The 121,896-nt window shown below is 41.0% G+C and overlaps 1 protein-coding gene across 1 annotated transcript; it reads right to left on the bottom strand.

The window, feature by feature from the left end:
- Positions 1 to 13,962: 13,962 nt before the first annotated feature.
- On the bottom strand, positions 13,963 to 91,260 carry C6H3orf70 (chromosome 6 C3orf70 homolog). Its single transcript, XM_075829727.1, has 3 exons — positions 90,951 to 91,260; positions 86,383 to 86,636; positions 13,963 to 22,082 (listed from the first exon to the last, which is right to left on the bottom strand). Exons 2-3 carry the CDS (start codon positions 86,564 to 86,566, stop codon positions 21,502 to 21,504), a joined length of 765 nt encoding a protein of 254 aa, XP_075685842.1. The 5' UTR covers positions 86,567 to 86,636; positions 90,951 to 91,260; the 3' UTR covers positions 13,963 to 21,501.
- Positions 91,261 to 121,896: the final 30,636 nt, after the last annotated feature.

Here is a 121,896-nt window from a genome sequence, read left to right as displayed (position 1 = left end):
GCCTGGAGGCTAAATCCGAGACAAGCTCGATGGGCGTTATTTTTTACCAGATTCTACTTTTTGGTCACCTATAGGGCTGGGTCTAAAAATATTAAGGCTGATGCACTGTCGCGTAGCTTCATGGCCAGCCCTCCTTCGGAGGAAGATCCTGCTTGTGTTCTGCCTCTAGGTATAATCATTTCCTCTATTGATTCTGATTTAGTCTCTGAAATTTGTTCTCCTGCAATTCCGGCTAAGGGTACTTAGGGAAAATCATGACTCTGCACTATCTGGCCATCCAGGCATCCTGGGTACCACGCACCTCATTGCCAGAAACTATTGGTGGCCTGGGTTGCTCAAAGACGTTAAGGCCTACGTCGCCGCTTGTGAAGTTTGTGCTAGGTCCAAGACTCCCAGGTCCCGACCAGCGGGCTTACTATGTTCTTTGCCCGTTCCCCAGAGACCTTGGACCCAAATCTCCATGGATTTCATCACCGATTTGCCTCCATCTCAAGGCAAGTCAGTGGTGTGGGTTGTAATAGACCGCTTCAGTAAGATGTGCCACTTTGTGCCCCTCAAGAAACTACCCAATGCTAAGACGTTAGCTACCTTGTTTGTCAAACACATCCTGCATCTCCATGGGGTCCCTGTCAATATTGTTTCTGACAGAGGGGTACAATATGTTTCATTGTTTTGGAGAGCCTTCTGTAAAAAGTTGGAGATTGATCTGTCCTTCTCCTCTGCCTTCCATCCTGAAACTAATGGCCAAACTGAGAGGACTAATCAGTCTCTAGAACAATATTTAAGGTGTTTTATCTCTGACTGTCAATATGATTGGGTCTCATTCATTCCCCTCGCCGAATTTTCCCTTAATAACCGGGTCAGTAACTCGTCAGGGGTCTCCCCCTTTTTCTGTAATTTTGGGTTTAATCCACGGTTCTCCTCCGTTTCACCTGGTAGTTCCAACAATCCCGAGGTAGATGTCGTTCATCGGGAACTGTGCACAGTCTGGGCCCAGGTTCAGAAGAACCCAGAGGAGTCCCAGACCATACAAAAGACTCAGGCAGATAGAAGACGTTCTGCTAACCCCTTGTTTGTGGTCGGGGATCTGGTGTGGCTATCGTCAAAAAATGTGCGCCTTAAAGTCCCGTCCAAGAAGTTTGCTCCCCGGTTTATAGGGCCATACAAGGTCATTGAAGTCCTTAACCCTGTCTCCTTCCGACTGGAGTTGCCCCCGTCTTTTTGAGTACACAACGTGTTTCATGCCTCCCTCCTTAAACACTGCTCCCCGTCCTTGGCTCCCTCGAGGAAACCTCCGGTCCCTGTTCTCACCCCTGAGGGGGTAGAATTCGAGGTGGCCAAGATTGTGGACAGCAGGATGGTCCAAGGCTCCCTCCAGTACCTGGTCCATTGGAGGGGATACGGGCCTGAGGAGAGGACTTGGGTACCCGCCCGGGATGTTCACGCTGGGGTATTGCTCAGGAGGTTCCACCTTCGTTTCCCCAATATACCAGGTCCACCTAGAAAGGGTCCGGTGGCCCCTCATAAAAGGGGGGGTACTGTAAAGGATCTGCCAGACACAACTTCTGTGTCGACGCCCATAGGTAATCAGTCTGCACCTGCTTCTATGTCTGTGAGACTGACTCCATCTTCCACCACCCGGGATGGCAGGCTTAGGAGTGGGAGAGCCTATCACAGCCTGGCCAGACGGAGCTAGCTCCCGCCCTCTGTCTATTTATACCTGCCTTTCCTGTTCCTCCTTTGCTTGTGATTCTTCTCTGTTGGTTTCCTGGCCCTGCTGCAGCTTCTTGATCTACTGATCCTCTGCTTGTGATTGACCTTGGCTTTTCTGACCACTCTTCTGCTCTGCGTTTTTGTACCTCGCTCATCTCCTGGTTTGACTCGGCTCGTTCATCCGCTTGTTGCTCACGGTGTTCCCGTGGGCAACTTCCCCATTTCCCTGGCTTCTTTGTACCCTTGTCTGTTTGTCTGTCGTGCACCTATTGACTGTAGGGACCGTCGCCCAGTTGTACCCCGTCGCCTAGGGCGGGTCGTTGCAAGTAGGCAGGGACTGAGTGGCGGGTAGATTAGGGCTCACTTGTCTGTTTCCCTACCCCGACATTACAAGCGCCCACTCTTCTGGGAAGGTTTTCTATATGATTTTGGAGATTAATGATTAAGAGGTGTGTCATTACTTCTACTAATTCTTCTAATAAGCTTTGCAAAAAAATTTAAAATATATTGACAATAGTCTGACCTGGGTTCTTATGCCCAACTGATGTCTGTTACTCAATGACGTACAATGAGCTTACCAAAGTCTAAACGTTTCTACTTTTTTTTTTTCAGATTCTCTTCATATTAATACAATACTAATTGAAAACACAGTTTAAGATACTAGAATATTGCATTAGCACGGAGTTGGGTTTATTCTTACTTTTAATGAGATGCATTTTGAACCTTTCAGTTACATTTCTGAAGATAAAAAACATGTCAAAGTGACAGCTATAATAAAGATAATTTGTCTCCTCTCACGATGATTCATTTAACATTAATACAATCCTCCCAAGTAATATTTTACAAGACAAAAATCCTTGTTTAATTACAGTAGATACAAACAGTAAAAAGATGGACCTGGCATCTTAGACTGGGATTTATATAGTACCAGACACGGGTACTATCCCTACCATACCTCAAAATCTCTACACCGCTTTTAACCAAATTACGAGATCTAAATAAAACCTCTAACCTCTCCCAGATTTATTTTCTTAAAGCCCATGTGTCAGCCTTAAAGAGGCTCTGCCACCAAATTATAAGTGCCCTATTTCCTAAATAATGTGATCGAAGCTGTAATGTAGATAACAGCAGTGTTTTTTATTTTGAAAAACTATCATTTTTGAGCAAGCTATGAGCAATTTTAGATTTATGCTAATGAGTTTCTTACCGAAGTGTCGGGATTGTGAATAGACATCACGTCCTGGCTGGAGGTGATGTCTATTCACTCTCAAGACACTTCAGTAAAGTTAATGTTTGAGTAAGTGACAGCACATCGTGATCTCGCAAGATCACTATGTGTGGAGTACATGAATGGAGAGAAGTGTATGACGCTGATTGGTCAGCGTCATACACTTCTCTTTACAACGCCCACTTGGTCAAAAGCTAAAAAACGCCCAGTTGGGCATTAAGAAAGTCATTAGCATAAATCTAAAATAGGTCATAAACTGGTCAAAATTGACTGTTTTTCTAAATAAAAACCACTGCTGTTATCTACATTACAGCGCCAATCACATTATGTAGGAGATAGGGCACTTATAATGTGGTGATAGAGCCTCTTTAACCAAAATATCTTCAATCTGCTCTGTACAAACAAATAGGCTGTGCAATGCTTTGCGCCATACTATGCGAACCTCTACATGATCTTATTCGAAACCAAACATATATAAAACAAACACTTTTTTCCAACATATCCTACTGCACTGTAGGCACATAGATGATCTGGGTTTTTTTTATATGGAGAGGAAGTGAATCGGAAGTAAAAAAAAAAAAAAAGCGAGCGTCAATGTGTGTAGCGTTTTTTATGTAATATTTTGTGTCATTTTTTTCTGAATAAATAGCATTGCAAAGAGGCATCTTTGCATCATATAATCTTTAAATCACATGATTTGCAATGTGAAATTTGCCACATTAAAAAAACTCCGCTAGTAAAACACACTATTGAAAAAAAAAAAGCCATAAAAAACGCATGTACCATTTTACTAAAAAACTTAAGTTTTTTTTAGATGCTTTTTTTGGGCAAAAAAAACACAGCACATAAATCTATGTGAAGGAAACCTAAATGAAAATAAATTTGGCCACACACCAATTCCCTAAAAACAGTATAGAATTTCTTTAACTACTTTTATCCAAAAATTCCAATGGCATCTTAAATAAAAGAACTAATTTTATGATGGTTGATGTCAATAGTTGCTTAGATTTTCACAGAGCCCATTATCCACCTTGGTTAAAGAATGTACAACTTTGCAAATACAAAAGAATAAGGAAAAACTGCTCGGATAATAAAATTTTTACTAAACATACAAAAATTGTAACTAGGCACTTTGGAGAAAAAAAACATCCCAGTAGTCATCTACGGAATGCCCTCGCATAATCCACTGGTCTAACAAATCCAATGTCTAGAACAAAAGAAAATAACAGACACTAATACCACGTTTTAAGATAATTTTATTAAAGTCTACAATTCTAGGCACTCCTCCTGTTAGAAAAGTTCTCAAGCGACATTGACATTCTTCTGAATGATCCCTATCTAAAAGACGTACTCCCAGGGAGAAGCCTAATCACCTATAGGAGGTCTAACCACCTACGGAATATGTTGGCCCCAAGTACTGTACACTACGAAAATCTACACACAAATCACCTGACATGTTTCCCACATTGGTAGGAGCAGCGGCATAGATGGGGGGGGGGGGGCAGGCAGAGCATGTGCCCCGGGCGCACCTAAGAGGGAAGGTGGGGGGGGCACCAGGAGCGCATCGTCCATGACGGCAGCCTGCTGCCTCTCTGAGGGGGCGGTGGCGGTGCCACTGAAACCAGCCGCCGCCACCCCCTTCTGCACTGCACTGTAGGCGATGAACAGCTGGGTACGTTCCATGCCTGGCCATTCAGCGCCTTTCAATGACTCAAGCGCCGCTTGCATCGTTGAAAGGCGCTGATTGACAGTGCAGAATGACTTGCCCTGTAAGTCAGCGCCTTTCAACAACGTAAGCGGCGTGAGGATGTCAGAAGAGAGAAGGTCTGCATAGACACCGGATGGGGAGCTATATGTGAGGCACTATATGTGTGTCACTATATACAGGGGTGGTCTATATGTTGGACACTATATACAGTGGTGGGCTATATCTACAGGGGGGCTATATAAAAGGTTAGGCTATATATGGAGCACTATAGGGGGAGCTATATGTGAGGCACTATATACAGGGGCAGGCTACATGTGCACTATTTATAGGGGGAGATATATGTAGGGCACTATCTACAGGATTGGGCTATATGTGGAGCACTATCTACAGGGGGCTATATATGTGGGGCACTATCTACAGGGGGCAGTAGGTGGGGCACTATCTACAGGGCTCTATGGGGGTCACTATCTACAGGGGGATCTATGTAGGGGACTATCTACAGGGAGGAGCACGGTGTGTGTGTGTGTGTGTGTGTGTGTGTGTGTGTGTGTGTGTGACTCCGTGTATGGTGCTATTATAATCAGCGACAATGTATGGTGCTATTATAATTAGAGGTACAGTGTATTGTGCTATTATATTTAAGTGTCTGGCACCATGATAACTTTATATTTGTTTATAGGTGCAGAAATGTTTGAACGGTGAGAAGCTGAAGACATCTGAGTTGCAAACCGCAGAAATGGGCTGTGGCCGGGAGAAGTCATCATAGAGGTCTTGACTGGATGGAGAAAAAAAGAGAAAAAGAACAACTAGAATCTGAGATCGTCACCGGTGAGTCACTTAAAGAGGCTCTGTCACCAGATTTTGCAACCCCTATCTGCTATTGCAGCAGATAGGCGCTGCAATGTAGACAACAGAAACGTTTTTAAAAACGAGCATTTTTGGCCAAGTTATGACCATTTTTGTATTTATGCAAATGAGGCTTGCAAAAGTACAACTGGGCGTGTTGAAAAGTAAAAGTACAACTGGGCGTGTATTATGTGCGTACATCGGGGCGTTTTTACTTCTTTTACTAGCTGGGCGTTCTGAAGAGAAGTGGATGATACTTCTCGTCAGAACGCCCAGCTAGTAAAAGAAGTAAAAACGCCCCAATGTACGCACATAATACACGCCCAGTTGTACTTTTGCAAGCCTCATTTGCATAAATACAAAAATGGTCATAACTTGGCCAAAAATGCTCGTTTTTTAAAAATAAAAACGTTACTGTAATCTACATTGCAGCGCCTATCTGCTGCAATAGCAGATAGGGGTTGCAAAATCTGGTGACAGAGCCTCTTTAATGTAAATGTTTATTCTGCCACTAATCAGTACTGTAGTCACTGTATGATCTGCAGCGAGATGATGGGTGGTATGATTTTTTTTTTTTGGGTGAAACAGCAACTTCCAGCATATCTTTATCATTGTTTGGGCCATGCTGGGAGCTGTATACAATTTAGTGCAAACCTATTGAGCTGTATTTGTGCTGGTGTTGTATTTATGTACTGAGCTTGGTTCTGGTGTTGTATATACAGTGCCCACCAAAAGTTCCTGAACACACTCATAACTTTTGAACGGCTCGAGGTAGAGGGTTGAAATTTGGTGGGATTTAATGGTGTCATAAAATCTACCAGTTAATGCGAGGTAGGGTGGGCGGGGGCAGCAAAATCTTAAATGGCACGGGGGTCGATTGGGGGCTCATTTGAAAGCTCTTTTCAAAACGATGCCGCAATAGATTTTGAGATAGGATTTTTTTTCGCTGAGATATTTAAAGTTATCATCTTCATTATCGGCTACCGCCGGTGTAAGCATTACCCAAAATGTACCGTACGGGTAAAATCCTAAATGTGTGTGGGTGTGTGTGTGAGCTTTGGAATGTCACATCAAGGTGACTTTAAATTACGCATTATTACAATCGGCCTCGGCGATACAAAATGGACCTTATCTACGATTGCAACATGATTTCATGTGTACACATTTCGGTTGTCACTTGGGAATTTCAGAGAGCTCTAATTCGGAGAGTAATTTTCATTTTTGTACATTTCTATTGCCATATCACAAAATGCATTTGACCGAACCGGATAGGATCACTTTATTGATGATGAGAGTGTATGGCGAAGAAAAAATAAGATCCTATCGAGAAGTAGCGGCTTTATTCAATGGCACTTATCCTATCCGTGATCCAATTGCATTGTCAACTGTTAAAAGAACTGTTCATCGTTTCAAAATAACCGCTTCAATTAAAGACACACCAAGATCCGGAATACCCAAACATGCTAGTTATGATGAAAAAGCTTTAGATGATCTGCTCACTGTACATGATAATCCTCATACATTTGTCTGGAGTGGAGCACCACAAGCGACTACCGAAATATGTACGCATGAAATCATGTTACAATCGTAGGCAAGGTCCACTGAGCTTGGTTCTAGCACTATTTATGTACTGATCTTGTTTCTGGAGCTGTATATATGTACTGAGTTTGGTTCTGGTGTTGTATGTATGTACTGAGCTTTGTTCTGGTTCTGTGTATATGTAATTAGCTTGGTTCTGGTGTTGTATATATGTACTGAGCTTTGTTCTGGTGCTGTACATAGAACTATATTGCTTGTAAAGTGTACAAATGGCTTTATGCTCGAGTTACATAAATATGTGGAAAAGAATGACACCTCATTGATTGTTAGGGAAAACAAACACGGCGAGGGGGAAGGGAATGTCGGGAGAGAGGTTTGTGAGGGGGCGCCAAACATAATCTTTGACCCGGGTGCTGGAGAACCTAGCTACGCCTCTGGGTAGGAGTATTGAAATACAGGAAGCCATGTTGCCTATGCTGTAATAATAATACCCCCTGGGGAAAAACCTTCACATTAAATATCACACATGATTTTTTTTTACATCATGTCCTTTTTAACTGCGTATTTGAGTACGTCATATTTTTTTTACAATGCAGGTGTAACTTACAATACATTGGTCGTACTATTCAACAACTATGAATTAGGGTGAATAAGAACAGGTCAAATGTAAAAAAGGGGCACCTAGCAGCACCGCGTCTTCAGACACGGCGCCATTTTACACAATAAGGACTTTAGCGTTATATCTATTATACCCTTTGAATATATTCCTGCTTCGTCTCCTAGCAGAATTATCCTGTCTCCAGCCAAATGGCCTCAATGATTTTATAAAAACAGCCTTTATTTTGCATGTTAACTGATATTATTATTAAGCACCATTATAATGCCATGTTTTATCATTAAAAATAAGACATGAGTCATATGAGACCTATTTTTTTCCAATATAACCTGCACATCAACTTCCTACAAGAATAAGTTTCCTGGAAGTAATGGATATTAATCCAAATTTTTTTTTTCAGATAGTCTCTATTCTCCAGTGGACCAGGTAATTACCAACCTTTTTCTGTATTTCACTCTATTGATAACCTGCTCCACCATTCCATAATAAAAAAAAAAGCCATATGATGAGTATTCTGACCTTTTCGACTTCTGATTGCCATAGAAATGGGTGCTTCTCCGTTCTCCGCCTTGCTTCCTATTAAATTGTACTTCGCCACATCCTTGTATATTACATAATTCTATTGGTGGATTTATTTACTTACAATATATTAAACATTTTAATAACAATGTGTTTAATTTGTCTATATGAAATGTATCCTGACCCTCTTCTGCTTCCGTAGCTCATAGACAAGCATCTAGTTGTCATGGCAATAGGGTTTCTCTGATCTCCGGCCCACTAGAGTGTTTTCTTAGTTAGGCCTCATGCACACGGCCGTGCCTGCGATTGCGGATCTCTCATCAGACTACGCTGACTTTACATAGGGGAGCCCTCCCACCGGCCCTCTCAGCAGTGTTTGACGGCTGGTTTCTGTGTTTCTGCTTACACAGCAGTCCGTCAATCATTGTGAGAAGGGCGGTGGGAGTCCGGTGTATTCTTTGATCGCTACTAATAGCCAAACGGGACACACTATTTTTTTTATGCTGTTCTGCCTAATAGGGGAGTGGACCTGTAATAATTCACTGTATTAAACGATACATATAATTGTGCTCCCACAATATAAGAAAATGAGTAGATTCACTGAAGTGATATATGAGTAAAATATAACTTTATTTTATAACTCTCTAAAAACAGGGGTACACTCACCACTGTGAAAAAGCCCCACCGTGTGTATTAAAAACGTATTAAACAATAACTACCAAGTCCTGATTCAGTTGTGAACCCTCTATGACTCAGTATATTATAAAGATATCAATCCGGAATCAGCATTTAAACATGGGCATAACAGTAGTTTTGACCCTAAAACACACTATAACGATAACCGCACCGGAAACTCCTAATGCTAAGGTATACAACAATGCCACTGTTCCCAATGCTAAAATTCCTCATTACACCCGACCCTACGTTTTTACACCCCTTAATACGTTTTTAAAACACACGGTGGAGCTTTTTCACAGTGGTGAGTGTACCCGTTTTCAGAGAGTTATAAAATAAAGTTATATTTTACTCATATATCACACCAGTGAATCCTCGAGTGGACCTGTACCCATACTTTGCTGCCCTTACATAGGGCAGAACAGTCTGATTTTGTGTTTCCTATTTCTATAAATAGTAATAATGCATTTTAAAGTGTTTATTGGCTGATTATTGTGAACTTTGACCTTTGACTTTTATGTATTAATTTGGCGTTTTATCTTGTATTTGCTATTCAAACACAGCCCGAGGAAGTCACCAGTTTGGTGTCGAAACACGTTGCTTTAGTGTTTGGAAAATAAAGGATTTTTCAACATCATCTCATATTGGAATTTTAACATCAGCAGCTTGCGATATCCTGGCATCTTCCACGATAAAGCCAGATTCTTACACAAGCGTTTCGCATCTTGGACGTGAAAAACGGACGTTTTTCACGCCTGAGGTGCATCCGTGCTCTGCGCTGCGGGACAAGTTATCACACATCCCTCATAGACTAGAGTCTATGGAGGGATGTGTGAAGCGTGAAAAAATAGGACATGTCCTATTTTCTCACGGACCCTTCATAAGGTCCGTTAAAACAGCGGCCGCGTGAACGGCCCCATTGAATTACATACTGTAGGTCCGTCTGACGGCCATTGTTTTAACGGCCATCACATGGATGTATAACACGTTCGTGTGAATAATGCCTTACATTGTACTTCCAGTGGCAGTGATCCTTCACTAGCCGACACCAGGGCGAGCAGCAGCTGTTTGACCAGACTCCTCTTTGAAGGCTTTATATCAGGGTGGTGCCTGTAATAGCACAATTTGGCAAGGTGAGCACATTACTTATTGATCTGAGATTTGCATTTCTAAACGTGATGAAGATTTTTCTTTTCTCGTTAATGTACATAACCCATACAACTAGGATTGGACACTATGCAAGCTGTAAAAATCTGTATCCACTAAGCTCCCCCTACTGGTGGCTGAAGGCTAACACTATAACTGTAGGAAGCAGTCCTGTGGCCCCTCTCATCATGGGCCCATAGCAGTTGTGTGGTCTGCCTCTATGGTAAGTATGGCACTGAAAAATCTGAGGTATTTTTTTAAATAGAAGGCAATTTGTGCTCGGTATAGCTCTATATTAAAGAGGCCCCGTCGTCTCTCCTGACATGTCTATTTTAGTAAAAACTTGTATTTCCTTTGAAAAAACAATTGTGGAACATATTTTCTTAGAACTCTGTGTTGTGCCGTTCCTGTTATTTCTCTTAGGAATGAATGTATGACTAAATTGACAACTGGGTGTATCCATTGCTTTTATCAAAGGGAGGTTGTCACACTTCAGTCTCTCTTCGTCAACAGTGATTGGACAATATCAGACTTTGTAGGGTCTAAGAAAAGATGCTCCGGAATTGTTGTTTCATAAGGAATATAAATATTTACTAAAATAGACGTGTCAGGAGCGGCGACCGGTCCTCTTTAATGGGATGGTCAAAGATTAGAATAGATCTCCTTTTTCCAAAACAAATAAAAAAAATTTTTTTAGACACAACACAAATCTTGTCCATGGGCTGTGCCCCATTCAGGTTGATGGTACTAAGCTGCAATACCAAACACAACCCATGGACAGATGTGGCACTTATTTTGAAACAAAATCAGAACATTTTTTCTATTCTCAGACAACCCCTTTTTATCTCTAGTTACTATAATTTAGATCAGATCTTCTCAATCTTTTTTTACTGGGGCCTTACATAGCCAGAACATAATGATGTCTGGACTTCATCATTGGCTCTAGTCCATGGCAACATTTTTAAAACATTATATAAATGTTTCTAAAATTTGCCTCCTGTGGGAAGTAGAACATTAAAATAAGCACAAAATAAGTTGTGTTGCTAAACCAGTATTTGCTGCAACCATAGAAAGCTCTGTGCAGCACATGATCGCTTCTGTCAAAAACTGCCTCACCATCAACTGGGGGCACCTCACTAGTGAAAGGTGGCGAGAGACCCACCACTTCCAAGGCACTGGCACCAGCGCTGTGGAAGTGATGAGCATTTGTAAACCATAATGCTCTTGACTTTTCAATTTATCTGCCCCATGTCTTTTTATTTAGATGAATCTACTTGAAACCGCAGAAGAAATCTTGGGATTATAATAGGGTATCCCAGGGCACTATGGGGATAGTGTTCTACATACAGTGCCTTGCAAAATTATTCACCCCTATGGTGTGTTTTCTGTTTTATTGCATTACAACCTTGAATTAAAATAGATTTCTGGGTGGTTTGTACCATTTGATTCACACATGTCTACCACTTTGAAGGTGCAAAATATTTTTTGCTGTCACACAAACAATAAGACCTTATTCAGACGAGCGTGTCCATTTTGCGTCTGCAAAAAAACTGACCATATTTCATGCATTTCTGTGCCGTGTGGCATTAGCGTTCATGTATTTTTTTTTCTCATCATTTCCTTAGCAATTGGTGCGTGAAAAACACGGACAGCACACAGATGTCGTCCGTGTGCTGTTTGTGTTGTTCATGCATCCATTGACTTCAATTGGCAACGTTTTTTTTAACTAACAGCACCAGGACCTATAATACGCTCGTCTGAATAAGGCCTAATTAAGACAAAAAAAACAGAGAACTTTAAACTGTGCATAAGTATTCACCCCCTAAAAGTCAATACTTTGTGGAACCAACTTTTGCTGCAATTACAGATACAAGTCTCTTGCGGTTCGTCTTTATTTGCTTAGCAGATCTAGACACTGGGATTTTTGGCCATTCTTCCAGGCAAAACTGCCACAACACTTACAAGTTAGATGGTTGTGATGGTTTATAGCAGTCTTCCAGTTATGCCACAGATTCTCATTTGGATTGAGGTCTGGGCTTTGACTCGGCCACTCCAAGACATTTACATGTTCCCCTTGAACCACTCCATTGCAGCTTCAGCAGTATGTTTATGGTCATTGTCCTGCTGGATTGTGAATCTCCGTCCCAGTCTCTAATCTCAGACTGAAACAGGTTTTCCCTCAGGAATTTCCCTGTATTTACGGACATCCATATTTCCTTTAATCCTGACCAGCTTTCCAATCTCTGCCAAAGAAAAGCTTTCCCACAGCATGATGCTGCCACCACCGCGCTTCTCTGTGGGAATGCTGTTCTCGGGGTGATGGGAAGTGTTGCCTTTGTGTCACACAGCGTTTCCCATGATGGGCAAACAGTTAAATTTAAGTCTTATCTGACCACAGTACCTTCTATTATGTGTTTGGGCAGGCTGACACATGATATTTGGATGGACTGAAAACATATTTTCCTATGTTTTTCTTTAGGGAATGGCTTTTTTCTGGCAACTCTTCCATAAAGCCCCTCTCTGTGGAGTGTACAGCTTATAGTGGTCCTATATGCAGATACTTCTACTCCGCTGTGGATCTTTGGATCCCCTTCAGTGTTATCATTGGTGTCTGTTGAATTTATGGTTAATGCCCTCCTTGCCCGGTCTGTTTTGGTGGGCAGCGTTCTCTTGTCGAATGTGTAATTGTGTCATAATCTTCCCATTTTGTTATAATGGGTTAATGATGCTCCCTCGACTGTTCAACGTTTGGGATATTTTTTTATAACCCAACCCTGATCTATACTTCTCCACAACTTTGTCTCTGACCTCTTTGGAGAGCTCCTTGGTCTTCATGCTGCTTAGTGGTGTAGACTCAGGGCCTTTCAGACCAGGTGTATTTATACTGACATCATGTGACAGATCATGGGACACTTTGGTTGAGCACAGGGGGACTTTATTCTACTAAATATGTGGGGGTTTGTCGCCATTCAATAGATTTCCCTTTTTTTGAACGGAAACAAAAGTGCAGTCTGTAGAACTTTTGTTTCCATTCAAAAAAATGGAAACCTAGCGAACGGAGACAAACGGAAAGCAACTGATACAAAAGAATAACCATAGAAATCAATGGTGACTAACGGAATTGTTGCTTTCCATTTAATGTATCGATGCGCTCTTCCTCTGATAGATGAGAGGTAAACTCATAACGCCAGTGTGAAAGAAGCCTAAGTTCACACTTGCGTTGTATAATCCGTTACTCTGATCCGTTTTTATATTAAAATAAAGCCCCATTCATATCGCGTTTGTGCTATCCGCCGGGCCTATACGTTTTTAAACACTAAAAAAGTATTGAAACGTATAGCTCGGCGTATACATAGACTATAATGGGTCAAACGTAGACCAAAATAAACTGGAAGTGACCCCCCAGCAGACATTCTATAGCCATTTTGGAGCTGTATCTACATAAAGTTTGGTGATCAAATTCATTTTTTTAGCTTTGTCATAATGGGGTGAATTGATGAATGTACTCATACTCATACTCATGTACTCTACTCATTTATAGGCCCCCAAGGAAAAAAGAATTTAAGATAAGAGCCAAGCAACAGACTAAGAACTGAACAAAAAAAGAAGAGTACAAAAAAAAACCCGGATCCGTTCTAAATTGATAAAAATGGATGCAAACGGATGCTTCTTGTCCGTTTTTTTGACTGATGCATTAAACTAATCCTGTAAAAAAACCTGACCATTTACCATCCGTTATTTTTATAACAGCCACCAATCTAAAAACGGATCAGAGTAACGGATTATACAATGCAAGTGGGAATTTAGCCTTAGCCATTTGTCTTGATAATCTAGACATGATTTAACGCTGCTACAACAGTTGTTTCATCACATAGTAATACATTGCTTGTTTACAGCTTGCATTCCGTGTAGACAATGACATTTTCCCAATGAAAATGATGAACACAGCACAAATTGAGCAAACAGAGCAAAGAAAAGAAAAAAACACAGCAAATTTTATTACATTTGATAAAATTTACAGATATTTTCTTGGCTAATTAAATACAGGGCATGTGTAATAATACTGTTTACATTGTGCTTTAAACTAATTATTTAATATAAAAAATACTAGGTGGTTAGTGGGATGTTAACGGTTTCCTGTTTAAGGTATTGGAATTTCTTTTTCATAACAAAAGGGTTGGTTTTATTCTTTGTCCAAAAATAAAATAAGAAAGTGAGTGTGTGCGCGCGTGCGTACGTACGTACTAGTCCTTTTCAATGAATTAGAATATAATCAAGAAGTTAATTTATTTCAGTAATTCAATTCAAAAAGTAAAACTCATATTATATATATTCATATTACACAGAGTGATCTATTTCCAGCATTTCTTTGTTTTAATGCTGATGAGTATGGCGAACAGTTAACAACGCCACATTGATGCAGTAATTCTTGCAAAAGGAGCCCCAACCAAGTATTGAGAGCATATACTGTACATACTTTTCAGGAGGCCAACATTTCGGTATTAAAAATCATTTTTGAAATTGGACTTATTTAATATTAGAATTTGAGAGACAATGTTGGGTTTTCATTAACTGTTCACCATAATTATCAACATTAAAATAAAAAAATGCTGGAAATAAATCACTGTGTGTAATGAATCTACAGAATATATGAGCTTCAATTTTTTCATTGAATTACTGAAATAAATTAACTTTTTGATGATCTAATTGATTGAGGACGTGTGTGTGTGTGTGTGTGCGTGCGTGTGTATGCATATATATATATATACATACACGCACGCATGTATACGTTACAAATTATTCTTCCATTTCCAATGCATTTCAATAGGTTAATTGTACTTGTGAGGCTGAAAAACGTGTGTTAAATTTTTATTTACAGACATTTAATGTGAGAGCATGTTCTTTTAGATTTGGACTTGCCAAAGCTCTCGGCTCCGGGTTTTAATATGTGGCCCACAGTAAAATCTTCATGATCAGCCTGACATAGGGGACCCGTAATCTGAGCTGCGGTTGTCCACACCAGACATTCCTTTAGGTTGACAAGCTGTTACGGACCATGCTACTCATAGATGCATTAAAAAGAAGTCTATCCAAGCTCATCCACACTGTAGGAAGTCTAGTGAGATAACTTAGTTTTACAAAAGTGCAGTGGGGATTTAAGGGGAAATGAGCAAACAAAAATAGATAAAGAAGTATTGCATACAGGGGACCTCTGAGGATTGATACAAAGCCGGAAACCCCACTGGTGGAGCAGAGCAGGTATGTATGACTGGTCTAGTGAAATCCACCCATTAATAAATTATTAGTGATGAAATCACTAAATTCCTGGTAAGATCCTTTTGCACTACAAAATCAATTTCTATGTGAAAGAATGAATGGAACATTTTGTTCATGAAAAGGTATGTGTTCCTGTACTGTCAACACTGCCTCTATGTCCTCTACTTATTACATGTGAATATTTATAGTGCCTCAATATATAAACAAAAAAGATCAAATATTTTACAATTTGGTTATTCAGTTGTTTTTTCTGAGATCTTGTCCAATGAAATTGATCTTATATGCTTTACCTGTGGTCTCCAATCTGTGGCTCTCCAGCTGTTGGGAAACTACAACTTCTAGCATGCTCTGACAGCCACTGGCTTCCAGGACATGCTGGTAGTTGTAGTTTCCCAACAACTAGAGAGAGACAGGTTGGAGACCACTACCCTATATTGACTGTTAATACTACTCATATCGCTGGGATCACTTTTAAATACAGCAGGTAATCCAGTAACAAAATGAATACTGGTTGTACAGCCAAAGCTCGACCCCCACCTCCAGCTCACATTAAAATGACAGTGACTTAGTTGCTTGGCATCGAAAACTTGTGGCATGCCAAGTTTGTGCTTGAGCAACAGAACCAACCAGAGTTTCTATACTAGAAAGTATACGATTTTTATTTTTTTCCTCACATGATGGAATGTCATTTCTGGTGGCAAAACCTGGCAGTGCTTCTATTGTTATATCAATCTTAGTTCATACGACAGCATGAAATGTGATAAATTCCTCACATATGTGCAGCTTAGCATTCCATGCTACTACGCTCATTGAGAAGCCTAGGTCGAAAAATATGTGTTAAGCCTTATTCACACGACCGTGTTTCACCTCCGTGTGCGGTCTGTTTAAATAACGGACAGCACACTGACCAATGCAATCCAATGGGGCTATTCACACATCCGTGTTTTATCACGGAGTATGTATCGGTTGCATGAAACTCACCACATGTCCTATTGTGGTCCGTATTTGCGTATCAGACACGCCTATTGAAGTCTATGGGTGCGTAAATCATCCATGTGTTGTCCATTTTTCAGTTATCAGTAGCTAAAGAAATGCAGAGAAAAAGTAAAACCAGAAAGTGCTAGCAGAGGAGAAACATGGACGAGAAAAACGGATAACACGTCAACCACACTGACGCAACACAAACAGTGATATGCATGAAAAAGCGGCCATGTTTTGTGGACGCAAGTCGGACATGTTCGTGTAAATAAGGCCTTTTGCTCACGGCGTGGCTGCCATAATTCCAGCACCAGTCCCAATGGGGAGAAATACATTCCATAATTTGCTCCCTATATCCAGCCATAAATAGAACAGCGCACAGGTTAAAAACAATTGTAAAGACAAAGTATGCTGCGTACAGGAATCATTCCTTACATCTGCCGCTCCCACACTGAGCTTTTCAGACGGAAAACACAGCACGGTTTAACCTTCAGTCGGTAAAAGGAGACGCTATGAAAAATAAGTCCACGCTGGCATAATTATTTCTAGAAGCCCGCAGAGATAAACCTGCTGCACTGACTTTCAAAGTATACAGGAAAGTATTTCTCTAACCGGCTTAAGGCAGTCCACAGGGAAAACTTGTTGCAGAAAGTGTTACCAGCTGCAACCAGCGATTAGAAAAGACACAAAGACAAGGAAGGCAACCGTTCTGTAAAATAACAAAGTGTCTGCATTTACATTTACCATAAGTTTCATTGAGATATTGCATTAATAGGATGGGACTGTCTTCCTGGTAAGAATACAGTTCTATATATTCAAATATATGTGGACGGCCTGTGGGTTCCCTATTGTGATGGGGATTAAATGGAGGATTAAAAGGGCAACTCTATCTTCGAAAAATAAATAGGCTAAAAGAAAATAAAACATACGCAGTCTTTGATGTTGCTTGCTGCCAAATGCAAAAAAAGAGCTCTACTCTCCTCTGGTAGCCCTCCACTTTCCTAATGGTTGTTGGGGGATTCATGAAGAGAAGTTCTCAACTCTTCAGTGAAGGGAGAGGTGGTTACCCGCAGAAAATCAGCACGATTTATATAGTCTGTACAAGGAGAAACACAGAAGTAGAAAGTCATATTTACCATTTAATGCTATCCGTTACAAATACTGTGCTTTCATGGATAATGATATACTTTTGGGGGAAATAATAGTGTATATAGCCATATTATGTTGTGCAGGAGATATATAGATATATATATATATATCTATATATCTCAATTTATTAGAGAGAGAGAAAAAGAGAAAGCGAGAGGGGAAGAAAGAGAGAGAGAGAGAGAGGAAGAGAGAGAGAGAGAGAGAGAGAAAGAGGAAAAGGCAGAGATCCAATCCTAGATCAGGAGAAACCTTCCCAAAACAAAGTTATTGTAAAGACCTTCCTGATCTCAGAGGATGGGATTGGGACCCAATCCTGTACATGGCTCTAAATAGAACATGGATGTGTGCACAGAGCCACGTGATCATACCCTATGTGCTTATGGATTTATCCACACGTATATAAGGGATTTAGGAACCAGTTAGGCAATCCAGGAGCCAATATGACTTCTATTATTGACCTGGTAATAGACACTAAGAAAAAAAATCGTTCAAAAAGTTAGGTTGCACTAGCAAATTTCTAGGAACGTTGGCTACCTGTCTCATGGGACGTCTTACTCTGTGGTAGACCATTTTATTAATATTAAAAGCTGCAGTAAGCCTTGCTTTCTTTATTCTAGTATCCCTAATTAAACGGAACCTGTCACCTCAAACATGCAGTTTGATCTGCAGGCAGCATGTATTAGAGAAAGAGGAGATGAGCAGTTTGATATATGGTTTTATAGGAAAATATTCAGGATAACATGTAATTCAATCATTTAAGTCTGGTCTTAAAGTGTACCTAAACTTTCAGAATAAGTTGTCATATGTGTGTACATGAGGAATAACACGACTTCTGGTCATTATATGAGTTGTATTCTGCATTATTTAGCAGTTTTTCCCTCTGTAGGCTCTCTCTCTAATTCTCAGTTGTCTCTGAGTTAGTCGGTGGAGCCTAACTCCTATCATGTTTTTTGTACACTGCAGACCCAGAGAAGAAGAGAATCCTGCTCTCCATTCTCTATCCATCACATATAGAAGCTGCAGCAGCAAGGAGGACATCATACACCAGTAAGGAGCAGTGTAGCGGAGAATCCCAAACTGGGGTGACCTATAACTCTTACCAGCAGCTGTACTGTCTGTTTCCCTGCCTCTCTCACTCTGCTCCTGCTTCCTCCTGCCCTCTCTATAGACTTCTAGGGGTTGCTGTAACCTGTTCCCTCAGTAAAGTGATAAATCATCTTGTCTTGAGGAGATGGAAAACTCCAGTAACTTTAGAGTGAAGGGGAGAGAGGGGAGGAAAGGAGGCTGATAAGTAAAGAAAGAGACATTTTATCTAATAAGATATATTGCAAAGTTTGGTAAAAGAGCAGTACAATAACCCAGTGGGCGCTCCCACTCAGAGACTGACCGCTATATCTGGATGAACATTCATACAGGAAAGGCTGTCAATCATTGGTTGAGACCACCTACTGGACCCTTTAGCATAAAGGGATTTAAGTTAATAACTTATGTAGTTTTAAACGAAACATCTTCAGGATAACTTGTATCGGTTCATCTCCTCCTGCTCTATTACATGCGGCCTGCAGCTCAGACTGCATGTTTGATGTGACAGGTTTCCTTTAAGGTCCATACTAACTCAATATTTTACCTTAGCTCCACCTCCGATAGACTGTGTGATATCATGACTATCATAATTTTTTTACGTTTTTTTGTAAACGCTACCACTTTCCTTTGACCTGGTACTGGTCTAAATACATTATATTAAATGCATTATAGTATACTGAACAATTATACTTAAAGTAAAACTGTAGTCGATCCAGTCCTGTAAACCAGTCACTGATGTAGGGACTAATCAAGTCGTGTGTGGAACTGCTATCACATATACAAACAATCCTTCCTAATTTTATGTTTTAATGTATGTCACTATGGCTAAACATCTTAGGAAAAAACTACTATAAAAGTAGCTCACATATATAATCCTAGTACTTGGGGCAAAATGCACAAAAACAGCATAATTCAAGTCAATGGTTTCCAAAATCATTACCATTGGAGAACCGCTAATAAATGCTCCCCTACAAAATCGCTACTGTAAGATTACAGCTCTGTCTTCTGGGGAAACCCTAACAAGATTTCATAAAGCTTCCGGATTCCACAGAACTAGGAAATACTTTACTAACCAGAGTAACATATGCCAGGCTCACATTCACAAGACCCCCTCTGACATATGCCCACAATAAATCTACCTTTACTATAAGTGATTACATTCAATCTGCAGAAAATCCATATAAATGCTGGACAATGGCACCCACAGCGTTTTCACCCACACTCCAAAATAAACTTGTTTTCTAAGCTTACTAATACGGTTAAATATTAATACTGGCACTGCAGGAACTCTGCACTATAATTTGCAATAAATGAAGAACGCATGAAGCCATCCAGAGCTCCTACAAGTCATTCTTAAGGTTTTATTCTGTCCGCTCCTGACTCAATTACAACTTGGCCACCTATGGTTTGCGATTTCCCTTTGAAGATGTGCTGCTCTTAAAGGTCACTATAACCTAATTGTATCATAATTGACTCCATTGCTCTTCTCCATTCAGTAATTGCAGATTGAAGAAGACAGAAGAGAAAGCTGCCTCCTGCGTACTGAGCAGGTGTCAGGTCTATTTATCTGCACAGGATTGAGAGGTGAAACAATTTAGCTTCAAGTGTGTTATCGAAAGCTGTGTAAGCAGAATAAATAAAGCCAGTTCCTTTTATCGCCGGCTAAAAGCTGATTTAACAGTCAATATATCGATTTACAAGCTTAATGGTTCAATAACTTACCAGACAAGACGCGCATTGGCACTACCAGTCACAAATTGGTTTCGAAGCGATGTTGTGCATTACGGCAAGGTCAAAATATTAAAGGCGTCACAGGCTTGGTACAATAAAATATAAAACTTTTGGTCTCTTTGAATTCTATGGACCAATTTTTGGTGAAGACATGTGAACCATTGCATTGGCCTTGCCTTTCTGACATCTTATTACAATGATGGGACCACGAAACATTATCTCCTTGTACGTGTTAAAAAATTTTTTATCCTGTCAATTGGTTTCCATTCATTGAGAATATTTGGTAGTCTAAGGTCCTAGTGAGCATGTTTGCCTTTGCCTGGATTTACTATGTTTCAATGCTTTAGTTGGGTCCTTTAAAAAAGTCTGAGCTCGAGGGTGATATGTTTTTTTTAAAAGAACAACTATGTACTATGAATACTGTAAAAAAGTGGGTAAGCTAGCTAAATGTGTACACAGGATCCTACAGAGACATTATGTAAGCATAGGATCCTTATCGTCTAGAATACAGGGAAAACACTAGGTCATCTGTCCTTTTACATTTTTCGGTACAACACTTGTGAAGTAATGATGGTCCCAGTGAACAGCTAGTGACAAGTATATACAAGACAGCTCCTTCTACATCTCAGAATATTAAGTCTTAGACTATATGGTTGCTTATTAATTCCAATTAATACTTGAGGAATGTGAGACATCATCTATTAACAGTGGAACTTCCCCAACAAGTCTTCTGAATAATATAACACTGGTATACAGAATTGTTTTATATTCATTGCAGCATACCCAAGATAAAGGCCCCATGTTATGCCCGGCACATATACATACAGTATGATGGTACTGCAGGTTACATACTGTGACAAGTTCTTTAACCAGTTAAGAAAAATTAATCACAGCCAACCTTTGTTATCAAGGCTATAATAGACGATCCCATTATAAAAAAAAAAAAAAAAAAAAGAAGAGATTTGTCTAAATTGTGCAAATAAATCTATTGATTCTGCCATAGCCCACGCAAACAACTGGATAACACCACCAATGAATATGCATTAATGAATATAAAACGTTCTCGTATGTATGGATGTCGATCTGGAGGCTTTTCAATGCCTCTATCCATGTGCTTTATTTCATCCAGAGTGCAAGTCATTGAGATTTCACCAATAAACTGAATACACATTATTGGTAACTTAATGATATTTGTAGGTATGTGTGCAATATGATTGTATTGCTCGGTCTCTTGGAAGCCGTTTACTGCCGACGTGCTCAATCCACGAGATGTAATATCCCCTTCTGTACAACTCAAACTGTGGTCTCTATAGTTTCTATGATCTCAAGATCAGTCTTGGAAGGGGATACCAAGGGAGAAGGCTCTTGTTCCCAGCAACCATCTGGACTGCAATCTTCTTCTTCTGAACTAAGTTCTGCTCCTTCCTCTGTATCTTCATCACATGATTCCAAGTATGGAACTCCGACTGCATTGATTCCAGAGTCCTCAGAATTGGAAGGTGAAGAGCAGTGATCTATTTTTGGTCCTTCTGTGTCTTTGGGTGAATACGCCTCATGAAGGAACTCTCGTTCAGGCCGTGACCTGATACAGGGCTGTTCCGGAGGTGGTGGTGGTGGGAGCTGTTGGCGCTGGACATAGCACATCTTTCCATTGATACATTTGACCTGATAATTATCAAGGAAGAGGTCAGAGATGGTACAGTAGCGTGGAGATTCCGGTATGAATGGAGGCTGGAAGGAAGAAGCTAATTTGAGAAACTGCTCGGCCAGCGAGACAGAAATCTGAATTGTGTTGGTCTGTTCCTGTGGTTCCACTGGAATTTCTGTACTTGGAAGCTGTTCCACAGGAGTCATTGGTTGGTATACATATTTGCCTGAAATACAAAATCCCCAAAACATGTTAGCATCTGTGATGAATAAAAAAAAAAATGCACACAGTTATATAGTAATAGCTAGTGTGGTGGAAACGATAGCCAGTTAATTTTGCCAGAAATGTACTGGAAAACATCTTCATCAGTGGATAATGTTTCCTGGCCCTAATCCTCTAACTTTTCCATATCCCATTGTAATCTTAGGCCTCATGCACACGACCATAGCCATGTGCACGGCCGTGATTTCCGCATCGGCCGGCCACGGAGTGACAGCCACAAGCCACCTGCAAATCGCAGGCTGTGCACATGGCCGCGGCCATTATTTTCAATGAGCCCGCAGATCACGGCCGTAATAAGGCTTGCCCGTTCTTTCCGCGGTCCGGGGCCATGCACGGACCGTGAAAATTACGGCCATGTACATGGCCCCGTAGGAATGAATGGGGCCGCAATTCTTCCGTGGATTTTCAGGGGAATTGCTGCCGCAAAAGCACGTTCGTATGCACGGGGTCTAATACTTTTTCATGAATTCGGTTTATTACATTTTTTTTGTGCTTTGTTTTTTGCTATTTACTATATATTTTTAATAACATCCCTTTTGGGTGGCCATATTTTACAGACAGTACAGCAGGGTGAATGCTTTATGGTCAATAGACTAATACAGTCTCCAGGAAGAGATGGAGTACCTTCCCTCCAGGGAGTGACACGAGCTCCATGCAGAGCCTTATCTGTATATATACAGAACTATATATTGTTGCTATCTTGCCTTATCTAAGCCTTCAGCTGTAGGATAGAATGGTCATTAAATTCCCAACTCTAATTACCATGAGATGACTCTGCTGACTACTCCAATCTACACAGCAAAGCTGACAATTGAGCTAAAAAAACAGGAAGTGTCAGTTTAATGTGTGTGCTCCAGTGGCTAATGTGAAAACTTCTATAGGAGTTCTGGAAACAGCGTAGCAAAACACGCTCATCTGTTTCCAGGAAACCCGGCCACCTTGTAACTCAGCAGCCGGAGCCCAGTGGGAGCGACAGAAGGTAGGACAGGGATTAGGGCACCCCATTCTATAGATAGGTGCAGAGGTGGGAGCCGCATCTATCAGACATTTATGGCATATCCTGTGGATAAACCATAAATGTCTGATAGGAAAACAAATTTAAAAAGGTTTTTACAGGTTAATTTAAAAAAAACAAACAGGAAAAAAGGTGGAGTTTATCATTTCTAAATATACAATAATTTTGAGAGTGTACAGCACAGTCATGGATAGCATATACCTATAATTCTTTAATCTCCCTACAATGTCATAGTTCTCCTTCAGCATTATATATAAGAAAACAGAGGAGAGCACTCATGCATAAGCACTCTCCATTCTTCCCTATGGGATCAGTTAGAATCCCAGCAGTTGGCCGCAACTGATCAAATATTTATCACATGTTACGTGATGAATGTTTATAAGGGGACATCGCTTTTATTCCATGTTGTATTTTTTTAATGTATATAGTATACTTTTCAATTAGATCACAAACTAGTATAAGAACTCTCTCCATAGGGTTTGAGTCAATGGTAAGTAGTTTAAGTGGTAGGCCCAGGGTTCAGTTATGGAACCATTATTGTTTAACCGGTTTATAAATTATATAGAACATTCATTAATAGTATTGTTTCTTCAAATTAATCCATAGAAGACGTTTATAAAAGGTACAAACAGAGTAGACCTATTCAAAGACTAGGCACCTATATGGCAGATGCAATTCAATGAGAATTAATGCAAAGCTAGGCATCTGGGGCCAATAATATGAATGCACATTATACCCAGGATGGGTGATGTGAAATTCAATATTATCATGCGGTTCTAAACTAGGATTATCAAAAGCAGAATTAACCACTTCGTGACTAGCCTATTTTAGGTTAATGACCAAGCTATTTTTTAGGTTTTTCCATTGTTGCATTTAAAGAGTTAGAACTTTTATTTTTGCGTAGACATAGCTGTATAAGATCTTGTTTTTTTGTGGGACAAGTTGTACTTTTTAATAGCACCATTTTGAGGTACGTATAATTTATTGATTAACTTTTATTAACTTTTTTGCGGGGGAATAGAAAAAAACAGCAACCACTTTTTTTCCGTCCTAAATTTACGCCGTTTACCACGTGGTATAAATAACACAATAACTTTATTCAGCAGGTTGTTACGATTGCAACAATACCAAATTTATATAGTTTTCTTATGTTTTACTACTTTTACACAATAAAAAGCCCTTTTTTTTCAAAATTATTTGTTTTTGTGTCTCCATATTTGAAGAGCGTTAAATTTTATTTTTCACTGATGCAGCTGTATGCGGGTAGATTTTATTGGTACCATTTTGAAGTACGTGCGACTTTTTGATCACTTTTTATAAAAAATTTTTTAAGGCAGAATTCACAGAAAACAGCAATTCTTGCATTGGTTTTTTTTACGCCGTTCACAGAGCGGGTTAACTAATGTAATAGCTTTATAGTTGGGGTCGTTTACGGATGCAGCGATACCAAATATGTGTAACTTTTTTTTTCCATAATATAGCATTTTGTAAGGGGAAAAAGTGGGTTTTAATATTTTTTACTTTTGGATTTTTATTTCATTATTATAAACTTTATTAAAACATTTTTATTAGTCCCACTAGGGGACTTCACTATGCGATCATCTGATCGCTTTTTATAATACACTGCAATACTCTTGTATTGCAGTTTATTACTACCTGTCCGTGTAAAATGAACAGGCAGCTGTTAGGCCATGCCTCTGGCATGACCTAGCGGGCATTACGCAGACCTGGGGGCCTTTATTAGGCCCCCGGCTGCCATAGAAACACCAGCACTCGGCGATCGCGTTGCGGGGTGCTGGTGGCGTGAGAGAGGGAGCCCCCTCCCTCCAAAACCACTCAGATGCGGCGCTCGCTATTGAACACCGCATCTGAGGGCTTAAAAGAGCGGGATCAAAAGTGATTTCAATCTCGCCCATCGAGCAGGTCTGCTCCAAGCCCTCAGCTACCTCAATTAGCTGAGAAAAGGGAGATTTAACTGTTTATTTATTCCGATGCAGTGCCGTAAAAATGCAATTGCATTGAAATAAATTCAGTTAGTGGCACTGTAAACCACCTATGGGCAGTCACTAACTGGTTAGGATTTTTACTGTACATGCTATACATGTAAAAGTATTTACAAAATTACTAAACTTTTTATTATTTATCTTGTACTGATCCCGAGTTACAGCCTGTATTCACTCATTCTGGTAGTTGCTATTGGAGATTGTGGACAGACATATCACTGGATTTAGCTGTAGCTCTATAATGCATTGGGACAGCTTACTGTACAGTGACAGCTGCCATCATGACAATTCCCAGAATGCAAATGACCAAAGCAAGCAGACACTGAGCAAGCAGGAAATGCTGGGAAATTCCAGCTCTGAAGACCACAAAATGTGAATTCAGCTCTAAACTAATATATTTACAAAAATATTAAAATTTTATGTAGATATCTATATGTAAACTCTCCTATATGGTACTCCCGGCCACCGCTGTGCAGGGGATTGCAAGACAGTCCCATAGGGACTGTCGCAGTTCCCTGCACAACGGGTGGCCGGGAGTGTCGCTATGCAGAAAACATTATGTAGGAGCCACAGCGCTTAACTAGCGCTGCTGCACCGTCTTTCTAAGGATCATTGGGATTTCTGTCAGTCAGACTTCCACCAATTAGTAAGTGATGGATTATCCAAGCGCACTATAATTTCTCTCACTAGTCTTTTTTTTTTTTAAGTTCAATTTTTGTACAGTGCTTGTTCACATGACCGTTAGACTGCACCCAACAGCTTGGCATACTATGGGAGCAGTTGCCAGCTCATGTAGTGTTAGAACTGTTGCTAACCTGTGTTTCTGGAAATGAATGGGTAAAGTGGTTTAGATGTTTTTCAACCACAGTCTGTAATTGTAATAAGTACAAAGGATAATTAGAGAGATTGATCTAGGTAAAAAAAAATCTGATTGTCATTATGCTCTAAGGAAAGATTTTTATTTGTATTCCTCGTGTGGAAATATTAACAGCTGTCAGCAGGGATTTCGCTTTTGCTTTAGTCTCGAACAAAACAAAGAATTTAGGAAACGATGACTTCAATGGATGTAGGTCTCTCTGCCAACCTAATAACATAATCACAGAGCTACTCTCAGGCCAATCTGAGGCACATTGTAGGATCGCGGCACCAACTGCTGAGCAAGACATTATTTTAATTCAATCTGTTCGGGCATTCAGGCCACTAGGCCTCATACATGGAGACTTCTATAGGGCCCTTCTGTACCTCTGCATGCCTCCAATTTCATTTTAGATAAAAAAAAATTGGTGTCATGCTGCAGCGCATGCCATATTACAGAGCTATTCTACTCTAGAAGCACTATATTGTGGAGCACGGATTGCCACAGGGACTCCGTGTACCACCGTATAGTCTCTTGCACTTGCCTCTGCCCTGTGCACGGGACCTAATAGGAATAGTGAAAAGAGAAGATTATCGCTAACTCTTTCATTTACAACAATCAGCTGTGTACCAATGTGCAGTTGTAAGTATTAGGCCATTGTAAAGTAAGCAGAGATGCTGTCCATCTAAAATGAAGCAAATGTGTATATGGAAGAATAGAAATTTCAAAACTAGCTGTGATAAATTGGCTGTATTTACATTTGCAGGTATTAAACGATTCTAACAAAGAATAAGACATCGTCCACGACTCTAATAACCACATTGTGATTTTTGAGAGGGGATGACTATTAGAATTTTAATGTAGAATACAGATTTTTCATGTTTAGGGGGATTTCCCTCAAAAAGCAAAATTGACCATACATTAGTATATTACACGCTAAACTAGTAGCCAAAGTTTGGAAGGTATGTTTATTTACATAAGAAATAAAAGAAACCGAAATAATGTTAATTTTTCAGTTCAGTCAAGGGAGCAACTTACCAAACTTTGGTGATAACTCTAAGGGCTCATGCACAGTACTGTATTAAAGGGATATTCTGGTCACAACAAATGTCTTCCATACTGCTGCTTATGAGTATGTGTGAGCGATAGAGATAGAAAAGCAAGATCTTTTCGGTTTGCGGTGTATAGGAGACTGTTAGCAGGTAGTCTCCTGTTTCTGCTTTCTCCTCCCCCTCCTCTCTCCTTAGACTTCTATGTGTAGCTGTAACCCGATCTCTCAGTGAAGTAGTGAATTTGTCAGCATAACGGGGTTAAACAACTAGGTCCAGTTCACACAGTTTTTTGGCACCGATTTTGACGCGGAAACTGCGTCTGAATCAGCGCCACAAAAAACGGTCAAAACCGCCTCCCATAGATTTCAATTGGAGGAATTTTCTAGCCACTCATGGGAATAAAAAGCGAACTGTCCTTTCTTGCCATAGTACCGCCTCTGACCTCCTATTGAAATCAATGGGAGGCAGAAAAAGCGTTTTTCACAGCGTTTTTTTGCCCGCGGGCAAAAAATGCCATGAAAACCGTGGCAAGAAAATCTGCCTCAAAATTCCTGCAGGAATTTTGAGGCAGTTTTCATCTGCCTGCAAAATACTCAGTGTGAACTGGGCCTTAAGGAGGCAGAGGAAAAGAAGAGAAAAAAGATGCATTTTTATGTAATAAATATTACGGGTTGTTTTTTTTTTCATCTTTGCTTGTACTATTGATTTATGGAAAGTTGTTTTACAATAGGAGGTACACTTTAATACAAAACCATAGGACTTAATATTCGGTTAAAGTTATATGGCTTGGGTTCTCAGAACACACCCCTTATGAGCTGGGATATCAAATACCTGGCGTCTGTTGTAAGAGGTATAAGTCTGCAGTCTTCATGTAGAGACACTTGCAATTTGGGACATTAAGACTTCAGCTGCACAACACAATTGGCAGGGTAATTGAATTCTCATGAATAAACATTGTGAACTGGCAGATTAATGTAGTTGCAATAATAGAGCTATTATGGTGATGAGTAGGTGTATTAAAGTAATAAACAGAATGGGGAGCATGAAAAAGATGAAAAAAATGGAGGTTATAAAATAATTTTAAGTAGACAGCCATACATGTGCATCTGAATAACAAATTATACATTGTGTAGATATATAATACGTTTAGCAGTTCACGGTCTCCATCGTGTTTGCACTAATTAAATGCAATTAATGGACCTAAGAGCCATTATAATTTTATAATTTACTATTGGGAATTAGGCGTTTTATTCACTAAAGAAAGCAGTATTTAGTTACTTAGGACACATGCACACAGTAGCATAAACATTCTGAGTTGTTAGAAGCCATAATATGACACCTATAGAAGTAAATGTAGCCATACTGTTTGGGATAGTGGCCCCCAAAAATCCATATAGGAAACTGTTAATTATGCATAGAGGTTATGAGTATCCTTACCAAAACGAACAAAAATTACAAAATTGTGTACAAAGCCAAAACGATATATTTTACTGCATTAAAGAAGCATCCCGAGGGGATAAAAAATCCCCCACTCCCGGTTTTAAAATGTGAGGACGTAAAAGGTAGTGAGGTGTATTGACTTACCAGCACTTAAGTTAGCCACTCTGTTCCGTGACGCCGTTGAGTTCCCAACTCTGACTCCCTGAATAGTACAGATTCTGCTGTAGGGACCAGAAGTCCGTCTCTTAATGCAAGTCTAAGTAAACCTCTATGTGGTCTCATAGACTTGCATTGAAAGACTGACTTCCGGTTCCTACAACAGATGCTGTAAAATTTGGATGGTCAGACTGGGGATCACGTGACCCAACAACAGAATGGGGCGGCTAACTGCCAAATAAAGTGCCCGGTAAGCCAGTACACATCACTACCTTCCACTTCATCAAAAAACAATTTTGTTTACACCCTGTTTTAGAAACGAGCATTGCCATAAGTGCACCAACTTACGCAACTCTGCTCCTAAGGTCATGGGAAGAGACCATGGTATTCTTAGTCAAGATGCAATATCTTAAATTTGGTTCCACCATGTGGACTCGCTACATGAACATTATTTTTATCTCGTGGACGGGCTCACACTGGGGGACCAGGTTGGCTTTGTGGACACACGCTTAATCGGAATACTATTGGTTTAAAATGTACTTTTGTATAGAACGTACAATCACTACCAATTTTGAATGTATGCACAAGACAAAAGGTAGGAGGGGTGGTTTGGTGACCACAGTCTACTGCAAACCAACTTCCACGAACAGCCTCCTGAGATGGGAGAACTGCCTCTGTACAAGGGGATTCCGAAGGAGTAGTATCTCTGTCTCAGGCAGGAGGAACTGTTCCACAACAAAATGATTGATGAAGCTATCTTGTGAACTACAAGGCATTTTTGGATTATGGAAACACCAAAAAGATTTCAAAATTTGCATACAAATATGCATTGAGACAAAAGGACCGAGGAGTTGCTAATTCCTAAAAAAAAAAACAGCGGGAAAACAACTGTCTCATGCTAAGATCCAAGAGATTCTGAATAAACATTGGATGAGGATATAAAAAATACGTTATACCACCATACGCCCAGATCAGGTATAGAAATAGAAGAAATATAGGAAATAGAATAACACATAGTCGCCTTGCTCCATTGCACGCCATGGGATGTTGACTGGATCGGTAAACAGATGGTTGTTTCACATGTTGCCAGTGTAAAGTTTGTACAACCATTCAAGATATTCCAAAGTTGCACACCGGGGGAGTCCTATAAAATCAGGGGTTTCCTCAATTGTAGCCGTCTACAAGGCAACATGTCCATGCCCACATGATTATGTGGGAAAGACCATCAGAGAATAGCGAAGGAGAATAAATCGGACATATTGGGGATGTTAACCATAAAAGGGAAACTCCGCTAGCATATTTCCAGGAAGAAAATAGGGGAGACACGGATTGCCTAAAGTTTAGGGCTTTGGAACTTATCCACCCATCCCCAAGGGGGAGGGACATGGAAAGAGTAGTACAACAAAAAGAAAGCAGGTGGATCTTTCGATTAAGATTCACTGCACATGAAGGCCTAAATGAGCAACTAAATTGTGGTGGTTTTATTTAGAGGTAAATGTCGGTTTAAAGATACTGCACCCTTGTTTGTGTGTGGATAAATATGTCTATGTCTTCTCCAGACACAGATCGTGTAACCTGGTACATGAAAATCGTAGACAACTCCAACTCTAATGTAATAGTGAATGTCGGGCGTTGTATGTGATATGACCCAGGACATGGGCTCTCAGTCAGTCAGTCAGTCCAGTTAACTACTCCATATCTTTACCTAATATGAATGTAAAGGATCACTGATCATAAGGAAATTGCTCTAGAAATCTGGTGAACCAATTAGGGATATGTACTAGTCCTTCACATTGAATTGGAATATCATCAATTGATAATCATTACTTGAATGAACATATTGGTATTCACCTAATTTATATATTTTATGGGATTGCTCATTGTCACTATCCCCTGCTAACCGTAGCAATTTTTTTGTGTATACTAGTCCTTCTCAATGAATTAGAATATCAAAAAGTTAATTTATTTCAGTAATTCAATTCAAAAAGTGAAACTCATATATTCTATAGATTCATTATACACAGAGTGATCTATTTCCAGCATTTTTTTTCTTTTAATGTTGATGATTATGGCGAACGGTTAATGAAAACACAAAATTTAGTGTCTCAGAAAATTAGAATATTATATAAGCCCAATTTCAAAAATTATTTTTAATACCGAAATGTAGGCCTACTGAAAAGTATGTCCAGCATATGCCCTTAATAATTGGTCGGGGCTCCTTTTGCATGAATTACTGCATCAATGCGTCGTGGCATGGAGGCGATCAGCCTGTGGCACTGCTGAGGTGTTATGGAAGCCCAGGTTGCCTTGATAGCGGCCTTCAGCTCGTCTGCATTGTTGGGTCTGGTGTCCCGGTAGATTCTGTGTGGGGTTTAGGTCAGGCGAGTTTGCTGGCCAATCAAGCAGTGATCCTGTGGTTATTAAACCAGGTATTGGTACTTTTGGCAGTCTGGGCAGATGCCAAGTCCTGCTGGAAAATTAAATCAGCATCTCCATAAAGCTTGTCAGCAGAGGGAAGCATGAAGTGCTGGAAAATTTCCTGCTAGATGGCTGCGTTGACTCTAGACTTGATATAACACAGCACTGGTAAATTTAGTTACTTATACATAATGAAAAAACTAAAACCATTTGGATTTAATATAAACCTTCATAAGGCTGCTGAGCGGGCGCCTGTTCTAGTGATTGGTGGGGATCCTAGTGGTGGGGGCCCCAGCGATCAGACACTTATCAGCTACCCTGCTGATAGGTGAGAAATGTTCTTATTCTGGGAATACCCCTTTAAAGGCTGGAATCATTATCCTGGTCGGACATGTCCTGAAGGACGAATAAATATTTTGCCACTAATGCCAGATCATGCCATAGATTTAATAAAGATTTTTTTCTACACAGTGAGAGGGATGGAAAGCCTCCTTTTTTATGTCGGACTAGGCTCTGGGAGAATGGGGCTCTGGGTAACAAGGTGTCCGAGAGACCAGAACATAATCGCTAATATTATTGATATTAATAGCGGTCAGTCATGTCTATAGCACAAATAATGGAGCGGACAAAACTGCACACAGAGGTTCAGGAGTACAGTTTTATGTTTCGCTGGAGGTGCACCTAAATCTGTTGTGTCTCATTGTTTAGTTGCAATTGGAAGATCCTCCTGCTCCCCTGCAGAAGTCTGTGTACATTTCCGTCTTATTTGCTTCTTTACTTTTTCTATTCACTATGGACACTCCTTATGACAGGCAATCTACAGAATAAATACATGTAAAAGCCTTCACAACAGGAGCTCACATTACGGACCTTAGCAGCCATTTTTTGTGGGTTTTTCGTTTAATTTATTTTTAGCAAACTAGCATTGACAGCTCCCCAACAAAAAGTTAGGTGCCAGCAGTCAATTTCAAGGTGCTATGATTACCTGGCTCCTGGGATTTGTCTAACCCTACACCACAAGGAAGATGGATACCAAAGAAACAAAATGTTCTGTGAGGTTCTACATATTTTATTGCAAAAAAGCAGGAGGATCTGTAACTAAACAGAGAACACAGAGGGTTAATGCACTATATGGCAAATGTACTGCAGTAAGTTCTGCCTGGTTCCTGCCGATAAAGCTTGCTCTTACATTTTTGGGCTTGTCCACACAACAGAATTGCTGCCTATTTTGTGGATGGAAAATACGCAGCAGCAGCATAGTGGGTGAGATTTAACAAATCTTCCACGCGCTGCGTAAACTTTCCGATCAGAAATTCACCTGCGGTGCGTATTTTTCCTACCGCAGCATGTCAATTCCAGCTGCGGAAAGTGGACTGACTTGCAGTACAAAAACGCAGGAAATGGCGCGGTTTTTCCGCAGTGGAACGTCTGCTAGTTTTAACGGAATGCAGCAGAAATTTTCTGCAGCAATTCCGTTACATGAGGACAAGCCCCTCCAGCATATACATGTATGTAATGACACACATTCGGCTTTCTCAATGGAATTTTCTGAGCTTCTATAATAGATTGCCAACAGATGTCCTATGTGGATAACAAGTTGTCAGTATAACCTCTGCATATGGAATTAAAATGGCAAACGCACATTTGTAGACATGTCACCACAAATAACAGATAAAAATCATACTGACACTTCCATCTCAATGCTCGGGATGTGGATCTTAAAGGAAACCCAAATTCAATTGATTTTAAAATGTTTTAAAAAAAGAGCAACAAAGGCAAGTGAATATAAAAATCATGTCAAGCGCTCCTTTCATCAAGACAAATTGCTATTTCAGTTTGAAAACTCTAATCTGTAATTTTACGTGGGGGTGAGAAGTTCACTTTAATCCAGTATAAAGAAGATCCGTGGTGCAATGTCCCTGCCAATACACTGTGGACTCCACACGCAGTAGCAGCGCGGTGGAGATGGGGGCTGAGTGACAGAGTTAGCACAATCCAATAATATTTTTTGGGTCACTGCTTCACACAAGACGGAAAAACCTGTAAGAGGGAATTTTATTTCCTGCCATTGGGTCCCAACTTCTAACTAGTAGTTCCCATTTTTCTCAATGAATCATTGCCCTTTCGAGTAACATGTGAAATACGTCATCTCATCGGCTGTTCTCTGTTCTTCCTGGAGATGGGTTTTACGTTGTATAGATGTTCTCTTGGCTATTTCTGAACAATCCGAACCCCAAGTTATATCTATATGAGCCAGAAGTTCCCTCATGTATTTAATTCTGCAAAGCGGCCCCTTTACTTTATGTGGGCTTCAAAGAGTTGGATTATGAAAAGCGTAGATATATTTACAGATGATGGTAAAGATAACTGCCACTGAAATTCTTGGCGTCCTGAACAATAAAGTTACCTAGTTATGGAATTGTCACGAGGCGGGTTAGTGGACCCACTAGGCCGTACCGCCGCAGCGGGGAGGCAGCTGGCCAAACAACAGGACACCCCAGAAATACAATGTCCCGCACAAGGGTACCTGAATAGTCCAGATGGTGGCCGCAGCTCTGGCACAGATGAGATGGGTGCAGCAAATGGCGCCAAACGTGGCGGATGTCACAGGAGCCGCAAGTTGCGCCAGACATGACAGACTCCTCCGGGCGTGGCAGAAGACACAGGACGTGGCGGATTCCTCCGGACATGGCAGATGACACAGGACGTGGCGGATTCCTCCGGACGTGGCAGATGACACAGGACGTGGCGGATTCCTCCGGACGTGGCAGATGACACAGGACGTGGCACGACTCGATACTAAGGCACAGCACGGGAAACAGGAACGGGTAACAAGGCACGGGTAACAATTGGAACGGGAAACACTAAGGGACCATTTGCAAGACGGACTGGGAAAACTAACAACGCTCAGGCAAGGATTAGAAGGCCAGGGGCCTTGTTATAGACCAGGAAATCTTGGCAGTTGATGATGATGACGATTTCCTATTTGCCTACGCTGGCCCTTTAAGGCCGGACGCGAGCACCCTACGGGACACAGCCGAATGGAGCGGAAGTGAGCGCTGGCGTCTCCTAGGAGGGAGACGGGAACCAGCGCTCACGGATCCATGGCTGCGGGCGTCAGGAGGTGAGTGAACCCGACGGCCCGCGGCCATGGACGCTACAGGAATGATACTTCCCCCATCTCAAATATTGCTGTACAATTGGCCATTTTGTGGAAAATCGGGTTAAACAAATGATTTTATTATTATTGGGCAATTGCGCAACCACCTCCACTAGTGCCCGCCTAGAAACTGAAGCCAGCAGACGCCTTACCAGGCCAAGCATTGATGGATATGCCATAAATGTTGAAGTTGGGAATAACCATTTAAGAACAAATACAGACAGACAAAGACCATAAGAAGATACATTAACATAGACACACATGCATCACTACCATTGGAGATAGGACAGCTACTACAGTCCGCCCCCATAGCAGAGGAGAAAACAGTAGATCTTCTGTCCTTTATTGTTGGGCAGAGCATGTGGCATACAGGAGCGCTCATGCCGGATCATAATCCTGCGAGAGGCAACTGCACAATATGAATTTGCTTTCCCATCGGGTCGGGGTTCTGCATGTCAGGCACAAAACGGCTGTTTGGGTATCAGTTGGGTATCACGGGTGTAGACTGTGAACTGGACGAAATATGTGGTTTTCTTAGGAGTTTATTATTTTCAAAAATATCACAGAACGATGCATAGTGGTATCAAAGGAGAACTAGCAGCTGCTTGTCTGTACATAGTAATAAATGCTTATTTTACAGAATATTTTAGGGAAATCCAGACAGTACACAATATGAGCACTCCCATAGAAAACCCTGAATTGTTCCTCTTTCAATATGACACAAGCAAGCAGAAAATGTGAAATTCCCTTCAGCCCTGCAAACGCTCATATAGGAAGTGTTTATATTTGTGATATATATGGGCGTTATTTATGCAATTCCATAATGAACTCTAAGCACCTCTAAAGGTGGCGCTTCATCCTATATCTCACCAGAATACCGTCTTCCATTATATGGCATCTATTTGACGTGCATTTACACAGCCCAAAAAAAACACCAGTTTGCTTGCAGGTTTTATTAAGTTTAATCAAGCTGCTATAACGGTTCTTGATGATAAATAAACTCACAGCTTTCTCCCAGCTGCATACTTACATTTATTTTCCTGCCACTTTTGGGACAAATATCCGCATTTATGTGCTCTGTTCCCATAGCACCTCAGAAAGGATCACTTAAAGCACAGCATTTTTTTTAACTTATTTGTATATGACTTATAATAAAAAGAAAAAATGAACAGCGAAGCACAATGCAGCCTGCAAATTCAGTTGAGAAGCCGAGCAAAGCTGATTTCCCACCAGATAATAAAGACTTAGGGCCCTCTTACACCAGACAATTATCGGGCAAATGAGCGTTCCTGATAATTTGCCTGTGTAAACATGGCAACGATCAGCCAATGAACGAGCAAACGCTCATCGGCTGATTATATCGTTTTAAATGCCCACAATATTATCGTTGTCGGCAGCAAAACTCCACTGTATAAAGGGAGATGCGATGCCGACATGATAGAAATGTATGGGGACGAACGATCGGAGTAATGAGCGCTCGTCCCCATACTAGCTCCTTGTGAATGGAGCAAATGAGCACCGATCAACGAGCTGTCCCGTTGATCGCGCTCGCCGTACCTGCCAAAATGAGCCGGTGTAAAAAGGACCTTTACCGTGATGCTCTAAATGGTACATTCAATAAATACCTTAGAGAGAAAACACAAAAATAGGTAACCCAACTGGATAGAAAACAAAAAACTACGTGCTTAAAAAAACAGCAGATGCTTAAAACATGCACAGCATAATATTCAGAAATTTACGGTATATAGGATTACGTTCCCCCTACTGTCAATTTTATAAAAATAAGACGTTAGTGAGGAGCCGAGTATTTTAATAAAGATCAGCAACTGTGGAAAGGACTCAATGATTTACAGTAGGGGAATTGTTTTCCCACACCCCCAGCTGCTGCAGAACCTCTGGAATGTGTATTACGCCTCTCATATTTTGCAAAAGCTCTTTGAGAAAAGGAATGTTTTTGTCAATCAATTAAAGATAATCGTGCGACCATTAAAAATGAAAGTGCTTTTACCTGCAGTCTACATATTGGCGCAGTTTCGGCTGTATCGCGGGCCCACTTTGATTACGGTGTTTCCGCAATGTTAGAACCCAGCCTGACATGAAGCTTCCCTGAGCAGCAACTGGTGTACATTACCAGAATGGTTAACCTATAAAGCACCAATGACTAAACCACATTATGCAAACCTACTAAAAAAAACAAAAAACTACTCCACGTATTCAAAGAAAATCCACAAATGGGGTTAAATATAAGCTTTATATCATTGTATACCAATAAATATTCATTACAAATGGCCCTTTAAAAACGAAAATAACCCCTTCTCTGTGTGGGTGTCCCTGTACAATAGGTTATTCATAAGCCATATAATATAATAACATAGTACAAATGTAACCCAGCAAGATGCACATTCATAAAGTAGGAAATGCAACAAACAAGTATAAATCATCATAGTAAGGCCGGATTCACACGAGCGTGTGCGTTTTGCGCGAGCAAAAGGTCCATAACAGCTCCGTGTGTCATCACCATATGATGCGTGGCTGCTTGATTTTCGCGCAGCCGCCATCATTATGACACTCTGTTTTTATGTTTGTAAACAGAAGAGCACGTGGTGCTTTTCTGTTTTCATTCATAGTTTTGACTACTGTAGAACGCTTCCACGTGCAGTTTTCACGCACCCATTGACTTCAATGGGTGCGTGATGCGCGAAAAACGGGTAAAAATAGGACATGTCGTGAGTTTTACGCAGCGGACATACGCGGTGTGAAAATCACGGACAGTCTGAACGGCCTCATTGACTAACATAGGTCCGTGCGAGGCGCGTGAAAATCACGCGCGTTGCACGGACGTATTATACGTTCGTCTGAATAAGCCCTGACCCATAATCATAAAGTCAGACAATACTAAAATAACTGGGGACAAAACCCATCACCGCACACCATTGTGCACTTCCCCAGACTCATCAGAAGGAGAAATGAGGCCTTGCTGCAGAACTTCATGTCAGTCACGATATACAGTGTATAATATAATCCCACATGACCACTTTAGTCTCATGTAATGTCATGTGTCTACATACAGCAATGTTCTCGTCTATTGCCTCATGAACACGACTGTAATGGTTTTTACTGTCCGCAAATATGGATCTGTAGTCATCCACAAGCTGTCCGCATATACGGTCTGTGATGCATGCCGTAGTTTATACGTATTTACGAATCCGCAAAATAAAACCAGGGATGAATCTTGGGTAATCCGCTGGCGTCGCAGAGCAAGGCTTACGCAATTACAGCTGCCTAAGGATCCACCTCCGTAGCCACCTGCAATTGCGGAACTGCCCATAGACTTCTTTGGGTAGTCCGTGCCGCAATTGTGAACAAAAATAGGACATGTTCTATATTTTGTGGATCATTTCTATGGCACGGACACACATCTGTAAATATGCTGAAATTTGTCCATGACCAATAGAAATGAATGGATCCGCAATTTGATCCATAATTACGTATCCGTGATTAAGTTTGGAAACTACTGTCGTGTACATGGGGCCTATAACAATAATGGGTAGTTACAGCTACAAAACCTCATGTTCACCATATTAAACCTGACCGCTTCTCCACTCTTTTCCATACATTTTCATGCTTATTTTATGCGCAGGTGGCAAGCGTTGAAGAGGGCATGTCATCTTTCTTATTTGCATACATAGGAAGAAATCTGTTGTTATTTCAGAGACTTATAATGAAGCCTATAAAAAAAATTTAAAAAACACCAAAAAACCTTCGCAATTTTGCATAGAAGTACATACCCATACAAAGGATAAGTACAGAACCCCACTCTCCGGTAATGTATAATAAAACATGGCGGCACTCGTATATTTGCAATATGCACAGAACATTGAGGAAATGGTGGAAAGAAAAAAGGTAAAAATGAATAACAAACCGCTGTAAATAACTAAGATAAAAAATGGAAGGTGACAGGTTCTCTAAAAAAAAAAAAAAAAAAAAAGTATCTCTAGTCAGTACAGGTACCTCAGGGCGTACTAAAGAATACGTCCTTCATGATCGGTCTACATATATACCTCTTATATAGGGAAGAAAAAAAGTAAGACATTTCAGAATAACCAAGGCCATTCAGTTCGGTCTTTGCTATAAAGCTTCATCTATAATGCAAATTTAAATAAAAGCTTTAAGAGGATTGCACGCACTTTAAATTCATTCACTCCCCTCTCCATGACTTATCCAACGCTGAATTAATCATCGTTCACAGTATCTTATACAACTAATTCCAATTCCTTTTCAGCGGTTCGAGAGGGAATAGAAAGATTAAAAGTAAAATACTTAAAAGGGCGGTGAACAAAATGGTGCAGCATAGGAAGATGCAGAAGGTTTCTCAGCTGTAGCAAATCTTTCAAACAGCCGAGGGGGTCAGTTTATAAACTAATATTCTATTATACTTAAACTGGATGGAATATTTATACACGAGTAATCCTATGTGTGTCCTTTTTTTGTAAAAATACATCACACTACTGAAAAAAATAGTGCCTACAATGGGCACGTGAGCATCAGAACTGGACCATGGAGCAGTGGAAGACCATGGTCTGGTCTGATGAATAATGTTCTGTTTTATATAACATGGACGCCATGTGCGTCGCTTACCTGGCACCAGGATGCACTATTGGAAGAAGGCAAACTGGAAGAGGCAGTGTGATCCCCTGGGTCCTGGCATTTATGTGGATGTTACTTTGCCATGTAGCATCTATCTAAACATTGTTGCAGACCAAGGACACCTCTTCATGGCAACGGTATTGCCCAACGGCAGTGGCCTCTTTTAGCAGAATAATGAGCCCTGCCACACTGCAAAAATTATTCAGGAATGGTCTAAAATGGTCCGAGGAACATGACAAAGAGTTCAAGGTGTTAACTTGGCCTCCAAATTCCCCTCATCTCAATCTGATCGATCATCTGTGGGAAGTGCTGGGGAAATAAATCCAATCAATGGCGGCACATCCTCGCAATTTACAGGACTTAAAGGATCTGATAACATTTTGGTGCCTGATACCCCAGGACAACATCAGAGGTCTTGTGGCTTAACAGGTTAGAGCTCTTTTTGGCAGCATGAGGTGGATCTACATAGTATTATGCAGGTGGTTTTAATGTTATGGATGATCGGTGTAAGGATACCAGGGTAAAGTTAGACATTAACATAGTAAATCGATAAAAATAGATAGATAGAACATTCCTGAACAAAACCAGGAGGTAGCCATAAGCTGAAACAGCTATAAAAAGGGGAAATACTTAGGTGAAAATAGAACAATATTGTATTTTTACTCTGCGTTACAGTACATAGACAATACAGAAGTTGGCCACTCATGGGAATTACTGCATGTATGTGCTATAGCAGCGGCACTTAAGCAGAGGCACTTCAAGTGCAGACATAATACACATGGGATAACACAATAACCCTATACTTGAAATAGAAGCTCCAGGAGAAGGTTAATATGGCTAACATTGTTCCTTTACAATATAAGACAACCCAAAAGCTGGGGTAAATTTAGCTCCTGTGCATATACTTAGCAATTATTGCGTGCTGCCTGATACAAGTTTAATTAGCGTATGTCGGGATCTGATGGAAAATATCCCCGTAAGCTGACAGTAATGCTTTCAGAAGTGCATCTGCTGGCAGGAGCATGGGAATATGTTACAAAAATATATTCTCTCTCGGAGAATATAAATATTATATGATAGCACAACTGGAAGAAGTGCACTCTGTGAGAGTACAAACCGCCGGAATAATGTTATCCCTGCACTCTACTTGTACACTGCAATATCAGTCAAGAACTGTCACAGCAAGACACAGACATGTGTACTGTTGGCATGAAGCTTCACAAAAAAGGACAGCCAGAGAGCATCCTCATACTACTAAACTGTTAAGGCATTGTTGTGGAGGGCTATAGGTCCAGCCAAAAATATGGTGGAGATTATACTAACCAGAATTCAGAACTCGCATCTATATCCAGAACAGGGGGGGGGGGGGGATCACCTGACCCCTCTCCTGCCTGGTGAGGCAGGAGGCGCATCCAGCTGGAGAAAGAATGGAGAGGTGGCCCATTCATTCCTATGGGAGTTACAGAAATAGTCGAGCATGCTTGCTCTGAGCCAATGGGCACCACTCCATTTATTTTTCACTTGGATGTGGCAGCTGATAGCCGACCACCAGGAAGGACAAAGCTTGAGAGATAAGTGGGACCCGAATCTACCAGACATTTATTGTACATCCCATGGACATGTCAAATGTTTAAGTTGGGAATACCCCTTTAATACAAGGATAGATCCTATTTCTGTACAGGACCATCACAAAAATTCACTTGTCCACAAAGCTTCACTGATGGTTACCTTAGACAGTTGTTCTCAACATGTTTTGAGTGTGACAGTCACATTCAGATCATACACGAGCTGTTAATTATTAAACTATAAAAAAAAAGTCTATTTATGATATATAGATAAAATATCATGCTATGGTATACCCAAAGTTGTTGGGGGAACACTTATCTGCGCACAGCTCGGGAGCCACATGTGGGACATCTCTTGCGAACCACTGTATGTATATTCAATAGAAAATATATATTGTTTCTTAGAGTTCACCCATCTGACTGTGGAACACATGAGGGCCATGAGATTTAAAGATACATACAGTGCTTCGTAAAAACCCCTTCACAACATCTACCCAAGTGAAGAACACTCTCCTGGAAGTAGGTGGATCAGTATCTAAGTCTACCATAAAGAGAAGACTTCATGAGAGCAAATACAGAGGGTTCACCACAAGGTGCAAACCATTAATCAGTCTCAAAAATAGAAAGGCCAGATTAGACTTTGCCAAACAACATCTAAAGAAGCCACCCAGTTCTGGAACAGCATTCTTTGGACAGATGAAACGGAGATCGACCTGTACCAGAATGATGGGAGGAAGAAAGTATGGAGAAGGCTTGGAACGGCTCATGATCCAAAGCACACCACATCCTCTGTAAAACATGGTGAAGGCAGTGTGATGGCATGCATGCCTGCCAAAGGCACTGGGTCACTAGTGTTTATTGATGAGCATTGGTCGTCATGGACAGATCACAATATCTGGAGATCAATAGTCAAATTGATGATACTAATGTATATGATAAATTGGGACATGACCCAAGGTTTAGAATTCAGCATAGGATTCAGGATCTACTGGATTCGGCTTTACTCAATGGTATTATTGTTAAGGACCTTAGGGATTTCCTTATAGTGTCTCATCCTGTCACTCCTGTCCTTTATTGCCCCCATAAAATTCATAACTGTATGTCCAAACCTCCTGGATGATCAATTGTGTCAGGGAAGGACCCCATCTTTGGTCCTATTGCCATTTATTTAGACAAAGTCCTTAGAGGATTTGCGGTCTCCACAGCCTCATATATTCAAGACACTACAGATTTTTTGCTTAAAATTGAAGACGTTAAATTAGAAGGTGACATCATCTTGACATTTGTAGTTTATACACACTATTAATCACCCTAGAGGTTTGCGTGTGGTACGGGAGGCTTTGGATAATCTGTCGAGTTGCTCTTGAGCCTAATTGAGATTGTACTTACTGAAAATGATTTCTTATTTGATGACTTCTATTACGTTCAGAAGAGAGGGACCACCATGGGATCTAATGTTGCGCCTACATATGCCAACATGTTCATGGCGGCCCTCGAGGAAGGTGTCGTCTATGTTTCCCACAACTTCAGCAATGTACTGAGGTTGTGTAGATATGTAGACGACATCTTCATTATCTGGACAAGTACTCAGATTCAATTGCAAGAATTTTTAGATTTTTTTAATAACATTGATTCAGACATTAAGTTTACCATGGCATCTTCAAGGGTCTCATTACAATTTTTAGAAACGTTGGTTTATAGATCTGGTAATCAACTGGTGACTAACCTCTTGATTAAACCAACTGACCGTAATAACATCCTTCAATTTAGTAGTCAGCATCCGAGGCGGATCCTCCCCTATAGTCAAATGTTGAGGGTCAAACGCATAGTGTTGGACCCTCAGCATTTGACTATATGATTGAACGATATGATACCCACGTCCGTTACTAAACAGCCAAAGGGCCAAAGTTGAGTAGTTGAGTAGAGACCTTTTATTGACTCTCTAGACATGATCGACCACCCCGGATAACTTTCGTTTCCACATATTCACAAATGAGTAACAGAATTGGTAGTATTATCCGTACAGAATGGCACATTTTTCATAGTTTGGTGAACAAAGTACCTGTGATTTGCCGTCCACCTATGCTAGCATATGGACGTTCCAGAAATATTCTAGATCAGTTGTACCATGCTCATGAGTGTCCTACACGTTGTGTTCGTCAAACTACTTTGGCCCACGCAAATTAGGAGGTTATCCTTTCTTAAATTGCGGCAATTGTAACAATCTTTGTAAAGGAGCGTCCTTTATACACCCATTGAGTGGTGTTTCGTTTAAAATGTAAATTTTTTTTTACCTGTTCATCAGATCATTACATATTGAAGTGCCCATGTGGGCTTCTATATGTGGGTGAGACAGCTCTAGAGTGTCGCTTAAGGATTAACAAACACAAATCCACTATACGTACTAAGAGACTTGAACTCCCCGTTTGCCAACATTTTGTGAACGCAGGCCATACCGTAAAGGATCTCAAATTCTGGATCGTTGACTTTATCCCGCCACAAAGACGCGAGAGTGACAGATCAGCAAAACTGAAACGTAGGGAGTTGGACTGGATATTTAGTTTGAATACACTAGCACCTAATGGCTTGAACATAGATGTTAAGGTTAGTCCAGCGATGTATTGACCTTTTTGTGCCTTTGGGTACCTACTGGGCTGTACCGTTACTCTGCATGGTACTTCCTTTGAGTGGGTTTACATCCAGTATATTTTGTATGTGACCTAAATGAATGTTTAGTAATCTTTTGTATTACATTTTATGTTTCTTTATTAACACGCATCTATATATTCTTACAGATGATTTTCGATTGACGCTCCTGGACCCCTATGTCTACTATTATACTTTTCTAACTGCCAATTGTGAACAATCAAGTAACTTTGAATGTTCCCTCTTCGGCTCCGCATGATCTTTATATATGCTTGGTCTATCGTAATATTGTCTTAGTTCAATCATAATGTATAATATGAGACACCATTATGTAGACTATAACATGATTTTTCCGAGAATATATTTTTTTTATGGCAGCTAACATGGGTAGCTCTCAAATTGATGTGATTGGGTGCCACATTGGTCTATGTTGCACAATTTGTGCGACATGGCATGTGAACATAAATTCCCCAGCCCCCGATATGTTTGGGGTATCCTCTGAAATGCTGGTTTTTGCCTGGTCCTTCTCAACGTGTTTTCTTTTTTCTATAATAAATTAGTTTTTACTGATGTTACAATCATGTCTGCCATTATGGTATTCTCATATGACACATGCCTTAGTTACATACAACTTTACAGAGCTGATAAGTTATGGCTTTGCCCTCTTTGTAGACGAACGCCGCTGCACTGTCTTATCTCACTGAGAATGCGCATATGACGTATTTTGCGGATGCGCAGTGTGTCTATGCCTGTTTTTGGCATGGACACTGCTGATTGGTCTCTTTTGAGTACTGACACGCACAGTTGGGAATAGTAGATGCCGGGTACCACGAGTGGAGAGACAGATCACTGGATTTTTAATCTTTTAGTGTATGTTTCTAATATACTCACATCTGTGTTTGATTGTTAGTGGAGACTATCCTTAACATTTCACCATGTTTATCATGTCTTTAGATTCACACATATGTTTGATGCATCTTTGAATTGTCCTGTACACTTTTTTATATATGATATTTATATTACACTTTTTGATATACCTTGGTTAGCAAATGTTTGTAATAATGGTTTGATACATTGTAATTGGCTTGTTACCATATAAATACTTGTCACATTTGTACTGTGTTATGCTTGAGAAAGGCTCGGAGGAGCTGAAACGTCGAACAGGTGAATAAAGTTCCTTTTTATTGGATGTGCTGCCTGAATCTCCCTGTTGCCGCCATTGTGTTGGACGGTTGGATCCAGTCCTGCTGGGCTCTGCACTCCCATTAAAGCTATACATTTTCTGGTACTGTAAAACTTTGTTTGCGAAGTTTGCAAAGGTTGATTGGACGTCGCTTCACAGTACAGATGGACCATGATCCAGAACATACTGGGAAAGCAACCCAGGAGTTTAAGGCAAAGAAGTGGAATATTCTGCAATGGCCAAGTCAATCACCAGATCTCAACCGATCGAGCTGCATTTCTCTTGCTTAAAAGAAAACTTAAGGCAGAAAGACCCACAAACAAGCAACAAGTGAAGACAGCGGCAGTAAAGGCCTGGCAAAGCATCACAAAGGAGGACACCCAGCATTTGGTGATTTCCATGGGTTCCAGACTTAAGGCAGTCATTGCCTGCAAAGGATTCTCTACAAAGTATTAAAAAAAACAATTTTATTTATGGTAATGTTAATTTGTCCAAAACTTTTGAGTCTTTGAAATGAGGAGGCTGTGTAGGTATTGGTTGCAATTCCTAAACTTTTCACAAGATATTTTTGTTCAACTCCTTCAATTAAACCTGAAAGTCTACACTTCAATTGCATCTCAGTTTAATTTCAAATCCAATGTGGGGGCATGCAGAGCCCAAATCATGAAGATTGTGTCACTGTCCAAATAATTCTGGACCTAACTGTATAAATATATGTGTTGTAAATACAAAGAACTAGCACATAATTTGTTAATTCCAAGGACTCTACAAAGGAGCAGGGACATTCATTGCATGTGGAAGAAAACCGTTTCAGACATCAATATAGGAAAAGGTTATTTACAGTTAGAGTAGTCAAACTATGGAATGCACTCCCCCAAGAGGTAGTGATGGTAGATACTATGTTAGCATTTTAAAACAGGCTAGATGATTATTTACTGACAAATTGCATTGAGGGTTATAATTAATCAAGCAGTGACGTGTAATTTATTGAGAAAGTTTGAACTTGATAGACCTGTGTCTTTTCTCAACCTATGTAAAATAAGAGAAACTCAATCAAATCAAGGTTTAGTGTGATCACCCTTTGCCTTCAAAACAGCATAAGTTCTTCTAGGTACACTTGCACACAGTTTTTGAAGGAACTGGACAGGGAAGTTGTTCCAAACATCTTGGAGAGCTAACCACAGATCTTCTGTGAATGTAGGCTTCCTCAAATCCTTCTGTCTCTTCATGTAATCCGAGACAGACTCGATGTTGAGATCAAGGCTCTGTTGGAGCCATATCATCACTTACAGGGATCCTAGTTCTTCTTTAGAATGAAGGCACCCACCAGAGGTCATTGCATGATGGATAAATATCTGCCTGTATTTCTCAGCATTGAGGACACCAATAATCCTGACCAAATCCCCAACTCAATTTGCTGAAATGCAGCCCCAAACATGCAAGGAACCTCCACCATGCTTCACTGTTGCCTGCAGACGCTCATTATTGTACTGCTCTCCAGCCATTTGGTAAACAAACTGACCTGTTACAGCCAAGTATTTCAAAGTATAACTCATCAGTCCAGGGCACCTGCTGACATTTTTCTGTACCCCAGTTTCTATGTTATCATGCATAGTTGAGCCACTTGGCCTTAATTCCACGTCGAAGGTATGGCTTTTTGGCCACAATTCTTACTTGAAGACCACTTCTGGCCAAACTTCTCCGAAAAGTACATGGGTCCCACTGGTTTCTGCCAGTTCTGAGCTGATGATTTAAAAGGGAAGTAAGCATATGTCTTTGATCAGCTGCACTGTTTCCTTGGACGACCACTGCATCTACGGTCCTCAACGTTGACCATATATTTGTGCTTCTTCAAAGTTTGAACAGCTCATCTTGCAATATTAAATACTTTTGTGTCAAAAAAGACAAAAGTATTGTAGGTATGATACCTTTATTGGCTAACCATAAAAGTTCTATATGCGGCTTTCAGAGCACAGAGGCTCCTTCGTCAGGCAAGTTTACAAATTACTGACTTAGAAGAAAGCACAACATTTAGATGTTACACAAAGACAATTAGTACATGAGGTGATACATCATTAAGACAAGTTGTGGCAATAAAACTGAGGTTATAGGGGTGATGACTTAGGAGTTAAGGCATCTTGAGTCAGTCTGATGGGGGACGTGACGTGTGTCCATGTAGTGGCTCATAAATCCAGGTGTTAGATTGAGGCCTTGTGTCAGTGACTGGAATTTTATCATCAGCTTTAATTCCCAAATTTTTCTCTCTCTGTTGTTTTTAAAATGACCCTTCAGTATTAGGACCTTTATATCTGCCAAACTGTGATCAGGTCCAGAGAAGTGTTTTCCCACGGGCGTATCCACCTCCTGTTTTATTGTATGTCTGTGAAGATTCATCCTGGTTTGTAGTTTTTGTATTGTTTCTCCAATGTAGATTCCTTTATCTATGCACCTTGTGCACAGTATCATGTTCACTACATTGGAGGATGTACAGGAGAACGTGCCAGTGATTTTATACTCCTGCTGCGTGTTTGGTATGCGGATGGTGTTTGATGACCAGATGTTGGTACAGGTCTTGCATTTTCTACTTTTGCAAGGAAAAGTGCCAGTCTCTGATGGTGATGAGAGGCACTTCTGACCAGGAGATTCCTTAGGTTTGGTGGCTGTTTGTATGCAAGGAGAGGTAAATCCGGGAATACTTCCTTCAGTTTATAGACTTTGTTAAATATAGGTTGGAGATCAGCAGCAATTTTCCTCAAGATGTTCATTTGGGGGTTGTATATGACCACTAGGGGCACCCTGCTGTTGTCTTCCTTTTTGTACTCCAGAGTATTGGTCCTTGGAATTCTTGTTGCTCTGTAGATCTGATCATCTATAATACTTGGATGGTATCCCTGTTGTAGGAACAACACATCTTGAAGTCCCAGTTTGCCTTGAAATCTTTGCCGGGGAGAGACCTTGCTGATGCAGTATAACTACCTTAATAATAATCTTTATTTATATAGCGCCAACATATTACGCAGCACTTTACAATTTAGAGGGAACATGAAACAAACAATATCAGACATTACATAGTGACAAAGTTAATTTACAATTCAAACCTGAGGAGTGAGGACCCTGCTCGCAAGAGTTTACAATCTATGAGGAAATAAGGGAGACACAAAGTGTAACAGTGTTTGTTGTGTACAATAGTCCAGCCATTTTTTTATACACATGGGTGGTACACATAAAGCTGCATGAGATGATCACCAGCCAGTATCCGTGTATGACAGACATGAAGAGAAGGAGTGTGAGGGAATCTTATTCTGAGGACTAATCTAAAAGGGGGCCATGGAAAGGAGTCAGATTAGGAAATGTTATAGGCCTGTCTAAATAGATGTGTTTTCAGGGCACGTTTAAAACTGTGGATATTGGGAATTAATCTGATTGTCTTGGGTAGCACATTCCAGGGGACAAGTGCAGCACGAGAAAAATCTTGAAGACGGGAGTGGGAGGTTCGGATTATGGAGGATTCTAATCTAAGGTCGTTAGCAGAACGTAGAGCCCGAGTAGGGTGGTAGACAGAGATGAGGGAGGAGATGTAAGGAGGTGCAGCCTGGCTGCTGCATTAAGGATAGATTGGAGAGGGGAGACTTTAGTGAGGGGAAGACCGACTAGTAATGAGTTACAGTAGTCAAGACGAGAGTGAATCAGAGCAACAATGAGAGTTTTGGCTGTTTCCTCTGTAAGAAAAGGGCGTATTCTGGAGAAGTTTTTGAGGTGAAAATGACAGGAGCGTGAATGTGATTGAAAGTGAGGAGAAAAGGAAAGATCGGAGTCAAAAATAACCCCAAGACAGCGGGCGGGCTGCTTAGGAGTTATGATAGTGCCACACACAGAGATGGAGACATCAGGTTTAGGGAGGTTAGAAGATGGTGGGAACACAAGGAGCTCAGTTTTAGAAAGATTGGGTTTCAGATAGAGAGAGGACATGATGTTAGAGACAGCGGACAGACAATCACTGGTGTTTTGTTTTAGAGCAGGGGTGATGTCATGGGAAGAGGCATATAATTGGGTGTCATCAGCGTAGAGATGGTACTGGAAGCCAAATCTGCTGATGGTTTGTCCAAAAGGGGCTGTGTAGAGAGAAAAGAGGAGCAGACCTAGGACTGATCCCTGAGGAACCCCGATAGCAAGTGGATAAGGAGAATTAGAACCAGCAAATGACACACTGAACGAGCGGTCAGAGAGATAGGAGGAAAACCAAGAGAGAGCAGCGTCCTTGGGGTCAATAGAGTGGAGCATGTATCTTGTTGCGGTTCTCAGTCTTGCCATGGTGGACTTGTGACATGAAACAGTCTTCCACAACCTCACCTTTGTAGTAGACTTTGGTTGACAAAGATTGAAGCCTCCTACACAGCTGTTCCTGTTACAGTTAATGACAGTATTTCAACCTACATATGGAAATGATGATCATTATCACCTGTTTGGTAGAATTGGTTAATCATACACCTGACTATAATGCTACAAAATCCATGACTTTGTGCAAGTGTACCTATAAGAATTGATGCTGTTTTGAAGGCAAAGGCTGGTCACAACAAATATTCATTTGATTTAGTTTTATTTTCTGTTCACTCACTGTATTTTATTAATTGATGACAAAAAACTATTAACACTACTATTTTTTTTAAAGCATTCTTGCTTTGCAGCATTTTCCACAAGTGGCTGGGAAAGGTCTTGGGTACAATGACTTAAACGTTGCACAGGGGCTAACAAAGTGCAAACTTTTTTTGCCTTTTTTTTTTTGGAGTGCTGCCTATTTTCTTATTATTGTAGTCGTTGCCTCTGAACCCACCATTGACTATTAATTCTTTGTGCTGCGCTGCTATATACACACATATATATGCATATATACAAACATACACATACATACATACATAAATATATACAAACATATACAAGCCCGGGACATGGTTTATAATATCCTTGTTGAATAATTGCAAATTTATTTTCCTTCTGAGTATAAATCACTATTGCTGCAACTGTCTGCCATGTAGTTTATCCCTTAGGAGATAATTATACATATTTTATGCAGTGTACTGCAGCAATCATGTAGATGAAGCAAGGTATCCTTTGTGAAACACAGTCAACTGCACTAATTTTGTGTATGTTGCTGGTTTTCTATGGTACAGAATTCTTCATGTGCCCAGCAATAACAAGACAACATTTTGTATAACAAATGACTGTGTTAAACAAGAAGAAGTTGCTTTACAAGCAAGATACTGTGTATTATTGTATCCATGATTTTCATGAAGCTTCCTGGAAGCACAATCAAGAAAATATGTTACAGTCAAAAAGGTGGAAACCTTTGAGGAAAACTTGCTATATAGTGCATGGACCAAGCAGACATAGTTCTTCCATGTGTCAAAATAGCAGCATCTTTGGGGGTTCAGCTTGGTGAAGAAAGCGAATTAGGCGGAATTCACACGACCGGGTCCCGCCCGAGCCCGAGTGTCGGCCGGTAAAATCGGCCATTTTGCCCGGCCGGTTTGCATAAAGTTTTGCATCCGTTCCGGGCCAGGCAGATCTGGACAGTGACATCAGCGGCAACTCCTGAAGGGGAATCCCCATGTGTTCAGGGATTCCGCTTCAGGAGTTTCCTCTGATGTCACTGCCCAGATATGGACAGAGACATCAAGCGCTCTGTCCAGGAGTGGAATCCCCGAACACATGGGGATTCCGCTCCTTCAGGGAGCTAAAATGGAGCTAGCACATAGCAGAGCGGGGAGATACCTCCCTGCTCTGCTATAGTGGCGTCGCTACAGTAGCAGCAGCCGCAGCAGCAGCAGCTGCTAGCGGCGCCATGGAAGGTGTCGCCGGGCCAGGGCGCTTTTAACAAGCAGGGGAAGGGAGCCAGCGCAGCGCTCCCTCCACCTACAGTGTACAGCGTAGCCATTCGTCCGAATGACAAACTCCTCCTCCTCACATGCACTCTGCTCTGTGAGGAGGAGGAGATAGAGCGCAAGCCACGGAAAACCCGGCCATCACTCGGGACACATTTCGGTGATGGCCGTGTATTACCCGGCCCCATAGACTTCTATGGGAGCCGGGCGGCAGGGAACCCGGCCGAAAATAGAGCATGTCCTATTTTTTGACGGACGGTTTTCCCGGCCGTCAAAAAATCGGTCGTGTGAATAGCCCCATTAGGGGTCTATTATTCCTAATGCAGCCGTGTGCCAGCCGATTTATGAACGGCCCGCACCCGGACGGGAAACCCTGTCGTGTGAATGAGGCCTTAGCCAAATGTGAATTAAACATATGAATGTACGAAAATACAACATTTATTTTGTAGGAGGGGATTTCAATGCAAAAAAATCTGAAATGCTATTACAAGGTAATTACTTGTTTATAAGGTCCCCATTCTAGAGGACTCCTGCCCTGGCTGGATTTACAGAAATCAGCTTATCTACAGCGGGTTCTAATTTAAGAAGACAGGATAACCTTTTTAAGCCCACTTCAGCATTTATTACATAGGAAGACCACTAGATAATACATGATGACAACATGAGGTCAGTAAGGCCTAGTTCACATCACGTTATTGAACTACGTTTAGAATGTATGTCAGAAGAGCTCCCAGCTTACACGCTAAAGGTCTCCTTAGGTCTTTATTATCCCGACAGTGGCCAAAAGAGTGTCCCTTTGGCCTCCTTCGGGCTGATATACCTCCTGCAAGAAAATGTGAACCACGCGTTGTTGTTTTTTTTTCAACGCGGGAACCTATGTGTGATCAATACCACTGTTAACCCTATACGTCAGATAGCTTCCCCAAGACGGGCGTCCCCGGTCAGAGGTCTCAGGGACTCCGGCATTGTAAAGCTCTTGACATTACTGTCCATATATGTCCATCCGGCGTTGCAGCTTCCCCGAGCACAGCACTTAAGACACTCCACGGAGGGTTGGGTAATGTATCCCACCATATGCCTATACAGTGAGATACATTGCAGCCTTCTGTCAGATGTATACGTCCGAAGTCTTCCGACGGAAGAGAAAAAAAAACGTAATGTGAACGAAGCCTATGCCTGATCCCTGCTGTATGTTAAATATCTGAAAGTATTTTAAGGGATGAAAAACAAAATATGTAGCAGAGAAAAAGGCATGGTTTACCAGGAAGTGAGAGTGGCTTAAAATGTGCGTCAAATGAAAACGAAGCCATCCAAGAGTTGGTATAAGGAAAGGTGTCTAGCAAGATGCACCACATTTATCATACAGCATGTGATAAATGTGGAGCATCTTCAGACTGCCTGGTGTTCGTTTATTCTGCCTAAATCCTACACAGCTTAGTAAGGCCCCATGCACAAGACCATAGAAAAACTCTGTATTTGAGGACCGCAATACGGTCTGCAATTACGGACCCGCCAGAATATATTGGCCGCGGACACCTTTCCGTAGCACTACGGAAAGGTGTCCGTGCCGTAGAACCGTGCAGGGAAACATGGAGCATGTCCTACTTGGTCTGTCCCACTGTGTTTAGTCTTGTGCAGGGCTTGATGGTGTAATGCGCACCTCAGATAATACCAAACACATGCACTTTCCCTTTCCACTGTGCACTAGGCATCTTTTCCTAGAACTCTGCGTTGTGACATTCCTCTGTTATTATCCTACAACCGTATAAATAGACAACTGTGTGTCGCCAGTTGGGGGGGGGGGGGGGGTGTCTCTACACAGTCCAACGTTGTCCAATCAGTGTAGACCGTGCCAGACTGTGTAGGCACACACTTACAAGGTGAAAGGTAACACCCACTTACTAGGGGGAATATCAGGAATGGCAAATTGCAGAGTTGTAAAAGAGTTGTAAAAAGAGATGCTCCAGAATTATTATTTTATGGGGAATTAAGAGTATTTACTAAACAGACCTGTCAGTTGAGCTGACGGGTCCTCTTTAACCATGACAAGCTCATACTGATATTAGAAAACATGGAGCAGTATTGTTAAGAAAAAGGTGAGGGTTTTTGTCAGCTTTCATGTTTAAAAATGTTCCTACTTGTCAGCTGCGATGTTACTATGGTGACGATGAACCACAGGAGTTGGGTTGCCAGTAGATCTCCATAGAGTTTGAACACCCACCGATTTCCATTAGTGCAGTGGTTTATTTGTAAGACAGTGGCACTAAGTATATGTTGCAGTTCAAAGCCAGGGGAGATGAACAGTGCAAAGAAGCCTGAGTGCAGCAAACTGTCATTTACAGATCTAATAGGAAAGGACAAGCCTGCTCAGGGGGACTGCACATCTAAAGGACAAAGCAAGAGCAAATCTGTCCAAAAGCAGCTCTTTGATGAGAGTGTAAGCTCACTGATGTGCAGAGGGAGGCTGATCTATTATAAATCAGAAGCAGATATGTCTTCTCTTAGATACAAGGGATACTGAATACTTACAGGTTCCAACTATAGAGTTTGTGTGACTGCTGAATACGAGACTCTCATTAAAGGGGGTGTACAATGGTTTATATTAGCTAGTTGGATACTGGAGGTATAAAAGGAACCAAAAAGCAAGTAACTGGGGCAGCACTGTGACCAAAGCGCCTTACGGCAGGTGCAAAGCTTCAAGAGGAGTGACCTTTCCCCGGGATCAACACAAGAAATGGACAAGCAAGCAGCACTCCGAAAATAACCAGACGGGGTTATTCACCACCGGTGGTGAATAAACCCCATTTGGATATTTTTGGAGTGCTGCTTCCTTGTCCATTTCTTGTGGAGGTATAAAGGAATATATTCAGCCTCCGTAGCTTGTCATATTACCTTAGGAACAAACAGTTTTTTTTCTGAGATATCGATGTGTGATTGTTTTTAGAGCTCATCCTTGAGTTTGTAAGGACACAAAAGTGCAACGTTGCAGTCGCATGATCAGATTTTGTTCTTGACTCACTGAAATTTAATAAGGGTGATATAGCTGATATAGCAATGTCTTAGCCTAATGGCCAAAGCAGAAGAGAAGCAAGCCTCAACAAATGCATATCAAAAGTTTCAGAATTCTTTGTTCCGTTCCAGCTAATATATAACTGAAGACAAAAAAAAAAAAGAAAAAAAGAAGAGTCTGTGGATGGAGGAGAGATAGATTCGTCAATCTGCTAAGTAACCCCTGAGCTGCTGATCATACCCTACATGTGTCCCCTGGGAATACAGAAATTCTTGTGAGCACTTGGTAGACTCTATGCCTGTGTTGCTTTTCTGGATGGCAGCATACAGATTCACAGATCGCATACAGATACAACAGGCTCACACAGGTGTTTACAGGTATATACAGAAAGAGGAGAGGGTACAGAAGGTGCCCACAAGAGAAAAAACGAAAGCGCTTCTTCGATAAGTATAGGTTAGTATACAGAATTTATCACACAAATGTCCCGAAGGACAAAAACAAAACAACTATATGCTACCGATTAGTAAATATTAAAACGTAACTTTTATTAACCCCTTAATGACCGGGCCTGAAAAGGTCATAATTACCAGCCACATTATTCCGATTTTACCTCTCTGCATTTCAGCAGCCATAACTTTTTTAATTTTTTCATTGATGTGGCCGGATGAGGCCTTGTTTTATGCGGAAGATATTGTATTATTTTTTTTTCATAGTTTGGAAGTTGAATTTTTTTTTATTTTTACGGCGTGAATATAAGAAAAACCGATTCTCGTCATTGTTTTCTTGTTTATTTTTTATCCCGTTCACATTTCACGCTAAATAACCCATTCGATTAATTCTTCATGTTATTACGGTTGTTTAGATACCTAATATGTGTAGGTTTTTTGTTTTTATTTAGTGTAGGGGCAATAAAATATATTTTATGCAAAAGAATGACTTTTTTTTTTTTACTTATTTTTGTTACTTTTAAAAAAAAAATAAAAAAATCTTAAGGGATAACTTTATTTATAACTTTACTTTTTACCTGTAATGTATTAGCATACTCCTGTATGCTAATACATCATACTGTGTCACTATGACACAGGCTGCTGTTAGGGCAGCACATAGTGTGCGATACCAGCAGGCAAACTGAACAAACAGCCCTGAGGTCCTTTATAGGTCCACAGGGCTGACTGCAGAGGGATTCCCCAGTGTTTGATCAAGTCACCGGGTTTCCGGTGAGGAGATCAAAGCAGGGCGTTCCCTTTGATCTTGCCGCAGTCACGGACTGCGGCGATCAAAGGGTTAAACAGCTGGGGTCCGAATGTTTTCCGACCCCAGCTGTATTTAGCAGGCTGCTCTAAGATCAAGAGCTGTTAGTTACAGCTCCTGCTTAGAGGAGGAGTGCTCACAGGAACGCTCATCAGGCTCTTCTACAGCGACGCCAAAAGACGTCACTGTAGACTAAAGACATGCACCGCCTGCGGTCAAAAGACAGTGGGCGGTCATTAAGGAGTTAAGAACTATTTAAATAGTGTGATTAATACTTTTTTTTTCTGGAATTTTTCTTTGCATCCAGAAAAATAAAAAGCATGTTAATTTATTTATATAATCCTAAATAAAAGTTACGTTTTAAGATTTACTGATAGGTAGCAAATGTTTTTTTTTCCCTTAGGGGCGTTCATGTGATACAATGCAATTGGGGAAAAAAATATCCAAGTTTTTCCCCATCATTCTGCACCGAATACTCCATAATGATAAAGTGAGAGCAGAATGTTCGTAATTTTTGCTAATTTATGACACTCTTGACTCAGTACTTAGTTGAAGCACCTTTGGCAGCGATAACAGCCTCCAGTCTTCTTGGGTGTGATGCCACAAGGTTTGTACACATAGATTTGGGGATTTTCGGCCATTCTCCTCTGTAGATCCTCTCAAGCTCTGTCACACTGGATGGGAACCATCGGTGGACAGTCATTTTCAGGTCTCTCCAGAGATGTTGAAGTCAGGGATTTGGCTGGGCCACTCAAGGACATTCACAGAGTTGTCCCTAAGCCACTGCTGTGTTGTCTCGGCTGTGTGATTAGGGTCATTGTCTTGTTGGAAGGTGAACCTTCAGCCCAGTCTGAGGCCCGGAGCACTCTGGATCAAGTTCTCCTTAAGAATATCTCTCTACTTTGCTCCATTCATCTTTCCCTCAACCCTGACCAGTCTCCCTGTCCCAGCCGCTGGAAAAAAAACCAAAACCCACAGCATGATGCTGCCACCACCATGCTTCACTGTATGGATGGTATTTGGCAGGCGATGAGCAGTGCCTGGTTTCCTCCAGACATGACACTTAGAATTGAAGCCAAAAAGTTCAATCTTCGTTTCATCAGACCACAGAATCGAACCATTAGGTGCTTTTTTGCAAGTTCCAGGCGGAATTTCATGTGTCTTTTACTGAGGAGAGGATTCTTTCTCGCCACTCTGCCATAAAGTCAGTGCTGCAGTGATGGTTGACCTTCTGGAAGTTTTTCCCCATCTGTACACAGGATCTTTGGAGCTCAGCCAGAGTGACCATTGGATTCTTGGGCACCTCTCTTACCAAGGCCTTTCACCCCTGACTACTTAGTTTGGTGTGGCGGCCAGCTCTAGGAAAAGTCCTGGTTGTTCCAAACTTCTTCCATTTAAGAATTATGGAGGCCACTGTGCTCTTGGGAACTTTTAGTGCAGCAGAAATTATTTTGTAACCTTCTCCAGATCTGTGCCTCCACACAATCCTATCTCTGAGCTCTGAAGCAGTTCTTTCATCCTCATGGCTTGGTGTTTGCTCTGATATGCATTGTCAGCTGTGAGACCTTATATAGACAGGGGTGCGTCTTTCCAAATCATGTCCAATCAAATTAATTTACCACCGGTGGACTCCAATAAAGGTGTAGAAACACTTTGAAGATGATCTAGAGAAATGGGAGGACCCCAGAGCTAAATGTCAAGTGTCATAGGAAAGGGTCTGAATACTTATGTTCAATGCGAAATTTGAGTTTCTCATTCTTAATCAATTTGTAAAAATTTCTAAAATTCTGTTTTCAGATTGTCATTATGGGGTATTGAGTGCAGAATGATGGGGAAAAATGTGAATTTTTTTTATTTTAGCACAAGGCCTCACCATAAGAAAATGTGAAAAAAGTGAAAGGGTCTGAAGACTTTCCGAAGGCATTGTAAATCATGCACAAGAGGTGGCACTTTAGGTTGATTGCCACAGCTGTAAAAGTATATAGGACAGGAAAGGGATTGCTTTAAGATATATGTTATATTATATAGTCAGCTGATTTTCATTGGCGACTACCGCACATGGAACTGTAGCAGCTGCTTGTTGTCACCTATGAAGCAACCATCAACATATTTCTTGGCAGGACATGCTCTTAAAAAAAATAAAAATAAAAGTGTGCAAAGCAATTTGCCTATCTGGTCTACCTACCTATCGTCTTATGAATAACACATGCCTAAATCGTCGCCCCGTCCGAGGAGACCATTCATTTAGTTATATAAATAATGGGAAATAAATATAAAATAACGTAGAATGTAAGTGTTCAAATTTGAGATTGATACACTTTGTATGACCTCATATGATTAAAAGGGTTGATCTCTATTCCACCCACCTATAACTTAAATCCCGGCTTTATAAAGCTGCATTCATTTGTGTCACTCATTTTCTAGTCACATCAACAGAACATTCAGTGATTGGCATATTTGTTTTCCAGTTAGGTGTATGTATAGACTTACATATATATTGTCATGCTCATGGCCGCGGGCCGCACAACTTGCTTACCTCCTGACGGCCGTAGCCATGGATCAGTGAGCGCTGGTCCCCGTCTCCTCCTCAGGAGACGCCAGCACTCACTTCCGCTTCGCTCTGCTGTGTCCTGTAGGGTGCCCTTCGTATAGTCCTGGGTGCTCATGGGCTAATTTGGTCTTTAATTCAGGTGCGCGCGCTGGCCCTTTAAGAGCGGGCACGAGCATGCGCGCGCACCTGAATTAAAGACCAAATTAGCCCATGAGCACCCTGGACTATAAGAAGGGCTCTGCCCCTTCCTGCATTGCCTGAGCGTTGTCGTCATTACCCTAGTTTGTCTCTGCAAATGGTCTCCTAAGTGTCTTCCAGTGCCCAGTGTTCCCGTTCCTGCTACCTGTAACCCGTATTGAGTTGGAGTCGTGCTGCGCCGAGTACTACGCCTGTCCTGCTACACCACGCCTGGTATCTGCCTACTGCCTAAGTCCCAACCGAGCCTGTCTTGGTACTATCTGAAGCTACCACAGGTACACCTATACGAACTATAGACTTTGACCTGTGTCCTGTTGGCCAGCTGCCATGCCGTTAAGGCGGTACGGACTAGTGGGTCCACGCACCCAACGTGATAATATATATATATATATATATATATATATATATAACTTTTCCATCACAGAGTTAATTAACTCCAGAAAACAGCATTTCCGAACCTTGCATTCTTCCTTAGGCCTCCTTTATGAACTCAACTTTTTGTTTCAAAGATCTTCTGTTGACCTTCTTTCATGAAAAGCTTGCAACATAGTATGTAAATGACTGATTAGTAATAATGTAAAAGCTGCCACATCCACAGATGAGACAAAGTGACAGCTCAGCTAAAACCATCTGTCATTTCTGAACAAAGACAATGTTCCCCAAAGGAACATTACCAAACACTGCTGGCATCTTAGCAAGAATATAGAGCTTTGACACCCAGACAGAGAAAAGCGCTGCTGGAAGAACAAATGAGAGCAGAGTATGGAAGATAACATTAGAAAGGAGCTCGAAAAATCATCTGAGCCAGATAGAATGTCTGACTAATGAAATCTAGTGAAGCTAATAGAAAGTCTTTACATTGTATTATTTATTTACAAATGAGTTGTGCATATATTAGGGTTGTCACGATACCAGAATTTGGACTTCGATACCGATAATTCGTGCAGTATTGAGATTTCGATACCAAAACGATACTTTGCCAACAGTAATAAAAATTAAAAAAAGTTCTTACATTTTTTGATGTGAGGCACCAGGTGTTATGAATTTTGAATGTGCCTCACATTAATAATAATTAACCCCATCATGTTTCTCAGTCAGAATGGGTTAATGTGTAAGGTACATGATGGGGTTAATTACTATTAATGTGAGGCACATGGAGGTTAAAATCATCAAACCTCGTGCCTCACAAGAAGTGAAAGAAAAAGTGAAGTTAAAAATTGTTGTGCAGGTTATTACGGCTGCGCCAATACCGAATGTGTATTTTATGTATTGAGACTTATTTTAATGTTTATTGTAAAAAAGGTGTCTGTGTATTTTTTTTTATTTTAACATCACTTTGTTTTTACTTTATTTTTAAACTTTAATGTACTGGAATATATCTATATGCCAGTATATTAGCCTGTGTACGGATAGTACACAGGCAGTTGTTAGGACATACCTAACAGAGTCACCCCTTTAACCCAATTTCTATTTTATACTTTAACATTAAAATAAAAACATTTTTAATGTAACCAAATTTTACATGTATGTATTTTAAAGAAAAAATAATTTGACAACTGTCAATTAGAAAAATCATAGGATAAATACATGACCTTTTTTTACGTTTTAACCACGTGTTTCTCGTTTTCTGCGTGGTTTTAAAGGAGTTGTCCCACAAAAGAAATTTGTCACTTATCTGATCGCTGGGGGCCTCACAGCTGGGATCCCCATAGATCATTAGAACAAGGGTCCCGATGACCAAGTTCCTCCTCAATGCACGACCGCAGCGAGGTGGAGTTTAAATTGAAAGGTGGTTATGAATGCATCCTGGTTGCTCCATTCAATGTTTATGGGGCTGACAGAAACAGTTGAGTACAGCGGTCTTGCAGGTTGCTAGAATGTGAGGAAGATGCCACTTCCCCTAATAATATACTGTATATAACAAAGTGTCCTATATAGTCACACGTACTACTGATTTATGCAAAAACATTATAACAATAGGTATACTTTAACTGGAATACCGTTAAATTGGAGCAAGTGTTTAGGTATGGGAGTACGTGTGTTAGATGTAGTGAAATTCTTAGGCTATATGCAGACAGTGCCGTCAAATCGCGGTTAATTAACACGACCACCACAAAACTGTGACAAACACTGTAGTGTTGGCAGAACTGAAGCATTTTGCCACAATTTTGCTAAATAAACCGCTATTTGACCACACAGTCTGAAAATAACCTTAAATTATACGGAGGTAGAAAAATAAATCTACAGTCTTAGGCCGCGTTCACATCCACGTCGGTCTTTTAGTTGTTCTGCTCCGTCAGAAAAGCAGAACGAAAAAACGGAAGGTCCGATTCCGTTGTACATCGGCGTCCAAAAGAATCCACCGACTTTAACTGCTTCTCGACCGCCCACTGTAAATTCACATCGGCGCTTGCCGGGCTCTGTGCAGCGCCGACGTGAATTCACGGTGGATGATAAAAGCGCAATCGGGTGTCTCAGAGTAGCGCTTACATCCGGATTGCGCTGTTAACCACTGCCTCTGGTCCCGGAGACATGATCGGGACCTGATTGGTTCAGGTCCCGATCATGTGATCGCAGGGAAAGTTTGTTGTAGCAACAAACTGGAAATTTTGTGGCTATAACAAATTGGAATGTTTGTATGGCCTCCGGTTATCATGGCCAAACCGGAGGCCATACAACGGAAGCCTATGAGGACCAGCCGGACTCTCAGTATCACACTGACCGTTTATAATACATTACACTAGCTAGGAAGTGTAATGTATTATAGCAGCTATCAGTGCTGCAGGTCTTTAAGTAAAAAAAAAGTTATAAAAAGGTTTTATAAAAGTGTATAAATATGTTAAGTTACAAACAAAAAATGCTTTTTTCCTATAACAAGTCTTTTATTATAGGAAAAAAATGAAAACGTTAAAAAAGTACACATATTTGGTATCACTGTGTTCGTAACAACCCAAGCTATAAAAACATAATATTATTTTTCCCGCACGGTGAACACTGCAAAAAAAAATAACTAAAAAAACTATGCCAGAATCACTATTTTTTTGGTCACCACCCCTCCCAAAATATAGAATAAAAAGTTATCAAAAAGTCGCATGTACCCCAAAATAGTACCATTAAAAACTACAACCCATTCCGCAAAAAAAAAAAAAAAAAAGCCCTTACACAGCTTTTTTGACTGAAAAATAAAAACGTTATGGCTCTCAGAATATGGTGACACACATTTTTTTTTTTTATAGAAAAGTGATTTTATTGCGCAAATGCCACAAAACATTAAAAAAAAACAACGATATACAAAAAAAAAGTGATCAAAACTCTCAGATATACCCTAAAATTGTACCAATGAAAACTACAGATTGTCCCAAATATAGCGACAGAAATTGTGCAGTGTTCCACAAGCGGATGAGATTGGGTGCCATTTATCAGTGCGACACCGGCCACATATCTAGGATTTTTTTTATCGCATTATTATACCCTCTTATTACGCCCTGATGTACTCCGCACAGATTACATATGCCCCACATTATAAACTGAAATATCAGCAAAACCCCAAACACAACTATTACCAAGAAAAATTTGCTTTCCAAAAGCCAAATGGCGCTCCCTCCCTTCTGAGCCCCACAGCGTGCCCAAACACCAGCTTACGTCCACATATATGACATTTTATACCCGGAAGAACTCGCTCAACATTGTATGAGGTATTTGTCTTCAGTGGCACAAACTTGGCACAACATATTGTGCATTAAAATGGCATATCAGTGGAAAATTTTAATTTACACTTTGCACTATCCGCTGCGCATTAAACCCTTCACGCACCACGACTTAATAGCATGTCAGGGTGCGGGGGGTTATATATGGAGCGAGCTCATGACCTGAGCACGCTCTATATGCTGCAGGTGTCAGCTGTGTATTACAGCTGACACCCGGGACTAACTGACAGGAACAGCGATCGCGCCATTACAGGAGCCTGTAAAAAAGGACACTATACAGCAATACATTAGCATGGCAGAGTATTGTACCATCGATCTAATGATCCCTGATTCAAGTCCCCTAGGGGGACTAATAAAATGTGTAAAAAAAAAAGTAAAGTTATTATTAGTGGAAAAAATATATAATATATTAAAAATCCCCCAAAAAAACCCTTTCACATTTTTCCTCTAAAGTAATGTAAAAAATAAACAAAATTGGTATTGCTGCATTCGTAAAAGTCCGAACTATTACAATATACCATTATTTAACTCGCACGGTGAACGCCATAAAAAATAAAGAATTTAAAATGCCAAAATCACTGTTTTTTGGTCACCTTAGCTATTTAAAAAAAAAAAATCTAATAAAAAGTGATCAAAAGGTTGTATGTATCAAAAAAGGTTACCAATAAAAACTACAGCTCGACCCGCGAAAAATAAGCCCTCACACCACTTAATCGACCAAAAAATAAAAGAAGTTATGTCTCTCGGAATGTGGTGAAACAAAACATTTTTTTTTTTTTAAACAAATAGTTTACTTTGTAAAAGTAGTAAAATATATTTTAAAAAAAACATATAAGTTTGGTATCACCTTAAATCGCATTAGGTCCCAGAAAAGATTTAAGTTGTCGTTTTTACCACACGGTGAAAGCCGTAAAAACTAAACCCAAAAAACCATGGTAGGAATCGCAGCTTTTTCCAATTTCAGCCTGCAAATAATTTTAGTTTTAGTTCCCCAGGACATTAAATTGTACTTTAAATGGTGTCACTAGAAACTACAACTCCTCCAGTAAAAAATAAGCCCTCACACCAATCCACGGACGGAAAAATAAAGTTATGGCTCTTGGAAAGCGGGGAGGGAAAAACTAAAATGAATCAGTCCTAAAACGGTTAATTTCGAATGAAAACACATTTATGACCACGTGGGGTATTGCCGTACTTGGGAGAAATTGCTTTACAAATGTTGGGGTGCTTTTCTCCTTTATTCTTTGTGAAAATGAAAAAATTCAACATTTTTGTGGAAATATTGTTGATATTCATTTTCACGGCTTAATTCTAATAAATTCTGCAAAAGACCTGTAGGGTCTAAATGCTCACTATACCCCTAGATAGATTCCTTAAGGGGTGTAGTTTCCCAAATGGGGTCAGTTTTGGGGTGTTTCCACTATTTGCTTTGCAAATGCGACAGGACACCCAAAAACGATTCCAGCTAAATTGGAACTCCAAAAGCCAAATATTTCTCCTTCTCCTCGGAGTCCTGCCGTGGGTCCAAACAGCAGTTTATTACCATATATGGCATACTGTCGTAATCAGGACAAATTGCTGTACAAATTTTAGGGTTCTTTTTCTCCTTTATTCATTGTAAAAATTTCTATGTTTTTTCAGAAAAAAAGTAGATTTTCATTTTCACGGTCTAATTCCACTAAATTCAGCAAAAAAACTGTGCAGTCAAAATGCTAACTATACCCCTAGAAAAATTCCTTGAGGGGTGTAGTTTCCAAAATGGGGTCACTTTTGGGGGGGGGGGGCTCCACTTTTTTGGCCCCTCAGGGGCGTTACAAACGCGACATGGCACTGAAAACCAATCCAGCAAAATCTGCGCTCCAAAATCCAAATGGCGATCCTTCCCTTCTGAGCTCTGCCGTGGGTCCAAACAGCAGTGTATTACCACATATTTGGTATTGCCGTAATCGGGAGAAATAGCTTTACAAGTTTTGGGGTGGTTTTTATTCTTTATTGCATGTAAAAATTAAATTTTGTTAATTTTTTTCAGAAAAAAAAAAAAAAAGACGATTTTCATTTTCACAGACAAACTCCAATAAATATAGCAAAATACCTGTGGGTCAAGATGCTAACTATACCCCTAGATGAATGCCTTGAGGTGTGTAGTTTCCAACCCCGTGTCTCTTTTGGAGAATTTCCACTGTTTTGGCACCACAAGACCTTTTCAATCCTGACATGGTGCCTAAATAATATTCTAAAAAAAGGAGGCCCCAAAATCCTCTAGGTGCTCCTTTGCTGCTGAGGCCTGTGTTTCAGTCCATTACCACACTAGAGCCACATGTGGGATATTTGTAAAAAAACTGCAGAATCTGGGAAATAAATATTGAGCTGCGTTTTTTCTGGTAAAACATTCTGTGTTACAGAAAAAAACGGATTACAAATGAATTTCGGCAAAAAAAAATTGTACATTTCTCCTCTACTTTGCTTTAATTCCTGTGAAACGCCTAATGGGTTAAGAAACTTTCTGATTGCTGTTTTGAATACTTTGAGGGGTGCAGTTTTTAAAATGGGGTGATTTATGGGGTCTATCTAGTACATAAGGCCCTGAAAGCCACTTCAGAACTTAACTGGTCCTTGAAAAAGCCTTTTGAATTTTTTTTTGAAAATGTGAGAAATTGCTGCTAAAGTTCTAAGCCTTGTAACGTCCTAGAAAATTTAAATAAATGTTCAAAAAACGATGCAAATATAAAGTAGGCATATCGAATATGTGAAATAGTAACTATTCTGTGTGGTATTACTATCTGTATTACAAACAGATACATGTAAAATTGGAAAAATCATAATTTTTGCAAATTTTCTTTACATTTTGGTGTTTTTCCCAAATAAGCAATGAATTTATTGACCAGATTTTTCCACTAACATAAAGTACAATATGTCACGAGAAAACAATCTCAGAATCACTGAAAAAAATCAATGAAAAATGGCTCCAAAAACGTCCTAAGAAGGGACATGCACTTCTTTTTCGCGGGCGTCTTTTTACGCGCCGTTTTTGGAAAACGAGGCGTAAAAACCGCCTTGTCGGAACAGAACGCCGTATTTCCCATTGAAATCAAGGGGCAGATGTTTGTAGGCATTCTGGTTACAATTTTTTCAGCCGTTTTTCGGGACGTTTACGGCCCGAAAAACGGATGAAAACACTACGTGTGAACATACCCTTAATGAGTTTCGTCGGATTTCTGCCAGTGTGTCGGTAGTTTTACAGACAACAATGCGCAGCTATTGTTTCTGGTATTTTCAGCCGGATTTATGACGGAGGCCCCCAGCGGAGCCTCCAACGCAGATGTGAATCGGCCCATCACATGCCATTAATATGAATGGTATGTGATCGCCTAATAGTTCATTTAAAGTTTGCTACTTTGTATGTCATCTATCGCTCCTATTGAACTACATGGTCATTATAAAACTATCAAATAAAATAACTTTGAATGTTGTTTTCCATTTCATTTAGAAAACTAGAGAAAAAGCCCAAGAACACAGAGAACATAATCCATCTCTTTGTCGGAGAGCAGACACCTGCTATTATTCCAAAAATAAGACAGAAATTGAGATTTATTGTTAATATAGAAATCAGACTTGTTCTATGTAGTTGGTACCACCCTGGGTTTGTTCACTTCACGCTGATATTATACAGCACTCAGCTGCAGGGCAAACAGAGGCACCATCTGCTGAAATCCCAGCGGGTGGAAAATGAGAGAAAATATTGTTTTCTCCCTTTGAGGGACACCAATTTTTACAGCTCCTTTATAAAAAAAAAAATTCCAAAATGTATCATTCTTTTTCTTTTCCCAAAACAGCTACTAGCTAAACATGATCAAATAATCCTCTTCTACAAAACTCTTCAGAGAAGTAGATTATTTCTTGACCCGTGATATTGTGAATGCCAAGTTGTGACCTTACATAGGATGCAATAACTTGCTGCCTCAATCATGGCGATATATTATAGGATTTATCACATGTACTGAGATGACGTCTACTGTAAAAGCTACAGGCTGCGGTCCCACGGCTCTATTCACGCATACAGTGGCATTTGTCGCCCATAGCGTCCCATTGTAAAAAAATGTATATACTGTGCGGTATACTTTTTTTTTTTTTGCGCAAAACTCTGTATGAAATAGCGTAGTCTACAAAGCTATCCATACAGGAAAAAAATGTGGTGCATGATGTACAATACATTTGGTGCATCATGCTAGACACTTTTCTCTTCTTTATACCACCTCTGGTTGGCTTACTTTATGCCAGTTTATTGTACCAAAATTTTGGCTGAATTTTGGAGTCTTAAGCCACGGCCCTTTCCGGTGGACCACACCTTTTTCTGATAAGACACGCCCCCTTTTGGATAAGGTTCAAAAAGTGGGAAGACTGCCTTACAGATAAGTAAGACTTCTGTTTTTAAAGGGGAGTTCGGCTTTGATGTAAATAAAGGTTACAAAATGAAAAGTTGTATATTAACAGCGGTGCCTACCTCCCAATACTTACCTACAACAGGATTCCACAATGTGCCCTCTGCTGAACGGAAGCTACACTTAAGAAGGCTATTACTAACTGACGCAAAGTAGCTTTCTGTTACTGCATTGTTCTCTAGGGGTCAGTTCACATGCAGTTTTCTGCACCAAATTCCGCAATGTGTGCATTTAGCCTTACATTTTTTATTGCTGCAGTTTTTGCATTGGATTTAAGAGTCTTAAAAAAAAAAAAAAAAAAAAAAAACACACGGCAAAAAACCTTGCAATAAAAAGAAAAAACAGCTCTGGCATTTCTAAATCTGTCTAACAAATTCTGAAGGAGTTTTGAGGCAGAATTTTTCTACCTGCCAAAAAATGCTGTGTGAACTGACCGTAACAGATTATTGCAGGAAGAGTGCCCATCTGCTGGGATAAATGACAGCTCAGGGTATGTTCACACGCAGTGGTTTCAGACGCCTGAAAAAACAGAAGCTGAACGCCTACAAACATCTGCCCTTTGAAATCAATGGGAAAAACAGCATTCAGTCTTTTTACGCCTCGGTTTCAAAATACGGAGCGTAAAAAGACGCTCCGTAAAAAGAAGTAGCATGTCACTTCTTGAGGCATTTTTTGGAGCCGATTTTACATTGAACACTATGAAAAATGTCTCAAAAAATGGCTGAAAAGAAGCCTGAAAAGAAGCTCCAAATTCATTTTCAGCTTCAAAAACGCCTGAAAATCAGAGGCTGTTTTCCCTTGAAAACAGCTCCGTATTTTCAGAAGTTTTTTGCTAAGCGTGTGAACATACCCTCATATTGACATCCCGTCCCAATTCCTTAAGGCTGGGTTCACACGACCCATTTTCAGACGTAAACTAGGCGTATTATGCCTCGTTTTACGTCTGAAAATACGGCTCCAATACGTCGGCAAACATCTGCCCATTCATTTGAATGGGTTTGCCGACGTACTGTGCCGACGACCTGTCATTTACGAGTCGTCGTTTGACAGCTGTCAAACGACGAAGCGTAAAATGACTGCCTCGGCAAAGAAGTGCAGGACACTTCTTTGGACGTAATTTGAGCAGTTTTTCATAGAATTCAATGAAGAACAGCTCAAGATTACGGGCGTCAATGACGCCTCGCAAAATGCGAGGAGGAGCATTTACGTCTGAAACGACGCAGCTGTTTTCTCCTGAAAACAGTCTGTAATTTCAGACGTAAAAGCCAGTTATCGTGTGATGATATTGCATCTGGCAATGAACATTCTTGTACTCTGTAGTTCTGTAATGTAATATTATATCTGAAAAATTTAAAAAAACTCACTGGTAATGTTACTGCGGTCATATTTGTGGATACATTGAAACCATTGAGTATTCTTATAACTGCAAGTAAATTTACTGGCATTTCTACTCTGCTTGGCCTTCTAAACTACACTATGTAAATTATTAGGCATGAGAAGCGGAAAAATTGTTTTATTCTACTTTAGGCCCTGATTGAAGGTAAACAAGATTATTAAAAAATACTTTCCCTTGAAGTCAGCGATTATGTAATACGCGAGAGACATTAGCTATCATTAGCGGCCTTCCCGGTGTATGGCTTGTAATGAGTACTAATGCAATTCTCTTCTACGGGATCAAGACCTTAACCACGGCTCCCAGAGGCACTCACGCATACATATGTACATTCTCACAATCACAGCCGCTCCGGCGTTACAATATTTAATTATATGACAACAACACTATGTACATTAACATGCTACTCAATGAGGGAGCATTTCTGTAGGGGAATGCGCTGCCATAGTCCATTATTTTACCATAGTAATAAACTTAGTCGGCAGGGCTGCCAGCCTACTAGGACACTTGAGAGTAGCTGAGCAGACATTAGATGTTATTAAAGATATTAACGGCATGTGACAATACAAATGGAGATAATGAGAGGCTCCTTTACCCCTAAACACGCGCCCCACCCTGTAGAGTTATGTTCATTGACGCATACATAAAAATATATGCCTTTTTCTAGAAATTATTGCTATTTAATGCTTTGCACATATATGTCTATATTATATATCTCTGTGTGGTATATATAAAAGAATAGAGCCTAAGGGTATGTGCACACGACCTATTTTCAGACGTAATTCAGGCGTTTTACGCCTCGAATTCCGCCTGAAAAGACGGCTCCATTACGTCTGCAAACATCTGCCCATTGCTTGCAATGGGTTTTACGATGTTCTGTTCAGACGAGGTGTAATTTTACGCGTCGCTGTCAAAAGATGGCGCGTAAAAATATGCCCGCGTCAAAAGTGCAGGACACTTCTTGGGACGTTTTTGGAGCCGTTTTTCATTGACTCCAATGAAAAACAGCTCCAATTACGTCCGTAAAAGACGCCGCGAAAAACGCGAGTACTTGCAAAAACATCTGAAATTCAGGAGCGGTTTTCGCCTGAAGACAGCTCCGTAATTTCAGACGTATTTTGCGTTTGCGTGTGAACATACCCTAAGACCCCATAGATGTAATTTCAATGCATTAGTTCAGATTTTCATTATTAGTAGATTTCTAAAATTGTAACAGGGATTTGTATCGTTTTTATAATTGGATTGTGCTGATCAATCTTCTCGTATACCCAATTGTCTAGTTAAAGGTTAATAATAATCTATTCCAACAACCCCATTGCTCCTGATGGTCCTACAATCGGTCTTTGTGATAAGAAACTTGATTTCATGTGCAAAAGGAAGTGACTGAACTGAAAGGCCTTTTAGAACTGGTACTGTCTGTAGGAGACATCTCTTAACAGAACTGAAGCGGTCTGCCTTTCTACCAAGCACAAAGACGCCTTCATTCAGCGCAACATCATGGGCCCCAGTTCATAGACCCCTACAGATTTAATATTCTGACATTTCAGAAGATTTGATAAGTGGTAAAACCCTTTTATTAGCTAGACTACATGGGAAAAAGTATATGGACGCCTCTCCTAATTTATGAGTTCAGGTATTTTAGCCATACCCATTACAAACATGTGCAGAAAATCGCGCACACAGCCGTGCAATCTCCATAGGCAAACATGGTAGTATTATGGGTCATATTGAAGAGCTCAGTGACTTTAAACATGGCACGGTTATAGGATGCCAGCTTTGCCACTAATCAGTTTTTTTTAATTTCTCATCTGTTAAATCTGCCCCGGTCAACCGTAAGTGCTTTTATGGTGTACTGGAAGCATCTGTGAGTAATAATAACTCAGCCGAGAAGTGGTAGACTATTGAAACTCACAGAGAAGGACTGGCGAGTGCTAAAGCGCGTTGCGCGTAGATCTCGCCTATGCTCTGTTGTATCACTCACAGTTCCAAACTGCCTCTGGAAGGGACATCAGCATAAGAACTGTGGATCGGGAGCTTCATGAAATGGGCTTCCATGGTCAAGTAGCTGCACACAAGCCGAAGACCACCATGTGCTATGCCAAGATTCGGCTAGAGTAGTGTAAAGCATGCTGCCACTGGACACTCGAGCATTGGAAACACGCTCTCTTGAGTGATGAATCAGATTTCACTATATGTAGGTCTGATGGACGATTGTGAGTTTGGCGGTACTGGATTGTATAGTGCCTACAGTAAAAAATTGGTGGAGGGAAACTGGTCAAGGGATGTTTCTCAGGGTTTGAGCTACGTCCCTTATTTCCAGTGAAGGATAATGTTAATGCTACAGCACACAAAAGACATTTTAGGTAATTTCATGCTTCCAAATTTGTGGGAACAGTCTCAGCTTCGGCCCTTTCCTGTTCCCGCATGACTGTGCCCCTGTGCACAAATCGAGGTCTATAAAGACATGGTTTGACAAGATTGGTGTGGAGGTTGAAGGTACTCGAGTGGCCAGCATAGAGCCCTGACCTCAACCTCATTGAACACTTTTGGGATGAATTAGAATGCTGAATGCGATTTTGGTTGGGGACAAATTCTTAGAGGCACACTCTAAAATCTTATACAAGAGTGGAGGCTGTCATAGCCGCAAAAGGGGGCCCAACTCCATATTAACAGCCATGCTTTTTGAATCGGTTGTCCAAGTTAGTATAGGTGTAATGGTCAGGTGTCGACATATTTCGGGTCAGATAGTGTAAATATATTGCATCTGCTGTAGAAGCAGCTACTTCGTAGGGTGAACCAATAATTAGGAGGATAAGTAGACCCTATAGCAATTTCCATAAGACACCGTATATTTATTGAATTCATTGCCCTGATGCCTCTTGATTATTAGGAAAAGTAGGACTTGTAAAACCGCAAAAGGCGGATATAATGGATCATCTTGTCATATGAAACGGAAGTGTGGTGGATTAAAAATAATGGGTCCCAAGTTCACGTGGTCAGGCAGCCAACTAGGCCTCAGATGACCAGGAATCTAGGAATGCAAAATTATATGCTGGATCCTTGTGAGTATGTATCCCCACTGTTCATTCTAAAGTGAATAAAAATAATAAGGAAATTATAAACATAAGGAAATTGAAGTGTTAAAAACGAAAATTTCTTCAAGAATTCCTGCAGATGATAAATACATCCTTGGTGGTAGAGTCCATATCCAACCACAATTGCCTATATAATATATTTTTGGATTGCTAAATTTAGTGTGACAAATTGATTGTATCCCTGTCAATTATTAAAATCTTAAAAGCGAATAGTCATCCTGTTTCCATGTATCATAATATGCAGTTGTGTGCTTCTTTTTGGTTATATTTTGTTTTTTAAATCTCCTATAATAACAATACTACATGTAAAGGACTCGTGAATTATGTTAGAAATTCCGCCTGCAGAGGAGGTCTCTGCCTATATTCCCTGTTCACATGTGCACCCATGGAAGCAATACTAATAGGAAAATAAGTTAATTCATGCCATCCATACAGAGTGGCACCACAAGTATCGTTATAAAACTAGCTCCACACCACATTTGCTGATTACGTTTGGCAGGCATTTGAAATGGTCTGCTGAACATATGCCGCATATATATATATATATATATATATATATATATATATATATATACACATATATACACGCATACTTCTGCCATGGATACCCGTAAAAAAAAAAATAAAAATAAACACATATTGCGCTGCATATGTTGTGTTTTTTTTTTTTTTTGCATAGGTCACCGCGCTTTTCTATACAGTTTAGATAAAAGTATTTATTCTTTTGGCATATGTTTGCCTAATAATAGCCTAAGAGCAAGTAAGACATTTATGTAGGGAGAATTTCTGTGGCATATATTTTGAATATTAAACAAAAAGGTTGACCTTATAATAAAAGCTTAAAAGGTAACTAAATGTTCGACAAACTTCTGACATGTCATAGTGACATGTCAGAAGTTTTGATTGGTGGGGGTCTGAGCAGTGAGACCCCCACCAAATCGCTAAAACGAAGATCACCAGATTATCAAATCCCTATATCCTATTGAATGTGATTTTTTTACCCAAGTTATGAGCAATTTTATATTTATGCAAATGAGCTTTTCAATGGACAACTGGGTGTGTTTTCTCGTTTTACCAACTGGGCGTGTCTTGTGTTTTTACCAACTGGGTGTGTATTGTGTTTTTACCAACTGGCCATTGTGAATAGAAGTGTATGACGCTGACAAATCAGCATCATACACTTCTCATCGTTCCCACCCAGCTTCTTTCACTGCAGACACAGCGTGACGTCACCCACAGGTCCTTCAACCTTGTCGTCGGACAAAGAAGATACATCGGCTCCAGGCATCCAAAAGGTTAATAGGCTCGTCTCTAGAGAGTTTGCTATGCTTACCTGCACATACCCTGCACTGTACTCTCTGACGCCTGGTGCTGATGTGTCTTCTCTCTTCCGACGCCAAGGTTGAAGGACCTGTGGGTGACGTCATCATTCCCAGCCAGCTTCTTTCACTGCAGACACAGCGTGACGTCACCCACAGGTCCTTCAACCTTGGCGTTGGAAGAGAGAAGACACATCCGCTCCAGGCGTCAGAGGGTACAGTTGAATTTGCAGCAGAATCACCATGTGCAGGTAAGCATAGCAAACTCCCTAGAGACGAGCATATTAACCTTTTGGACGCCTGGAGCTGATTTATCTTCTTTGTCCGCCGACAAGGTTGAAGGACCTGTGGGTGGCGTCACGCTGTGTCTGCTGTGAAAGAAGCTGGGTGGGAACGATGAGAAGTGTATGATGCTGATTTGTCAGTGTCATACACTTCTATTCATAACTCCCAGTTGGTAAAAACACAATACATGCCCAGTTGGTAAAAACGAGAAAACACGCCCAGTTGTACATTGAAAAGCAAATTTGCATAAATATAAAATTGCTCATAATTTGGGCTTGCTGTTATCTACATTGCAGCACCCATCACATTCAATAGGAGATAGGGATTTGATAATCTGGTGACAGAGCCTCTTTAAAAAGGTGGCTGATGAACGTCACAGTCTTTATTTGGATTATCCACGGTTCTACAAGGCTTCAAATGCACAATTTTATATTCACCCACAATGTGCTGCATTTAACAGACGAGAGGTTGTAAACTTTGATTTGTAGCAAGGATTATAATAATTACATACAATTGCCCAATAATGGGTTAAACTGCAAATCAAAGAACCCAACTAGCAAGTATACAGCGCAAGTCAGAACATGAGAATTAGGCAAATGAATTCATACAATGCAAACAGCCAACGAATAGATTGTTACACCCCGTATTGTTACAATGTCACCTACAAAACAAGACGAGACCTGTGAATGCATTTAATCTGTACCCAAATGTATGTAAACACACTGATTATATGCATTCAAAGAACAAATCAAGCCTAGCCCTATATCCGGACCACAGTAATGTACTGTATAACATAGTGCATGTATACATCACCAGAGAAATGAAGAACCACAAGGGTGAAGAACCTTCTAGAAGAAAGCATTGCTCCATGCAGTATATAGGATCAGATAAATGGTATTTGCATAGAAAATGTTCATATTACTAGATGTGTCTCATTACTAAAACCCTCGCCCATATTCCCTAAAAGGGCACATGGAAGGACGTCATGGAGAGGGGTCCCCCTTCCAGGCTCCCCTATTAGCCAGAGTTTCTACAAACTGCCATGAATCTTATGATCCTGGTCTTCGATGTTATGTACATTTTATTCACTGCATAATAAAAAGTTCTGTAACTTTACAACACAGAAGTAGATACTTTACCTTAGACTGTAAGAGTCCATGAGCCAGCAATAAGAATCTACATACACTAACAGCAAAATCAAGCAACATTTCTCCTGGGATTTCTTCATCCCTGGTTTTACATACCTTGGGCTTTCATTCATCATTATTTTCACTCTGCTTGCTGTCCATGAATGGTAACATTCGAGTTTACATCCCGAGGCGGTCCTGATTATGTCCATTTGGTACCGTTGGGTCTATCAGCGCTAAGGTTGGGACTAGACCAAGACTTTTTTTTATATAGAGTGAGCGATAAATTTCAGTCCCTAGGAATGCATTAGACTATGGCTACACACAGAGGGGGGAATTTATCAATTGTGACTTTTTGGGCATTTTACACCACCCTCGAAACTTTTTTGAAGAGGGGGCATGGCTTACAAAAGGGGGCCAGAGCCACCGCGGCCTGACAAATTTATTATACTTTACACCAGAAAACTGGCGTACATTATAGCGGAAATCTACACCAGCTGGGTTATTTCACTCTTTGGGGAATAGCAAGGAAGACGCCCTTGCCGGTCCCCGCACCTTGCCCACTTCCCGATTAAACTACCCTCCTTCCCTATTCGACAATAAAAAAAAATATGTACTGTATGCTCACACATGAATCCTCTCAGGCTCCCTAAACCGGTTCCGGCTCATACAACGTATGGTCACCGAGCAGCGTAAGGACATTGTATGTAACGCAGCAATCAGAACGTTTAGGCAGGACTTTGCATGAGCCACGGCATGCTGAGGGAGCATGAGGGGACCCCAATGGGGAGAAGCAAGAGGAGGGTATACATTTTTTTCGTTTATGACTGATGGGGTGGGGTGGCAGGAGGATGTATGGTGCACAGCTGCAGTCGTTACGCCACAATTGTGGCGCACAGCCAGCGGGAGAGGCAATAGATTTATGAAGAGGAGTGCGTATGAAGAAGCGTGCATGTAAAACGCCAGTCTTCGTAAATCTGCCCCAGAATATTCATCGGACTACAAAAAAAATCGTTGTGATATCGCTGTGATAAAACTGCTGTCTAAAGGAATGCATAGCTGTCTCCAGTGAAGGGATTTCCTAGACCTTTATTTTTTTTATCGCCAGATGCTGGGATTTCAGAGCTCTTGTCTGCAGCGATTTTTCACGCTACTTGATGCATTCCTATGGAAAGCGATTTATCACAGCGATTTTCTATACAGAGAGTAATACTCTATGTGTAGCCCTAGTCTAATAAATTCCTATGGACAGTGATTTGTCGCTCACTAAAATAAAATAAAAAAATTAAATAAAAAAAACTATGCCTAGCCACAGTCTAAGGATTTCAGATGTTTTCCATTCAGATATTATCACTGTATTTTTGTATATAGTAAATGGTCATATGAGTACCAGCTGCTACAAAGTGCTTGCGATCTCTACTGGGAATAAAAGAGTTAAAACTGTAGCATTTTTCATGGCCTTCCATTTGGACTCTGAATTGTTTTTCAAGGTTCTTTTTTTCTATAGCCTACGATGAAACACAATTGCAATCACTTGACAGGATGTTATGAAATACCCTGACAAACATTTTATAAAGCTGGTATATAATTCATGAGCTTTTCAGCACAAAAAAGTACTTTCCTTTATAAAATGTTAACAGCTTTTAAAGTCTTTGTGTATTCTATTTTTCTTGAAGACTATTTAATGAACTGTTGCAGATAGTAATAAAAAAAAATAAAGAAAAATGGGACTTCAGTAATAACATCTATAATCCTTTATGTAATATACGTAGAGAGTTTAACTGTCAGCTGAAGTAAAACGTTAACATATTATTCCAGTAGTTACATTTTTTTGCTATAGACTGTAGTATCCCTTTTTTAAGGCCCAAAATTCTGAACTTCAGGAAAAAACGTTATAGTGTTCGAGCTCTGGGTTTTCTGATATAGACCTTCATATTCCCTTCAGTTCATTGATAAAATTCTGGGTGTCTGCAGCCTCCACTAGGAGGCGTTAAGGAGCTTAGTGAATACTGCTTCATCATAGAGTTTAATGTATAAACAGTATGCAGTTAGCTCCTTAGTGGCGGCTGCATTAAGACAACATTTTATCGTTTAGCTATATGGATATGCATGGGATTTGGAGCTCTGCATCAGAAAAATGGAGATCCGACCACTATTAAGATTTTTTAAATGTAATCAGCACAGAACGTTCGACCTATTTAGATTAAGATGACAATACAAAAATGTATAGTTGTTGGAAAAAATACTCTTTAAAGGGGTTATTCCATAAGGATAACGCAGTTCGTATGCCGTATTATGGCATATTATACCATCATAAAGGGGGACAAACCTCTGTCTATAAGCCAAAGCAGAGAGCCTCTGAAAAGAGCAGCTCCTGCTCTGGTCGACTCGGCACGACCATGTGTGGACAAGTTGCAATTAGCCAAGATGGCTTAATTCGGAGGCTGGCCATACACTTTAGATCGCTGTTGACCGAATGATAATTCGGTTAATAGCCATTCCCAATGATTTCCTCATACACATGCAGGCTTGGCTGAGCAAACATGTGTTTTCAATAGGAAGAAAGCCCCTGCCAGAAACCTCTGGCAGTGGCTTAAAGGGTAACGAAACGTTCAACAAACTTCTGACATGTCATAATGACATGTCAGAAGTTTTGATAGGTGGCGGTCCGAGCACCGAGACCCCCACCAATCGCTAAAACGCGGAGGCAGTAGTGCTCGTGTGAGCGCTCACCCGCTTCGTTTCTGTTCGGCTTATTACGGATAGCCAATGTATCGGAGTACGGGCTCATAGACTTTCTATTCAGTGCGTACTCCGATACATTGATTTCCAGAAAAAGCAGAACAGAAATGAAGCGGCAGGGCACTTCTGGCACTTCATTCTAGTGATTGGTGGGGGTCTCAGTGCTCGGACCCCCACCAATCAAAACTTATGACAGGTCACTATGACATGTCAGAAGTTTGTTTAACGTTTAGTTACCCTTTAAGACAAAAGGATTGGGTATGTTGAAATTCATCAGCGCAATCATTCTCTGCCCCGACACATCTGCCGTCGGGGGGAGAGTCGAGATGCCACCTTACACATTAGATGGTTGGCCTGTCCTGCTGAAATTGGTCGAGTTCGGCCGACATACATCTAACGTGTATGCCCTGCTTAAGCAGAGGTGGTCTAGATGGGAGAACCCCTTTAGCTATGAACCGGATAGTACAGTAATTTTTATAGCTTAAGAATTGCTTCCAACTGAAATTTGTTAAGTCTTGATAAGAAAGATGTAGTAAAGATAATCAATTAGAAGACTCCTCCGATTAACAATTAGTGACACTAGTATTGTCTTGTGTCAGAGAATTTACATTTTCAGCTGCATACTAAGACCTCATATGCACACAGTCGTTTTACAGCTCCATTTTGTATGGAGTGGTAATAGAGCTCCCATAGAGGTCCATGGGCACTCTACTACACCTCCATATGCTTCTGATTTCATACGGAGGATTTCTGTCGAATTCCGTATGAGTGGCGACCTGCCGACCCCTTCAAGTTTGGTTTCCATCAAGGGCTTCTCCTATTGGTGCCATAAGGAGGATGAAGGAGCCTGCATGCACCGAGTGGTGGAGGGAAACATGGGAAGTAAGGGAACTGTGCGTCGTACACAGTTCTAGTACTACACGTCAGATCGCGGAAGCGCCAGCCCGCTTTCATGATGGAGAAAATAAACAATAATAAATAAAAATCTAGAATTTTACCAGTGAGTACTATAAAACACTATCTCCGGGACAAAAACTGTGATCGGCACAAGTGCGGTATCGTTTTAATCCTCTAGGGGTGGGCAAGAATATGTTCTTTTTAAAATTATTTTTGGCCAGGGAGGCTGGAGGTATGCTTTAATTCATTTACTCTACAACTACCTGATAATTGAAAATGATTCATGATCCAGGGATTGTTGGGTTCCTTTGATGCAAATTTATCAGAATATTATTATATATGCTTCAGAAGCCCCAGCAAAGCTATGCTCTAATTCAACAAAAAGGGAATCTTAAATTATTTTATAGCAGCTTGAAGTGAGAGATTGCTACAGGCAACTGGAGAGTAGAAATGTGATCAGAGAGCTAAGAGGCCAAATCTAGTTATCACACGAAGAAATCTACAGAATGAATATACCAATTATCATAATTAAAACAGTGTTTTATAACCTTTTAGTCATGCATTGTAAAATGTCATGAAGACGTTCCAATGGCCCACACCATGTTCATGGATGAGGTGCCAGTCTTTTCCCTTTATCCCCATAGGTTGATGTGAGAACGTTAAGTGCGATGCAGAAATGACAACGCTGTGTAATTCATTAACCGTCAAATTAAGTGTGAACGTAAAATCGGCCATTAATGGTGTGTTATGGCCGAGCACAGGTTGTCACATCAACCAAATGACATCAGGTTCTGCTGCTAAATCTAAAAAGTTCCACATCATTGTGGCATGGCGTTTGTGAGCAAACATCTGTAATCTCACAAGAGATATTGAATAGGTAACAGCCACAATCACACAATTCTATCTTTCATTGGCCTGTGCAGTTTTTATAAGGCTACACATTTCATACTGCGGAACAGATGTATTTTATTTCTATTGTATCCATTGGCCATGGACAAGACATATGTTCCTAACACACAGTCCAATCCCTGCTATAAACTCTTGAGAACAGCACTTTAAGGCTATGTTCACACGGGGTATTTTGCCGAGTTTTTTGACGCGGAAACCGCGTCGCAAAACTCGGCAAAAACGGCCCGAGAACGCCTCCCATTGATTTCAATGGGAGGCGTCGGCGTCTTTTTCCCGCGAGCAGTAAAACTGCCTCGCGGGAAAAAGAAGCGACATGCCCTATCTTCGGGCGCTTCCGCCTCCGACCTCCCATTGACTTCAATGGGAGGCAGGAGAAAGCGTATTTCTCGCTGTTTTATGCCCGCGGCACTCAATGGCCGCGGGCGAAAAACGGCGCGATAATTGCTGCGAAAATCGGCGTGCAGGGAGAGGAATATCTGCCTCAAAGTTCCAAACGGAATTTTGAGGCAGATATTCCTCCCCCAAAATACTCCGTGTGAACATAGCCTTTGAGGCAGATTTTGCTCTGCCTGCACACCGATTTTCGCAATGTTTTTCGCCCGCGGCCAAAAAAACGAAGCGAAATACGCTTTCTCTGCCTCCCATTGATATCTATGGGAGGTCAGAGCCGTAAACGCCCGAAGATAGGGCATGTCCCTTTTTCCTGCGAGCCGTTTTTTCCGCTGGTGGGAAAAAAACGCCTCCGCCTCCCATTGAAATCAATGGGAGGCATTTTTGGCTGTTTTTTGGCATGTTTTCCGACGCGATTTCCACGTCAAGAAACGTGTAAAAAAACTTGTGTGTGAACGGACCGTAAAAATGCTGCGAAAAACGCCGCGAAAATCGCGAGTGGCTTAAAAAAAAAGTCTTAAAATCAGGAGCTGTTTTCCCTTGAAAACAGCTCCATATTTTCAGACGTTTTTGAGTTTGCGGAAAATACAAAGCAAAACCGCAAGAAAAAGCGCAGGAAAAACACCGCACCAGAAGGTGTGTTTTTTTTTAATGCATTTTTCTCTGGGGTTTTTACTTTTTGCTGCGTAAATGGCGGCGTTTTCATGCTGCGGGTTTTGCGGGGGATAGAATTTGCAAGCGGAATCGCGGGATAAACGGACATGCCGCGGTTTCAAAAATACGCACCGTGGGTCAATTTACATCCCGAAAAATACTGCAGCGTGAACATGGGATTACCTGGTATCTCATGGTTTATGCTGGTACTGTATTACGCTGCGGTTTTGGCGCACACAAATACGCTTGTAATACGCATCGTGTGCATTGGCACTAAGGCTATATGCACACGTTGCGCAATTTGATGTGGAAAATCCGCACCAAAAAAATGCAGCCGTTTTTTTGATGCGTTTTTAGGTGCGGTATTTACCTTTTGATGCGTATTTTGGTGCGTTTTTCTGTAAAACTAGTAGGATACAATTCGCAAGTGGGAACGCAGGATAAATTGACATGCTGCAGATTTTAAAATATGCACCTCAGGTCCATTTTACGCGCAGGAAAAAATCTGCGCCATGTAGATGAGATTTTTTTAAATCTAATTTTCTTTGCTGATACTGCATTACGCTGCGGATTTGCTGCATGAAAATCCGTGCGGCAAATCCACACGTGATACGCAACGTGTGCATTCAGCCTAATACGCAAAGTGTGCATTCAGCCCAACACTGGGCACTAATGAGATTACCCCTGTAAAGACAGTGTGCAGTTGTGGTCTAAAAAGTGTACGTAATTGACTACCAGGGGTGTGCTTACCCATTATTTTTGCTTTTATTAGTGTTGGTTGCACTACTGCTTTTGGCTGCAGCTCTGCTTCTTCACACTGGCTTCTATCTATAAGCACAAGCTCACTACAAAAGCTGATTTACATTACAGCTCAGGTCTGTATGATGCCACTCTCTCGTTGGACATGAGCAAGGACTCTATAAACATTCCTTACAGGTGTTGTCCAGGATTAGAAAAACCTAGCTGCTTTCTTCCAAAAACAGCACCACACCTGTCCACTGGTTGTGTGTGGCATTGCAACTCATACCCCATTCACTTCAATATAGCCAAGCTGCAATACCAGACAACCCATGGACAGGTGTGGCAGAGTTTTTTAAAGAAAGCAGCTAGGTTTTTCTAATCCTGGGCATGCCCAGACCTATTACCAACACAAAGAAATGGAAAAGTTGGATTTGTAATATTCAGTGCTCTAGTGCACATGGCCGAAGATCACATTTCTAGGTATACATAGCCCATGGATCTGCATCTGCTGCTAACCAGAAAAAGAGCAAAAGTTTAATTAGTATAATTTCCAAAATGATTTACTTACAATAAGGAATCACTTCAAATATTATTTGTTTCATGGAATACCCATTGTACACTTCCACTTTTCAACTACTTTGCACGGTCAGTGATTACGGGCACGGACAGCCACCCGCATTTTTGGCCATACAAAGTATGAGAGCACGGTCCGTAAAAAGCAAAACATAGGACATGTCCTATCTTTTGGGGAGGCCTTCTACGGCCCGGACACCTTCCCCCAAATATGTGGGAAGGTGTCCGTGATCGATAGAAATGAATAGGTCCGTAATTGCGGCCGTGTACATGGGGCCTTACTGCTGCTATCCACCGTGGCAGTATCCGAATATGAATTCAGGAGGGTTGGGGGGTGGGGGTTCAATTTCCCCATTGTTTCATTACTTTATCAACCGCATGCTGCAGAGTAATTTGGGATCAGTAAACAAACCGTAGGCTGCCAAAAACGTCTGTGATCTGCACTTGGTATTGTATACATTCCCTATTTGAGACTAAATCGAGGATTATGGTTATAAAAAAAAAAAAAAGTGGTGCTATATTGCAGTAGAAAACGCAGGATTTTTTTTATAGGGGGATTTCTAGGTGCGTTACTGCCCATTTCCAACCCCTATTGGACTTATTTTGCCAGCTATCTACATCGCACAGAATTCTTAGGGCCAGTTCACACAGTTTTTTTTTTACAAGTTTTTTGACGCGGAAACCGCATCAGAAAATGCACCAAAAAACGTCCGAAAATGCCTCCCATTGATTTCAATGGGAGGCAGAGGTGTTTTTTTCCCCCCGTGAGCGGAAAAAAGGCTCGCGGGAAAAAGAAGGGACATGCCCTATCTTCAGGCGTTTACGCCTCTGACCTCCCATTGACATCAATGGGAGGCAGAGAAAGAGTGTTTCGCTGAGTTTTATACCCGCGGCGCTCAATGGCCACAGACGAAAATCGGCTTTCAGGCAAAGGAAAATCTGCCTTAAAATTCCAAACGGAAAGCAAAAAACTGTGTGAACCCAGCCTTAGGCCTCATACACACGAAGGTAAAGCCCTTTCCGCAGTAAAATAAATTCATACTTACCCGGCTGTTGTCTTGGTGACGCGTCCCTCTTTCGACATCCAGCCCAACCTCCCTGGATGACGCAGCAGTCCATGTGACCGCTACAGCCTGTGATTGGCTGCAGCGGTCACATGGGCTGAAACGTCATCCCGGGAGGCCGGACTGGAGGAAGAAGCAGGGAGTTCTGCGTAAGTATGAACTTCTCTTTTTTTTTACACGTTGATCTATATTGTGATAGGTAGTCACTGTCGCGGGTGCTGAAAGAGTTACTGCCGATCGTTTAACTCTTTCAGCACCCTGGACAGTGACTATCCCCTGACGTCGCCTAGCAACGCTCCCGTAATTACGGGTGCACACACGTAGTCACCCGTAATTACGGGAGCCCCATAGACTTCTATGGGCCTGCCCGTGCCGTTATTATAGCCTAAAATAGGACATTTTTTATATTTTTCAACGGCATGGACACCTTCCTGTAAGCATACGGGGAGGTACCCATGGCCAATAGAAGTCTACTGGCTGTAATTACGGCCCGTAATTAAGGATGGTTTTACGTGCGTGTGCATGAGACCTAAGAGTTTCGTAGGCTCTATTTAGAAACCCCCCAGGTTTGCTGATGTTTTGGTAAGATGCTGGTACTTGGAGTTCTATAAAATTGACAAAGAACTCTAAAGGACAGCTGCTGGAAATGCATTTCCCTTGTAGTTATGCTTTTCTATTTTTAGACAAGATAGTGAATGTAGCCATCTTTATCTTGACATTAAACGCATTAAATACACAGAGTCATGCAACTTTTACTTGACTTTTTCAATGGCTTTTGTTGCGTGATATCACGCTGCAGCAGTTATCAGAGTCAAGATAAAGATGGCTTCATCCGTATATGAGGGAGTGGTCCTGAATTGCACCTTTTCTAATATTTAAAGGGATATTCCCATCCCAGCCATTTATACCGTATCCACAGGTTTTGCCATAAATGTCCGATAGATGCAGGTCCCAACTCTGGGAACTGCACCTAACTGGAAAACGGGGGTCCTCTCTCCCATCTAGTGAGGCAGCCGCTCCTCCAGAGAATGAGACATTTATGGCAGATCCTGTGGATGGGTGCAAAAATTCTTCCGCACGGTGAACCAGAGAATTTTTGCTCATCTCTATTGATGATCCCTTATTCTTTGAATGGTTGTATGCATTAAATACTTTTCCCAAAATACTCCCCGTACTCCCACCTATACTTAAAGAGGCTGTGTCACCACAGACATTTGTGGTAGACCCACTTTTGGACCCGAAGCTACTTCCCGAACGGGGGCCCGCGCTGGCCACCTTTCATTCAAGCAATGAGTGCCAGTCCCAGCGTCTGGACCCTTAGTGATCACAGCTTCTAACATGTCTCAAATACATGTCAGAAGTTGAGAAAAGTGACAGCGACCCTTTAAAGTATACCTATCATTATTATATATTTTTGCAGAAACGACAAATGAGTAGTACATGTGAATATGATATAAATATAAACACGTGAAACTTTATAATAGATATTATCAAGGAAGTGTGTTATGTTCACTCACCTCTTTCCCTGCCTGCAGGCTCTCTGTAAATGTTCAGAATCCAACTTAGTCCCCAACAAAAATGCGTCTTTAGTAATACAGTAAACAGGGTTGAGTGGAGGAGGGGTTCCTAGTCAGATTTAAAGGGGCTATCACACCAAAACAACTTATCACCTATCCACAAGTGTTTGATCGCTGGGAGTTCGAACCAAACTCAAACGTTTTTTAAAATGAAGATACTCTTGAAAGTGGTTATCCCACCAAAATGACTTAGTACTTATCCACAGGATAGGTGATAAGTGTTTGACTGCTGGGCATCCAACCATCGGGACCCACAGCGATCCACGGAGAGGATGTCTTGAGTCTCCTATTTGAATGGAGCAATAGCGGAGACCCCTACCGTTGCTGGAACGAAGGTGCGGAAGTACTCAGCTGAGCGCCCTGCATCTTCGGCTGAATTCCTTGGACAGGCTCAAAGATATGAGCCCATTTTCAGCCGGACTCGGAACACCATATGGGGGACTTGGGTGTAAAGTATTCCTTGTCAGGCTGAACATGGGCTTACAACCCAGCCGAAGGTGCAGGGTCCTCAGCTGAACACTTGTGCACCTTCATTTCAGGACCCAGACCCCCACGGATTAAAACTTCTGATATGTCTCTATGACATATCACAAGTTTTTTGAAAGTGCAGATACTCCTTAAGTCATGTGCACAGCACTATGGAATAATTGGGCAAGAGGAAACTGCATCGTGGTAAGGGGAAACATCACATCTATTAGTGCCTTGCAAGATGGAAAATAGGCGGGTGAGACACTGTACAGAAACCTTGAATGCATCTTATTAATAAATATTTTTCAAAATGTACATAATTATACAGTACAGTAACTTATTTGTAAGCACCACAATGGACTCTAAAAAATTCTAAGACCACCGCAAGGCTAAATGACACACGTTCAGCATCTTCTTCCAGTAAGTTCATTAGGAAAACATGATCTTCTAACCAGCAGCATTAAGAGCTGCAAATGGATGGTTCTGGGAGAGACTAATAGAATCCATTTGTTTCAGCTAAAGATTTTCTGTCATCTCTGGAATTTCCTGCCACCCTCCCCTTCATGTTAACCCACTCAGAGAAGTCATAATCTGGTTAGAGCATTAAAAAAAATATATCTTTGGGTGTATAGAAAAACCTCTTCAAAGCCTAAACTGGAACTGGATGATGTGACAATGGGCAATAAACACCACAATACTGTAAAGAGTAAATGTAAAATGACACAAAATACAGGAAAATGTCAAATTATTTTGCTCTCTTTAACCTAAAACGGACCTGATCTGTAAAGTCTATTAAATGCTAAAATCTTATAGGTGTGTGGGAAATAATGTTCCCTACGGCAGAGCCTACCTGTCCTGGGTTAACCCCTTCTTAGCTATAAAATACAGCGGAATTGCAGAAAACTAAAGCATTAATTCTGGTAACGTGCCTAGTGTTCCCTAGCTGTTCTCAAAACTGGACACATATGGCATGCTTGTCACTCAGCACAGAACAGCAAGCCATATGTAGTGTGGGAGTCCTGATAACTACACAAGATCTCAGAGCCGCCACTGCAATCCTGTATTACTGTGGAACTAATATATTGTGGTTTCTATATATACACACACACATTTATGCATACATACACATGTTTTATCAGTCACTTGGTAAGAATCTATTTAGACATCCAATAAAAAAATAATAGCACATGTATGTGAGTGACATGCAGTATAGGAATATATAGCAGGATCTCACGGATACACTATATGGGCAAAAGTATTGGGACACCCCTCTTAATCACTGTCAGAGGTGTATAAAATCCAGCATCTAGCCATGCAGTCAACTTTACAAACATTTGTGAAAGAATGGGTCATTCTATAGAGGTCACTGAATTTGACCGTGGTCTTGTAATAGGATGCCACCATTGCAACAAGTCAGTTTGTGAAATTTCTTCCCTCCTAGATATTCCACGATCAGCTGGTATATTGCACAGTGGAAGTGTTTAGGAATCACAGCGACTCAGCCACGAAGTGTCAGACCACTGACCACTAGAGTTACTGAGTAGGGTCACCCAGTGCTTTATACTATGTAATTTATACTCAATTATTTTTCTGAACCGCATGTTCCAGTGCCTATAGACAAGTGTACTCGGTTCACACGGGCATCATGGCTTTCTTTTTTTACAGGATCTATAATGGATCCATTTTACATCCAGAGGCGGAAAACCAGTACATGCCAAACACTTGTCTGAAAGTTTGTTACAACTGTATCCAGCCTAAGTAATTCTCTATAAGCTAAACACATTAGAAAAACAAATCTCCCTCCTGTCGTGATAGTTTGCTACAGTGTATCAGTGCAGCTGCAAAGTATCAGTCTGGAGGCCACAAAAATTCCCTACTCTGTATCCAATTGTAGTAATTCCTCAGCTGTGAGATATATTTGGTCTGTCTGGGTCCTCAACTGTCAATTTCCATTGACTGACAGTAAGCAGTGATCTTAAAAACAGAGCAGCGTTAACTGAGAACAAAAACTTGGCTTGGTGCTGCCATAGATTTCACTTTCAGGTGCACAGACAGCACAAGATGCAAGTAAATTATTAAGAGGCGTGTGTCTCTTAATAAATTACTTGCATCTTACGCCTGGGGCTTCTGACTAAGGGGCTTCTGACTAAGGGCCTATTAACACGATCGAGTGCAAACTCAAACATGAAAAAGAGCAGTTTTTCAAGTCCGAGTTGCACCCGTGCGGGACCCGTTTTCACGGAACCCTCAGATTTGAGTCTATCAAGGGATCCGTAAAAATGGAAGAAAATAGGACATGTTCTATTTTGCAACGAACCCTTCACACGGTCCGTTAAAACAACGGCCGTGTGAATAGTCCCATTGAAATCCAGCGTTCGTGTAAATAAGCCCTAAGACTGGCATATGAAACGACAGTCTTTGTACATATGGGTCAAAGTATATTAGAAAGTTGTATAGATTTTCTCTATCCAATGATTAAATGTTACATACATAAAACCAGAAGGCCCTTTCAAGATCTTATTATTTATACCATATACACATTTTGGAGAAAAATACCATGATATATATTCTTCACTTGTGCATCAGTGAATGTTATTAAAATACTATTTTATGAAGGGTGAAATGTGTTGTGAAGATTTTTTTGCATGAGGTATTCTGATTCTATTCTGCACTTGATCTTAATCTTTACCACTTGTATAAAACTTTCATATTGCTATATGGTGACTTGTGCACAATATGTATTTATGATGCCAAAAATCTAACTTCTAATAAATATTCTATTAAAAATATTTAACTTACATTCATTATAAAACAAATGATACATAAAACAAAACATATAAGCCATAATATATCACTGAGATTGTTAAAAAAATGAGAACCCAAATGGACTTCTCTCCTCACTCTTATCCCTAATTTTGCATTAGCCAATCATAGTGCAGTTTGAGTAAAGTGCGTGTTACAGGACCTGCAGATCATTTACAGTATCCGGCCTTCTCCAGGCAGAACTTCATTCATGCACAGATAATAAATCTTCTTACTCCAATTTTGAACTCCAAGGGGAAACACAGTGACAGTCTGTGAGTGATGAGATCCTGACAACTTGTACAGGCTTCTCCAGAAAAAAAAGCCAAAAAAACGCAGCCAGGCAAGCTGGCCCTCCCACAGGCTGAGAAAAGAAGTTGTAGACTGAAAAGAGTCTTAAAAGCCTCAGAACAGTGCTGAAAAGTTTTATAAATACATTATAGTTGGTACCATGCCTATCTGAGCTCATTGAGGAACTTAGACTGCGTTAATAATTGTTCTGTATTCGTATATGTATTATTTTTTTTTTTTACATTTAAATAAAGTTGCTGAGCCACAGTCATTCTGGCTCTGGATTAGTCTACCAACCTCCTAAAGAGAACAGTATTTTTTCCATTTCTGTTTTAGAGGGTGTGTTTTTTTTTTATTGACGTTTTGATACGGACTCAACAACTGTTTCCCTTCATCGAACTGCCCTTTAGTTTTAGACTTTGTTCACATCTGCATTGCTATTCCTGTTCAGTCATAGAAACAGAAAAACAAATAACGGTGGTGCCGGATCAGTCACACGACAGACACCAACGGTGCTGAAGGACTCCATTTATTTTAGAGGGTTCCATCGGGTTTCCGTTATGGTGTCCATAATTTTTACTGGGAAAAAATTGTAGAGCAGGTTGCGATATTTTGTCCAGAATTTTTTTACGGAATTTTCAACAGAGACTCCTAAAGGAGCCTCCCAACACAGATGTGAGCAGAGCCTGAGACACACACATCCCAATTTTCAAAATAAAGAAAAAGATCACGTAGACTTACAGTGGCACCAGCCCAAGTGACAGCACCAATGGAGTCTGAAGCACTTGCCATGACTGTGGGTGGCACAGATGGATAGTCCATCACAGGGCTTAAAATCCGGTCTTCCAGCACAGCTCCTAGCCAAGGCTTGCGCTTCATCCACCTTATCATTCTTCAGGCACTTTTGGGCAGAAGTGGCTGTCATCTCAGCCGAGAAGCCTCTTCAGATGCAAGAGAGATGTCCCGAAAGCTGGGTGAACACAGGATGGCTGAAACTGAAAGGAAATGCTCTTTTAGTTCAAAATAGCAAAACCAATAAAAAAAAAAGTTACAAGAGAGTGATACAAATTCACACACAGACATATTGCAAAGCCCAAAGGTAACAGATAACAGTCAGTACCATATTCTTATTCCAAGTGACATAAAATGGGTTAAGCTGAAGACACATGCCCCCTCTCGCGCTGCACTATAAGGTATTTATTAGATCTCTTTGGAAGACCCTTTCCTTCTCTAGTCTTATTATTGAGAATGAACGTGGAAGTCAACACGGAAATATTGAACAGAGCTAATAGTTGCCTCTTTTTATCTATTAATGTTATGAGATTCTCACCATGTTGTCAAAATAAAACTCGACAAGAAACCAAAACAATCCTTTAACAGAATATAACTACTGTATACTAGAGGGTCATATACATATAGGACACCGTGATGTCCAAAACACACAAAAAAAACAACAAAATCTATAGCAATTTCATTCTAGATTTAGTAGAATTATATGTGACAGTTACCTCATCTGTGTCTGGGCAACGGGACCTAAAAGAAACGGGTAACAACCCCGGATTGCCTCGAAGATTGTATGAAGACATACTACCATCACTTGTGCCGTCAATTATTCTGTATATTACTCAGAACACAAGATCTCATATGCAGATATTCAAGAAACCACTTTACTAATTACATCCGCAACTAAATTTGCTTAGAGAGCGAAGAAATATGACATTTCAAATACATCATTATATAATACCGCTAATATCTTATAGCCAATTTTATCTAAAGATCAGGTTTCCAAACTAATGCAACAAGTTGAACATACCAACCAGGGTTAAATTTCCAGTGATTTTTGCAAATTTTGTAAATGCAGATCTTTAATTCATTCATTACTGTTAGGGCGGATTCAGACGAACGTGAGCGTTTTGTGCGCGTGGCAGCAGGGTGTCAGCTCCGTGTGTCCTGTTCATATGGATGCGAGGCTGTGTGCTTTTCGCGCAGCCGCCATCATTATGACACTCCGTTTGGATGTTTGTAAACAGAAAAGCACGTGGTGCTTTTCTGTTTACATTCATTTTTTTTACTGCGGTTGCGCGAATAACACTTGTCACACGGAAGTGCTTCCGTTGGGAATGCGTGATTTTCAAGCACCCATTGACTTCAATGGGTGCGTGATGCGCGAAAAACGCTGAAGTATAGGACATGCTGTGAGTTTTACGCAGTGGACACACGCTGTGTTAAAATCACAGACTGTCTGAACGGCCCCGTTGAGTTACATAGGTCCGTGCGATGCACGTGATTTTCACGCGCGTATCACGAACGTGAAACACGTTCATGTGAATAAGGCCTAAGAGGGGATTAATTAAGACTGGCGTGGTCTTAATCGAAAGAGCGCTGGCGTAAGAGGCGCCTAACTTGTTCACACCTCTTAACAAATGAGGCGCCTTTCTGACCATCCGTGCGCCAGTCATCTGCTAGCGTAAACTACGCTGTAATTGACCCTAATTTCTGTCATATATTATAGTAAATTTGTCCTGCTTTTATACTGGCGTAGAACGTTTTAGAATTTCCTTCCTAAATGCCTGGCAATTCTTGTTTCCAGGCTACTAAAAAAATCAATTTACCTCTGAAGAGGACTAACTGATCCCTAAAGTCTAATAGATTTTGTCCAACCCTGTGAAGAAACACAAAGGGCTAAAGGCCCTTTTATACGGGCCAATTATAGTGCAAACGATCGTTCATAGAACGCTCATTGACGATAATTGACCTGTGCAAACGCTCGTTCATCTGCTGATCGTATCACTTCAAAAAACTAAAACTATTATCGTTGTCGGCAGCAGATCTACCTGTGTAAACAGGGAGACGTACTGCCGACAATAATAATGTATGGGAATGAGCGATCGGAGAAACGAGTGCTCATCCCCATACCAGCTCGTGACTGGAGCGCCGATCGGAAGGTCTCGTTGATCGGCGCTCGTTGTACCGTCCCAAAATTGGCAGATGTAAGAGAACCTTAACTTAAAGAAACACTAAACCAACAAATAAATAATAAAAGTAAACAGGAGATAAACTCTGCAGGATTTTCTACATGTTCCGGAAACAGTCAGTCTTGTAGAAACCCTTGCCGAGAACACAGGAGTTCATTTCCACCTGATCTCTTCCATTCTCGGCTGTTTGGTGGGGCTTACCTAAAAGCGTTGGGATTATCCAAAGGCATGGGGCTTAACCATTTTTGTGTCCTACTGCAGACAGGACAGAGGGGGGATGCTCCTGCAGCAGCCAGTTGCTGTACAGACAGACACAGGTTGAGGGAGGGGGAAAAGGTTGATCCCCTGGGACACACACAGAAGATTTATTTATGTATTTTTCAGTATTCATTGCAAATTGAGACCAAATAGGATAATTTTCTGTTTAGTGTTGCTTTAGCAGCACACTGTTGCGGATTTGCTGAAGATTTTGTGGCGTATTTGAGTGGATTTCACCCTTTGCACTGCAAAAGTAGAGAGCTGTGCAAATCTGCAAGAAAATCCGCTGCTGCAGCAAATCTGCCATGTGTGAACATAACCCAATGTAGATTTGGGTCTGTTCAAAAGTGGTAGATTGGTTGAAGAAATTTCGGCACCTGAATATCTGTTACATACACCTGGGGGTTGCCTGCAGCATGTTCATGGATTTTACAAACCTAATTAAGGAACAGTTGAAGAAATGTTTGCAACAAATCTGCCATGTGTAAACATACCCTAAAGACATTGTGTCCAAATAAGTTGCATGAATAGAGGGGGTCCTTCAAACAGGGCCCGCCTCTATTAGCCAAAATGTAGACAAGCAACAGGGTAAGGCTCTGTTCACATTTGCGTTGCAGCTTCTGTTTATAACAGCAACCAAAAACCTGTTACAGTGTCATCGCACGACGGACACCAGCCAACTCGGGTGTCATCGCTATTTTACCAGTCAAAAATGGCGGAATATGCGATGGAGGTTCCTAACTTACGCCAGTCTTAGTAAAGGAAATAGTTGAAGTAATTAAAGCCAAATTAAAAAGCCCATGCCTATTAAAAGTTTGGTGAGAGGCAGAAATACACATCTACATCCACTATTTGAGTAGGGGGTACTTGGCTTAGCAACGGTGAGGAGCACTGTCCTAGACGGGCAGGTACTGGTGTTTATTTTCAGTAGATAGACGGTCGGGCATATGTCATTGTCTATCATTACGCTTTATAACGTGGGTTGCCCTAGGTCCGGGGTGCCAGGATAACTCAGGATAACGATGGATCAAGCAAGAACAACGTTTAAGCAGATCCAAAAGATTTTCCAGTCAATGGAATGGATTCCTATATTTTGAACCCATAAATCTGCCTTCATAGAGACACCCCTCGGACTGCTTGATGCCTACATTTATAGCCAGGTGTAGATGCCACCAAATCCCACCAACCTCAGATCTGATAAAAATGAATCTCTGATGGCGTCCAGCGGCAAAACAAAAAACCTCAACTAAAGGCATTTCCCAGAAAAAGGGAAGGCTTTCTATATAAAGCCAGCCCATGCGCTTGTAACGCCCGGAATCGGGTCACTCACAAATAGGACACCACACGTTTTCTTTAAAACAATTGCATAATTTAATGGCAGACACATTACTGATTTGGGTTGTAAACTGTCATAATCCAAATGAAATTAAGCAGATGTCCGTGCATAATAACCCAAGTATCTGGGCATCGTGTCGTGTACATTGCTCATGGACATGACCCTAAATGTAGAAGACAAGTCAAAACAATTGTGTATGACATAAGACATCAGGGACACCTTCTCCTCAATCCAGGAGCAGCGGGCAGACTGCATCCACACATAGGCATCTGTCAGCACCCAGGCTGTATACTGCCCTCCAAATACTGCCCAAAGACGCTTCCATACCCATGGAAACACAAGATCCTCAAGCTGCACACAATTATTCTCTTATCCGGCCATAGTGAAGGAATATTGTTAACACTTAACGTTCCAGTCTATGTTTATAGATCCAAATTCACAGTAAGTCCCATAAACAGATTCATCGTAATGATACAAATGATCTCCACCCATCTGATCGTCTACGACCAGTCTGTTCCATACGTGCATTATCGCCCACAACAAAATTCTAACAGACCCATAAATATTCCCAATAATTAATAGGATTTTAAAAGGTTGCAAATGATCGCTGTGGTTCCATAGACAACAATATTGGGGTGTTGTGGATCCATAGACAACATGATTGGGGTTGTACTCCACACACACAACTTACATAAAAACGGAGGATTCTGCTGGTAACATAAAAGTGACCAAACTCTCACCTATTTCACCCGGACGGGTTTGGGGGTGGAGGGTGAGGCAGGAGATCCATGCCCAAAAGGCTCCTCTTATTCCCCAGGGAGCGCTGAACTTCCGAGCACTGGAATCTGTGAGCCACAAATAGTCACTCAGCTCCGAGTCTTCAGCAGTGACCGCGGTAGTTCAGCTGTACATCCCCGGCGCCCGGTGCAGAGCCGCTCTCCTACCGCTATATGTGACAGCACCGAGGACAATGTGCGGGAGACACCGTCACTCCACACCGGGCACTCACCAATGAAGTTCCGGCCGCTCCTCTCTCTGGACCCAGCTCAGTGTGTGGAAGAAGGGCGGCACTGCGCAGGCGCTACATTCCCTTCCATAGACAAAGTGACAGGAGCCAGCGGAGGAGAGTGACAGACACAAAGCACTGGCGGCGTGCTACATATATATATATACACATAAACACTAGTACACAAATAATACACATATACAGTGCTAAACATATATACACACACACATAATAATACACATAAACACTAGTACACAAATAATACACATATACAGTGCTAAACATATATACACACACATAAACAGTGATAAACATATATATACACATAATAATACACATAAACGCTAGTACACATATAATACACATATACAGTGATAAACATATATACACATAATAATACACATAAACAGTGACAAACATATATATACACATAATAATACACATAAACAGTGACAAACATATATATACACATAATAATACACATAAACACTAGTACACATATAATACACATATACAGTGATAAACATATATACACATAATAATACACATAAACAGTGATAAACACACACATATATATACACACACATATTAATACACATAAACACTAGTACACATATAATACACATATACAGTGATAAACATATATACACATAATAATACACATAAACAGTGATAAACACACACATATATATACACACACATATTAATACACATAAACACTAGTACACATATAATACACATATACAGTGATAAACATATATACACATAATAATAATAATACACATAAACAGTAATAAACATATATATATATATACGCTCCAAGATACGAGACAGCACTCCAGAAATTGTGAAAAAATAGGATCACTTTTTTTTCACAATTTCTGGAGTGCTGTCTCGTATCTTGGAGCGTATTGGTTATTTGGGACACCGGTCGAGTGTCTGAACGGGAATTCTTTGCACCCTATACAGAAGGAACGGTGCTGCTTTTTCTTTGTTTTTATATATATATATATATATACACACACACATAATAATACACATAAACACTAGTACACGTATAATACACATATACAGTGATAAACATATATATATACACATATATACGCATGATAATACACATATACAGTGATAAACACACACATAATAATACACATATACAGTGATAAACATATATATATATATATATATAGATACACACACACATAATAATACACATAAACACCAATACGCATATAATACACATAGAATAATACACATATATACAGTGATAAACATATATATATACACACATAATAATACACATAAACACTACTACACATATAATACACATATACAGTGATAAACATATATACACATAATAATACACATATATATACACACACATAATAATACACATAAACACTAGTACACATATAATACACATATACAGTGATAAACATATACACACACAGAATAATACACATACAGTGATAAACATATACACACACACACACACACACACACACACAGAATAATACACATACACACATAATACACTAATACACATATAATATACATATACAGTTATAAACCCATATATATATATATACACACATAATAATACACATAATAATGATACACATAAACACCAATACACATATAATACACACACACACACACACACACACACACAGGATAATACACATATACAGTGATAAACATATCTATATATACATAATAATACACATAAACAGTGATAAACACACACACACACACATATATATATATATACAGAATAATACACATAATAATACACATATACAGTGCTAAACATTTATACACATAATAATACACATATAAAGTGATAAACAGATACACACATAATACACTAATACACATATAATGTACATATACAGTGCTAAACACACACACACATATATATATATATATACACACATAATAATAGATATAAACACCAATATACATATAATACACATATATACACACATAATAATAGATATAAACACCAATATACATATAATACACATATATACACACAGAATAATACCCATGTACAGTGATAATTCACTGTATTTAAACTATATATATTGTGCTCCCACAAATATGAAAAATTGTAAATTCACTGAAGTGATAAATGAGTAAAATGTATAACTTTTATTTCATAGCTATCTAAAAACAGGGGTACAATCACCACTGTGAAAAGCCCAACCGTGTATTTTAAAACCGTATTAAAGAGGCTCTGTCACCAGATTTTGCAACCCCTCTCTGCTATTGCAGCAGATAGGCGCTGCAATGTAGATTACAGTAACGTTTTTATTTTTAAAAAACGAGCATTTTTGGCCAAGTTATGACCATTATTGTATTTATGCAAATGAGGCTTGCAAAAGTACAACTGGGCGTGTTGAAAAGTAAAAGTACAACTGGGCGTGTATTATGTGCGTACATCGGGGCGTGTTTACTACTTTTACTAGCTGGGCGTTGTGTATAGAAGTGTCATCCACTTCTCTTCACAACGCCCAGCTTCTGGCAGTGCAGACACAGCCGTGTTCTCCAGAGATCACGCTGTGACGTCACTCACAGGTCCTGCATCGTGTCGGCACCAGAGGCTACAGATGATTCTGCAGCAGCATCGGCGTTTGCAGGTAAGTCGATGTAGCTACTTACCTGCAAATGCTGATGCTGCTGCAGAATCAACTGTAGCCTCTGGTGCCGACACGATGCAGGACCTGTGAGTGACGTCACAGTGCTGCACTGCCAGAAGCTGGGCGTTCTGAAGAGAAGTGGATGATACTTCTCATCAGAAAGCCCAGCTAGTAAAAGTAGTAAACACGCCCCGATGTACGCACATAATACACGCCCAGTTGTACTTTTACTTTTCAACACGCCCAGTTGTACTTTTGCAAGCCTCATTTGCATAAATACGAAAATGGTCATAACTTGGCCAAAAATGCTCGTTTTTTAAAAATAAAAACGTTACTGTAATCTACATTGCAGCGCCGATCACAGGCAATAGCAGATAGGGGCTGCAAAATCTGGTGACAGAGCCTCTTTAAACAAATACTCCAAGTCCTAATTCGTTTGCGAACCCTCTATGACTGGGTATATAAACAGAGATATCAAATATGGAATCAGCGTTTAAACATTGGTGTAACAGTGGTTTAGACCCTAAAACACACCGGAGCCTGCAGTTAACCGCACCTAAATCTCCTGATGTTAAAGGAACAGTGTCACCCCCAAAAAAATTTTCATATGTTAAAGATGTTAGTGCTTTATTAAAAACGTTTGGATTAATTTGTGTGTTTGTGTGTTACTTTTTTTTATTTTTACACTTTTTCTTCCCTATGGGGGCTGCCATTTTTTTTTCCATTTCTGTATGTGTCGATTAACGACACGTACAGACATGGAATACGGCAGCTCCAGTCCCATAGGGACTGCGAACGGGGCCCGTTCCATCCACTATCGTGTACGCCGCTGTGTGGGAACGGCGCATGCGCCGCTCCCACACAGTTCAATTTGAAATGCGCGCTGTCCGGCGCCATTTTCCTGTGGACCGGAAGTCGCGGCCGGACAGTAAGATTACTACTTCCGGTCGCGGCTTCCGGACTTGTGCGCATGGAGCAGCGGCAGCAGACGGAGCGGATGGACCGGAGGGAGCGGCGGCGACTGGAGCAGGTAAGTTATTTCTATGTATGTTCGTGTTTCAGTGTGTGTTTACTACTGTATGTAAACCTACTACACTGTGTGTTAGCTCAAAAAATGGCGACACACAGTGTAGGAGGTTTGACCATTCAAACCCCTCGTTTCTCCCGGCACTAGCCAGGATAAAGGAGGGGGGGATTCTGAGAGCTCACTAGAGCGAGGGATTTTTACCCAATTTTGCAGCATAAAGCAATGTGGTTGCTTTACCACATGCAATGCTGCAATTTTGGGAATGGCTCCATCTAGTGACCAGTGCTGGGAAATATTATAAATTGAATCCAATTTATAATATTTCCTGACTCGTGAAAAAAATAAAATAAATTAGAACAATGTTTAATCACCTACACACTAATTGTTTAACTAAAAAAAACAAAACATGTTTTGCTGGCAACACATTCCCTTTAAGGATACACAACAATACCACTGCCCCCTACGCAAAATTCCCTCACTTAACCCGACCCTACGCGTTTCTATACTTATCATCAGGGGTCTGTAGCTTGGTCAGTCTGGCCAGGATGCCAGCGATATTTCTTCAGCAGCAGATATTCTACTGCACAACACGGAAGCATGCACGCATAGATGTCAGCGGCATGCTTCACTACGGGACTCTGAGTTACTATGAACCGGATACTCCTCCCCCTGGCTTCGGCGGCATACTACGAACCAGCCAATCACACTCGCCCACCACATCCGTGAAGTTCGACCATGTGACTCCCGGCCGTCAGCTGACATACCCGGAAGCAACATCGTAAACTCCACAGAACGTGCAGACTCGATGGGAGGCTGTAGAAGTATCTACTTACTGCACAGAGCCTCATACTATTCAAGGATAGAGTATATCAATATTAAGTTGGATACATATTGCGGATCAGCTCAAGACCGCAATTGGACTGCCACGATAGGAGCACCTACCCTGGAAATACATATTGTATGAATGGAAAAATGATATTAATGTCAACCACACTTTAGACATTTGAAACCCTCCTGGACTGAATTACCATGCCTGTTACTATTGAATGGTATACTGCAAGTAACTGTGCTTGGACTAGGATTAAATTGCCATACCCCTACCTAGAGGACCGACAGATCCTGTAACTTTAACTGGATTGTATATTTAAATAAAACGGGTATAATTTGTTTGCTCGTTTAAACCTTCAGGCTGTACACAAGCCAGTCTGTAAATCCATTGGGCCTCTTTGCGCAGAATGAGGTTATCCAAATCCCCTCCCCGTTTAGGAGGACGTACCAGTTCAATTGCCTGAAATTTCAAACATTCTGCCCTGCCTTGATGTTTTGCATGTACATGTTTTGATATGGACGTATCTCTCGAATTTGTAACATCTCCAACATGTTCCCTAATCCGGCGCCGAAACTGCCGCACCGTTTTGCCCACATAATTCAGTGGGCATGGACATGTAATTAAATAGACCACACCAGCCGTTTTGCAGTTTACGAAATCTCGGATGTCATACTCAATCTTGGTGGTGACACTTTTGAATTTTTTCCCACTTTGGATAAAGTCACAGGCTCTACAACTACCGCATCTATGTGTGCCCAGTATCTGCCTATCCAACCAAGTGCCTTTTTGTATTATAGGGTCAAAACAGCTCTGCATCACCCTATCCCTAATGTTTTTACCTCTACGGAACGTAACTGAAGGCCATTGTGTTATCTGATCCGCCAGGTCCGCGTCGGCACCTAGGATACGCCAGTACCTTTTGAGTATTTCCATGATCTCAGATTGTTTGGAGTCAAAAGTACCTATGAGCCTCGTGACCCTTTCCTCTTTCCGTTGTCTAGGGACTAAAAGACTCTGCCTATCTGCATCCCTCGCTCCCTCATAGGCCTTTCTAATTACCCCCTTAGGGAAGCCTCTCTCCTTCAATCTGTTTGTGAGGTCATGTGCCTGTAACTCAAAATCGTCCATCGAACTACAATTCCGGCGTACCCTCATAAATTGGCCTCTGGGGATCCCTCGTTTGAGGGGATAAGGGTGACAACTGTTCCATTGAAGAAAACTATTGGTTGCTGTCTCCTTACGGTGTACTTTTGTACGTATTGCGCCTTCCTTAGTTTTAATTATCTTAAGATCTAAAAAAGATAATTCCTGATCACTGATTTCACATGTGAACCTGAGCCCTAGATCGTTTACATTAAGGGCTGCCACAAAGTTATTGAATTCCTCCACTGTGGAATTCCAAAGCAACAACACGTCATCAATATATCTAATCCAGATACCTATTGATGAAGTCCATTTAACAAATTTATCCCCAAAGACCACTGTCTCTTCCCACCAGCCAAGAAACAAGTTTGCATAGGTGGGAGCAGTGGGACTCCCCATTGCTGTACCAGGTTGCTGATGAAAAATGCGGTCTTCAAAGATAAATACATTCCTTTCTAACACAAAGTGTAGTAATTGCAAAACAAGCTGGTTATGAGCCACATATTGAGTGCCCCTAGATTTTAAAAAATATTCCACTGCGTCACAGCCAAGTCTATGTGGAATGGAGGAATACAAAGCCTCTACATCCAAACTGGCCAGAAATGTATTTTGTTCCAATGTGATACCCTCAATTTGTTTTAAAACATCCATGGTATCACGTACATATGATGTGAGACCTAGTACAAACGGACGCAGCACCTGGTCTATATATGTACTCACATTCTGGGTTAGATTGTTAATACCTGATACAATGGGTCTACCACGTAGGGGAGGATACCCTTTGTGGATTTTTGGCAGGCTATAAAAGCATGCCATGATAGGAAATTGTGGAAATAAAAAGTTGAATTCACTAGCACTGATCAGGGACCTGCTCTTTACATCCCGTAGGATACCTAAAAGCTCCTTCTTGAACACTGCTGTAGGGTTATCTTTTAGAATGGTGTAACAGTCAGGATTGAGCAAAATTTCCTCACACATTTCTTATAGTCTTTTTGACTCATAACCACAATGTTCCCACCCTTATCGGATGCTTTTAGAATGATATTCCGTCTTTTTTCCAAAGTGGTAAGAGCTACACGTTCAGACCAAGACAGATTGTTATCAATGCCCCTCATATCCTGACTCAAAGCTTTGATCTCTTCACCCACCAGATCTACGAACAGATCTACGTTGGTAAAATCTCCCAATGGCGGCAACTTCCTACTTCTAGTTTTCAAATTAGTAAAAGGACCCAGTCCTGGAGCTCTACTCGATTCCTCAAGTAACCCTTCCAAGACTTCTAGGCCTTCCAAATCAGATTCCTCTAAACCCATTTCCAGACATTTTTTCCTGTTGTGATATTTGAAAAACTTAATCCATTTTAATTTACGAGCAAACAAATTCAAATCCTTGATCCAGGTGAATGAATCAAATTTCACTGTGGGGACAAATGAAAGTCCCTTCTCTAAGGCCTCATGCACACGACCGTGTTTTTGCGTCCGCAATTCCCCCGCAAATCCACGGGAGAATTGCGGACCCATTCTTTTCTATGGGGCCGTGCACACGACCGTAGTTTTTGCGGTCCGTGCACGGCCCGGGAACCCGGACCGCAGAAAGTACGGACATGTCCTATTATGGTCCGGAGTTGCGGTCCGGGCTCATTGAAAACAATGGCCCGGCCATGTGCATGTGCGGGCGGCTTGCGGCTGACAGTCCGCTGACAGTCCGCAGCCGGCCGACACGAAAATCACGGGCGTGCACACGGCTACGGTCGGGCTACGGTCGTGTGCATGAGGCCTTAGAGCATGATCTCAGATGGACTCAAATTGTATTCAGATAAATTAATTATTTGTAACTTATCTGTTCCTATTCCCTTTATAAATACTTTTGTCCCCTCAGCATGTAGCGGGAAATGGGGGGATTGTTGGATAAAAAATTATTACTGCCACTGTTGGAAGAAGCTCTAGCCCGGCCTCTATTCCTACCTCTGGCCCCTCCCCTATATATATATTTTTTTTTGGGCGAGTGTGATAGGCTGGTTCGTAGTATGCCACGAAGCCAGGGGGAGGAGTATCCAGTTCATAGTAACTCAGAGTCCCGTAGTGAAGCATGCCGCTGACATCTATGCGTGCATGCTTCCGTGTTGTGCAGTAGAATATCTGCTGCTGAAGAAATATCGCTGGCATCCTGGCCAGACTGACCAAGCTACAGACCCCTGATGATAAGTATAGAAACGCGTAGGGTCGGGTTAAGTGAGGGAATTTTGCGTAGGGGGCAGTGGCATTGTTGTGTATCCTTAACATCAGGAGATTTAGGTGCGGTTAACTGCAGGCTCCGGTGTGTTTTAGAGTCTAAACCACTATTACACCAATGTTTAAACGCTGATTCCATATTTGATATCTCTGTTTATATACCCAGTCATAGAGGGTTCGCAAACGAATTAGGACTTGGAGTATTTGTTTAATACGGTTCTAAAATACACGGTTGGGCTTTTCACGGTGGTGATTGTACCCCTGTTTTTAGATAGCTATGAAATAAAAGTTATACATTTTACTCATTTATCACTTCAGTGAATTTACCATGTACAGTGATAAACACATATGTATGTATATATATATATATATATATATATATATATATATATATATATATATATATATCTATATCTACATATACATAATAATACACATAAACACTAGTACACATATAATACACATGAACAGTGATAAACATATATATACATAATAATACACATAAACTGTGATAAACATATATACACATAATATACATAAACAGTGACAAACATACACACAGAATAATACACATATACACTAATACACATATACATATATACACAGAATAATACAATACATATATACACAGAATAATACACACTGATATATACACTGATACACATACACACTGATACACAGAATAATACACATATACACCCTGATTCACAGTACACACTGAAACACATATATACACAGAATAATACACATATACCATACCTCCCAACTTCGACCTCTAATCCCACCCAATCCCCGCCCGTTCACACCCGCTTCAGCCCACACAGTATCATGCTCCCATAGTGCCTCACACACAGTATAATGCCCCATAGCTGCCCCCATACAGTATAATGCCCCCATAGATGCACCCATACAATATAATGTCCACACAGATGCCCCCATACAGAATAATGCCCCCATAGCTGGCCCCATACAGTATAGTGCCCCATAGCTTCCCATACAGTATAATGCCCCATAGGTGCCCCATACAGTATAATGCCCCCATAGCTGCTCTTATACAGTATAATACCCCTATAGATTCTCCATACACTATAATGCCCCCATAGCTACCACCATACACTATAATTCCCCCTTAGCTGCCACCATACACTATAATGCTCTTACAGCTTCCCGATAATGTATAATGCCCTTGTAGCTTCACCATACAATATAATGCCCCCATAACTGCCCCCATACAGTATAATGCCCCCTAGCTGCCACCATACAGTATAATGCCCCTAAGCTGCCCCCCATAGAGTATAATACCCCTCTAGCTGCCACGATACAGTATAATGCCCCTTAGCTGCCCCATACTGTATAATGCCCCATAGCTGCCCCATACAGTATAATGCCCCCTTATCTGCCCCTAGTGCCAGTGCCCACATATAAAGTGCTATTGCCCACATAGTGCCACAGTGCTCATGTAGATAGTGCCACTCAAGTGCCCATGTAGATAGCGCCACAGTGTCCCCTGTAGATGTATGGACAGTGACGTCAAGAGCTTCCCCTTAAAGTAGCGCTGTGCACGAAGAGTCCTCTGTACTAATGCTGAAGCAGGGAGCTAACAGTTCCCTGCTTTAGCATTGGGTTCAACTGTATCTGCGTCCTGAGGACGCAGATACAGTTGACATCGGGAGTCCGGGACATACCACCGGCCACCCGGGACAGCGGGACATCGCCCGAAATCCATTACTGTCCCGATGAATCCGGAATGGTTGGGAAGTATGCATATACACACACAATGATACACATATACACTAATGCACATATACACACACAGAATAATACACATATACACTGATACACATACAGAATAATACACATATACACACACTGATATACACACACACACACACACACACACACACACACACACACACACACACACACACACACACACACACATATATATAGATAGATAGATAGATAGATAGATAGATAGATAGATAGATATAGATGTATATACATATATACCTATTAACTCATTGATGTATACACTGATACACATCAATACCTAATGACTGATGAATGTTACACTGATACACACGCAGAATTACATACATGTACACACTGATACACATTTACAAAAAAGACTACACACACACAATGACATATTGTTACACACTGATACACATATACACAAAGACTGATACACATAAGCACATACACGCTGGTACAGTGATACACATACACACCTGCATATATACCTGTAGACTGATAGACATATACACCGATACACATATAGAGTATATACACATATAGAATCAGAAGTTTACACTGATACACATATATATAGACACACGCACACACACACACACACACACACACACACACACACACACACACACACACACACACACACACACACACACCCAAACGGACTGATAGACATATACGCTGAAATAAACATGCAGACCCCAAAACACTTTACACATGCATATGCACGCACCGACTGATACACATGTACACGGATACACATATACACTTAGACTAACACATATACACACACAAACTAATTCGTACACATTACACACAGACTGATACACATATGCACACATATACACTCAGAAACTGACACACACACAGACTAATACACACACACACACACACACACACACACGCGCGCGCGCGCAGACTAATACACATACACACACACGCGCAGACTAATACACATATATACACACACACACACACACACAGGTTGATTCACATACAATGCATTTGTGAAGTCTTCAGACCCTTTACATTTTTTGTCATTTTTTTGTGTTGAGGCCTTGTGCTAAAATAAAAACAAATTGTTTTCCCCCCATCATTCTGCACTGAATACCCCATACAGAATGTTAATAATCTCTGCTAAATTTATTGAAAAAGAAAAACTAAAATATTGCATTGACATAAGTATTCAGACCCTTTACTCAGCGCTTAGTTGAAGTACCTTTGGCAGTGATAACAGCCCCCAGTCTTCTTGGGTGTGATGCCACAAGGTTTGCACACCGGGATTTGAGGACATTCACAGAGTTGTCCCTAAGCCACTCCTGTGTTGTCTTGGCTGTGTGTTTAGGGTGATTGTCTTGTTGGAAGGTGAACCTTCAAGCCAGTCTGAGGTCCAGAGCACTCTGGACCAGGTTTTCATTAAGAATATCTCTGTACTTTGCTCCATTCATCTTTCCCTCAACCCTGACCAGTCTCCCTGTGCCAGCTGCTGACACCCCCACCGCATGATGCTGCCACCACCACCTTGCTTAACTGTAGGGATGGTATTGGGCTGGTGATGAGCAGTGCCTGGTTTCCTCCAGACATGACGCTTAGAATTGAGGCCACAATGTTCAATCTTGGTTTTATCAGTCCACAGGGGAATCTTGTTTTTCACAATCGAAGAGTCCTTTAGGTTTTATTTTTTTTTGCAAACTCCTGACAGCTTTCATGTGTTATTTACTGAGGAGAGGCTTCTTTCTGGACACTCTGCGATAAAGCCAGATTGGTGGAGCGCTGCAGTGATAGTTGACCTTCTGGAAGATTCTCCCATCTGCACACAGGATCTTTGGAGCTCTTACAGAGTGACCATTCGGTTCTCGGTCACCTCTCTTACCAAGGCCCTTCTCTCCAGATTACTTAGTTTGGTGGGACAGCCAGCTCTAGGAAGATTCCGGGTTGTTCCAAACTTCTTCCATTTAAGAATTATGGAGGCCATTGTGCTCTTGGGAACTTTCAGTGCAGCAGAATTTTTTTTGTACCCTTCTCTAGATCTGTGCCTCCACACAATCCCGACTCTGAGCTCTGCAGGCAGTTCTTTCCTCCTCATGACTTGGTGTTTGCTCTGATATACATTGTCAGCTGTGAGTCCTTATATAGACAGGGGTGTGTCTTTCCAAATAATGTCCAATCAAATGAATTTACCACAGGTGGCCTCCAATCAAGGTGTAGAAACATTTCTGGATGATCTCGAAATAACCCCAGAAATAAAATTCAAGTGTCATAGCAAAGAGTCTGAATACTTATACCCATGCAAAATTTTAATTTAAATTTTTAATACATTTGCAAAAACGTCTAAAATTCTGTTTTCACTTTCATTATGGGGTATTGAGTGCAGAATGATGAGGGAAAACTTGAATTTATTTTCGCACAAGGCCTCAACATAACAAATTGTGAAAAAAGTGAAAAGGTCTGAAGACTTTCCGAATCCACTGTACACACGCGCGCGCACACACACACACACACACACACACACACACGCGCGCGCACACACACACATATGGAGAAAGTAAAGGAACATTTCTCAGATTTGTCCTTATCTGGGCAGTGTATAGAGCACATGTATTGCTGCCTCCTGCTTTGAAGAGGACCTGTTAGCTCTCCTGACATGCCTGTTGTACTAAAAGCTTGCATTCCCCATAAAATAACAGTTCTGAAGTATATTTTCTTATTACTCTGTGTTGTGCTGCTCCTATGCTATGCCACCTGGAAATGTATGAATAAATTGACAACTTGTGTTATGATTTTTCATCAGAAACGTTTTTTATTGTTTTTTCAACAAAATAACATTATAACCAACAAATATAGTAGTGATCACCCACCAGTATGTATAGATCGTTTTTTTAGGAGTTGATCAGGAGACAAATACATATCAACTGCATTATAACAAAATATATAGACTAAAATCGAAAAAAAAGGATGCAAAAAGCAATTTTTGAGTATCACAAATATAAAAAAAATCTTTATTAACAAATAATTAATACATATAAAACGGTCAACAGACACACTAAAAAGAGGACAGCCTAATCAAAATGCTCTAATAGATATGGGAGTGAATATAAATATTGTATATGCTGTTAACATGGGGATCCACTGTAAGTGGTTGGTCAATTCTAAAACATATTACAGACATAAATACCCATTGTACAGGGTGGGCCATTTATATGGATACACCTAAATAAAATGGAAATGGTTGGTGATATTAACTTCCTGTTTGTGGCACATTAGTATATGGGAGGGGGAAAACTTTTCAAGCTGGGTGTTGACCATGGCGGCCATTTTGAAGTTGGACATTTTGGATCCAACTTTAGTTTTTTCAATGGGAAGAGGGTCACAGGGTCATGTGACACATCAAACTTATCGAAAATTTCACAAGAAAAACAATGGTGTGCTTGGTTTTAACGTTACTTTATTCTTTCATGAGTTATTTACAAGTTTCTGACCACTTATAAAATGTGTTCAAAGTGCTGCCCATTGTGTTGGATTGTCAATGCAACCCTCCTCTCCCACTCTTCACACACTGATAGCAACACCGCAGAACAAATGCTAGCACAGGCTTCCAGTATCCGTAGTTTCAGTTGCTGCACATCTCGTATCTTCACAGCATAGACAATTGCCTTCAGATGACCCCAAAGATAAAAGTCTAAGGGGGTCAGATCAGGAGACCTAGGGGGCCATTCAACTGGCCCACGACGACCAATCCACTTTCCAGGAAACTGTTCATCTAGGAATGCTTGGACCTGACACCCATAATGTGGTGGTGCACCATCTTGCTGGAAAAACTCAGGGAACGTGCCAGCTTCAGTGCATAAAGAGGGAAACACATCATCATGTAGCAATTTCAGATATCCCGTGGCCTTGAGGTTTCCATTGATGAAGAATGGCCCCACTATCTTTGTACCCCATATACTACACCATACCATCAATTTTTGTGTTCCAACAGTCTTGGAGGGATCTATCCAATGTGGGTTAGTGTCAGACCAATAGCGGTGGTTTTGTTTGTTAACTTCACCATTCACATAAAAGTTTGCCTCATCACTGAACAAAATGTTCTGTGTAAACTAAGGGTCCTGTTCCAATTTTTGTTTTGCCCATTCTGCAAATTCAGTGCGCCGATGTGGGTCATCCTCGTTGAGATGCTGCAGCAGCTGGAGTTTGTAAGGGTGCCGTTTGTGAGTAGCTAATATCCGCCGAAGGGATTTTCGACTGATGCCACTCTCCAGTGACATGCGGCGAGTGCTACGCTGTGGGCTCTTGCTGAATGAAGCTAGGACAGCAACTGATGTTTCTTCATTAGTGACAGTTTTCATGCGTCCACATTTGGGCAAATCCAACACTGAACCAGTTTCACGAAACTTGGCAAGCAGTTTGCAAACTGTAGCATGGGAGATGGGTGGTCTCGTAGGGTGTCTTGCATTGAAATCTGCTGCAATGACCTGGGTACTGCGTTCACCAGACATCAACACAATTTCTATCCGCTCTTCACGTGTTAACCTCTGCGACATGTCAATGGCTGTAAACAAAGAGAAGCTTGTAAATAACTCATGAAAGAATAAAGTAACGTTAAAAACAAGCACACCATTGTTTTTCTTGTGAAATTTTCGATAAGTTTGATGTGTCACATGACCCTCTTCCCATTGAAAAAACTAAAGTTGGATTCAAAATGGCCGACTTCAAAATGGCTGCCATGGTCAACACCCAGCTTGAAAAGTTTCCCCCCTCCCATATACTAATGTGCCACAAACAGGAAGTTAATATCACCGACCATTCCCATTTTATTTAGGTGTATCCATATAAATGGCCCACCCTGTACAATCAGTGAATCGAAGCAGTCATACTGACCCATAATGTAGTAGTTGAGTAGAGCAATAGATTGGCGTCCACCTCAATAACATTGTCCCCCTGGAATTATTCTTTTATTCTTTAAAGTAATCTTAGGCTCTGTTCCCACTAGCCATGGCTACCATTTATAACAGATCTATGACTGCTATGCAAGATCATTTTCAATAGATAGTAGTGAATCCCACTGGAAACGTTGACTTTAATGGGGTCTGTCGGGGTACCATTATTTTTGACTGTAAAAATATTTCCAATGGTACTAGGAGATCAGAGCAGTGCTTTTTATGCATTCTTGTAGTCATACACACTTACTAATACTGATGTACACCAAAGCCGGGGGTCCGGTATGTCATTACAGTGTATGCAGCGCTTTTCTTTCCATCAAAATGAAGCACACCACAACGGATCCCCAACGTACCTTATTAGAGTCAATGTGGGTCGTCGGGCACCATTGATGACCGTCATGTGACGGATCTGGCACAGCCATCATGGTTTCCTTTATAACAGAAACCATGATGGTGGTGAAAACAGAGCCTAAGCGGAATATGGTTTCTAGCTATGATGGCTCAGGAAAAGCCATTTTAAGCTAATAATATTGTAACCTGAGAGCATTGTAACTTAAGGAACCCCTGTTTTATGGTTCTATGGTAAGTCCATATGTAGTGGAGATTTTCAACCATTTATTTTGCCACAAATCCCCGGTAAAATCCAAATGTGTTACCTGCAGATTATGCTGTCTATTTGCCATGGATCTCACACTTTGCATTGCAAATAGTGAAATACTTTGTGAAAATCCACACCAAACCCTTAATTTTGCACAGACTTTTGCACTACATGTGGGTGGGCCTTTTAAAACCCCATCAGCATTGAAAAACGTCACAGATTTTCAGTACGAAAAATCCATGACAAATCCGCAACGCTGGAACTCTTAAACACACTGTACATTCACACTAAGGCTGGATTTACATGAGCATGTGCGTTTTGCGCACTTAACAGCTCCGTGTGTCAGCTGCGTATGATGCGTGGCTGCGTAATTTTCGCGCAGCCGCCATCATTATGACACTTTGTTTGTATGTTTGTGAACAGAAAAGCACGTGGTGCTTTTCTGTTTTCATTCATACTTTTTACTGCTCTTCCACGAATCACGCGCATCACACGGAAGTGCTTCCGTGTGCTGCGCGTGATTTTCACAAACCCATTGACTTCAATGGGAGCATGATGCGCGAGAAACGCAGAAATATAGGACACGTCGTGAGTTTTACGCAGCGAACACACGCGGCGTGACACTCACGGACAGTCTGCACGGCCCCATAGACTAATATAGGTCCGTACGACATGCTTGAAAATCACGCGCGTTGCACGGGCGTATTACACGTTCGTCTAAATAAGCCCTAAGACTAGGGAAAATTTTAAAGAAAGCCAACTAACCTATGAATAGGATTTGGAGTGTGAGAGGAAACTAAAGTGCGTGGAAAAATCACCACAAATAATGGGACAACATACAAACTCCATCCTGATGTTGCCCACTTTCCGATGAAGCATTCAGGACCTTCATATGCCATCGCTAATGGAAGATATGAGACATGTCTATATTGTAAATATGTTTTTGTCAAAGCATTTAATGCACGTTATGATATTTTACATCTAGGAACAATGTACATAAGTAATGAACAGTGTAGCAAAATAAGTCATGTGGTTTATATCTTTTCCTACCCCTTGCCATGCAGCCATACATACCCAACATAGTCAGTGTACCACAGGGTACCCCCATACTGTTAGCATACCACAATGCAACTGCCAATGTTTATGATCTAATGCGGCCATGTAATAATACTAAAGTCAGATGTGCTTCGCTATTGAGTAAGAGTGAGATTATAGATATGTAAAAAGTAGGTGAGAGCATGTGACATCTACATTACCCGAGGTATTTCTGAATGTATTTGACAAATTTCCCTTTGCATTAAAATCCTAGTATGGATTTAAAGTCAAATATTTACAGCCATGCCTTGGGAATATTTTAAAGGAATACAATATCCAAAAAATTACTTTAGCTTATTTAACAAACTATGTATAACTAGTGTATGGATTTTTATTCTTCAATTCGTAGAAGGCAATCCTTGATGCAGCTACTTTACATTCGAGTTCATTCTTCTATCTTAACTTGCTATCTATATTTTGCTACAGAGGTGTAGCTACGTTCTCCAGCACCCGGGGCAAAGATTCAGTTTGCCCCCACCACCCAACCTCTTTCCCGACATTTCCTTCTCCCACGCCATGTTTGCTTTCTCTACCAATTATTGAGATGTCATTTTTTTTCACCTTTTCACCTTTTCTTTTAATATAACTTGAGCATAAAAATATTTGTACATTTTACAAGAAATATAGTTATATAAGGGAGTTAACATAACACTAAATTAAAAGAAAATAAATAAAGAGCTCAGCGCCGAAAAAAACAGATTGTATAACTGAGGCTAATGAAAATATATGGTGACATAATGAACAGCCTCCTCTTGTAGATAGTGCCACATAGTCCCCTGTAGATAGTGCCACACACCTCCCCTTGTAGATAGTGCCACACAGCCCCCTGTAGATAGTGCCACACACCTCCCCTTGTAGATAGTGACACACCACCCCCCTGCAGATAGTGCCACACACAGCCCCATTCTAGATAGTGCCACACACAGCCCCCTTGTTTAAAGTGCCACACCCCCGTGTAGATAGTGCCACACAACTCCCCTGTAGATAGTGCCACACAGCTTCCCTTGTAGATAGTGGCACATGCAGCCCCCTGTAAACAGTGCCACACCCCTCCATGTAGATACTGCCACACTTTCGCCCCCAGGAGATAGTGCCACACACGCCCCCTTGTAGATAATGCCACATATGGTGACGTCAGGGGCTTCTCCAGGAGCAGAATCCCTGGCCGGGGATTCCTCCATACCTCCCGACTTTCAAGTATCACAAGGAGGGACAACCGATGCAGCACGCATCACAATACAGTATAATGCCCTCTAGCTGCCCCCACACAGTGTAATGCCCCCATAACTGCCTCATACAGTATAATGCCACCTTAGATGCCCTCATACAGTATAATGCCCCTAGTGCCAGTGCCCACGTAGATAGTGCCACAGTGCCCATGTAGATAGTGCCCCACCCTCCTTGAAGATAACGCCACCAACCCTGTAGATAGCGCTACCCCCTCCCCCTATAGATAGCGCCATTGGGACTCCCTCTAGGAGTGGAATCCGCAGCCAGAGCATAGGCTGGGGATTCCGCTCCTAGATGCTATTCATACATGGACATTGACATCACTGTCCGTATATGGACAGTGACATCATGGGCTACTCCTGGAGCGGAATCCTCTGCCAGAGCGTCAGGGATTCCGTCAACTGAGGACGTAGATCCAGTTGACTGCGGGACATACCCCAGGCCGTCCGGGACGGTTGCGAGGTATGATTCCTCTCCTGAAAGAGGAGCCCCTTATGTCACTGTCCATATACGGATATAGTGAATAGTGACGTCAGGGAGAATTTCGCTCCAGGAGGAGTATTTAATTGTATCTGCGCCCAGCCCGGTGCCCCACCTACCTTCTCTCCCAGTTATGCCTGGTGCACATGATCTACCTGCCCCCCCTAGCTATGCCCCTGCTTTACTATCTATACTATGGCGTAATGGTGGAAATTTAGGCCTGCTTATAGCAGGTGTAGATTGCAATTACTGACACACTCATAGCTGAAGATGCACCAAATAAAATGCCAGTCTTAGTAAATTGCCCCCTTTGTGTATTATCTGAGGCCATGCAATTGAACTATCATTCACATATTAATCTTCTGCCTACTAGTGATAATGCAATGATAACATTCAATTTCACTGTAGGCTGTAAAGAGAGATTCTGTTTTTGGATCAGTCTGCAGTGTTGCCTATTTGGCCACTAGATGTCAGCACATGTGAAAACTGCAAAATGTCATTTACTTTTACGAAACAAATGAAAACGTATTCTTTCCACAAAGAAATGATTTAAAAGATAAGTCACCGTCTGATGATAGTATTCTTTAATTCTAACAATCTTACTAGAACCAAACTTCTATAGTACAAAACACTGAAATGAGCTTTGTTTTCTATTAACTAAATTACTGTTAAGTTTTTATACAGTTGTAAAATGTATGATTTATATTTATCTCTTATACACACTCTTTGTGTGGCCTTTTTTTGGTAAAAAAAACCGCATCTAAAAAGACTATAAAAGTTTTTCCATAAAATAGTACATGCGTTTTGTATTGCGTTTTTTGTGACATCATTTAAAAATAGTGTGTTTTACTATTTGCATTTTTTTTAGGTGCCGTATTTCACATTTCAAGCCATACGATTTAAAAATCATGTGATGCAAAGATTCCTCTTTGCAACACATGATATTTGCTGGAAGTGCCACCAAAAACCGCCGTAACAGAATGCAACACACATTGACACATGCCTTGTTTTGAAGAGGCAAAGAAAAAAAATCCACTTATTTCTGGAAAAAAAACAACAGAGCTAGCCTCGTTGCGATTTTCATAAAATGCTACCGAGCCAAAAAACGCAAGACAAAATACAAAAAAGCCACCTATAATAACGCCATTTTTATAGTGCGTCTTATATTTCCCCATTATCCAAAGAGATCAGCTCTGGTACAGTTGGCGCCTTCTATGTAAATGAATCAGATTCTCATCTATGTAAATCTTAGGAGAAGAGAGCTTGGTAATTGTAAGACTCTTGTCTTATGCGAATGAGCAAAGACACCGAAAAAATACTGTTTTACATATTACTAAAAAATGTGTTGCCACTCCTGTGTGTGAGAATAACTACATGCTGCTACTAAGTGACACAAAAAAAGCAATATATGTATTGCCGTTTCCTGTCACTGAGACAGTATCACACATTTGAGGTGCCCTCTTCACACCCAAAATAACACTAACCTGGTCTTTATTGATCAGTATTCTGTCTCGGGCAGTGGTTGTCATGAACCACCTGGGAACCTGCACAGGAAATAACCCATGCAGGTAAAGTTGGCGTCAAGAAGACCCCCACGGATCCCCACATTGGCCCAGGTAAGTATAACTTTGAGGGTAGCCATTTTGAATTTTCATCTTCTGCTTAAAGAGTTACTTTCAGCTTAGTTACACTAACTCAGAATCCCAAATTATCCTCCAAATTTCCATGAAAATTGACCTGTGCCCCAGATCTAGACAAGACCCTAGAAGCGCCCTGCAAAGTTCTATGGCAAGAAAGTAAGGCCAAGTGACTTATATGCCCTCTGGATTCTGATGACACTCTCTGAAATTTGTAAGAGCAAAGAAATAGCATCTGCTTTCTATCTAATGTGTTGCATTAAATGGTGTCATTTGTGTGAGCTCTGATTTAATACCACTTTGAAGAATCCCTTGTAAGAGAGACAAGGAAATATTTTCAAGGTTATTATTCAACGAGTATTCTGTCTTGTCTTTAAAGTCTTATTTATATTCAAGCCCATCTAAAATTATGAAGTTTATTCTGTTTATTGGAATGCATGAATTTCAATATAAAGTGTCCCTGAAATGCATCATTTTTCTTTGATAAATCTCTCTTACTTTTTAAAGAGCAAGAATAATATTATTTTTCCAATGCTGGCGGATCACATCTATTTTATTAAATTAATGTGAAAACGCTAAAAGTGTATACTCGTATAGTTTAATAGATTAAGGAAATGCTCTTGGAGTCTATCAATATACAGCCTGTATCTGACCTGCATACTACAGTATAAAGCGGCGCTCCATGGCAGTATTAGGCATCACACTTATTGCACTTTGAGATCACAATACAGACACCAAAAGTCCACATCAAAATACAGTACAAAACCCATTTACATGCAGCAGAAAAAATCTGCCAGTCTTTGAGGAAATGCTGCACCTTCTCTATTCCGTTGCATTTCGGATAGAGCATTCTGGCGCAAAATTGTTCTGGATTTTGCGGCAGATTTCATCCTGTGTTAAATTCGCAGCTAAATCTTCAGCAAAATTTGAAACTATATCTGCATGTTTCATGTAGCTATTGTTGCGGATTTGTGAGGGATTTGCTGATTCCTAAACTGGTTCAAAATTTACTGTATCTGAAAGTATCTAAAGTGCAACTATTTTTTGATGATATCATCGCATGTTAGTTAAGCCCATAGTTTACGTACATCGTTTATTGACAGGAAGAAAAAAATCTACCCCAAAATTCCTTCAGGAATTTTGAGGCAGATTTTGAATTGGCAGTGTGGTTTTACGCTTTTATTTCCACGTTGCAAAAAAGACGCTCCAAACGAGCGCCGCAGGTTTTTTACTGCCTCTTATTGTTTTCAATGGGAGGTCAGAGGCGGAAACCGCTCAAAGAGAGCAGCCAAAAGATGCACAGGAAAAGAAACACCTCTGCCTCCCATAAATGTTTTTGACGAGTGAAAATCAGAGCCAAAAGACTCTGTGTGAACTGACCCTTATGCAGATTTATCACAACATTTTATTTTCTCAATAAGCTGTTTCTGAACAATGAAAGCAGTGAAATAGTGTGAAATGTAAGTTTTGCTCCATGTTTTGGACTGTAGAATATTTGCTTGGCCCATCAATAACAGGAATTGGAGACGTCCTTATAGACATACAGGGGTTTGCTCCAAAAGTGGACAGAGGAAGATTATAGAGCACAAACTTTTTCAATGTTTATTCAGTCAGACCAGCAATTGTATCTACAATATTCACAAAATAATAATAAAAAAATGTCTTTGAAAATTGAGATCTTTTGTTTGTCAAGCTGAGTATTCCAAGTTGACTACCAACAGATTCTGCTCATGCCAATTTTGGCCAATTGACATCACGTTTATCGTTTATGTTCAGTTGACCATATGGCCAGATGTGTACAACTCTACAGTATGCCTATAAAGTTGCATACGTCTTCCATTGACTGCCATTATAAAAAAAATGTTGATCTGCATTGTTGGATCTTTTTCAGTTATTGTCAGGTGAAGTACTTAGCAATGCTTGGAAATTCAATTTTGCCTATTGACAGATGTGCACCCCATAAATAAAAGCCCATGCTTAGTGATTTCTTGTTTGAACCTTTGATGCTGTGACAACCTTCACAGATCAACCATAAATGACAAGTTGTTCCGAAAACCCCCGAAATCTCTAGTGTATTGCCAGCTTTAGAGGGTCCTTTATTACAGTTCTCCTTGGATATTCTATTTTTTACTATTGCTTAGAAGACTTAGCCCACGAAAAACATTTATCCACAGGATAGATGATAAGTGTATAATCGCTGGAGATCCCACCGCTGAGACCCACACCGATCAAGAGGGTTCCATGTCCCCTGTTTGAATGGAGCTGAGGTCAAGCATGTGCACAACTGCTCCATTCCATGTCATGAGGAGCAACGGAAATACCTGACCGCTGCACTTGGCTATCTCCATAAGTCCCATAGACATTAAATGGAGCAGGCTTTGTGCAAAGGGGCAAAGTCATGCTGGAACAGAAAAGGGACAAAACCTAAACTATTCCCACAAAGTTGGAAGCAAACAAATGTTCAATATATCTTGGTATGCTGATGTATTAAGATTTCCCTTTACTGGAACTAAGGGGCCTAGGCCAACCCCTAAAAAACAACCCCATAGCATTATCCCTCCTCCACCAAACAATGCAGTCAGGCAGGTAACGTACTCCCGGCATTTTCCAAACCCAGATTTGTCTATCAGACTGTTGTTGTGGTTTCTAAACGCTTCCAATTTTCAATAATAACACTAGTTTATCGTGGAATATCTAGGAGGGAAGAAATTTCAAAGCTCCTTAGCATGACCCATTCTTTCAGAAATGTTTGTAAAGGCGACTGCATGGCTAGGTGCTGGATTTTATACACCTGTGGCAATGGGACTGAATGAAACACCTGATATATATATATATATATGTATATATATATATATATCCCAGAAATAAATCCAGCAGCACTCCGATAATCAAGGTGAAAAAAGTGGTTTATTGTGCCAACATGGCAAGTGCAACGTTTCCGTCCCACCTTGGGACCTTTTTCAAGGTGGGACGGAAACGTTGCACTTGCCATGTTGGCACAATAAACAACTTTTTTTCACCTTGATTATCGGAGTGCTGCTGGATTTATTTCTGGGATATCTACATGGTCTCTGGATCAGGACTATCAGCTTGCACCCTTTCATTGCTGAACTACTTTTGCTTGGAAACCGAGTGCTGCTGTCTCTCTCTGCTGGTATGTATATATATATATATATATATATATATATATATATATATATATATATATATATATATATATATACAGTGAAGGAAATAAGTATTTGATCCCTTGCTGATTTTGTAAGTTTGACCACTGTCAAAGTCACGAACAGTCTAGAATTTTTAGGCTAGGTTAATTTTACCAGTGAGAGATAGATTATATAAAAAAAAACAAAACAGAAAATCACATAGTCATAATTATATATATTTATTTGCATTGTGCACAGAGAAATAAGTATTTGATCCCCTACCAAACATTAAGAGTTCAGCCTCCTCCAGACCAGTTACACGCTCCAAATTAACTTGGTGCCTGCATTAAAGACAGCTGTCTTACATGGTCACCTGTATAAAAGACTCCTGTCCACAGACTCAATTAATCAGTCTGACTCTAACCTCTACAATATGGGCAAGACCAAAGAGCTTTCTAAGGATGTCAGGGACAAGATCATAGACCTGCACAAGGCTGGAATAGGCTACAAAACCATAAGTAAGACGCTGGGTGAGAAGGAGACAACTGTTGGTGCAATAGTAAGAAAATGGAAGACATACAAAATGACTGTCAATCGACATCGATCTGGGGCTCCATGCAAAATCTCACCTCGTGGGGTATCCTTGATCCTGAGGAAGGTGAGAGCTCAGCCGAAAACTACACGGGGGGAACTTGTTAAAGATCTCAAGGCTGCTGGGACCACAGTCACCAAGAAAACCATTGGTAACACATTACACCATAATGGATTAAAATCCTGCAGTGCCCGCAAGGTCCACCTGCTCAAGAAGGCCCATGTACAGGCCCGTCTGAAGTTTGCAAATGAACATCTGGATGATTCTGAGAGTGATTGGGAGAAGGTGCTGTGGTCAGATGAGACTAAAATTGAGCTCTTTGGCATTAACTCAACTCGCCGTGTTTGGAGGAAGAGAAATGCTGCCTATGACCCAGAGAACACCGTCTCCACTGTCAAGCATGGAGGTGGAAACATTATGTTTTGGGGGTGTTTCTCTGCTAAGGGCACAGGACTACTTCACCGCATCAATGGGAGAATGGATGGAGCCATGTACCGTCAAATCCTGAGTGACAACTTCCTTGCCTCCACCAGGACATAAAAAATGGCTCGTGGCTGGGTCTTCCAGCATGACAATGACCCGAAACATACAGCCAAGGCAACAAAGGAGTGGCTCAAAAAGAAGCACATTAAGGTCATGGAGTGGCCTAGCCAGTCTCCAGACCTTAATCCCATCGAAAACTTATGGAGGGAGCTGAAGAGCCGAGTTGCCAAGCGACAGCCTCAAAATCTTAATGATTTACAGATGATCTGCAAAGAGGAGTGGGCCAAAATTCCATCTAACATGTGTGCAAACCTCATCATCAACTACAAAAAAAATGTCTGACTGCTGTGCTTGCCAACAAGGGTTTTGCCACCAAGTATTAAGTCTTGTTTGCCAAAGGGATCAAATACTTATTTCTCTGTGCACAATGCAAATAAATATATATAATTTTGACAATATGATTTTCTGTTTTTTTTTAAATATAATCTATCTCTCACTGCTAAAATTAACCTAGCCTAAAAATTCTAGACTGTTCATGTCTTTGAGAGTGGGCAAACTTACAAAATCAGCAAGGGATCAAATACTTATTTCCTTCACTGTATATATATACACACACACACACACACGTACAAATGAAAACACATTCATGAATAAACATTATAATATCTGTTGCCTTAGGCTTATATCACACGACCATGTTCGGTCTGTGATATACGGTCCCCATGTCGGCCACATTTCCCAGACTGAACTCAGTGCAGGGAGCCGGGCTCGTAGCATCATAGTTATGCATGACGCTAGGAGTCCCTGCCTCCCTGCGGAACTACTGTCCCATGCGGAAAACATCTTTCAGTACGGGACAGGTTTCCTGCAGCGAGGCAGTGACACATAGCGTCAGATAACTATGATGCTAGGAGCCCGACTCCCTGCACTGTGTTCGGACCGGGAAATGCGGACCGTATATCACGGTCCGAACACGGTCGTGTGAATTGGGCCTTAGCCTTTATACTTCCGATGTTGGATGAGGCTAGAATGGGTATAAGATATAGCATGTATTTTTACTTTTAGCTGAAGGAGGATATGTTACTATTAAAGTATATGAATTATTTTTTTTCTGTTCTAGATGTTCATTGCTTTATTTTTTTTCTGCAGCCACTTTCATGCCTCTGTCTTCATTTGATTAAACGCCACATTTACCACAGACTTCAAGGCAGCTCCTCTCACGGCTGCTCATCTTTAGCAGGTATTGGTTTTTCAGGCAGTTTCTTTCCATCACATCCCACTCAGTCTCATGTCTGAAGTCTCATGTGATGTTGGAGAAAGAAAGACATTGCTGGGGGTAGTTTAGACAGTTACATTAAGAGACAAAGATTAAACGTACATTATACTCTAGGCATATTGCCAGTTACTCATAATTCAATTGTAGCCTGTGCTATTGTGCTCTTAAGTGGAAACACTGTTGTTCAGAATTTCACCTGGATCTTTTGTAATATCAGTATGCACAGTTTATATTAGGAATGTCCCCATTAAGGAGTCATGAAAAGAGGCACTTCAGATGCCAACTATATTTTGGGCACTTGATATATGACTCCACCATAAGAAGAGCCATACATTATGTTCATATAAAGGGAAAACTGCTAGGAGACCACTTAGTGTTGCTTATAATGGCTAAAGAGGGGGGCAATTTTCCTAACAGATGAATAATAATTATCAGAGGCGTAGCTATAGGGGTGCACAGGTAGCAGTAACATGTGGTCCTGGTTCCAGATGAGGCCTAAATTCTCCTTCTGCTACATAAGAAGATACCAGTATTATAAATAGCACATGGTAGTTGGGGAGGGGGCCCTGGTACAGTTTTTTTCATTAATAATTAGAATAGTCCACTGAATCAATTCAGGAGCCGCTCAGAGTTTGTGCCCACCATGACGGGCTACTTCAAGATTTGTAGTGCAGCAAATACAGCACTTTTCTGTTGCTGAATGGGATGGTTATTTGGGTGAATGCCTGTCAGACACTGAACAACTAGGTCAATACGGAAACAATTTTTGACAATGCAGTGTGGTCATCTTCTAAATTCTCACAACTAGCACTATGATATTACAGCTATATATTAACCCCTTCCCTCTGCAGCCACTTTTGACCTCCCTGACAGAGCCTCATTTTTCAAATCTGACATGTCTCTGTTTATGTGGTGCTATCCAAGCGATTCTGAGATAGTTTTCTCATGACACATTGGACTTTATGTTACTGGCAAAATTTGCTCAATACATTCAGTACTTAATTGTGAAAACACCAAAATTGTGCGAAAAATTGCAAAAATTTGAATTTTTCTAAATTTAAATGTATCTGCTTGTAAGACAGGCAGTTATACCACACAAAATAGTCGCTAATTAACATTTCCCATATGTCTACTTTAGATTGGCATCGTTTTTTGAACATCCTTTTATTTTTCTAGGACGTTACAAGGCTTAAAACTTTAGCTGCAATTTCTCACATTTTCAAGAAAATTTCAAAAGGCTATTATTGCAGAGGCCAGTTCAGTTGTGAAGTGGCTTTGAAGGCCTTATATATTAGACACCCCCAATAAGTCACCCCATTTTAAAACTGCACGCCTTAAAGTATTCAAAACAGCATTTAGAAAGCTACTTAACTCTTTAGAGATTTCACAGGAATTAAAGCAAAGTAGAGGTGAAATGTACTAATTTTTTTTTTGCAGAAATTCATATTTAATCTATTTTTTTTGTAACACAGAAGGTTTTAGCAGAGAAACGCGACTCAATATTTATTGCCCAGATTCTGCAGCTTTAAGAAATATCCCACATGTGGCCCTAGTGTGGTAATGGACTGAAGCACCGGCCTCAGAAGCATAGGAGCACCTAGTGGATTTTGGGGCCTTCTTTTTATTAGAATATATTAGGCACCATGTCAGGTTTGAAAAGGTCTTGTGGTGCCACAACAGTGGAAATCCCCCAAAAGTGACCCTATTTGGGAAACTACACCCCTCAAAGCATTTATTTAGGGGTATTGTAAGCATTTTGACACCATAGGTTTTTTGCAGAAATTATTGTAAGTAGGCCGTGAAAATGTTTTTCAAATAAAATGTAGGTTTAGCTATTTTTTTTTCTTCATTTCCACAAGAACTAAAGGAGTAAAAGCTCCACAACATTTGTAAAGCAATTTCTCCCGAGTAAAACAGCACACCATATGTGGCCATAAACGGCTGTTTGGACACACGGCAGGGCTCAGAAGGGAAAGAGCGGCATTTGACTTTTGGAGTTCACATTTAGCAGGAATGGTTTGCGGAGGCCATGTCGCATTTGCAAAGCCCCTGATGGCACAAAACAGTGGAAACCCCCGCAAATGACCCCATTTGGGAAACTACACCCCTTGAGGAAATTATCTAGGGGTACAGTGAGCATTTTGACCCCACAGTTTTTTTGCAAAAGTTATTGGAATTTGGCCGTGAAAATTAAAATCTACATTTTTTTCAAATAAAATATAGGTTTAGCTAATTTTTCTTCATTTCCATAAGAACTAAAGGAGAAAAAGCACCACAACATTTGTAAATCAGTTTCTCTCGAGTAAAACAGTTGTTTGGAATCACGGCAGGGCTGAAAAGGGAAAGAGCGCCATTTGTAGCTCATATTTAGCTGGCATGGTTTGCGGAGGCCATGTCGCATTTGCAAAGCGCCTGAGGGGACAAAACATTGAAAACCCCCCAAAATTTACCCCATTTGGGAAACTACGCTGCTGAAGGAAATTATTTAGGGGAATAGTGAGGATTTAAATAAATGATCCAATTAAAAATCCATGGATGTGTGATAAACTTTGAAGCACCCCTTTATACACAGGCCAGGTTTGTCGGGGCAGATTTCACACTGATAAATGGTGTCTTTTCTCCCCCTTTTGTAACACACTTTGCACCTTTTTTGGGTCCTTCCCTTTTTACCAGTGGAGGGGATTTCGCCGGGAAAGTATTGTCCTGGTACAATACGTGGACCATTGCTTCTAGAAGTACTGGGGCCCTCCCCTTTCTGGTTCCCAAATACAAGGCCCTTGATAACCACCTCTTGGAAATTAAGGAATGTCCCTGTCCGGCCTGCACATTGGTATAGCCTGTAAGCGTTATACAATGCCATCTGTACCATGTGCACAGCCAGCTTTTTGTACCACACCTTTGTTTTCCGCATGAAACTGTATGGCTTTAGTTCTTGATCAGAGAGATCAACCCCTCCCATGTACTTATTGTAGCCCAGGATGCAATCTGGCTTGGGGGTCATTGTAGTGCTACCGTTGGACAGGTACAGGGGTGCTGCCGCTACCGTGTATTGTGGTCAACATAAGGGCATCCCTCTTGTCCTTATACTTGACCAGCAACATGTTCTCGCTGTGTAGTGCTCTGCTTTCTTCCTTTCTTAGGGGTTGCCCATTCAGCATTTTAGAGAGGACTCTCTGATTTTTGCGCACGGTGCCGCATGCTGCATGACCTGCCTAAGTAGAGTCGTGTGTTAACGAACCTTCCTTTACCCCATCCTATCCCCCCACCCCCACCTTTAGGAAAGACACGTGACACCGAGGTTGGATGTGAAATGGCCACAGCAGCCGTTTATTAATTTTACAGTTTTATAAAAACAATTTAAATCCGAAACCTTCGGATAACTAGTTAGGAATCCACCAGAGAATTCCTTCTAATAATTCATATGACCCAACATGGGTCAGAAACGTAAATAACAATTTAACGTTAACATTAACCCGAGCAGAGGAAGTCCTTGAAGCCCTTTCAGATATTCCTTTTTTAAGAACACACCGAGTTAGCCATCTGCAAACCACTAATTACCTCCAGCCGTAAACCAGCTCGGAAGCACCGTTCACCTCTGCAGATGGCTCCAACCACTAGAAGTCCACTTCAAGGGGATAACACCCGATGAAGCCCTCAAGTGATATACCGACCACTAGAAGTCCACTTCAAAGGGATAACACCCGATGAAGCCTTCAAGTGATATACCTTCTACCAGAAGACCACTTCAAAGGGATAACACCCGATGAAGTCTTCAACCATGTACCTTTTTTGGGGGACGCATACCCCCGATGCGACCCCCCCACCATTTTGTACTGACTGGCCTCAAGGACTCCCCCCGCCACAGCGAAACAGGCCTTGACCACCTTAAGCCTGTGAGTTCCTCCACACCACCACCGCCCTTTCTATGCCTTCTGCTATCGCCAAGCTCCAAAGATCAATGCCAACCTCGGTCAGATGAACCCCGTCACTCCTCCAGAAATTCCCCACTCCTGACTCCAAATCCCTATGCCTCACGCAAATGCCCCCGTTTTTTGCCACAAAACGGGACACCGCCCGATTAACTTTAATGCGAGCCTTATTGACTCTCTCCACAGATCTAGCTAACCGCCAATGCTTTCTTGGGACTATGTCCGACCACACTATCACCAACTTGGGATAAGATACCCACAAACACAACATATCATGTTTGATATCCCGCACCAACTCACGAAAGGGGCGGACTCCTAAGTCATTCCCACCCACGTGCAACACTAAGACCTCCGGAACCCTATCAAGCCGAGCATATGTCTGGAATTCCGCCAACACCCTGCTCCATGACATACCTCTAAAACCCAGCCAATGCACAACCGCATCCTGTCGCGGAATGCGCAACTGGCGACCATCCGGGCGGACGTCCGCCCTCAAAGCCCCCCAGTGCACGTAAGAATGACCCATCAACCACACCAAACACGGAGGCGAATCTGAAATGGAAAAAACAATTAGGCACCACCATATAACATTTTTAAAGCGTTAACAACAAAATTCATAACATATGGGGGCGGACATAGGACTTAAACCTGTTGGACTCCCAACGACCAATACGCCTCACCCCCTCATCATCCAACCCCCAGCGCCCCGCTTCTGTTGCTGCGCCAATCCTGAAGGAATGAGATGAATATGAGCCTGCCGCGACACCAACCGCCGTCAAACATTTTTTAAATACAGCTCCAAACTGAAACCTGGACAAAAACGACCCGTCCACATGACGTAACAAAGGCAAATCTGGAGACCCCCTGTTTGGCGTAAAACCCCGCATGCACTCTACTGGGCACATAACCGACCCCGGGAGGGCGAACAAAACTATCAGTTTACCCTTCCCTACTTGGTCAGTTTTTGACCGACGCAACCATACCTCCAGCCGATCTGCGAATAGGCTCACCTCCCCAGATCTCAGCCCCCCTGCCTGTTTGGTACTTGGCGACACCAACTCACCTATTCTAAATGCCCCAAAGAACGCTAACGAAAAAGCCAACCGAAACAAATCCATTTCGTCTGAAGAACGACAGACCGATGCTAATGAACCGCCCAACGAGCTAAGCAAAGCAAACGACACAGGCCTTCTACTATCCGCCTCCACCCTACCTCGGCGCAACCCCTTCAAAGCCTGCGATACCAGAAATTCCTTCGATACATCCTGAAAGCCCCGCAACTTAAACCCAAACGCCACCGCAGATATGAACCGGTTCACCTTCGCCACTGAAAACCCCGCCTCCCAGGCGTCCCCTAACCAGTACAAAAGTGCCACCAACCTGTCTCTATCCGTATTGACGTCACCCAACTCTCTTACCCACTCCTCCCACTGCCTCCAACAAGCAGCATAAGCACTCCACGTCGTGCGCGCCAAAGACCTTTGTAACAGTTGTTCTACGGGACCGATACCAGATCCCAAAGATGCTCCGGACAAGCCAAACCGAGACGTTCCGCTCCCGGTGCCAATTGCCGAAACCGGTCCCACTGCGAGCGAGAAAGAGCATCAGCGATACAATTCCGTACACCCGGGACATGCACCGCCACCA

This window comes from Rhinoderma darwinii, chromosome 6 (genome assembly GCF_050947455.1).
Source record: "Rhinoderma darwinii isolate aRhiDar2 chromosome 6, aRhiDar2.hap1, whole genome shotgun sequence".
NCBI classification, from domain to species: domain Eukaryota; kingdom Metazoa; phylum Chordata; class Amphibia; order Anura; family Rhinodermatidae; genus Rhinoderma; species Rhinoderma darwinii.
The sequence above is the reverse complement of the archived record's forward strand: the minus strand, read 5'-3'. Positions and strand labels throughout refer to the sequence as shown.

Coding starts and splice junctions, on each gene's coding strand:
- C6H3orf70 (XM_075829727.1), bottom strand. CDS start 86,566: ATGACAGCCACTTCTGCCCAAAAGTGCCTGAAGAATGATAAGGTGGAT. Junction 22,083..86,382: donor TCACTTGGGCTGGTGCCACT/GTAAGTCTACGT, acceptor TTTGTATTTCAG/GCAAATATGTATACCAACCA.